A 144,179-nucleotide genomic window follows, 5' to 3' on the forward strand; every position below is an offset into this window, starting at 1 on the left:
CGACCAGTGGCTTGTCCCCATCCACGTGTGCGTGCTTGAGATGGCCGACAGAGACAAACTCCTGCCCTACCCACATCCAACGTGAACATGGCGACTCTGGCCCGCAGCACCCGAAAAAGCCCTTCATACACCCGCTGCAGTGGCGAGCAGTAAGCATCCCTCCGGATTAAAATATAGGCATGCTGTTATAACACAATGGGCACATGAACCGCGGACAAACCGTGCCTGGAAGTGGAAACGGGAGCCAATGTGCGCACCCGTTTACAAAGGTCAACCAGCAACGCCGGGGCTGAAACCTCCTGACCCCGGGCGGTAAGTAGGAAAACCCCAGGCACCCGTAGGGCTGAGCCATACACGAGCTCAGCCGAGGAAGCAGCCAAATCCTCCTTAGGCATGGTACGGATACACAGGAGGACCCAGGGAAGTTGGTCCACCCAGTCCGGACCCGTAAGCCAGGACTTCAACGCTGACTTAAGGTGCCGATAGAACCTTTCGACCAGCCCGTTAGCCTGCGGGCGATAGGCGATAGGGTGAACACCCGCAGAGTTACGCCAGCATTTTGTGTCCAACTTCGCTCCTTAGACTTCTCCTTTCCAGTTAGAATAAACCCAGCCTATCCAATTTCTCCTTATATTTACAGCCCTCCATAGTTATAGAGTCAATTTGCCCACGCCAACCAACATGCCCCATCTACACAAATCCCATCTGCCTGCACTTGGCCAATAACCCTCTATCCTTATCCTATTCATGTACCTATCCAAATATCATATCACGTTATGATAGTATCTGCAAACTAGGCATCCTAGTGAACTATTCTGCACTCTATGTATTGCTACGAGGTTGGATACCTGCTCTACCTACTGAGATGGTTCAGTCTGCAGCCAGGTTATTCATCCCTAGGACATTTAGTGGTTGTCTTCCTCGGCTATTTATAACAATCTCACCAGTTTAAGCTCCAGCCATTGGGAGAGGACCACAAGGGAGAATTCAGACAGACTCAACGCTATGATATGAAATACTATATATGTTCAATTATAAAACTGAAGTGAGATATGGATTTATAGTGCCTTTTATTTTTGATCGGTGGACAATTGTGAAGATCGATGATGGGGAGAAAATCGGCAATATTGGGTGAATTTAAATTATTGTTACTTTCATTTAATTCAATTATGTTCCAAAGAACTAGCCTGGATAGAACAACTGGTCTTTTACCTCTCCCTCCCCCTCCCTCCCTCTCCCTCCCCGTCCTTTCTTGCTACTTTCCTCCCTCTAGCTTCACAATTTGCAACTCTTCAATCCCATCTCATACCTTCTGCTTTTATCTCTGGCCTTTGTTTCAACCATCTGCCTTTCAAAAGAAACCCTCGCCTGTGTCCACCTATTACCTGCCATGCTTTCTCCTTCCTCTACCTTCCAGCTTTCATCTCCCCCTTTCAATCAACCTGAAGAAGGGTCTCAACCCGAAACGTCACCATTCCATGTTCTCCAGAGATGCTGCCTGACCTGCTGAGTTAATCTTTTAGAAAGAACTGCAGATGCTGAAAAAACTGAAGGAACACAATAATGTGGGAGAAACTCAGCGAGTAAGGCAGCATTTATGGAGCGAAGGAATAGGTGACGTTTCATGTCGAGACTCTTCGTCAGACTTAATTAATCTAGCACTTTGTGTCCTTTTTGTCTTTTTCCTTCTAGTTTCAGCTTCATTTCCACTTCCTCTTTTTATTTCGCTTCCTCGTCTACCTCTCCTGCCATTGTCCTCATCTACTTGTGATGCAGATGGCAAGAAATGTAGCCTCCAGGTGGCAATGTTGCATAGCACCCAATAAGCCGCCACATACCAGCTTCACAGAATACTCAGGATACAAATTCTGCAGCCAGAATCGCAAGGTTCAGGAAATGTAAATTTAATCGCAGACACTTCACACATTGTTCGTCACATTGCTTTATGGAGGAAACCTCATCCTTCAACACCCAGGACTAGGTTCTCCTGCCAAGAGCTCTCACCTTATTCCTCCACTTCCTGCAGCTTGTCCTTCACTGCATGGCTTTACTCAATCTCCATGTCATGCACCACATTGTTAGAATACCTATCAATACACACACTTCCACTTTAAGTCAGCTAAATTACCTCAGCATTGGCCACATCGTTGATTTAAGTTAACCTGAAACAGAAACAGAAAACACCAAGAGCTTGTAAAAATAGCCTGAAATCAACCAGCATCAACATGTAAGTAGTTAGTACTTTCTTTAAATAGAACTAGAGTCTTTCATTGCACTCAAAAGATGGTGCAGCCAATTTGAATTTCACACCATATTCCTCTTCGGATTACAACAAACAGTTTTGTTTTAAACATACTGAAAAATCTCTATTCTGAAAAAAAGCAGATTGAAAGATATGCTGGAAAACCTTATTATATTTCTTAGAGGTAAAGATCCATAAATTAAAACTGGAAGATGTGAATGGTGTGTTAGCATGAGACTAATTCATATACAGTTTCCATGGTTACATGGTCATGTTGGAAAGCAAATGCATCATTGCTGGTTTCTTTAACAGATTCCTTTAACCTGATGTATCTTACCTAGTGGACAATAGAACCAAATGTCAGCGTGAGGAAATAGATAAACATTTTATTACCTTAATCTTTCTCACCTCTATAATATCTGAATGTTCCAAAAAAATCTAAATTACCCAAGGATGTTTGATTGGAATGATTAGTCACAAAATGTTTTTTTTGTAATTAACAGCAGGGCAGAAACATTTGAATAACTCATCATGCCAAAAATACTGAGATTATATTTTTAAATTCATATCTGCTGTTTTAAAATTACATAATTAAGTTTCTTCTAAGATTCGCATTTTGTAATCATTTCGTTCTGCAATGGAAATCTACCAGTCTTGAAAAAAATTAGTCTATCTAAATTCCCTCACTATTCCTCCGCTCCAGATTTGTTCCATGACTATTTTATCTAAGATTATTATCCAGTTAAATTTTCTTATGAACCCTACACTTACTGTAACTCTGGTATTTTGAGAAGACATGATCTCTAATTGTTTCTGTTTTCAATCATCTCCTCATTTCATTCATATCTAGATTTGACCCCTTATCTTTACAGCCATTATTACAAATACCCATAAAGACATTCACTTGATCTCCATCATAAAACTCCCATATCCGTTTCCTCCACTGCTAACCCGCCATAAACAATGTTTTATCTTCAGTACACTCACACTTTCCATGTTATTACAGTAATCTCAAGGCAGTCTCTGGCAGAATCTGGATAATCTTCATCTGAAAAAACTGTGGTTGATAATGTTAAAACATGAGTTGCACAATCGTACAGGCTCCAATATTACCATCAATCACATCTGGCCGACACAGGTCACAACGATCCTCTTTATGGTATCCACTGACCACAAGGTTAGAAGAATATACATATCAATGCAGTAATGTGGTGGAATGGAAACAGTTTAAAAAGAGTGGTACTTCAAGTCTCCCGTCAAAGCTCTCCCATTGCTGACACCAGGCAAAAGGCATTTCTATATTCACCCCTCATCCAAATACTATAATATGCAAGAACCTAATGAAGTGGCAAAATAGGATTATCATGTTTTAAACACTAAAAACAGCAAGCAAAAAGATAGAACTGAGATGTCTCACAAACAACAGATAATCTATATCATGAAAAGTGTCATCTTGACCACTTCCTGTCTGAGCTGTATATTGATTTTAGAAACGCTACCATACATCGTTATGATATTTGGCCATATTACTCAGTCCTCCTCTGCTGAGCAGGCCCCGAAGATTTTTCCCATCGATGAAAAATAAAAAAGTTATGAGTATTTAAAAAACCTTGAGATCCTCTCGCCTGTCAATCACCACAATGAAGGTATCGCCCCTTCTGGGGGGAGGGGGGGGGAGGACTATAAAACCCCAGATGCCTGGACATGACTCCCTGCAAGATCCCGAGGGAGAGGCCACGATCTCATTCTAAGCTGCGAATCAACTGAACTGTGAGTCTTCAATGTACTTGCAATTAATGATTTGTTAGCCCTTAATGACAAGGCCATGAGGCTGCCCTGCCTGTGCTTGAAACTGCAATGCTTTATTAGGTCCGACTGTGTTTGCTTCAAGTGCCGCTCATTTCGTGACTTCCTCTTAGTGGACAGGTCTCGCTGATGGTGTAATTTCCGGTGAGTGCATAGATCTCGCTGATTGCATAATTTCTGGTGAGTGCAGAGGTCGCGCTGATTGCAGAAGCCCAAAAGTGGAGTAACCGCGCTCAGCCGTGTGAGTATTCAAGAATGTTTACTGCCATATATATGGTGTGTGAGTCAGTGAGTGTGTGAGTGTGAGTGTGAGTGTGTGTGTGTGTGTGTGCGCGCATGTATGTGTTTGTGAGTGTATGTGTGTGTGTGTGAATGTGTTTGTGAGTGTATGTGTGTGTGTGTGAGTGTATGTGTGTTTGTGAGTGTATGTGTGTGCATGTATGTGTTTGTGAGTGTATGTGTGTGTATATGTGTGAGTGTGGTTGTGAGTATGTGTGCCTGTATGTGTGAGTGTGTGTGTGTGCATGTATGTGTCTGTGAGTGTATGTGTGTGTGAATGTGTGCTTGTTTGTGTGTGTATGTGTGTTTGTGAGTGTATGTGTGTGCATGTATGTGTTTGTGAGTGTATGTGTGTGTATATGTGTGAGTGTGTTTGTGAGTGTATGTGTGCGTGTATGTGTGAGTGTGTGTGTACATGTATGTGTTTGTGAGTGTATGTGTGTGTGAATGTGTGTGTGTTTGTGTGTGTGTGTGTGTGAGTGTGTGAGTGTGTGAGTGTGTGAGTGTGTGAGTGTGTGAGTGTGTGAGTGTGTGTGTGTGAGTGTGTGAGTGTGAGTGTGTGTGAATGAGCATGTGTGAGTGAGCATGTGTGAGTGAGCATGTGTGAGTAACTGGACTGCCAGCCCACCAGCCATAAGTAAGTGAACTGCCAGCCCACCAGCCATGACTCACTGAACTGCCAGCCCAAGAATCCATTCAGTCCACCCTCTTCCCCTTCACTCTCACAGTCTGTCACCTGTTTTGGGCAGGATTTCTGGCAGTTTCACAGCTGCCAGCCTGCCAGGCCTGAGTGACTGAGCTGCCTGGCCTCAGTGACTGAGCAGCCAGCCCAATAATCCATTCAGCCCACAATGTCCATACTAGCCCTCTGGAAACCAGTCCCTTCGGCCCACAACACCCATGCTAGCACTCCAGAAAGCCCCCCCCCCCCCCCTCACCACTGGCCAGCAATATTGGAATTGGTGGAATATTGTGTTGGGGGACCAGCCCTCCCGTATGAAGCTGGAACCCAACGGGTCCCACTTAGTCTAGTATATTATTAAGACACAAAGTGCTGGAGTAACTCAATGGGAGTTCAGCAGCTGGTGAGTAGTAATAAGTGATGTTTTGGATTGGGACCCTTCTATAGACATTGTGGTGGGGGGGAGAAAGGCGGAAGAGTAGTGCGGGCAGGACAAAATCTGACAGTGTAGATAGGAACATGGACAGGACAGGTTTGGAGGGATATGGGCCAAATGCAGCCAATTGGGACTAATGTAGATGGGACATGTTGGTTAGTGTGAGCAGGTTGGGCTGAAAGCCCTGTTTCTACGCTGTATGACTGACTCGCTAATAAAAGGTGGCTACAGGTTAGAGGGGATTTTGATTGGCAGATGTTTGGACAAAGGCCAGAGATGAAAAGATAAAAAGTGTGAGGTAAAGAAAGAAGAGGAAATTGTGAAGCCAGATGAAATCCCCCTCACCTGTATCATTTGTCAGGCTTTATCCTGTCCACATCTCTTCCAGCTTTCTCCCACCACAATTAGTCTGAATAAGGGTCCCAACCTGAAACACAACAATTCATCTTCTCCAGAGTTGTTACCTGACCCACTGAGTTACTCCAGCAGTTTGTGTCTTTTTTTGGTAAACCAGCATCTGCAGTTCCTAGTGTCTGCAGATCACATCTAAGCTCTATTATCCTTCCTCACAATGTTGTGAATTGTGCTGAATATCTAAATCGCTAATGGGAGACAGCAAGTCCACAAGCATCTCCATCCTCAGCAATGGGAAGGTCTAAAGAGTGAGAGCTAAAGACAAGGGGTGAGGCAACACCATAGGTTGGCTTGTGTTAAAGTACAAAAAGACCACACAACAAACTGAACTAAGTGATTACACAGCTAATGAAGCAGATCAATGTTCTGCACTCCTGATACATTTAGTAATGTGTGGTAATGGACAATAACACAGCTAACAGGAGGATGAGGTTTAAAGAACATCTACCCTCAATGATGGCACAGACCAGAATGTAAATGTTATAGTAAAGGCCAAAGCATTTGCAACTACGGTCTGCCATTAGTTAAAAAAAGTTCTAAGACAATGAGGAACAGGCAATAGCATAATAGCAAGTGCTGGATGAATTCAATGGGTAAGGCAGCATCTGTGGAGGGAATGGATGGGCAACATTTTGGGTCAGGACTTTCCTTCAAAGTTAGGAATAGACATTAAAGACACAGTGTAGCCCAGCCCCCACAAAAAAATATTTAGTTACTTGGTAATAATTTCCTCTGCTCATTTGGTGGGATCTTTCAGCTCACCATCTCTGGTGCAAACTTCAATTTCACTTTCCTTTCAACATTTCTTGGATATTTATTTTCCACTCATCCCCTTACCCATATTCTCTTATATCAGTCTGAAGAAGGGTTTCGGCCCGAAACGTCGCCTATTTCCTTCGCTCCATAGATGCTGCTGCACCCGCTGAGTTTCCCCAGCATTTTTGTGTACCTTCTCTTATATCAATTTCCCTTTGTCCTTTTACCCCTGGTAATCAGTGGCAACAAAACACAAAACAAGATAATCATGCACTTCCTTTGTGACAGTGATCACAATACATTATCCACTGCAGTTGACAAAATCCATCTTCATTTGCAATCTCCACTATGGTCCATTCCTAGGTCAAAACATTAACATGGGTGTTCCAATGGTTTCCTACCACTGGATGAGAGAAAGAAATATATTGAACATCACATTCTTGACACTATTCATGATCAGCATTTAAAGATCAGTGCTGATAATGCATAAGGAAAAAACAACAGGGAAAGATATTTTCAATACAAAATATTCATCCAATGTCCATTAAGGAAATTGGCAACTGGCCAACAGTTTCCCAGATAAGCATAATACAATTCATAGAAACATAGAAACATAGAAAATAGGTGCAGGAGGAGGCCATTCGACCCTTCGAGCCAGCACCGCCATACATTGTGATCATGGCTGATTGTCCCATATCAATGACCCGTGCCTGCCTTCTCCCCATATCCCTTGACTCCACTAGCCCCTAGAGCTCTATCTAACTCTCTCTTAAATTCATCCTCCACTGCCCTCTGTGGCAGGGAATTCCATAAATTCACAACTCTCGGGGTGAAAAAGTTTTTTCTCACCTCATTCTTAAATGACCTCCCCTTTATTCTAAGACTGTGGCCCCTGGTTCTGGACTCACCCAACATTGGGAACATTTTTCCTGCATCTAGCTTGTCCTTTTATAATTTTATATGTTTCCATAAGATATCCCCTCATCCTTCCGAACTCTAGTGAATACAAGCCTAGTCATTCACATCTAAGGCTACCAAAGTAGCTATACCTTTAGCTGAGATTAATTGTTGATAAATCCCATAACTTTATGAATACACCATCTTAAGTAAAGCTTGAATTTTGTTGAACACAAAATAAAAATGTTGCTCTTTGAATGTAAAGTATCTCATCAGAAAGAGCATGCATATATACATGTGTGGGAAATTGAAATTGTTAACCAACATTAATTAATTTGCAAGACAAAAGGATAAATTAATTATTTTCATTAAAGGAAAAAAAGTCAGTTCTTGGAATATTCTCTGTTTGCTATTGATTTTCAAATGAATGAATGCTTTATCTCAAGAATATAAAAGTAACACCAAAAGAATGTAATGCTTTGGGTGAAGTGCAAATCATATCAATTGGCCCAGGTACTTTACAATTGGCATGAAATACTAAAGCTTGAGAAATATTCTGTAGCCTCCTTGTGTTCTGGTATTTTATTTCATTCTTCACATGTTTAAATTGTAACATTTTATTTTTAATTGTCTACTGTATATCATGTTATTACTTGTGAGCAAAGCACCAAGGCAAATTCCTTGTATGTATACATATTTGGCTAATAAAAAAATATTCAATTCAATTCAATTCAATATCATATCAATTGGTGCAGGTACTTTACCACTGCATCAAACACTAAAGCTTGAGAAATATGGTTTCACAAGCTGAATCTTTCTCTTAGAAATTTAGTTCCATTCCCAGCACCTGAACATGCTATTTCACAGAATTATTTGTCTTCTTGTGAGATTGCAAGATGTAAATTCTCACTACAGTAACTATTGGAGATGCAGATATTGCTACTCAAACAGCTTTCTGAAAAGGCTTTTGGAGAAAATAACAATGGACAGTGTCATAATATCATATTGAATATCCATAATCATAATATCCCAGTTGTTGATTCTTGTGTTTTACCAGCAGGAATTGTTGAGTAGTAATCTGAAATGGTGTGTAAAATGTCACCTTTAATCGATTTATCTCCTTAATCCACTTCTCTCTTCCCAAATCATATAATGTTAGAAATGTTAGGCACGTAATAAAGGTTATGCTGATAACCTCCACCAGGAAATTCTTCTTAAAAGTCTTTAAGTCCTTCCAAAGCACAGCATACAGCTCAAGAGCTTGAAAGAAAATAAGTGGGCTGAAACTTAATCATTTGAAATAGTGGCAGAACCAGCCAAAATATTGCAATAACTCTTTTCAATTCTGTCAAATACCTTCTCGCTAAAATTTGAATCTGGTGACAGCATAGACTTGGACGAACCTATTTATATTGAGAGTCCCTATGTTCTATATCCATTGTAGGTCAGCTCAACCTTATCCACAAACCAGTTGGATGAATGCCTGGTCTCTGATGTGATGGAGTGGAGATGCAAAGATCATTGGACAACACATGGGGATGGTGCGATTCTAAATTACTTCTACCTCTGCTCATCGGTGGCATGTGGACCTTTCAGGGGGACGAGCAAATCTGAGCAGTTTTTGTTGTTGGGCATATAGAAAATGACTTCTGTGAGTGAAGATATTGTTAATTTAAAATTATCACTTTCTAATTTATGCATATTTATTATGAGGAAAGCTAGAAATGATTAATGAGGCTGCCTGGTATCATACATTATAACATTACTAATTCAAACTCAAAACATCTAGAAAACATTTCTCGAATTCAGTAAAAAATAAATACATGCATAAATATATTGAATAAATAACACCTGAATAATTTAAAGACAATATTTGCTATTAATTTGCAAATATGCTGTCTTGAACAGTAAAATACTAAAGGTAAGTAATTATTTGGTACAGTAAACTAAATACACTCATCTTATCCACCTCAAACTTACAAATATCTAGAGGCTGAAAATGGCTAGGAAATGAACTAAGTTGAACCTGACAGATGTTTTATTACTAGTGATGGCGGTGAGCCCTTGGGACCCATAGGTCTCCTTCCTGGAAAATAATAAAAGAATGATACCAAAAAACTACTATAATTAATTGACGGAAACCAGGACCTTAAGAATATAATATATAAGCCAATGTAGGCGTTGATGGGTCATATGCAAGTTACATTAAATGATAGGTTGACAGCAGGCTAAATTAAATGTTTTGTATGTGTTCAGCATTTTCAATTCCCCGAGGGAACCAAAAAATGTAGGACACAGACATAAATGTGTAAATGTGCAAAACACAATTCATTTAAGTGAAGCAATGCATCATCTAGAGATTTATGGGAGTTGTTTCAGTCTTGGACCTTGGCACCCTGGTGCTCAGCTTCAAAATATGTTGCTAATTAAATGCTGATGACTTTTGCAAAAGTGTGCACTTATGAGAAATGGTCACAAGTGATTCTTCTGTCCTCTTACATACGGATTAGTAATCATGTATGGCTGGAGTAACAAATGGTATTATTTTCTAGGAAGGAGACCCATGGGTCTCATCAACACAACTAGCATGGGTAAAATTTACCACATGCGTAAGCTGGAATTTTCCTTCGAGCTGATGTTGTTTCACTTCTATAACCTCACTATAGTGGCAGGAGGTATGTTCCGATAATCACAATGTCATTAACATTGAAGAGATTTTAAATCCTCAGTTCCAGTACCAAATTCTCATGGATCTGGGAAGAAAGGAAGGCATCAATCCCCAGATAGGGATGAGGACTGGAAATAGAAACATAGAAATTAGGTGCAGGAGTAGGCCATTCGGCCCTTCGAGCCTGCACCGCCATTCAATATGATCATGGCTGATCATCAACTCAGTATCCCGTACCTGCCTTCTCTCCATACCCTCTGATCCCCTTGGCCACAAGGGCCACATCTAACTCCCTCTTAAATATAGCCAATGAACTGGCCTCAACTACCCTCTGTGGCAGAGAGTTCCAGAGATTCTGGGTTTCATCCCCAAAGATTGCAACTTTCTAATTTGGAGAGAAGTATGAAGTGAATGTATAGGGTTGACAATCATCTTATTAAAACATAAAGACGAGGCTCTGGTTGGGAACCCCCAATATAAAGCTGGAAACCTGCCGATTTTGAAGCTCCTAGTGAAGGGATACGGGTTGTGATGTGTAGGGTGGTGATGTGGCAATGATAAAATTCGTTTCTCACTTTCAACATTTATCTCAATAACAACTGATGACTGGGCATGGATACTTTAAACATCGAGGAATCGTTTAAATGTATATCAAATAGTGGTTAGGAAACATGGAAATTTGTTAAAAAATTACATTTTATTTGTTTGCAATCAAAAGAAACATTGACAGATCATATTACGATGCATCGCTGTAAATGTCCAGATGAATCCCCTCTACATCCTCTCCTGTACAATCATTTTCATTCAATAGGTGTGGCTACCAGAACAGAACGCAGTATGCCAATTGTGACCTGATTCATGTTTTATGTAGATGTACCATAATCTCCCTGCTTAATAATCTATCTCCCAACTAATGATAGCAAGGAGCCTAAAGTCTTCTTAACCAGCTTATCTTCCTGATCTGGACACAAGGTGCTGGAGAGACTCAAATGATCATGCAGCATTTCTGGAGAACATGGATTGGTGATGTTTTGGGTCTAAATACTTCTTCTGCCTTTTTTCTTTGGAATTCAATGAGACTTGATAAAAGTATATATAAAATTATGAGATGCGCAGATAGTGTTGACAACCAGAACCTTTTTCCCCAGAATGGAAATATCAAATACTAGAGAGCATAGCTGTAAAGTGCTTGAAGAAGATGTGCTGGGCAAGTTTTTTTATGCAGAGTGCCTGGAACACACTGCCGAGGATAATGGTAGAGGCAGATATGATGATGGCATTTAAGAAACTTTTGTATAGGCACATGGATATGCAGGGAATAGAGGGGCATGATTATTGGAGACAGATAAGAGTTGGTCTGTGCATCATGTTCAGCACAGACATTGTAAGTCAAAGGGCCTATTCCCATGCTGTACTGTACTATGTGTAGGAAGGAACTGCAAATGCTGGTTTAAATCAAGGATAGACACAACATGCTGCAGTAACTCAGTGGGACTGGCAGCATCTATGGAAATGCGTGACGTTTCGGGTTGAGACCCTTCTTCAGACTGGTCAGTCCAGTTCAGTTACTCCAGCATTTTGTGTCTGTGTCTGTACTGTCTGTGCAGTACAAGAAGGTAGAAGGATGACCAGTGTCTCCTCTCAGTTCCCAAATTCATAAAACTCTCGTAAGGGACTGTCATCTTTTAAAACTGCCCTATTAAAACTGCTGTTATAATCACACAAACACTATCCTCACAAATGCAATCTAACTTCCTTCACTACGCTTAACTTTATTTGCATTTTAAAAGTTTGCTACCTGTCAAAGAGGTCCTTAGATTAATGTCAATTGTCTAAGTTAATGGAACAATAAATTGCCTCATTCTGTGCCTGTTATCACCTGATTAGTATATATTTTTGTTAAAATCAACACTGTGACTGTAGTGGTGAAAATGGTATTTTAATTTTAATTTCTTTCCAGCTACTTTCTGTTGGTACACTTTCCTAATTTGATGGTATGTGGCTAGAATTCATTAGTTTAAAACAGTTGATCTCAATTATAATCACCACTGGCCCTCTTGTAAATTTAAAGTTTCACAGAAGGAATAATATGTTAACAATAAAACAGCAGTATGCTTATTAGCAGGATGTGTTGCTCATTAATATTGCACCCTTAAACCTGCATTTTATCAAGAAAATTTGTTTTTACAAGATTTTAAAAAATGTGGTTTAGCAACTACAATAACGTTTACCCGGAGTGCTTACGGGTGTGAAGCAAGTAAGCGCTATTCCATATGGCAAAAATCATACTTTGCGTTTATACAGAATATTTAACAAAATAGCATTCTGCCCTCCATAGAAGAGCCATTACAAAATAGGTCAGCAATTTCTGACGTGAGAAAGGCCTTCATATAATTGCTGTCTTTAAATGGAGGTTCTTTGACTTGGTAAAATTGCAAATTGTCCATAGTGTGTGTAGGATAGTGATAGTGATCTTGTGCGGGGATTGCTGGTCAGCACGGACTCGGTGGGCAGAAGGGCATGTTTCCGCACCATATCTCTAAACCAAACTAAACTAAAAGGGCAAAGTTGATCTGTGACTGAGGTGTAATGAAAATTAGAGATTGAAGATCTTTAAGCAGAATATTCAGTCTATGAAGATGGGAGGCCTTCCAGGTGAGTATTGAATTTATTCAGTTTAAATAAAGCTCCACAGCAACTGTACTAAGGCAGTGAGGTAAATGCTAATAATTGAGTTTGTGTAATGGATAAGAACAAAGAACGAAGCCTAACCTTGGGCCAAATAAAACATCTATCTTGTAAGTAATATATTTTAGTTTGAGGCACTAATCAAATGTCAAAGTGATTGCCACAGAAATTAGTTTGGGTAGTGACTGTTCGTCAGCATCTCCCAAACATTGGAACGGTAGGTAGGAGGCACAAGCATAGGAGGCACCTGGATTTATGCCGGCTAGGGTATAAAATTTACACGTGATAGCCCCTCTGAAATTGCAAATTGGAAAAACAATTCCTGTTTGATACCTTATGTCCAAGTATGATTGGCCTCAAAGCCACCACTTGTGGAGATTTTTATCATTATGATCATCCTTTCTTAGCCAAGCATTTTTTGCAACATATGAGGAATTTGATTTTCCATACAGACAAACCAATAAAAAGCAACAAAACATAAAAAATATTTTTTAACTTAAACATCCACGATATTATTATTAATGTTTATTGTTTTATGTGTCATTACTAACTGTCACTGTATGTCATGTGAATACTTGGCCAATAAACGTATTCATTCATTCATTCATTCACAGTGACTCCTCCACATTCCTCACTGATGGAAGGTGAAAAAAAGTTCAATCTCTTCCCTTCTTTGTCCTCCTGCGTTCGGAGGCCTTGAGCCTTCCGTTGGCGGGACAATCTTGGCTCCCGTAGTCAGTGGTCGAGCCCTCGGCATCGGGGGATCAAGCTCCCGCATCGGGGGATCTCAGCTCCCCTGCGCCAGGCGATTGGAATCTGGGTCAGGGCTAGTCGAACCTCCTGCGAGTTTGGAGCTTCCCGACATCAGTCTCTAGCCAAGACTGCGAGCTCCTCGACGTTAAAATCCGCAGGCCGTGGTTAGAGTGTCGATTCCAGGCAAGGGATCGCAGGCTCCGATGGTAAATCCACGGCCCCGTGGTGGAGCTCAAAGTCGGTCTGAAGCAAAGCCGCCAGCTCTATGATGTTAAGCCGCGGAGCAACCGGAGATACGATCCAGAAAACAATCGCATCTCTGGCAAGGTAAGAGATTGAAAAAAAGTTTCCCCCCACACCCTCCCCCAACCCCCACATACATCCAGTCTATCGCAAGGTTCAGCTTAGAGATATAGCATAGAAACATGCCCTTCGGCCCACAAAGTCCATGCCGGCCATCGATCACCTGTACACTAGTTCTACACTATCCCATCCTGCACAGTGGGGGTAATTCACAGAAGCCAATTAACCTACAAACCTGCACGTCTTTGGGATCTGGAAGGAAACCAGAGCTGCTTGTTAAAGTCTACATGGTCACTGGGAGAACGTACAAACACCACACTGCCAACACCCATAGTCAGGGTCGAACCCGTCTCTCTGGCAGTGTGAGGCAGCATTGATAGTGTGCTGCGCTGATGTGCCAACATAAAACTTGTTTTATAACAAAGACGTTATATAACAGTAGTTTCTTAATATATAAGGTTCTGAGTATATAATCTCTGTACTACTCCACATAAACCTGTTTTTGATGGTTGTATTTTGTGAGAGGCAAGAAATATTAATCCTTACTGCTTTCTGAAACCTGCTGTTATTGTTCCCTCCCCATTTTGCTTGTATCCTTGACAACCTGATAGCAGCGTTTGAAAGTCCACAGACTTCATTTCTGCAAATCAATAAAAGCAGCTATCATTACTGTTTTCACTTTACAAACTAATCTCCTTTGAGCTCTAAGTAAAACAGGGATGAAATAAAGACCATGGGAAATGGTAACAGCGGTGATTTTTTAATCTAGCCAAGGTCTCTTGAACAGGGATCCCACGCACGACATAGAAAGATGAAAATATGTGCCAAACCATGCAGTATAGCCAAGCACTTTGATCAGATAGATGGGACTAATAGGAAAAAATAACCCTGTAAGAGGAAAAGGTGATTGTAATTGAACCAAACTGTGGCTCCTTTTTAGTGCGTTGCCAGAACTCATTGCAGTCATTATTTGCCCTTTACTACTGTGACTCATCTACTTAAATAAAGCTAATGCTTGGAAAGTTATCCTTGTGCATCATCAATGCTTTGAGTCTTATTGGTGAATTACAGGGCAGAGATGATGCTACTTCCGAGGAAATTCAGCTTGCCATCGATATTGAAATTGTAATTCCTTGCCCTTTTGCCAGAGGTAACATCAACAGGTTGCCATTTCAAATAAAATGTTAAATCTGTAGGATATTTTAAAAAATAACAAAATTAAAATATCAATTGATGTCAGATAAATTAAAACAACAAAACATATTTTAAACATGTGAAATTGCATTTGTAGGAATGAGGATCATAACTAGTTCACTTCCTTGATCTCTGCTGCTTAGCCAAGATTAAAGAAGCAATATATTTCTCTGAAGAACCACAGAGGGAGAGAATTTTTATTAAGACGTACAGATGAAGTAGTTAATTTGCTAACTGGAATGAAACACCCTCCGTTAGGATGTGAAACTGTTGATCTGTCAAAATATTTTGTGGTGCCAGATGGAAGTAAATGAACATTCTTGCTTGGATATTTCATTAAACTGCAATAGTAATGAGGGAGAGTTGCATTGTTGGGAGGAGGCATCCCTCAGTAGGAGTGTAATGCCCCTGTCCCACCTAGGAAACCTGAATGGAAACCTCTGGAGACTTTGCGCCCCACCCAAGGTTTCCGTGCGGTTCCAGAGGTTTTTGTCAGTCTCCCTACCTGCTTACACTACCTCCGGCAACCACCTGCAACCTCTGGAAACCACACGGAAACCTTGGGTGGGGCGCAAAGTCTCCATAGGTTTCTGTTCAGGTTTCCTAAGTGGGACAGGGGCATTAAACTAGGGTGTCATATGCCATGTCACAGCCAAATTATTTTTAAAAACTGTATTATTCCGAAAAGCAAAAGGAATTATCCTCATCCTCTGCCCAACATTAATTGGGTTTTTCATTGATGATCCAGAAGGAGGCAACAGCTTCAATGGGCCTTTATGGCCAGCTGCAGCTGGGACTTTGGAAATGTCTCCAAAATCTTGGTGACTCTTGCAAGTGGACTTAGTGGGCTGTTTCTATGCATTCGGGGATTGTACTTACAGTACGTATGGCTATATGTAAGGATGTTACAAAGTTTTGAGATGTTAAAAATCAAGCCTGTAATTTATCCCAGCAGTTAAAGTATAAAAAGAACTTTAGTTTGATACCTAATTCGCTTTCATATCTTCGGTATTAAAAATGTTATGGTAATTTTCATACTCGGAAATTAACATCTTGTTCCCTATTGCTTTTCCATTGACTTAACACAAATGCTGTAATCGAGGACAGTCAATTAACATACAGTAATAGCCCATAACCTTCTTAAAAATTAAGAGAACTGAAAGAAATGTTCAGTTATTATAGATTGAAGCATTCTGAAACAAATATGATACATCTTACTTGGATGACATGAAATTAAATTATATAATTAGTTAATTACCTAATTAAGTAGCTAATTACAAAATTTACCGTTGTAATGGAAACAGTAATAAATACCCAGACTGCCTTGAAAATTCAAAAATGTGACATTCTCAAGATCAGAACTTTAATATTATTGCATTATATGCTGTATGTCCGTAACAGGCAGATAAAGAAATCACAATTTCTAGCAAAAGATCAAGTCTTCATGGAGAAGATCAGCTGCTAGCTGGTACATTGGCATATCATAATCAGTGGCATCTTCATAATCCTCAGACAGCAACCAATAAGCACCTTGTTTATAGTCAACTTTTCAATTTTGGCATTGTAAACTAGTTTTTGCTCTTCAAACCACACATGACATGCTTTTCTACTCACTACTTTCCAATTCTGACTGACTTTTTACAAACAAGGTATACAAGTACAAGATGTGTCAATTTTTAAGATCCTTATTAGACTCAGGCATGACAGAGATATTCATTTTAAAGTGAGCTGTAGCTATGTCAGGTTTGGCATTTGGATTGACAATTTTGCATTTCTTCTACGGAGGCATCTGAAAAATGTAAAGAAAAAAACACTGAACAGCATTAAGTAGATACAAGTTTTTATTTGCAGTTTTAGAAAAAAAAGTAGAAATAATGTTGTTAAAAAATGCCTAACACAAGTTAAACGTTAAAAATAATAGTAAATACCCTACAAAAAAAATCATAATCATCCGTGTCATTAAATCAATTAAATTTATCTAAATTGTGAAAAATATACATCTTCTAGATGCACTGGGATGCATCCTCCATGATGTGATCTGGGGTCATCGGGTGTTTCGGGTCTCACAACATCAGACACCCTCGCCCAGGCGACCCAGCCGGGGTTGATCAGGCCCCGAGTTGCGTCCCAGCAGCAACCGCCCACGGATCAGCCATCTTAATTACTAGATCTAAACATCTATCCCATTGTTAAGAAAAGGCTAAAAATATTTATTTAAATGACCAAAATATCCAAAGAACAAACTGATCCCATTCAAACAAGAATTCACAATATAACATGATTTTTAAATCTCACTTTGGCATGAATTTCAATGCCAAATCGAAAGAATTGAATGTTTAATTCCCATAAAATTTACTCTGTTGCTTTATAACACTGCAGCAGGCAAGAGCCGTTTTACACAGACGTTCAAAATCCACAAACATCCACACTCAAGATAATCAAAATCATTATTTTTTGTACAATTATGTCGTAAGAACAACAAAATTATCTATATTTTGTGCAATTGGCTATCCATGATCAATATTTTCATATTAAATACCTGACTAAAAACTTCCACAGTGCAGTTTTTAGGCAGATATTTAGTATGAAAATATTGATCATGGATAGATAATAGCACAAAATATAAATAATTTTGATGTTCTTATGATATTATTGTGCAAAAAATAATGAATTTGTTTAACTTACAGAAACATAGAAACATAGAAAATAGGTGCAGGAATAGGCCATTCGGCCCTTCGAGCCTGCACCGCCATTCAATACGATCATGGCTGATAATCCAACTCGGTATCCTGTACCTGCCTTCTCTCCATACCCCCTGATCCCTTTAGCCACAAGGGCCACATCTAACTCCCTCTTAAATATAGCCAATGAACTGGCCTCAACTACCTTCTGTGGCAGAGAATTCCAGCGATTCACCACTCTCCGTGTGAAAAATGTTTTCCTCATCTCGGTCCTAAAAGATTTCCCCCTTATCCTTAAACTGTGACCCCTTGTTCTGGACTTCCCCAACATCGGGAACAATCTTCCTGCATCTAGCCTGTCCAACCCCTTGAGAATTTTGTAGGTTTCTATAAGATCCCCCCTCAATCTTCTAAATTCTAGTGAGTACAAGCTGAGTCTATCCAGTCTTTCTTCATATGAAAGTCCTGACATTCCAGGAATCAGTCTGGTGAACCTTCTCTGTACTCCCTCTATGGCAAGAATGTCTTTCCTCAGATTAGGAGACCAAAACTGTACGCAATACTCCAGGTGTGGTCTCACCAAGACCCTGTACAACCGCAGTAGAACCTCCCTGCTCTTATACTCAAATCCATTTGCTATGAATGCTAACATACCATTCGCCTTCTTCACTGCCTGCTGCATCTGCATGCCTACTTTTAATGACTGGTGTACCATGACACCCAGGTCTCATTGCATCTCCCCTTTTCCTAATCAACCACCATTCAAAAAATAGTCTAGTTTCCTGTTTTAGCCACCAAAGTGGATAACCTCACATTTATCCACATTATACTGCATCTGCCATGCATTTGCCCACTCACACAGCCTATCCAAGTCACCTTGCAGCCTCCTAGCATCCTCCACACAGCTAACGCTACCCCCCAGATTCGTGACATCCGCAAACTTGGAGATGTTGCATTCAATTCCCTCGTCCAAATCATTAATATATATCGTAAATAGCTGGGGTCCCTGCACTGAGCCTTGCGGTACCCCACTAGTCACTGCCTGCCATTGTGAAAAGGACCCCATTACTCCTACTCTTTGCTTCCTGTCTGCCAGCCAGTTCTCTATCCACATCAATACAATCTTGAGAGTGGATGTTTGTGGATTATGATACCGAGATTGGATTGTGGCCGCCGCCATGATTTTGCTCACGCTCACAGCCGGCAGGCAAGACACGGACGATATCGGGGCCTAAATAACATATATCGCATCATCAGATTAAAATTAAATTACACCAAAAACTAGATAAGATGTTAAATAAACAGTACATACCTTTGGTTTTGTCCTGAACTTGCGATCCATGGTTTTGAAGGCGTTGAAGTTGGGCCCGACTTTCATCCAGCGATTCAATAGTTGAGCAACGTTTAAAAAAAAACGCGAGCGGCATAGAATGAAATTTCCTCATAAGCTTGTCGTACGAGGAAATCCCTCCCCGACTACCAATAAAAACCTGGATTTTACTAACCTCCCACAGCCTCTCGAGTCGCATGCTAAAGCAGTGGACAGATCTAGAGTGCCACTGATGGCAGGAATTTGCAACAATGTTACAATATGTGCAAACAAAAGTTTTAGGGTGGCATGATGGTGCAGCTGTAGAGTTGCTGCCTTACAGCACCAGAGAACCAGGTTTGATACTGACTGACTACAAGTATTTGCCTGTATGGAGTTTCTTTTCTCCCTATGATCTGTGTGGGTTTTCTCTGGGTGCTCCAGTTTCCTCCCACACTCCAAAGATGTACAAGTTTGTTGGTTACTTGCCTTCTGTAAATTGTAAATTGTGCATATTGTGTAGGACAGTTCTCGTGTATGGGGTGATCATTGGTAAATATGGTCCCAGTTGGCCAAAGGGCCTGTTTCCCTGCTATCTCTAAACTCAACTAAACTAAATTTCACTGCACCTTGTTACACATGATAATAAAAGACCATTTAAAAAAAGAATAATTTAAAAAAGTTAATGAAAATAACATTTAACCAATATGAGTGGCAGCTGGAAGCATTGTGTCTCAAGGCTTTCTGCCCACCAGGGACTTCTGTTTGCAGTGATTGGTCTGGAGAACTCAAGGAACCTGGCACCATTCCAGATCCTGGTCCAAGGTGAAGTCCCAAAAGCTCATTATAAAAAAAAATTATTCATTATACTCCAAGAGCACACAAAGATAACCAACTTATTGTGACAGTTGCTTAGGCCATATCAGCAGTTTTAGCAGAAGAAAAAGTAAAAGAAAACAAAGTTGCACTTGTCACTCAGCACATGGCATTTCAATCCATTAGACTGATGGATATCACAACGGTTCTAACTTAATTCCCTAAACACAATAATCCCATTGGTAATTATGCAGCATCCTTTACAATACTTACTTGAGACTTTAAAAAAAAGCACAATTTACACTACAATAACTAGGCAGCAACAAAGAAGAGGAAAGCGATCAAAAAGCAGTATAATAACAAAAACTAAGAACAACATTTCCCTTAAAAGACATGCCACCAATGCTGTATCATTCCCAGAATAGAACAGCCAGACACTGATAAACAATTGCCATGGTCGGACATCAATGGTTTATGCTCCTCTGCAGCAAATTGTATTACCAAATGTCCTGCGGTCTCATGTGCCCATACACACAGCGGCCCCAACAGTGACACAGCGGTCTCATGTGCTCAAGAACACTGTTCTTGTTTGATGGATTCCCGAGTGTTTTTTTAAATCGTGCAATCACATTCAAGGTGTTACTGTGCAGAATCATGCCAGGGTCATATCACGTGTATCCACATGATACAGTCGTTGTTATGCATTGGTATTTTTCCAAATATGTCTCGAAAGATTGGGATTGCCCTAGAAAGGGGTTCCCACAATATTCATATAATTCTTCTTCCACTTTGGTCACCAAACAACCATCTCATTGGTGCCAGCTCAAGAGTTAGTGTAAAGATGAGCCTCCTTGTCTTTTTCTTCCAGAACCAGTGCAGACGATGGATTGGAGCAGTGAAGCAGCAGTTGCTACGTTTGTGGGAGTACCTGCAGGAACTCATTCCCCATTATGGTGAGATTTGTTGTGTCACTAATTGCCCTCCCTCACCCACACCACAAACTTGTAGCTCCATCAATTCTCCCTTCTGTGCATCATACATCATTAACTTTATTAATCTATCAATCTATCAATCTATCAACCTATCAACCTATCAACCTATCAACCTATCAACCTATCAACCTATCAACCTATCAACCTATCAACCTATCAACCTATCAACCTATCAACCTATCAATCACTAAAACTCTGATCTTTTGCTCTTCCGGTTTGCTCGGTTTTTCTATTTGCGCATAAACAGTACACGATAGTGCTACCATTCTCCAGTTCTGCGAGTGCAACACGTTTCATTCCGATCGGTGGTAGATTGTGAAAGTTAGCGAGGTTTAAAAATCTTAAAAAACGCGCATCTCCTCTCCTGCCAGTCAGTTCCGTATGGATTGATCTCTTCTCCTGTCACTCAGCAGGACGGTCCGCCCCTTCCTGCACCATCGTGTCTTTACTGGAGCTGTAGGTGGCCGGCAGAGGACTCCAATTGGACACAATTTTCGGAGGGACCGGAAGCGGCGTTGAAGATGTCGCCGATGTCACCTAATGGAAAGCAGAGAATGTGACCACGGCAGAAGAGGATGTCCATCGACCAGCGCACGCTGTGAGTCCCCTTCGCACCGCCAGCTCCAGCCTCTTCCCCTCTGGTCCCTCTCGCTGGCTCCTGCACCCTCCTCCGTGATACCCCCCTCTCTCTCCCCCGTGATACCCCCCTCTCTTTCCCCCATGGCTCTTCCCAGTCTTTACTCCGAGCTGGGGTGATCCTCTGTAAACATGGTCCCCCCCCCCCCCCCCCCACCCCCCCCCCACAGGGCCCCCTCTATCTCCCCAACTAAACCCCCCCCCCCCCCCCCCCCCCCCCCGGACAAAACACCCCCCCCCCCCCCCCCCCACGCTTCCCCACACCCCCCCCCCCCACGCGTCCCCACACGTGTCCCCCCCCCCGCCCCACACATCCCGGCCCCCCACACAGCCAGGTAAGCAAAGTCACCAATGGCTTACCAGGGTTATTTTTCCATTCTGGCTTTTAACTCCTATAATTCTGTTGTACTAATCTGTGCTTTACTGTTGCTTCAGTCAGAAAATCCAGCTGAGACAATTTTTTGTTTTCTCTCCGTTCAGTTTTGACTGGTTCAGAAGAGGGATCAAGCTTCTTCTTACACTCCCCCCCCCCCCCCCGCCTCCATCCATTCACCCCGTCTGACGCATTTGAGTGCCAAATATCCTCATCCTAATAGTTGAGGTCCCAGCTATCTCGTTATAACAGAGCACACACTTTTACTAAATCTAGCCGCCATTCCTTATATAATTTTGTTCACTGATGAACAGTAGCTACTTTGCAAGCAGTATTGATTTGCATCAATTCCACCTTACCTGCCCATTCCTGCCCAGTCTTTGCTGTCTCAGTCAAAGTCATGCAGAGATTTCCAAGGAAGGTTAACATTTTTAATCTTTCAGTTTCACAATTTTCATTCTTGACATACTGCTGCCTTATGACAGTTGCAAGCATCCATTCCAGTTGTGGAAGATTCTTCTTTTTTTGGGAGACCATCTCCCTCTAAACACTTGATTACTAATTATGGCAGCTTTTGCAGCTTATCCTGCAAGTTCCCATTATTTAGTTGATCCCAATTTGCGTAATACATTAGCCAAGCTAACATACCCTTCAGAATAGCCCATCCACCCTAGTACCGGCAAATTCTCCGATTTTGGATCTTCAATCTTTTTCCTCCACATTTTTACCAAATGCCTCCAACTGCGCCAAAATGCAACAAAATGCCAGCTGGTTTCGAGGATTCATATCAGTGATTGGAGAAAGAACAATCAAGGTTACAAGCAACCTTTGTTATAATAAAATATAGGAGAATGAAATAATGAAGCAATTAATATATAATATAGGGACAAACATTAATAAAGTAACAAATTTCATGCCTCTCTGCTCTTTCCAATCTCCACTTATACAAGCGGTGGTTGATAGCAGTGAGCTTCACAACTTTCTGCTCATCAGGGGCTCCTGGTTTTGATGTGCACAAAATACTGGAGTAACTCAATGGATCAGGCATCATCTCTGGAGAAAAGGAATAGGTGAATTTTTGGTCGAGACCCTTCTTCAGACTGAGAGTCAGGGGAAAGGGAAACAAGAGATACAGAGGGTGATATAGAGATATATAGAACCAATGAATGAGAGATATGCAAAAAGAAACAATGATCAAGGAAAAGTGGAGCCCACAATGGTCCAGCGTTGGTCATGGGATTGGCAGTAACTAATTATACAGGCAGTAAAACTCAATAGGACAAAGATGAAATTAGTACGATGACTAGGGTGGGGGATGGACAGGGAGTGAGGGAATGAAAGGGTTACTTGGTTAGGCAAATCAATATTCATACCACTGGGCTGAAGCTACCCAAGCTTCCAAGGACATGCTGTTCCTCCAATTTATGTTTGGCCTTATTCTGACAGTGGAGGAGGCTCAGGCCAGAAAAGTCAGTATGGGAATGGGAAGGGGAGTTAAATTGTTTAGAAACCGGGAGATCAGGTAGGACTGAGGACTGAGGGAAAGTGTTCAGTAAAACAATCACCCAATCTGCACTTGGTCTCTCCAATATATAGGAATCCACATCTGGAACAGCGGATACAGTAGACCTCGCCGATATATAGGAATCGACAACAAATGCCACCTGGAGCAGCTTGTGATGGCTGGTATGGAGAACACAAACATTTAAATAACGATAAAATGATCCCTAAATCAATTAGAATCAAATGAATAAAACTTCAAAGCTTTTAAGGCTCAAAGGTCAATTTATTGTCACGTGCACCCATTTTGATATAGTGAAACACAAATTACATTTCATAATATGCAAGGAATTCAAGGCATATATCAAGGCAGAAAGCTGATCAAAAATTATTGTTTAACGTGACTAGGTCCTTTGAATGCAAGTTGCATAGGCCGTTGGTTTTCTTCATGGAGACTTCCAAATATTAGCAGTGATGACAAATGGTATACAATGCACAATTTGATAACCTTTGCATAAGCAGCACCTACAAAAGTTATGCCTCACTATGAAGACAATTAAGACTTATTTCTGTAAGAAGGACCAGCCTTATCTATTTTATTATTTCTGAATATGATGCTAAGATTTTCTTGCAGACAGGTGGCCTTTAAGCTTTATATATATAAACTGTACCCAGCCACCATCTTGCTGCATATATGTCAAGTTCTCCACCACTTGATCAATTGTATTTACAACTGTGGAGGAAAGAACTGCACGTGCTAGTTTACACCGAAGATAGACACAAATTGCTGTAGTCTTCTTCTTGCGTATGGCGTTCTGGAGCACTAGTATGGGTGTTGTGGGCTGAAGAGACTGGTTTCCAGAGGGCCAGCATGGACAATGTGGGCTAAATGGATTATTGGGGTGGCAGCTTAGTCATTCAAGCCTGATGTGCTGGCAGCTCATTCGCGGCTGGTGGGCTAGCAGTTGACTCATGGCTATTCCTTGTAATTCCATTTCAAGCAGGGTGCAAGGCCACAAAAGTCAAGTGCAGTTTTATACCACTTCAAGCAGGGTGCAAGGCCACCAAATGCAGGTGCAGTTTCCTACCACTTCAAGCAGGGTGCAAGGCCACCGAATTCAAGGGCAGTTTTATAACACTTCAAGCAGGATGCAAGGCCACCAAATTCAAGTGCAGTTTCCTACCACATCAAGCAGGGTGCAAGGCCACCAAACTCATGTGCAGTTTCCTATCACATCAAACAGGGTGCAAGGCCATCAAATTTAAATGCAGTTTCATACCATTTCAAGCAGGGTAAAACCACCATAAACCACCATAAAACCTCACAACCCACCACATAAACACCACACAAACACCACACTCACAGTTCAGTAGACATTCCGTATATTCAGTTGATTCACAGTTGTGACCTCTCCCTTCCCCATCTTGCAGAGACTAAGCCACACCCACACTTCTGGGTTTTATAATCCCTCCCCCTCCAACCGGGAGGGGCGTGGCCTTCATGGCATGATTGACAGGAGAGAGATTCTCAACATTTTTCAAACACTAATAACACTTTTATTTTTCATTAATGGGAAGAATCCTCTGCACCTGATGAGCAGAGGGGGACTGAGTAAGTTGGTCAAAAGTCACAGCCGTAAGATGTGGCGCTTTATCTAAAATCAATATACAGTGCAAACAGGAAGTTATCAAGTTTAGACTTTTAATCATTTGCCATTTTAAACCAACCACCACCAACCATTTTATTTCAAAGTCACGTGAGTGACTACGTGAAGAGCCCGCCAGCCGCATGCGTGTCAATATGTCGACGCATGGCGCGTGAGTTGGAGCAGTTCAAAACTGCTCCGGCAGGTAAGTTAATTTTGTTTCAGTGGGCCGCTGTGGGCTCCGAACAGGAGCGGGTACAGTGGGCCTGGAGTAGCTGACGGGCGCAGCCTGTGCGGTTTCCGCCGTTGGAGCTCTGAACGGGAGCGAGCGGCCGGATTTGAGGCCACCGTGGAAGCTCCATTAAGAGTTAGGGCTGCTGGCGCGGATCGCTGTTAAGAAAGCAGCAGGTGGTAGTTTAACTATAGCCGCGGCTAGGTTAACAATCGCTGCTAAAGATAACAGCAGCTGGTGCTTTTGAAAATTGGCCGCGGCCAGGGCAGCGAACGCTAGGTAAGCTCAGCTGCCGTAGCCCCTACCAATTTTTAAACATAGATGCTGCCAGCTGAGGCAGCATACACTGTAGACCAGCATATAGTGTGTGCTCTATTTATAGGGCAGTTATAAATAGAGCTGGCAGTTTTTAATAGCGGTTGCTGTTCGGTCACGTTTGTGACTATCGCAGCAGATTGAATACAAGGGACATTTATTATCATACACCATATAGTGTAGTTCATTTTGACTTGCCATTACGGCACAGAATGGGGCTGCACTGGAGCGGGCGGCTGTTTGGTGTAATGCTCCGAAAGGAAGTCAGCCAAAGGCTTAAGGAGGCAACACCTGGTTCAGGGTTGCATTCTATTTCCTCCCCTAAGAACTCCATTGAGGCTCCAGAAAGGAGCTCCTGGCTTTGGAAGCCATTTTTCAGCTGTGTCTATTAGACACCTGTGGAGCAATACCTGGTTCAGGGTTGCGTCATGATAATTTCCGCTCAGTAGATGGGACTGTTGGAGATTCCCTCATAAGAGACCCCAACCATGGGGATATCGATAAAGCAGTCAAATCTTTGATCTAATGGGGCTATGCTTCTGTTTTATCATATGAACAAATTATGTTCCGTGTACCGGATGCATTACAGACGGCTCCAGCAATTTGCCTGTGACAACACCTGGCAGCATGGCACCATGTCTTCAAACAAGAGGACATGACTTCAGAATTAAGGGACAGAAGTTTAGGGGTAATATGAGGGGGAACTTCTTTACTCAGAGAGTGGTAGCGGTGTGGAATGAGCTTCCAGTGGAAGTGGTGGAGGCAGGTTCATTGGTATCTTTTAAAAATAAATTGGATAGGCATATGGATGAGAAGGGAATGGAGGGTTATGGTATGAGTGCAGGCAGGTGGGACTAAGGGGAAAAAAAAAAAATTGTTCGGCACGGACTTGTAGGGCCGAGATGGCCTGTTTCCGTGCTTTAATTGTTATATGGTTATATGGTTATATGGTTGCAGTATTACTACGACTCTGTCTAGGAGAGGATCGGAAAAAGGTGGCTCCAATTATAATGCCGGCTCATCCAAGTCATATGAGGGTCAGAGGCCTGAGGAAGCAGCACCTGGTGCAGGGTTGCGCTCTATTTCCTCCCTGAAATACTCAGTTGAGGTCCCAGAAGGGAGCAAGGACTCGAAGTCACTAGCAGGTGCAACATGTCTGATAGTAAGTATAATAAATAATGATGATTTATACCGACAGAGCACCGATCTGCACAGCTGTTCCCGATTCGGCTCGTAGAGGGAGCAGCTTGGCAACTCCGAGTCGAGGCAAAGTCAAAGCCAAGTCTGTGAGACAAGTCCTGTCGGACGAATCGGGTCAAGGGGATTCTGTCCCCACATCTATGGCAGATATGATTGCCCGTTTGTCTCAATTGGAACATCTGATGAATCAGATGGTGGCACAAAATATGCTCCATGTTACGGAGGCATGCACAGGCAGTTCAAGTCATACGCCTGTGGCAACACCTGCTTCAGGGTTGCAATATTCCTCCCACTCGGATGAAAGGAGTGTTGGAGATGGTGCCAAATAATATGCTCCGTGTTACGGAGGCATGCACAGGCAGTTCAAGTCATATGCCTGTAGCAACGCCTGGTTCAGGGTTGCAATATTCCTCCCACTCGGAAGAGTATTGGAAATGGTGGCACAAAATATGCTCCGTGTTACGGAGGCATGCACAGGCAGTTCGAGTCATACGCCTGTGGCAACACCTGGTTCAGGGTTGCACTATTTCTCCCACTCTAGGGGAGTGTCAGAGATCAGTATGGAGCTGACTCCGAACATGAGTTTGTGCCTGAATCCCATGCTTTAATGCATGATGTACGAGAGTAGCATAAGGAAGAGCTGCCTGCTCTTGCCTCTAAATTTGCTGTTCTCTTGGGGACGGGCAAGCACTACAAGAGGAGTTGGCCAGCGGCATCAGCTACCTAACATCACACCAGCTGAAAAAATGGCAAGCATGGCAGACAGGGTCTGCAAATGAAACTTTGCTGAAGCTCCAACAAGCAAATCGACCCAGGTTCAGAGACGCTGGCAGGTAAGGTCTCTTTATTAATCTCCATAAAACTCCAAAATGGAGCAGCCTGTCGGCCCAGGTTTGGGTTTACTGGCAGAATGGGCTGTCTAGTATCTTTTCCCTGTCTCTGGGAAAGGTCAGGTTGATGCAGAGACATTGGAAGGATGCCTTGCATAGCAACCTCTGTAAGTTCCACATAGGAAGAGCTTGGTTACCATGGTTCACGGCAGATCATCTTGGAACTGGCTGGCCATATGGGTCATATTGACCAGGGAAGCACTGCCTCATCATTTGTGATTGAGGTTATCAAGCTGCGCAGTAGAATTAAGTAGTTGAAGGCTCCATCAACACATGTTTAAATTTCTGCCCAGTTAGTGGTGTTGCCAATTCATTGGAAACATCATGTCCATCCTCTCTGGGATAGGTAGCTACCAGCAGGAAGCTGATCTGGCATGTAATATTTTTATCTGACCTGCAGGTTCATGTTGTGAATCAACAATGTATTTATAATAATCCGTATGCTCTCAATACCAGTATTCCTGATTGAGTTGCGAGTCGAAGAGATTATGTTGTGCACTCTGGCGACTCAGCCAAGTGGTTTCAGTCAGAGTACTGCGAAGCATTTCCTGATTCAGGCTTGCATTATGCTAAATTCCACTCTGAGGACGAACGCTGAGAATTTGTGGTGACTCTTATAGTCAAGAGTTGACAGGGAACTCATATTCCCACATCAAGGGGAGACTGTGTTTTCAGCTCTAGTCATAAGGTTCTGATTATATGTTTTCAGCGAAATGTATGAATAACTAGATAATGCATCTTCCGCGGCAAGAGAAGCCAAAAATTTCCATCCGTATGGTCAATAGAGGAAGGGTGGTTCCAAGTGGAATCAGTGACATCTCATCGGAAGATGAGCCAAGTACTAGAGGGGTATATTTCTGATACTTCTCAAGATTACAGAAACAGGGAGCATGCCGGATCAGGTTAGCAGTTGGCTAATCTGATCATGTGTTTAGTTACCCAGTTTAAGATGGATTATTGGCTTTCAGCAATTTAACTGATTCAGAGAATCGATCTTGAACATGCATACTTTGCCATATCTATACAGATGAGGTACAGATTATCTGGTGTTTTGATACCAAAGCCAGTGGTGGAAGCCAATGCTGCCCTACTCAGATCAAAGGGCATCAAGTTTTAGATAATATGCACAATTTGCAGCTGATAACACTTAGGGATTATCAGTAGACCACATTTTGCGATATTAAGAATTAGGCAACATGAAATTTAATAGTTCCAATTTTACCTAATCATTCAGGCCATGGTAAGGCGGTTGCAGCAACTCCTATATACTCGGTGACGAGTGATGGCTGGGGCAACCTCAGGCAGCTAGCTCTGCACGATTGTATGGGAAGGTTGTGAACAAAATATGTGAGTTATTTTTAAATGGAAGTAACAGAGGTTTTGTGTGGCTTTCAGTTTGAGCCTAGAGAAGCGTTTATGTGATTACATAATTGACACTGCTTGTGCTGCTTTGTCATTCTCTATAGTACCATAAGTGGGACAATAAATGATTGGTTATTCACCCGCTGTTCACAAATGTTATGCAGGGTGTCTTTTATACGACCACTCTAATAGCGTACACTCATTGTAGTGTGCGATGTATATCAGTAAATTATTATGCAAATATTCTTCTACATTATTCCTAATGGGAGCAGTATTTTTAAGATGATTAGGCTTTCAGCAACTAATCTCAGAACAAAAAACACAGACTTTACTCAATCTCTGGCTCGGTCTCTGAGTCATAACTGACATTAGGGTAGCTTGTTATTGGAATGATCTCATAAGCAAAATGGGCATGATTGCATACAGTTGACAGCATACCCACCAGAGCAGAGATTGGGGGTCTCATTGGGTATACAAATGCACTGAGCTTGCTAGTACCTATGAGATGAAAGATAGTTTATTTATTGTTATTCAATAGTCTCAAGATATTGCTGATGGCTCATTAGCAGCCAATAGAATGGATAGTTCCCTTTCATCATACAGCTAGAGGCTTACATAGTGTGTGTTAATAAATTATAAAATTTGGTTGAATATGTCTGGATATTTGCAGATAGAATTTTGCACAGTGTTGCATGAGTTATTGTCTAACTCAAAGTCAATTGGGACTATGGTCCGGTTAAGAACAATGGCCATGTATGCAAGTTAGCATTGTGGTATTAATAACCCATGTTTTTCTACCATTAATGGTTTATCTGTTTAAGTGTTTCACACACAGATTGGGTTACTGCATGAAACCACAGAGCTTTGAAGTCTTCACGTAGTCACTCACGTGACTTTGAAATAAAATAGAAAGATTAAACAAGAACTTACCATTTGAAGTTTGATCTTTATTTTATGAGAAGTTGAAGTGAGGGAATACGTGCGCTCCACTCCCAAACCTACTTCTCATAAAGATCATTCGGTAGTTCTAAGGTCGTTAATCTTTCTATAGCTTAAGTTCAGCAACTAGTCTGTGGTTTCATACAGCTGCTCTGAAGATTGATGCACATGCGGCTGGTGGGCTCTTCACATAATCCCTCACCAACTTATCATTAAATAAAGATCAAATGGTAAGTTCCCGTTTAATCTTTCTATTTGCTGTGCTTTATTTCAAAACAACCACCACCAACCATTTGCTGTGCTTTACTTAAAACCAACCACCACCAACCATTTGCTGTGCTTTATTTCAAACCAACCACCACCAACCATTTGCTGTGCTTTATTTCATTCAACCACCACCAACCATTTGCTGTGCTTTATTTCAAACCAACTCCCACCAACCATTTGGTGTGCTTTATTTCAAACTAACCACCACCAACCATTTGCTGTGCACTCAAGGTCAGTAAAACCACATTCACAATTTAGTAGACATGTGTTCAGTGTTATTCACAGCTCAAACTGAGACGTGCCCTCTCGCTCCCCATCTTGCAGAGACTGACTGAGGCACTCAACACTTCCGGTTTTATAGTCCCTCCGGAAGGGGCGTGTTCTTCAGGAGGGAAAATCTAAACATTTTTTAAACACTAATAACTCTTTTATTTTTAATCGATGGGAAAACTCCTCTTGTCCTGAGCAGCAGAGGGGGACTCTAAGTAAGATGGCCAAAGATCACAGCCGTAATTACTTCCTATTGCTTATAGAAATTTACTAAATTCTTAAGGGGTTGGACAGACTAGATGCAGGAAGATTGTTCCTGATGTTGGGGAAGTACAGAACAAGGGGTCACAGGTTAAGGATAAAGGGGAAATCTTTAAGGACAGAGATGAGAAAAACATTTTTCACACAGAGAGTGATGAATCTCTGGAATTCTCTGCCACAGAATGTAGTTGAGGCCAGTTCATTGGCTATATTTAAGAGGGAGTTAGATGTGGCCCTTGTGGCTAAAGGGATCAGGGGGTATGGAGAGAAAGCAGGTACAGGATGCTGAGTTGGATGATCAGCCATGATCATATTGAATGGTGGTGCAGGCTCGAAAGGCCGAATGACCTACTCCTGCACCTATTTTCTATGTTTCTATGTAAGTGACAGCGTTTTTCTAAAATCAATATACAGAACAACATTTGCACCCTCCCCTATTTCAACAGATTTTTATTTGACAGGAGCTTTAATTAAAATAATAGTACAGTTAACAAAACTGCTTTGGGAACCCAAAATACATCAGCAATTACAGAAGATAAATGTTGTTTGTGACACATTTGACTCATTATACAGGTCGATCAAAGAATATTCGATAACCCTCAAAGCCTTTTGTGTTTGATCAATGTTTCTCATTTATAATTATTACTATGTGGTCCAAAGTTTGTTACCAGTAACTGGAAGTAATGTCAAATAATTTCCTCCTGTGTCAACAGTATATATTAATTCAAGCTGTTGATATACCCCCAACAGCCTTATTCCGCCAAGTATGATATTTTTATTGCTTTGACCTTCCTGAAAGGGACCACTAAGTTAGTATCAATTCATGGCAAATTATGTACACTTTTACATTGTGGGTAGGTGCTTAATAGAATTCAGTATTAAAGAAATAAAGCTGTTATAATGTTACATTTTTCATATTTAAAATAACATTCATCCTTTCAGCCTCGATTGGGTTCAAAAATGAACTCTAAAAGGGGAAAGCAAAATATAATGGCTGTTTCATTACTTTGATCACGATAACGTATTGATTAGAATCTAATTACTCAGAATTAAATCACTCTACAATATCCCTAAAATGTTTCCCAAGATTTGCGTTTAGAATAAAAGGACAATGTATGTGTCAATTGCTCCTTTATTGAAGAATAACTTTAATTTCAAATGCATTTGTTGTAAAAATAATAAAAATTACCCTATCTTTGCAATTAACTTTAAAACAAAATCCTAATATTTAATTAAAAAATTCTTACACGATTCAATCAAAATCAGCAGTCTGATGAATGACACAAAGCCCTGGAATAACTGGCAGAATCTATGGAGAACATAGATTGGTGTTCTTTTGGGTTGGGACCCTTTTTCAGACTGATAGTGGGTGAGGAGGGGAAGAAAGCTGGGAGAGAGGAGGGACAACATAAAGCTTGGCAAGTAACAGGTGGAAGGTAGACACAAAAGCAAAGGAGAGAAGGAATGGGTGACATTTTGGGTCGAAGCCCTTCTTCAGAGATTGTGCCTGTAGCAGGTGGAAGGTAGACACAAAATGCTGGAGTAACTCAGCGGGACAGGCAGCATCTCTGGAGAGAAGGAATGGGTGACATTTTGGGTCGAGACCCTTCTTCAGCCAACAACTAGCAGGTGGATACAGGTGAGGGAGGAGGGAGGGTTTTGATAGGCAGATGGTTGGACAAAGGCCATAGGTGAAAAGATAGGTGTGAGATAAAACCATGGAAAAGTTGCGAATTGTAAAGCTAGAGGAAGGAATGTAGGTGGAAGGAGAGATGCAGGGGAGACATGGACATCCATTCCATATACACCATCCCCACCAGGAAGGTCTCAATGACCTCCAGTTCTTCCTTGAAGATTATTATTGAGGGTTTGGACAAGCTGGAGGCAGGAAACATGTTCCCGATGTTGAGGGAGTCCAGAACCAGGGGTCATAGTTTAAGAATAAGGAGCAAGCTATTTAGAACGAAGATGATCCTCACCACTTTCCACCTTCGAAAACACTTTTCACCTCTTCTAACCTCATTTACGGCATCTGCTGTTCCTGATGTGGCCTCGTTGCATGTGGCCTCGAGGCCTCGTAAAACTTTACATCGGCGAGATCATTTTGTCGAACACTTGCGCTTGGTCTGCCAAGGCCTACTGGATCTCTTGGTTGCTAACTATCTTAAGTCCCCTTCCCATTCCCATACTGATCTTTTGGTCTTGGGCCTCCTCTATTGCGAGAGTGAGGCCATTTGCAAACTCAATGCTTCAATGGTTCAATGGTTTCATTATTGCAGCAACCATTCAGAATCATTCACTGCATGTAGAATAACCAATCTTGTTCTTGCGTATGGCGTGCACAGCCTAAAGTTGTAAGACAACTTGTTCTGTTTGATTTTCTGTTTCTGCATGCCAGGTTGATGGCATTTGTCGAAACAGGGTGGATCACGTGAAGGTTGCAATCTCCCACCCCAAGAATAACCAGTGAAATGCTTGTTCAGTATGTTATCCATCAAATCATACTGTACACGAGTATTATGGATCCTCTTCTGCAACAGCACACAGAGAGTCACTACGCTCTGATGCCATCTTGCATTGTTCAAGTCTAATCTTGATCTTGGTCCAAGGAGATATGCAATTTCCTATTTTCTCACTTGAAGGCCCAATATCCTGCGGGCACTAGATCTATGGTCCAGCACGTGCCATCAATTGCTTACACCATCATCCCTTGTGGCTGCCACATGCTGCTCTTGATCAGCTCACTCACTCGGCTCCTGTAGGGCCTGTAAGTTATTGGGGCAAATCCTCCAAAATTATGGAAGAACTTGGATAAGGACATGGACATTTTTAAACCAGATTTGCTGGCTGCAATGGAAAAAAACCCCAATCCACAAAGGAAGAACCAGTTTCGAACCTGTCTGTGGGCCTGGGCTTTACACCACTCTGCGAATGGTGTGAGCAGGAAAGGCTGAGACGGAGATAACAAGATTATCTTGGAAACACAAAGGAAGGTACCGAGCCTCAGCAGACGGTGGTAAACAGGCCAGCAGCAAGCACAATCACCATCGTGGATGACCCATCCATCGGGACAATGGGAGCCCATCTAGGTGATGGGATAACGATCAGGCTGAGGGATCATGACATCAGCAAACCCCTTATCATCAGAAGCCTATTGTTCATGCCAGATCGAAACTGGGAATCATCAAAAGACCCTTTTGTCCAGAGGACCACCTGAGGGGTTTCAAGGGAGAAACTCAGGTATAAAAAGCAGGAGTCAAGCCAGAACTCGCTCTCTCTTTCTGCTCTGCTGGACGGCTCGTGACCCTGCATCAATTTAGCTGTAAGTACCCAAGTGACCTGGTGAAGTTCCCGAAATAGGATAGAGGTTGAGAGAAGAAGGGGAAAGGGGGGTGTACTTGCAAGTAACATTCTGTAAATTAAGTTTTACGATGTGCCTGATAGTTTTCTTTCCATAGTCTTAGTTTAAAGCATAAGTTTAGCCACGTATTATGTAGTGTTGGTGAGATTCGATTTCTCATTGTTTAATAAAACCTGTAAATTTTAGACTTGCTTTGAGTCCATCTTGGTTTCTGTTTTCTCTCATCAGCACACTCTGGTCAAGTCAACCTTTTATCATATCCCACCATAATTCCGAGGTCTAGAACCCAGGGGAATCCCTTTTGTTGTATTCTCTCTTTTGGGAACCGCTCGACATGAGTGGTGGCCGTTTGGCAGTTAGGGCCGAAGTGGAGTAAAGGGAAACCAAACCCCTACAGGCCTCCTGTGGCCGCCTCTGTCAACACCAAGACCCGCAAGAACCGCAAACGCATCATCCATCACCTCCAGCAACTGCACCTCCTCTTCCGCACATCGAGGTTAACATGTCCTGCTGCCCGAGCCAACCACGGAACTTTCGAGCACTTTCTGTATTTTGGTTACAGTTTGATTTTTCTTGCTCTTGCAATAAGTCTCAACTGCTTCCCTCTGGAGGCACTTTGCAACCGTCTACAGGGAGTAGTATGACTTTTGAACTGGAGGAACGGCACTTCATATTCTGCTTGGGAGGCTCTCATCCTAAGTATGTTTACTGAACATTAAATTCTCAAATTGCAGGTAACTTTAAAACACCCTCCCTTCCTCCTATTTCTTCCCACATCCCCACCTCCTTCCCCCTGCTCCCCAACCTCTCATTTCTGTGGCCCACTTGGACTCAGATGTATTTCTCCCCTCCTCCTTTCTTTCCACCTACATTCCTTCCTCCAGCTTCACAATTTGCATTCCCTCAATCTTTGTCTTTTCATCTCTGGCCTTTGTCCAACCATCTGCCTATCACCCTCCCCCTCCCCCTCACATGTATCCACCTATCAATTTCCAGGCTTTGTGTTGCCCCTCCTCTCTTCCAGCTTTCTTTCACCCTCTCCCTTAACAATCGGTATAAGAAGACTCCTGATCTGAAACATCACCAATTTATGTTCTCTAATGATGCTGCCTGACCAACCACTACAGTTACTCCAGTACTTTTTTTTTGTAAACCAGCATCAGCAGTTCCTTGTTTCTAGAGCTTACTAATAAAATTAATTCCAGTCTAATTAAATTAATTTTCCAGAGGTACAGTATTGTCATCAGCTATCGCTTTTACACTGCCGGTCAAGCTTTGAGCTCTGCGTTCAAAGCATGAATACCTCTTTCCTTTCTTCAATATTAAATTGGATACAATCAAAATTTGAAATGCTGAGGATATTGTGCAGTTTAATCACCATTCCTCGACTTGCATTCAAATATATTACATTCACTTCATTCAATATGCTGGTGGCTTTGTTAATTGCTGTTTTGCATCGATTGGGCACATTGAGTTTCAAATGTAATCATATTAAGAGAGGTCATTTGAATTCTTTTTATGCAAACTTGTAATATGTTTTTTTTTTTGCCCTCTAAGTGCATCCCTTCTCATTCATTAGCATTAAATTGTATCTGAACATGTTTGACCTTTGCATATGTTTTTCCAAATCATTCCATAATTAAAGGAGCTACCTCCTTTAAAGGATTATTTGTAACCTTGGCTAATTAGCACAAGTTTCTGAATCCATGGCATTGATCTAAATTAGAAGCAGCAATGGTTTAACTGAGCCCTGAAGGCACTCCATTCAGATCACACCCACCCATCTCAACATAACTCCGTTTACAAGTGCTCATTATTTTCTATTCTTTGGCCCCTTGAAACAAGTCTTGATTTTTTTCCTTCCACTTTAGATGTTATGGCTTGGCATTATTGTATTGTCATCCGAAACTTGTTTTCTCACTGCCATCATGGAAAAAATTTCCTTTAAATACATCTTTCTCAACTCTTCTCTGAATTCCTATTTATTTGACTCAATTGTCTCTGTTTAGAAAATATGTTGGCAATTTTTGAATACAGAAAGTAAATGTAGTTTATGTTGCTGAAGCAAAGTACTTCCACTTTTATACCAGTTCATCCTCAATGTAGAAAGTAAGACGATAATTATGGACAAAGAACCATCTCCAAATATATAATCTTGATCTACTTGTTTCAATGTGTACATATTTGTACCTAACATATTTACTTCATATAACCTATCCAACAAGGAATGAATTTAACAAATTTAGTGTAAAAATGCTTAATAAAAAATAGTTAGAGGAAGTGTTTTACCATTATCAAAATAACCAGTTCTCTTTAAGTCATTATGTTAAGATCATAAGATCATAAATGATGGGAGCAGAATTGGGCCATTCGGCCTTTCCAGTCTACTCATTCAATCATGACTGATCTATCTCTCCCACCCAACCCCATTCTCCTGTCTTCTCCTCATAACCTCTGACAATGATTTAGGACCTGTAAAGTGGGCACGTTTCTTATTGAGTACATAACATAGAAACATAGAAACATAGAAAACAGGTGCAGGAGTAGGCCATTCGGCCCTTCGAGCCTGCACCGCCATTCAATATGATCATGACTGATCATCCAACTCAGTATCCTGTTCCTGCCTTCTCTCCATACCCCCTGATCCCTTTAGCCACAAGGGCCACATCTAACTCCCTCTTAAATATAGCCAATGAACTGGCCTCAACTACCTTCTGCGGCAGAGAATTCCACAGATTCACCACTCTCTGTGTGAAAAAAGTTTTCCTCATCTCGGTCCTAAAAGATTTTCCCCTTATCCTTAAACTGTGACCCCTTGTTCTGGACTTCCCCAACATCAGGAACAATCTTCCTGCATCTAGCCTGTCCAACCCCTTAAGAATTTTGTAAGTTTCTATAAGATCCCCCCTCAATCTTCTAAATTCTAGCGAGTACAAACCGAGTCTATCCAGTCTTTCTTCATATGAAAGTCCTGACATCCCAGGAATCAGTCTGGTGAACCTTCTCTGTACTCCCTCTATGGCAAGAACTGGACGTGTTCCTGTTGAAATTTGTCTTAAGGCTCCTATTGCCTGTAATAATGTTTAATCAGTAATACCTTCTGGCAAACTTATTCCACTCTTGAAATCCAATATGTTTTTTTTCCCCCTCAAGCAATTTAATTACTACATGTTACTTGATGACACTGTTTGGCTGAAATTATCTGAAAGAGCCAGTTGAACCAGGGAGATAATTCTTGATTTGTTCAGACAACAAAAGCCCCATTGCATCTATGCTCAATTGCTGTTTGTAGTTGGCTGTCTGGTGTCATGCAGGCGAGTGTTGTCTTGTAAAAGTCAGACCTCACTTCAAGTCCTGAGGAAGGGTGTTGACCTGAAACATCAAATATCGCTTTTGTTCCAGATTACAGCATCTGCATTCTCTTGCAACCTCATTCCGACTCTCTCTTCAAACAGCCCAGGAATACAGAATAACTTTACATTGAACTGTTACCTAGAAATATGGCCCAGGATCATTTGAACTAGTAATTAGCTAATAATGGAGTGATAGATCCTGATCACCACATTGCTGCCAACAAACACAGTTTGGACTTTGAGAAATGCTTTAACATAATAATAACTCCAGATTTCTTGCAATTTTCTGCTAGTTTTTATGAAAAGAGGAATATTTGACAGAAGAATAATGGATCAGTTACTCTACTTTTTGCAAGTATATGCTTTTGATGGAATGACATTATGTTCCACTGTGTAGGAAGTGAAGAAGATGTAAAGGTCCATCCAAGAGAGGATCTCAATGTACACATAGAAGGTTTTTTTGTCTCACGTCTGGGTGTCTTTCCTGCTTTGCAAGTAAAGACCAGAGTCACACTAGCAAAAACAAATAGTAAATTAATTGCCAGGATTTCAATCACTTTCTATTAGGCAGAAATAGTTCAAATTTCCCCTCCAGCATTAAATTATGTTTTGATTAATGTTATCAACTAATTGTCACAATTAAACTGAAATTAAGGGAAAATAACTGCTATGTTGCTTTAGATAAACACAAAAAGCTGGAGTAACTCAGTCGGTCAAGCAGCATCTCTGGAGAAAAGGAATAGGTGACGTTTCGGGTTGAGACCCTTCTTCAGACTGAGAGTCAGGGGAAAGGGAAACCACAGATATAGACGATGATACTTTCACAGCTTAGGCGCGTTTTGTGAGATTGATGTTGATCATTCAAGGGACGTTATTCCGTCTAAAATAAAAGGAACATTATGATAAATATTTGGACTTTAACCTTTTTTCCCTTCAGTTTGAGATATATGCAGCCATTAACAACCTTCTGGATATATTATTTTGTATTCTTACCCATTTCACGTCTTTCCATTTACTCATAACACAGATTATTCTTTTGGAGCAAATAGTATACTACCATTCTATAATTCTCTATGGAAAATGGTTGGAATGCAATATCATGAAAATGCAATTTTACCCATATGGTGGCCTTGAGGGATAACTTTAATTTTGTTATTCGATGGAAATGGCTGATAGCAAATTGGCAGCCTATTTTATGCCCGAACAATCTTCCCACTCAACAGAAAAGAAAATTGGTTCTAAAACAAGCTTGCCGATAACACAATGCTGGTGGCATTATTAACTGTAGGGTGGAGGAAACATTAAATTGACAAAATGGACAAAACTGTGGCTGAGAGTTTAACATAAGTAGGACATCCACTTGGAATATAAAATCAATAAAATATCCTTGCAAATTTAAGACACGTACCCAAACGGCATTCGAGTGAATATTTCTGAATTAAACATACATGTAAATCAAGGAATTACTGTTATGAAGAGAAGTTACACAAAGTGTGTTGTATCCCCTGGAAGTTAAATTATTAATGGACTGATATTTCAAGTTACTTAAAAGAGCTGCAAGAAAAAATGGTTTAAAAATGATATACAATGATTTTCAAGTCCAGAATTGAGGGTTTAGGCCTAACAACAAATCTTAAATGTAAAAACAGTGTTACATGTAAAAGCAAAGTTACATGCTGAGATTTTTCAAAACTTCTTCATTAAAATCTATGAATGTTAACTCAATAGGTTATGTTTAAATCTGAGAATAATATATTTTTTAAGCAATTATGTTATAGAATAAAGGGAAAATCCTTTTATATGAAGATAATCTACAATTTACTCATGATCTGAGAAACTGGCAGAACAGGCGTTAAATAACACTATTCTGTCGCTGTTCACATTGGTACGATGCACAATCACAACCTCTTTTGACTTGAAACTAAGAGTTAAAACTACCCACTTATATCAGTCCCTCTGATTATGGGCAATTTATTCTCTTATTCTACTTTGCAGACAAATGCCATCTCTTCATTTAAATAAATTAATGGACAACAGCTCTCAAGAGAGAAAATATCAGGAACACGTAGTAAAATTCAATTTTATATATTCAATCACAATAAACAAGTGGTGCTCAAAATATCTTATTTATCACTTCACATTTTTCTTATCTATCTCGGCTTATAAACAAATTAATATTTTGAACTATTTTATTGAAGCAGCAATGGGGTTACTGGAACCTCTCATGAAATGGTTTCTCATCAACACATTCATTTGTTTTCATATGGTCAGTAAGACAAACTTTGAAGTATGATGATTTTATAACATTGGAATGATCACTTTACATTCATGACTGCTTAACTGCATCAGGCACTTAAGCAATCAATTTATTTCCACTTGATAGCTCTGAAAAGTATGTAGCTAGGAAAAGACTTATCTTTGAATATGCTGAAAGTATTCCTTCTAATGTAACGTGTGCTTTGCAATCCCAGTGAAAAGATGTATTTACAAACAATGCACAGATGAACACTCTGAAACATCTACCCTACTGCAATGATTGAGAAATTACTAATTGAGAGATTGTCCAATTTATGTGACCTGTTCAATTTCATATGTAAAGGTTTATGACTGAATATGCAAGCTTTGAGCTTTGCATAACTATAAAAATTTATTGATTGCTTGTGATTGATTAATAGAAAGATTAAACGAGAACTTACCGTTTGAAGTTTGATCTTTATTTTATGAGAAGTTGCGATGAGGGATTACGTGAAGAAGCCCGCCAGACCGCATGCGCGTCAATCTTCAAAGTAGCTATATGAACCCATAGAATAGTTGCTGATCTAAGCTATAGAAAGATTGAAAGCTAGAACTACCAAATGATCTTTATGAGAATAGGGTTGGAAGTGGAGGGCATGTAATCCCTCATCGCGACTTCTCATAAAATAAAGATCAAACTTCAAACGGTAAGTTCGCGTTTAATCTTTCTATTTTATTTCGAAGTCATGTGAGTGAATACGTGAAGATTTCAAAGCTCTGTGGTTTCATACAGTGACATAATCTATGTGTGAAATATTAAAACAGATAAACCATTAATGGTAGGAAAACATGAGTTATTAATATCATGATGCTAACTTGCATACATGGCCATTGCTCTAAACTGGCCTATAGTCCCAATAGACTGCTGAGTTAGACAATAATTTATGCAACAATGTGCATAATTCTATCTGCAAATATCCAGACATATTCCACCAAATTTTGTAATTTAGTATGCTGCACTATGTAAACCTCATGCTGCATGATGAAAGGGAAACCATTGTATTGGCTGCTAGTGACCCATCAGCAATATCTTGAGACTATTGAAAGAAAATAACTATCTTCCATTTCATAGCCACTAGCAACTGAGTGCACTTGTATACTTAATGACATCCCTGATCTCTGCTGTGGTGGGATGCTGTCAACCTATAACAATCTACCCTAATGTCAGTATGACGTGAAGACTAAGCCAGAGATTGAGTATGGTTGTGTTCTAATGCTGAGATCAGATGCTGAAAGCATAATCATCTTAAGATACTGGCCCCATTAGGAAACCTTTTGAGGAATATTTGCATAACAAGTTACTGATATACATCGCACATCACAATGAGTGTAGGCTATTAGAGTGGTCAAATAAAAGACATCCTGCATAACGTTAGCAAATAGTGGGTGAAGAACTAATCTTTTATGTCCCACTTATGGTATTGCAGAAATGATAAAGCAGCACAGGCAATGTCAATTGTGCTGTCCCATAAAGTTTCTCTAGGTTCAAACTGGAAGCCACACAACCTCTGTTACTTCCGTATAGAATGGATTCACATATGTTAATCACAAGCTTCTCATACAATCGTGCAGAGCTAGCTGGCCGAGAAGACAGGCTGTCCCAGCCGTCACACGTGAATGAGTAAATAAGAGTTGCTTCAGCCGCCTACCGTGGTGTGACTGAATAGGCAAATTGGTACTGTTAAATTCCATGTTGCCTTAATGTAATATCGCCAAAGATATCTACCGACAACTCATAAGATTTATCATTTGCAATTTTACATAATACCTAAAACTCTATGACATAATGCCCTTAATCTGAGAAGGGCAGCATAGGCTTTCACCACTAGCTTTGTTATTAAACAGCAGAATCTGTGCCTATGTGTATAGATATGACAGATTATGCAACTACAAGATCGATTCCCTGAGTCAGTTAAATTGCAGACACCCAATCATCCATCTTAGACTGGGTAAGTAAACCCACAATTTGATTAGCCTAATGCTAACCGATTCGGCCTGCACCATATTTCTGTAATTTACGAAACATACACCTCTAGTCCTTGGCCAGGCCACTCATCCTCGGATGAGTTGTCCCTGATTGCCCTCGGAACTGCTGTACCTCTATTGATCCTAGGGACACAATTTATTTTGGCTTTCATACCCGTGGAAGATGCATTATCTAGCTATTCATACATATCGCTGAAAATATATAATCAGCAGCTAATGACTAGAGCTGAAACCACAGTCTCCCTTAGATGTGAGAATCCCTGTCAACTCTTGATTAAGAGTCACCATGAATACGTAGCGTTTTCCTTCAGTCAAGATTAGTCTAATGCCAGGCTGCATCGGGAATACCTCGCAGTCCTTTGACTGAGACCACATGTCTAAGCCTCCAGAGTGCATAACACAATATCTTTGACCCACCACTCAATCAGGAATAGTGGTATTGAGAACCTATGGGTCATATGAATACACTGTTGATTCACAACATGAACCTGCAGGTCAGATAAAGGTATAATATATTTGCCAGACAAGCTTTCTGCTGGTAACTACCAGTCCCAGATAGGATGGCAATGATGATTCCAATGAACCAGTAATTCTGCTAACCGAGGAGAAATAAACCATATGTTGAGAAAAACTTCAACTACTTTATTCTATTGACCAGTCAGATAACCTCTCATAGATGATGAAGCAGTGCTTCTCTGGTCACGATGACTTGGATGGCCAGTCAGTTTCATGATGGTCTACCCTGATCCAGGGTAACCAAACTGTTCCTACTTGGAACTTACAGAGGTTACTGTGTAAGGCACTTTATCAATGTCTCTACATCAACCTGATCTTATCCTGGAGACAGTGAAAAAATGACATTTTGGAGTACACGGAGGTTAATAACGAGACCTTACTTACCAGCGTCTCGAACCCCAGGTCGCTTACCTTAGTTGGAGCTTCAGTGAAGTTTCATTTGCAGACTCTGTCCATCATGCTTGTCACTGTTAGATAGCTGATGCCGCTGGCCAACTTCTCTTGCTTGTCCGTCACCGAAGGAGCAGCAATTTTAGAGGCAAGAGCCCACAGCTTTTCCTCATGCGATTGACGTACATCATGCATTAAAGCATGGGAACCCAGCACATAGTCATGTTCGTGCTCATGTTTGGAGTTAGTCCGAACTGATCTCTGACACTTTTTTGGAGTGGGAGAAAATTGCACCCTGATATCCGTATCCGTATGCCTTGGGCTGTCTGTCCATGCTTCCATAATACGGAATGGCACCATCTCCATGATTCCATTCATCTGAGTGGGAGGACTTATGCAACCCTGAACCAGGAGCTGCTTCAGACATATGTGCATATACTTTGACACCATCTCTACCACTCTTTTCATAAGAGTGGGCGGAATTTTGCAATCCTGAACCAGGAGCTGCTGCTTGACATGCCTTTGTAAGATGGAGCATTCCTTGTGTTATGATTTGATTCTTCAGATGTTCTAAGTGGGCAAACGCCCCCATCATATCTGGCATAGTTGTCCCAAGACATGGCTATGACTTTGCCCCGACTTGGGGTTGTCATTCTGCTTCCTTTAGCAGCCGAACTGGGACCAACTGCAGATCAGTGCTCTGTTGTTATCATGATTATCACACAGACTGCACCTGCTAATGACTCCAAGTCCTTGCTCTCTTCCGGAGCCAATGAAAATATTACAGGGAAGGACTGGAGAGCCTCTGGCCCCCATATGTCAGACAGAGTGGGAGAAATACTGCAACCCTGCCAGGTGTTGTTATAGGCAATGACGTTTATATGATTAAAAGAAACCTATCCCTATAAAATCAGAGAATCGTTTACTTATAGATATGCATATAGTTGGAGTCTTTTGTAAAATAATCTACCACAATCCCCTCTAATGAGTGGAAATTACCATGACGCCGCCTAGTGTAGCACCCACAGGTGACTGATAGGCACAGCTCAAACAAGGCTTCTCAAGCCAGGAGCTCTGGACTGCAATGGCAAGTCCTATTCCACTACACCATAGGTGTAATTGAAAATGTCCTTTATAACTATTTCTTTTAAAACATAAACCTTATTGGCATGATAAACATATATATTTGTGATTAAGAAGGAACTGCAGATGCTGGAAAATCGAAGGCACACAAAAAATCTGGAGAAACTCAGCGGGTGCAGCAGCATCTATGGAGCGAAGGAAATAGGCAACGTTTCGGGCTGAAACCCTTCTTCAGACTGATAGGGGGTGGCGGGGAAAAGGAAGGAAAAAGGAGGTGGAGGAGCCCGAGGGCTGAGGGATGGGAGGAGACAGCCCAAGGGCTGAGGAAAGGCAGGAGACAGCAAGGGCTAACAAAATTGGGAGAATTCAATGTTCATGCCCGCAGGATGCAGACTCCCCAAGCGGAATATGAGGTGCTGTTCCTCCAATTTCCGGTGTTGCTCACTCTGGCCACGGAGGAGACCCAGGACAGAGAGGTCGGATGGGGAGTGGGAGGGGGAGTTGAAGTGCTGAGCCACCGGGAGGTCAGGTAGGTTCTTGCGGACCGAGCGGAGGTGTTCGGCGAAACGATCGCCCAGCCTCCGCTTAGTCTCACCAATGTAGATCAGCTGACATCTAGAGCAGCGGATGCAATAGATGAGGTTGGAGGAGGTACAGGTGAATCTCTGTCGCACCTGGAACGACTGCTTGGGTCCTTGAATGGAGTTGAGGGGGGAGGTAAAGGGACAGGTGTTGCATCTCTTGCGGTTGCAACGGAAAGTGCCCGAGGAGGGGGTGGTGCGGGAGGGAAGAGAAGAATTGACAAGGGAGTTACGGAGGGAGCGGTCTTTGCGGAAGGCAGACATGGGGGGAGATGGGAAGATGTGGCGAGTGGTGGGGTCACGTTGGAGGTGGCGAAACAATATTTGTGATATTGCCAAAATTAAAACATGACTTTAGAATGCTATCAGTTATGATAGTCACTAACGTGATCCAGTGGCAACAGTTATTAATGCCAACTCTAATATAGCTGCCAAAAATAAAGTATAAACTATATGCTGCTAGTAGCTGATGAAATAGTTTGGTGCTACAGCAGCTGAACTTACCTAAGCAGCAGCGCTCAGCCACAGCTACTTTAAACTCACCTGCTGCTGGAATCTCCTGCAGTGAAAATAAACCTGGCTGCCGGCAGCCGTAATTCATGAATTTTAGCTCCTTACAGAGCCCCACGCTGCCTCCGACTCAAGCTGCCAGCTCCCGTATGGAACTCTGATACCGGCAGCTGAATTCACTTAACGTAGCCGGCAGTCTCCCATTTGGGTATTCTGCTGCCGTGCCAATTATAACGGCCACAGCCGCAAACCCAGCTCCTTATGGAGTTTTATGCTGGTCACCCATTTGGATAGTCTGCTACCGTGTAGAGCTAAAACGGCCACCGCCGTGATCCCGGATCGTTATGGAGACTTATGATGGTCACCCATTTGAGCCTCGGTTTGCAATAATAGCCGCCTGCTCCCGTTGGGGAGCTCAAACTGCGGCGCAAAATTGGCTTTACTATGGCTAGAGCGGCCCGAAGAAAATTGACTTACCTTGCAGAGCAGTGTGAAAACTGCTCTGGCACGCACCATGCACTAGAAGCATTGGCGCGCATGCGGTCTGGCAGGTTTCTTCATATAGTCACTCACGTAACTTCAAAATAAAATAATCCATTTAAGCAGGCTTCAGTTGTTTCAAATTTCCAATGAAACAAGGCCACACAGAGCTCAGCATACCAAACAGTGATAAAAATGGGCAGAATTCATTAAACATTCCCACAGCATTAATCCAATTAATTTGCAATCACGTAAATTAGTCCACCTACCAGTTAGTAATATTTTGCATTAGGGTTAGAAATACTGCAATTAATTTGTTATCAAATGTTCTGTGTTTCCAAGATAGTTAGTATAAATTTTCAATTGTAGCATTCAAATAAAGACTGTAAGATGGCTCGGATGACCGTTCCATCAATATGCATTGTATTCTGCACATATTGAAGAACTAACTTACAAGCATTCTATTTTTGGACGTGAGTTTCAGTGGAATTTTTTTGCTTTGACTCAGTGCGTGGATCAAGTGGTGAGTGTTCAAATCAATGTTAATTGGACAAGTTCATGGTGACTCAAATTAGGATCGCTGCACACTGGGCTTCTTGCTTAAGAACAACTAGCCTGTAAGATTTGGACATGACTATAAATGGTTATGGCCTATATTAGCTATACAGACAGTGGCATGTAAACTCCAACCACCCATCTATCCATCTTGACCTGAGATCCTAAGTTTACCCGAAAGTGAGCTGTAAACCTCATTTGGATAATTGTCACTACCTTTTACACCTCTGCTGGCATCTTGTCCATTTTCAAGTGATGTATTTCTAGTAATTTATCTTAGTGGGAGTTCTTAGTGGGAACAACGATGAATTGATCAGCAAATCACCGTTTTGTTTAGTTTAGAGATATAGCATGGAATTGGCCCACCAAATCCATGCCAACCAGTCACACTAGTTTTATATTGTCCCACTTCCTCATCCACTAGGGGCAATTTACAGAGACTAATTAATCTACCCATCTATAGGATCCAGGGCATCCAAAGAAAACCCTCAAGGTCACAGGGAGAACATGCAAACGCCACACAGACAGCACCCAAGGCTAGCATTGAACCCGAGTCTCGGAAACTGCGAGCTGTGCCACTGTGCATGAGAATAATAAGATTGGGATCAAAAGTAACTTAAGTGTAACACATTTCTAGCCCATGTATACAAAAGAAAACCTTTGCTTGAGTGAGATTCTCATCTTCAATTGGACACAACATCATTTTTGGCGATTAACACAAATCTTAAGAAATATTTTTGACTGCAGTCAAGAACTTGATTGAAAAATTGCGATTGACTTGTGCCCAGGTATGAGAGAAGCATTCCAGGCTGCTTAAGGGGGGGAAAAAATTGTTGCCACCTCATTCCATTGGTCACACATCAATTTTACAACATTGAATTGTGCGATTTACAGTAGCTGTTACCCATTTCTGAAGTTAAAATGCATAACTATCTATCATATTTCACCTTAATCTATATAACTAAAAGTCTCATCTTGACCACTTCCTGTCTGCACTGTATATTGATTTTAGAAAAACGCTACCATATATCGCTATGGTTTTTGGCCATCTTACTCATAGCCCTCCTCCGTTGAAGCAGCCCTGAGGATTTTTCCGATCGATGAAAAATAAAAAAGTTATCAATGTTTTAAAATCTTGAGATCAGCTGATTGGTCCTCTCGCCTGTCAATCACCATGATGAAGGTAAAGCCCCTTCCGGAGGGGCCAGGAGTACAAAGCCTAAATGGTATGAAATTGCATTTGAATTTAGTGGCCTGCACTCTGCTTGAAATGGTATGAAATTGTATTTGGATTTGATGGCCTGCATTCCGCTTGAAATAGTATGAAATTGCTTTTGGATTTGCTGGCCTGCACTCTGCTTGAAATGGAATTTCAAGGAATAGCCGTGAGTGAACTGCCAGCCACCAGCCCTGAGTGACTGAGCTGCCAGCCTACCAGGCCTGAGTGACTGAGCTGCCAGCCCACCAGGCCTGAGTGACTGAGCTGCCAGCCCAAAAATCCATTCGTCCCACAGTCCATACTAGCCCTCTGGAAACCAGTCCCTTCGGCCCACAACACCCATACTAGTGCCAGAACCCCCCCCCCCCCCGGTCACCAGTACTGGTATTGGTGGTGAGGTGGAATATTGTACTGGGGGACCCAACAGGTCCCACTCAGTCTAGTATCTAGAATTCTACCAGAATATTAGGATTGATTTTGCTTTAATAATTCTTGTGAATTACATTGGATTGACATGGCACAACATGGATTTACTGTGAAGTTGATGTACAGAACCTCACAAAAGATGTTAACCATCTATTAAAGTGAAGTATTGCCTGTTTGAAAATATATTTTTTACAGTTGGCAGATTTTTAGCACGTAACAATCATTCAGCATTCAAGTTGCTTATTTTCAGAACATTTAATATGCCTCTGATTGATCCACATTACTATTTGTTGTGTCTTATTACATAATATGCAACAATACAAACCTAAAATTGTCATTGAGCTGGTGATAAAACATTCATCAAGCACCTGCAACACAAATGAAAAATATGCCAATGCACTGACAATACTGAAATGCAGCTTTAACTGTAAAATGTAAAATAAATTTGGAAATGATATCCATACAACATAATTCAAGTTGTCATGATATCTCAAAGTGTATTGTGGACAAAATAGTATTTGTCGTAAAAGCCATGGTATCATTTCGTAAATATACTGAGGTGAATGAATGCTCTTTGAAAATGTTGGTATGTTGATTGAATTTACAGAAGAATTGAAATCAGTAATTGATTTGGAGTTTTCACTGCTCTGAACATATAGCAGACAGGACAGAGTGGAATTTAAGAGGGAAGATAGAATGTTTTATGATGGATCCCATTGCAATCCTTAGTTTGTCATCTTGACCAACTCGAGAACATGACCAAGAAGAACACTAATAGCACAAGCAGCCATGACTAAGCTTCTCACAGCTTATTACCCACCTCATCCCATTGGTTAGGGGCTGAATGTTCATTTTATAAAATTGTATCATGCTATTTAGAATAACTGTTGATTTTATCTCATCCAATAAATTACAGTATTCTGCAGATTTGTCCAGATCATCTCAAGATAGTCAAAATGATGCACCGTGTGTCACAGCAAGAATTACAAACATTCTTGTTATTCTTTTCAAGTATAACAGTTATTTTCAATTGATCAAGGTGATTGATTATATTGAATACCAATAGCTTCCATGTTTTGGCAACTTGGAAGATGGCAAGATTTAAGTGTTGATAGGGACGTAAATGTACAGGACTTGGATTCTCTGCATTTACCATCGTTCTCAAATAGTCCAAAGCATTTATCACTAGATTTATTTGAGATCAACCACATGCAACTTTATTACTATCATTGAAATTATATCAACAGCCATTTTGAGACCAAATTTATGATTGCTTTTATAGCTGTTGTAAAAGTAAAACTGATTTATGAAGCTGGATGCCAGTGTAAATCCTAAGCCAGATGAGAACATGGCTGATTTAATAGAAGAACGAAGATCTGAGATCATCCACTTTATCTGAAAAAAGAAAGTCAGTATTTTTTGCATATGCTGTGACATTGGTTTTCACAGAATCTGAGTGTCCTTGTGCATGATTAGAGCAAGTAAATAGGAGTGCAAACATTACTTTGTCCTTTATTGCAGCAAGACTTTACAGCAAAGATAAAGGTATCTAATTGCAATTCTACGGGGCGCTGGTGAGACTGCATGTAGATTATTGCACATAGCTCTAATCTCCTACCTAATGAAAGATATACTTGCAATTGAGGAAATGCAATAAAAGTACATCATGGGGTGATCCCTGGGATGGGGAAATTATCTGAAGAGGAGAGATTAAGCTTATTGCACCAACACTCATTAGAGTTTATAAAAGAGTCGATTTCATGAAACATAGATTTCCTACAAGGCTTTACAAGTTTGATGCAGGGACAATCATTCCCCAAATAAATTTTAAACCATATTTGGACATGTACATTGATAGCGAAGGTTCAGAGGAATATGGGTCAAGAATGGCCTATTTCCATGCCATATTATACTATGACTATGTCGTGAATAATTATTCAAGATAACCATCAAGGATGAACTTGAGAAGAAAGCTTAGAATCATCTCACAAGGAAACAAATCAGAAGTATGCTATAGACATATCAAACATTATACAAGCATATAACGTGAACACAAATTTTCCCTTCACTCATTTTATTCTTCAGTCATATATGCTTTGAGAGAGAATGAGAATGTTTGCAGAGAATGAGCGCCAGTAAACCAGTAACCCAATAGCTTTCAGGTTGATCCAATGGATAACTAACCATGTCGAATGAAAAATTAATCCATCGATTAATATGTTTTGGTGATTACTGCTGGGCAATAGTGAGAGCACAATTTTTTCTACCTGAATGATTGCAGTAGTGACTTCTGAAGTTTCAGAAATATTGTAGTTTACATGTGATGTACATGTACCTAAAATTCTAGAAAGTTAACCTCATTTAATATAAGGTTGCAGAATGAAAGTAAATGTAAAAAATAAAATTGTTCATAAAAGTTTCCAAAGAAACAAAGGAGAACTTTGTATATTTTCACTCCCAGATCTCCCAAACTAGAACATACAGTTAAAGCAGCTAACTCCCAGCCAACAATGACCTATTCTACATTTTCCTTGATCTCCATTCCCTCTGGCCTATGTTCACACCTTATACTTCCTTATCTATATATCTCCCTCTCCCCTGACATCAGTCTGAAGAAGGGTCTCGACCTGAAATGTCACCTATTCCTTCTCCCAACACATGCTGCCTGTCCCACTGAGTTACTCCAGCATTTTGTGTCCATGTCCAGGTACGGCGATCTGATCTAGACACAAAATGTTGGAGTAACTCAACAAGTCAGACAGCATCTTTGGAGAAAAGGAATAGCGAAGACCCTTCATCAGACTGTCAGTGAGGGGGAGACTAATCTGATCTGTCTAGCCCTCCACACTCCAGAGTCCAGTAGTATGGTTAGATGGTGACAGGACCTCAGACAACAGGAACAAACCAATGATCTTTGACAGCCAACAAAACTGAGGGAGAATCTTTGTCTACTGCATAAGTTGGCGATGTTCTCCTGCTTGTTCTTCAAAACCCTTGAACGACTACAATCTAAAAAAATGGCTAAGTCTTCAATATGTTCATATATAAAGTTAACTATACACACATAAAACCATAGAGGATTAAATGAAGAACATTAAACTGAAGCATATTTTTTGCAGAAAAGTAACATATCTTCTCTTTTGCTTCCCAAAGATTTACCCAGCCATCTCCTCTGAAACCAATTGGGTCTGGGACCCTATGCCATGTCTGCCTCAATGTGGGATCATCACAGGAAATCTCTGGCTTAAGCCCAGTAAGACTGGACTACATGTTGAGTGCAGAATTGAAGCCAATGGTCAGATTTAAGCCTCTGAATTCATCAATAAATTTCAAACAAATTTCATCAATGTTTCAGCATCCATTCTCAGAGTCTGGCTCTTGCTACAGTTTTAGATGCTGAATGCCAACAGCACCAGCTGAAATCAACATGATCTGGGTCCTTAATTTGTGTCATAGCATGAGCCATTTGTATTCTGAAGCTGACACTTTCTTGTCTAAAAAATGCTTTTATACTTTTATTTGATTCATCAAACAAAAACAAATCATCTCTGAAAAGAAAGATACCCATGGAGTACCCATCAATAAAATAAAGCATCAGATGGTGGAAATTTAAAATAAAAACAGAAAATGTTGCAAATGTACAGCGGGTCATGCCGCATATGTAGGAAGAGCCAACAACTTTTAGGTCAACAACAACTTGTTGGAATCAGTGAAAATTGTCAATTCTAATTATTAGGAGCAAAAGAATTGTTACATTATATTGATTTTTTGATTATTGCTTTGGCAATACATCTGAGAAATTTGAGTCATGTTTACATTGCAGAAATAGCTTATTGACACCCGTAGCAATATGAATGTGCACTGATTATCATCAGGTCATAGGTCATAGGAGATAGTAGTTGAATTAGGCCATTTGGCCCATCAAGTCGACCCTGCCATTCAATCATGGTTGATCTAACCTCTGACACCTGTACTAATCAAGAATCTATCCATCTCTCCCTTAAAAATATCCACTGACTTGACCTCCACAGCCTTCTGTGGCAGAATTCCATAGATTCACCACCCTCTGACTAAATAAATTTCTCCTCATCTCCATCCTAAAAGAACGTCCCCCTAATTCTGAGGATAGTCTATAGAAAACAGACAATAGGTGCAGTAGTAGGCCATTCGGCCCTTCAAGCCAGTACCGCAATTCAATGTGATCATGGCTGATCATCCACAATCAGTACCCCGTTCCTGCCTTCTCCCCATATCCCCTGACTCCACTATCTTTAAGAGCCCTATCTAACTCTCTCTTGAAAGTATCCAGAGAATCAGCCTCCTCTGCCCTCTGACGCAGAGAATTCCACAGACTCACAACTCTCTGTGTGAAAAAGTATTTCCTCGTCTCCGTTTTAAATGGCTTACTCCTTATTCATAAACTGTGGCCCTTGGTTCTGGACTCCCCCAACATCGGGAACATGTTTCCTGCTTCTGGCGAGTCCAAACCCTTAATAATCCTATATGTTTCAATAATATAACCTCTCATCCTTTTAAATTACAGAGTATACAAGCCCAGCCGCTGAATTCCCTCAGCATATGACAATCCCACCATCCCGGGAATTAACCTTGTGAACCCAAGCTGCACTCTCGCAATAGTATGATGTCTCGTCCTAGATTATCCCACTCGTGGAAACATCCTCTCCGCATCCAATTATGCATTATGCTGCAGAGTCGATTCATGACCATGTAAAATAATGTCTTGAGCTGTAACTCCATGTTGATGGTGAATGTAAACATTAGTTAACACTTGCAGCTGAATTTCTCAGAACTGACTGGCATTGACTTCTAATCTAAAATGCAAGCATTTGCTTGGTGACAAGACATTGCCCTATCTACGAAATTACTGTAAAAAAAAAAGAGACTCCAGACATAGCCAACAGTTAAAACACTTCATGAGCTTTTCATGACTTCTTCATTTTCCTGAGATTCAGATCATTCAAAAAACTATCAAAAATCAATCAAGTAGATCACTTAAAAATGAATGTTAAAATATAGTTCTACAAATGAAAACACTTGAAATGATAAAAAAAAAATGTATAATTCATTTACCCATGCCTCTCATGGAATCTACCGACAACCTGCAGCCCATTAGGATGTCCACCTACGACCACACTACGACAACCAACGACCACACCTACGACAACCTACGGAAACCAAAGTCAACCTACGTCCACCCGCGACAAGCTACGACAAGCAACGACCCTGTCGGCGACAACTGAAGACAATTCAGTCGCTGGTACCTGTTGCCTGGTTGATGTAGGTAGTCACCAATGGTATTCACCAAAGTCAGCACCCGGCATCAACCAAAGTCACCTGGCGACAACCTGCGTCATCCTGGCGACAATCTATGACAGCACCTATGACAAGAGAAGACAAGCTACATCAAGGCCACAGTCACCAAAAAGTTTTTGTACATTTCAAAATTCAGCAGACAGCTGAAAACCGTTACGACTTGAGACTATTCACGACCATATGAAAACAGCCTAGTCACCTTTAGTCACCAAAAAAATCGCCTGTGGGACAGGGGCTTCAAGGTTCTGATTAAGGAAATTTCCCAAACCAAGAAAAACATGGGCAAGTACAACACTCAATATTGACCTGAAAAATCCACTGTGTTTGATCTTAGCACTAGAGTTCATAGGACAAAATAATCTGTTTTCATAACTGTGCCTCTTGCCTTTCACAATCGTCTTGAGATAAATCTATTTATATTTTTGTGGATTTAATCCAATGAATATCAGAGTGATGCAATGAGATTTTTCTCTGGTTCGGTCTCTGATCCAGATTGCATTAGCTCAGGTCAGCAAGCACAAATGGAAGAATGATTTTAATGAGAAGGACCACGTGGCTTTGGGAGTGAGATGGACAAAACTAGCAGCCTTTTGAGAAGCTGTCTCAAAGGAGCAGATTCTTCACCGTAGTGTGTGAGCAATCCACTTAGGAAAAGCAGTTACCACAAGAAACATTTATTGTTTTGTTAGAACAATATTAATATGGATTTCCATTTTTAATTTGGATATATAACATTCTGCAATTCGTAGCAGTCATTAATGAAAACCAGTTAAGCACATGTTGAAGCACTCAGTTAACAATGATAAAAGGTCACGGACACAAATATTCTCTTACCTCTTTGAGGGAGAAAATATTTTTCTAGTGATCCCTTTGTAGAGTCATAGAACATGGAATCAGTCCCTTTAACGCACCAGGTCTGCACCAACATCAACTATAATGATCCTACACTTGTTTCATTCCAATTTCGTGCCAATTTCCTAACAGCTCCCCATCCCTCCCCAACCCGATTTTGTCTCTCACCTGCACAGATGAGGTTCAGGTATGGGAGGAAACTGGAACAACCAGAGTACACACATGCAGATACATGGAGAACATGTAACCTCCTCACAGACAGCATGAGGGGTCAGGACTGAACCCAGTACACTGGAGCTTTGAGGCAGCGGCTGTACCAGCTGGATTACTTTGCTGATGTTCATCCTGGATTCCACCAATACAACACTCCAAAACCACTTTTGCCTTCTCCCATTTATAACAAAATGTAAAAAAGTTCTGCAAACAACCAAGCCCTATTTTAGCACTCCCCATTTGGATCCTACCCAATCACATATTTGTTTACATCATCAAACAATGGATAAAGGTCGAACACCTCCGCTCGGTCCGCAATAACCAAGCTGACCTCCCGGTGGCTCAGCACTTCAACTCCCCCTCCCACTCCATCTCCGACCTCTCTGTCCTGGGTCTCCTCCATGGCCACAGCAAGCAGCACCGGAAATTGGAGGAACAGCACCTCATATTCCGTTTGGGGTGTCTGCATCCTGGGGGCATGAACATCGAATTCTCCCAATTTTGTTAGTCCTTGCTGTCTCCTCCCCTTCCTCAGTCCCCTTGCTGTTTCCTCCCGTCCCCCAGCCTTCGGGCTCCTCCTTTTTCCTTTCTTGTCCCCGCCCCCGATCAGTCTGAAGAAGGTTTTCGGCCCGAAACGTTGCCTATTTCCTTCGCTCCATAGATGCTGCTGCACCCACTGAGTTTCTCCAGCTTTTTTGTGTACCTTCGATTCTCCAGCATCTGCAGTTCCTTCTTAAACAATGGATAAAGGTCACTTGCTAATCAGTAATCAGCAGTGGAAGAATTTAGGAACAGGGAATTAGCGAATAATACTAATACACACAAAAAAACCTTGCAATAAATCAGTGTAACTGCAATCAGTGCACGTCTTGGTACAAATCTTCATTCATTTGAAAGGAACATAATGTAGAAACAGGAATAGATAATTTAGCCTCTTACTTGTTCAGTATAATATTCAACATGGACTTTGTGGGCCAAAGGGCCTGTTCCTATGGTGTATGTTTGTGTATATCTATTCTGGTGTTTAGTATGATTATGCTTAATGTGTCATCACATTACATTATTACCCCTTTCCCTCAACACCCTTTGTTGAATAGAAATCTATAAATCTCAAATTGAAAATTGATCCAACAGAAACTACCACTTGCAGAAGAAGGCTCCACACTTCCCACAGCTCTAACATTAAAAAGGTTTCCTTATTTTATTCCACAAAGCCGTCGGTCTAAGTGTTAATGCATTGTCCTAGTTTTAGTACACCTTGACCAGCAGAAATAATTTAGCTTTTAATGTACCATATCAACCAAATTAAGTCCCTTTGAAAATCTGAAATCTTGAATTTGACGTACAGGGAAATGCAACTATAGATTTTGGAAACTTTCCTTGTAACCTAATCCCATGGCAATGTATCCACTCATGCTTGAGGAGATGTCCTCTAAGGTTCTCAGCAAACATGGCCAATGTATTTAGAATGCCTCTTAGCCTGCTGCCCTTTCTGCAGATGTACACTAATGGAAATAAATACTGGCAGGATAGGATTGCTTTGCAAGTCAGGCAGAGAGGATTGGTTATGCCTACAAATTAAGTTGGCTTGGAGAGTGGTGTTGTAGTAAGCTTGAGGGGGTTGAGATGGTAATGCCACCAGAATGGTGGGTAAGGCAACATTGCTTACACGTACTCTGCCCTACCTGCGACATTGAAGAACATCTTCTGCTGAATCCAGGGTGGGAAAACTGCACAGACATTGAGTTCCCAGTAGTCACCCAAAGATTGGCATGCTCAGCTAAAATTTTTGATGGATATTGTAACAATTAGTATAAAAAACAAGAAATCACTTAGATGCTAAAATGATTTCCACATTGTAAATCTGGAAGAATTTCCGGTTAATGGTGGTGAAGAGATTGAAGACGGGAGACTATGTCCTTGGGGATAGATACAGAATGCTGGGGATTCAGCCTATCATTTTTCTGGCCATCTCAAAGGGTCACTATCAGATTTATTGCAGTACCCCGAGGAGTATTTGCTCATTTTCAGTATAGAAGTGGATGAAATTACTCACTTTCTAACACAATCCAGCTGTGACATTCTTATTCCATCTGTGCCGATATTAGTGAAGTCTGTGAGTCAGTTTTCAATAACCTTATAGCACAAGAATTCAAGGGAACCGTTGATGTCAACAGCTACTGGAAAGGTAGTCCCTGAGATGGAGGTGGAGTATAGGTTGGGTCGCAGAACATGTCAGAATCACTCCTTTAGAAAAGCAATACTTTGCTTTGTGGAAGAATACAGATAAGGATTCTGCTGTCAATGTAATCTAATTTGGGGATCAGGTGAAAGGTGAGAAAAGTGGACCATTGGTGATGCTAGTAAATCTATTACACCTTCCTAAAAGTAGCCAAACAACCAAAGGTAAACCATCCGTAATAGAGCTCAACACAAGAGTCATGATCATGGAATGAAGAAACATGGAATGGTAAATCATTGACTGGAGGATTTATTTTGTCTGCAGGATTAAGCTGAGAGATATAGACATAAAAACATAGAAAATAGGCGCAAAAGTAGGCTATTCGGCCCATCGAGCCAGCACCACCATTCAATATGATCATGACTGATCATCCAAAATCAGTACCCAGTTCCTGTTTTCTCCCCATATCCCTTGATTCCATTAGCTCTAAGAGCCATGTCTAACTTTCTCTTGAATACATCCAGTGAATTAGTCTCCACTGCCTTCTGTGGCAGAGAATTCCACAGATTCACAATTCTCTGGGTGAAAAAGATTTTCCTCATCTCAATCCTAAATGCCCCCCCTCCCCCCTTTATTATTAAACTGTGACCCTTGGTTCTGGACTCCCCCAATATCGGGAATATTGTTCCTGCAACTAGCCTGTCCAATCCCTTAAGAACTATATATATTTCTATAAGATCCCCTCTCATCTAAATTCCAGTGAATATTAGCCCAGTCGATCCATTCTTCAGAAATTCAAGCTGGGCTTTCTAAATTAGTTTCCATCCTCTTAGATTAGCTTGTTACTTTGGAACACAATAGGTGATAATGAGACAGACAAAACTGTAAACAGGATGCCCATTCAACATCATTCCATCGGAGCATCCGAAAATGAGCAGCACATCCCTTTAGTTCAAACATGAACAAACTTAAAGACATCCATTCACATTCAATTTCTAGATGCGTGAGATTTTACATACTATAACAGGAAGATGCCTGAGGAAAATCTAACCTTTATTTAGTTTAGATTTACCTTAGAGGTACAGCATGGAAACAGGCCCTTTGGCAACAACGATGGTTGATCACTTTTCACATTAATTATATATTATCCTATTTTTGATCTGCTGCCTAGGTCCTTGGGGCAATTTACAGAGGCCGATTAACCTACACACCCGCATGCCTTTGGGATGCGGGAGGAAGCCAGAGCACCCGGAGGAAGCCCAAACAGTCACAGGGAGAATGTGCAAACTCCACCCAGACAGTACCTGAGGTCAGGATCAAACCTATGTTTCGGGTGCTGTTAGTCGACAGCTCTACCAGCTAAATATAAAACAGCCGTGTCTGATAAACATAATTGTTATTTGATGCAATATTAAACTAGAGGAAAGTTCTCACTTGAATGGAGTAATTTTCAAATCAGTGTGGTACTCCCAGGAACTGTTAGTTGATGAGTAAAGAACAGTGATGTAGATTTGGCACACCATCCAAGTTTGACTTCCCACTGGGAACCTGGTGTTTGCCTTTCTGATTTATGCTGAACTTGCCGCTGTTGACAATTTTTATGGTTGGTCACTACAAATGTTTTTAGTCTATACTAAGAATAGAGAAAATCAGAGGGTTTCTGCTTCTGATTGGTATCCAGGAAAATATGTTCGAAACCAACTGTCTCTGGGAGTGATGGATGTGAGGTGCCTAATAATAAATACGTACATTTATAAATATTGATATATTAAGCTGTGAATGTCAGAAACCATGTAATCGGTCTTTTCTTGTCAAAGCTCGGACATAAATAATAATCAATTTTAAGTTGGGAGAAAAGTGCTTAGTTATTTATTCGTAAGATGCAGATATTGCTGGTTATGCTAGTAATTTTAATCTATTGCTGGGTACCTTACACGAAAGGTGATGTGTGTTGAAGATACTCTCACAGTGCCTTTGGATATGGGGTGTAGTGATTTTGATCCAGCAATAGAACATAAAACATAGGAAATAGAACAGAAGAACACAGGAACTTTCGGCCCACAATGTCTGTGCCAAACATGATACCAAGTTAAACTGGAAGGAAATGGATCACAAATCTGCCTGTGTGCGATCCATATTCCCTTCATTCTCTGTATATCCATGTGCTTATCTAAAAGTTTCTTAAACGCTACTATCGTATCTGCTTCCATCACCATCCCTGGCAGCATGTTCCATGCATCCTTCACTCTCCATATAAAAAAACCTCCCCCATACATCTCCTTTAAACTTTGCCCTCTGACCCTAATTCTATGGCCTCTAGTCTTTGACTTTTCCACCAAGAAAAAAAAAGGTTCTGACTGCCTATTTTATCTAAGGCCTCTCATAATTTTACAGTATATACTTCTACAGGGTCACTCCTAAACCCCTGGCAAAGGGACGATAACTAACTTCCTATCATATACAATACCAACAAGGAAATATTGGCAATTCTTTGATGGCAGGGGATATATTTATAAATATAATATATAAGGAATGATTTACCCAACAAATTGGTGGCAATACATTGACCAGAAGACCTCTGGGCTTTACGTAACTGCTTATAAACAACCTCCAAAGAAGCAACTTGGTTACATGTGCCTGTTTCGCTTATCCTTCTGGGTTTAGATGGTCCACGTTTGGGAAGTTTTAGCAAAAGAGCATTGGTGAAGTGGCCTTTAAAGGTCAAAAACATTTTGATGACAAGGAGAATTAAAAAAAACCCAATGGTAATACATTGCTCTTGTTTTGTAAGTCTCAAAATTATCATCTTTTTTACTTGATAAGAAATACACCTATTGATGCTCCTGAACACATCATCAGTGATATAACCTGGAGTCATTGGGTGTTTTGGGTCGTTCAACATCAGACACCCTCACCCAAGCGACCCAGCCGTGGTTGATCAGCATTCGCTCCTCCCCTTGGACCTCCTCTCCTGATCCAGAGTCATCTTGAGGCCTTCTCTGCTGCCTATGTGGTGTTCTTGATGGCTCTTCTCCTCTCCATTCCATTGATGCCCAGCACATTCAAGGCTTTGTAGAGCGATTGCCCTGCAAAACCTCTGCAGCCAACCTCGATGGGCATACACCTTGCCTTCCAGCCCTGCTTACGGCAGCCTATGACCAGCTCTTTGTTCTTGGTCATGTTCCTCTCGTGGGCCTCCTCCAGACGGTCCTCCCACGGCACTGTCAGTTCTAACAAGACAATATTTTTGGTCGCCTCTGAGACCAGGAGGATGTCTGGCCTCAGGGTGGTTGTGGCAATGTGCTGTGGAAACTTCAGCTGTTTCACCAGGTCTACGGAAAGCTGCCAGTCCTGCGCAGTCGCCAGGATTCCTGACTGATTCCTGGCTGCTTTGGTTCTTGGCAGCTGCACTCCGGCCTTCACGAAGCTGATCATCTGGGTGGTGGGCCGTGCTCATCTGCAGCTGCTGATTCCCATGCTGATGGCTTCTGCAAAGGATTTAAGAACCTGGTCGTGATGCCAGGTGTACCGGCCCTGCTCAAGAGCCTTTGGGCAGCAGCTCAATATGTGTTCCAACGTCCGCTTGCCTGAGCATTGTAAATTGCTGTTAGGCTTATTTTCATGAAATTTAAAATGACAGCATTGTGATAAAGAAATAATGGTTCATTAAGCTAAAATATGCAAATCCACACAATAATTATACAACAGAATGAGTAATCAGATTAATTAATTCCAGTAGTTGTAAGATATTCATAGTATAGTTACCTCTGAAACATGGTCAATGGAACATACATTAATAAGAGCAATAAATGCCAGCTACCTATCATCTTAATGGAATAATTGTGTTTCTTTTCCAGCTTCAGTGAGAGGTGTGCCTGGTTGTCAAGACAACTTTAATGCCAACCCTAATTGCCCAAGAACAGATGGTCTGCCTTCTCAAACCCTGCTGTCCATGATACGCCATAAAGAAATTAGAAAGGGACTACCAGAAATTTGCTCAGTGACAATGAAGTGTAAATGGAATGGAACTTTCAAGTAGAGATATTGTTCACATCTATACTCTGTGCTTGTCCTCCTAGGAAGATGACATGACAGATTTGAGAGGACATACATGTTTGGGAGTATTCAGGAGTTATATTGAAAGCCGGCAGTAGTGCAATCGAGAAACATAGAAATTAGGTGCAGGGGTAGGCCATTCAGCCCTTCGAGCCTGCACCGCCATTCAATATGATCATGGCTGATCATCCAACTCAGGCGTCAAAATCTATTCAAATGTAACTACAAGCAGCAATTAATTCTGAAATTAAATAGACAGCCTTGTAGTAACAGTACTGTCTACAGAGCCCAGCCTACTGCCCACAACAAGATGCTGCACAAGAGATTGCAAGCTGACATGACCATGAGACATTTAGGTATGCATCAACTAAATGTTTGACATTGGGGGTATGTTAATTGGCCTACCTCAAACCAAGCATAACACCATGCATTCCCTCTGCAAATGACTACAAACCTATTAACCGTGGCTCAGACAGAAAACTGTTTTGCCCACTGCATATAATTTCTACCACAGAATATTGAATAGAGCTGACTATGCAGCAGCTTGTGAATCCCACTCCAAAACCTACTTTGTTCTGAGGGATTCTCATGCAGATACATTGAACAATCAAGTTTGTCAGGAAGTTTGGAAACAAATAACTGCACTTGCTGGTTGATAGACGATGGTAGAAAAAAGTGTGGGAGTAACACAGCGGGTCTTCCCTGGAGAACATGGATAGCCGACATTTCAGGTTGGGATCCTTCTTCAGACTGATTGTCAGGGGGCAAAGAAAGCAGGAAGAGAGGAGAGAAAGGACAAAGCCTGGCAGGAACTAGGTTGATACAAGTAAGGAGGGATTTTTGACTGCTAGAAGATTGGACAAAGGCCAGTGATGAAAACACAGAAGGTGTGAGATAAAAGGATTGAAGTTGCAAATTGTGAAGATAGAAGAAAATCCCTGGGGGGGGGGGAGGGATGAGTGAACCAAAGAGTTCTGGAGGCAGCTGGCTCTGTGGAAGCCGGAAAGGGGGGGATGGGAAGATGTGACTAGAGGTGGGGTGAAAAGTGAGGACCAGAGGAACCAAGGGAGCATGAGTAGAACTACAGGACACAGGGGAGACATGGGCAAGGGATCCATCTATGACAGCAGGGTGGAAGACCATGTTCAAGAGTCAAGAATCAATTGTGTTTTATTGTCAATTGCACCAAAACGGAACAATGAAATTCTTACTTGCAGCAAATATGAATAATCTAGGCTTTGGGGTGATGGTCAAGGGGTAGGTATAAGGAGCTATAAGGGTGTCAAAGAGCTGGCTCACCAACTGAGTTCCTCTAACATGTGTAGGAAGTAACTGCAGATGCTTTTTTAAACTGAAGATAGACACGTAATGCTGGAGTAACTTAGTGGAACAGGCAGCATCTCTGGAGAGAAGGAAGGGGTGACGTTTCGGGACAAGATCCTTCTTCAGACTTCTGAAGATGGGTCTCAAAACCAAAATGTTACCTCTTCCTTCTCTCCAGAGATGCTGCCTGTCCCGCTTAGTTGCTCCTGCATTTTGTGTCTATCTTGAGTTCCTCTGACAGTTTGTTTTTGCCCCATTTTGCATCTCACCCAATTTCAATAGAAACCACTGTTGAGTAGGGTGCAGAATGAAAATGTAAATTAAACCCAGACCTCAGTCCTATTCCTGCCATCGGGATTACTTTAACATTGATGCTTGCTTATGAAACAGTCTTGATTAAAATGAAATACCATTTTCTATTTCCAACGTTACCATCTTACATTTTCCAGCATTATTCAACATTAAATCCGTGCATTTTTAATCCATTCATCAAACTAGTTCAACCAAAAAAAGACATAGGATTTTGTTAAACTTCTTAATTAGTGAAATATAAGACTGACATCCTTGAACAATGAAAATTCAATTGAAATCTATACTGCCATAGAAATGTGTTTATTTCCACTGTACAAAGAGGGAACCAGTGGCAGTGTGCTTTGATATGTCAAGCATTTCCTTGCACATATGCCAAAAAGAGCAGTACATTGTCTGAAATTGTTTTCTCCAGAGAGCTGCAAGCTTTCTCGTCATAAGGATACACCGTTAATTCAACATTCTTGAACAGTTTGTTATATGAGCATATCTTGTGGTGTTTTGATTAATACGATTGAGGTTAAAATGAAAAAAAAGAAACTTTTGTTGACTTATTATCTATAATTTTGTCTGATTCATTGATATTGGACACAGTCCCCAGGAGGAATGAAGCAGACATCTGCTTCAGACTAGAGTATTTAGAAGCACCCTGGCCCCCTTCCTGAAAGGGAAGAGGTCAGCCTTGAGTGGAGAGGGCTGCCTAGAAAATCAGCTAAGCATAACAAACCCTCATTTATCTTATGTTTATTTCAGAATGCAGCAGGGAGTGTGATAGTCATCTTTCATTTCACTCTGTGAGGCAGAAAACAGACAAAAAAGCACAACAAACAGTGAGAACCACTAAGCTTAAAAAGTTGACTCGCTCATAGGTTGCAAATTTGAATGGTATACATTAATTCCTTTCTGTTAAAAAATATGAACACTAATTTGAAAATATGCCATTTCATGCTTAGTATCTGAAAGAGGGAAATAGACCGTTGTACACCAACCACTTAATGTAGATTCCACGTTTTCTGTTTTCTTTCAATCACATCTGATGGTTCATTATGAACTAACTGCACATTTACTCAAGTCTAACAACTACTAATTGAACACTGAAATCCTGAAATGTTAAAATATTTTTGCATTTATTATTTTGTCCAGCTTGTTTACTCCAGAAATAATCATCAGTAATTTAAGTAACATGCAGCATAAGAACAAAAAAAACTTGTTGAAGAATTCTGGCTGTGACATTTGGAAAGCATCAACTAATAATTCTTCCTGAAAATTCACCGAAAAATGTTTAAGTTAAGCTTAAATATAAATAGAGCTTAATCAATTGTTACAAAGTACGAGTTTCCTAGGTAATAAATCCAGACAAAGTTTAAAAGAAGTTGACCACAAAAGTAACCAGACTGAATTACTGAGACCCCTGTATGACATAAACATTCAGAGGTAAGTTAGTTTTTACTGGACATTGTCCAAATAATTTTCGTAAATTGTAGAGGCTGACATAAGGATCTTGCTCTTTCTGTGTTCTCTGCAAACAGATACACAATCAGATCTGGAAAACAGCTGCCGTTGTCTGATGGCTCAGATATTAATGGTTAACTGAATGGTTTGTGAGCAACCTTGATGTTCTGAGGTTATTACCTCTGCCTAGTTTATGGCTCTATGCCAAATGCCAAATATTGGACATGGAAATAAGTATCACACTGTGAAATTTAAGATTCAGCAGTGTGTAGGAAGATCAGAATGGCACGAAGTGGGTCGAGCAAAAAAGCAAAGCTTGAGTCAATATCTGTTGATATGGTGACATTAGTAGTTTTATATAATGAGAGCATTCTATTACGTCTGTACTAAAAATAGCCTGACAATTAACAAAATATCTGTTTTATCGGTGATGTTTGTGGGGTTGGTGCTCATACGAACAATATATTGAAATAATCATAATGGAATTGATTTAAGTATTTTCTTTACAATCTGGTTTGCTGATTTTTTTTGGAAAGGTTATTAGGTTTTGCAATGCTCTCTGTTATTTAACAGAATGACATTCTTTATGTTAATGGTGAAACATATCAGTACTTCTCATATTTGATTTCTCAGAAACATGACTACAAAACAGAATGTAAGGATTTCATCAATACTGTTTGATACTTGAGACGTTGCCATGAAAAACATGGGAATGTACAAAGCAAGAAGTAAGCTGTTTCAGAAAACACAGAGTGTATCATGTATCAAAGTGCATACGTTATCTTATTCCACTTTTGGCATAATAGCCAACAAATAAAACTTTACCTTGCCTGCAGAATCACATTTGATATGAAATTGCTACTTTACATTCTACTGTCAGACCTCGTATGCACGCTGGCCTTCAATGATTTTGCATCAACAAATCCATTGAAGGAGATAGTCCTTTTCCAATTAATATTATCCTTGAATCAGTTTTTAAAATGCCACATTCTTTCTTTTTGTGTTGTGTTTTACTTTTCTAATCACCCACATGTTGCTAATGGTTTTTACCACAGATATGTGGTCTGTGTGCAAGTCTTTGTGTGTGGGTTTAGGTGGAGTAGAATAATCTTCCTGAATGTAAATGAAATTTCCTTCTGCATCTACATGTATGTACAAGAAAAACATGAACTTTTTCAAAATGTCAGTCTGCAGTATTTCCTTCAGATTTAACAAAATTGGACTTTCCATGCAACAGATTTTGCCATGAAAAATAAACTACATTGAATACTCAGCATGGATTTAAATTTTTTTTGCAATCAATAACAAACAGGATATCCAGTTTCAATCAATCTGTGGCCATGAAGCTCTTTTCTCAGCAGCTCCTTTCTCTTTCGTTTTAGATAAACATGGAACTTGAGCTTAGATTCCCAGGGCATGTGATGCAGTTTGGGTACTTTAATCACAATGAGACTCAGACTGTATAAACTCTGCAGACAGTTAGGTCCCTGTTCCTTGCCATTAGATGAGGGGCAACAATAACAATGGGGTAATTCTCTTGATCGTGTAGCAAGCAGCAGTGGCCACTTTCATTAGTTGCACTTCCCTGCTTGGTCAGTGTACCAGACGTACAGACATGCCCAAGAGACCTCTCGGAGATACTGTCATTCTCTGTTAATGTTTTAGTGACATGCAACAAATGAATATATTATACATTCTCAGCAGGCCTTAAACTAATTTCTAGAGTTTACGTATGTAGCTGCCTAAGTAGATATAAGATGTAATTAGTTACAAAAATGGTGGAGGATTCAGTTTCCACCTTAATGGTGAAACAGATCCTTGTGTGTTGAGTGTAGGGTGTGCGCTGCACCATGAAGCTTCTCATTAAGCCGCAGCTCCTTTTTGGCTTTAGCTATGTCATCTTCATATCAGTTAATATCATATTGATTTATTGCTGGGCAATAGCTAAATAAATCACGAAAACATTAAATTGCATAACAGACTTTGACAAGTACTCACACTGTCTCCAGCTCGAGTGAGTGAGTGGGAGGGATGGAATGGGGGAGGGGTTGTCAAATGGCTTGAAGATGGCCAAAAAGAACCAAATAAACCTGTCTGCAAAATGTATTCATGTGGCAGCTTCATTAGATATCAAAAACATCCAAAAACAACATATGAATCTGAAGGCTTCATGAAGACATAATTAATACTCTCTTGACCAAATAGCAGGATTTAGGAGCCAATGTTCATATAGAAATTGATTTTTCACAGTCAGAATAAATTATTTACAAGGAAAGGCAAAGCCGTAAGTGACTTCCACCCATCTGAACTTGACCTAAGCAATTTTGCTGTCAGCTAATGTCCGGATACACTTCAGAGCAAAATCATTATTTAATGCTATGCATATGGGCTTTGGGCATCACTAATTTAATAGTAAGTAATATATTTTGACAGTTTCAAAGCAGTGGGATAAAAGAAAAAGAAATTATTCAAACTATGCTGAAAGGAAGTTGAGCACATATTAAATGTGGAAAAAGAAAATGCAGGGAAGTTCATGCCTGTCTGAGGTTAGAGAGCATTTCTTCGTATCTGCTTAATTACAGCCTCTGCCCTTGAACTTTGTTATATCTAATCCTGAAATCATTTTTGACCAAGGTAGATATGCTTTCTCCACTGGTGCAAAGGTATTTTATTGTCACATGTACCTAGTTACAGTGAAATTCTTTTTTTTTTTGCATACAATTCAGTATAGTCTTACTATACATAAGCACAATTATACTTAAAGACAAGAATTGTACACTGTAGCAGTACACAAGAGTCACTCTGATTCCAGTGCGATCTTGTATTCTTCAAGTTTCAAAATTTGCAAAAATGTAGAGTGCTTACTTGGACTTAAAGGCACCTGTTGAGGGGTTAGAGTTGCAGGAGTCAGCCTGGCCTGGCAATGATGTCAGCATCCTCCACCGTCGCTCCATGTAGCTGCTACAGGCCGCTCCTGATCCATGCGCTTGGCCTCTGAGGAGCCTCCAATGGCACCTGATCCAAGTGATCTCCTGGCTGCTGCAGGGCCTCCACCAGTCAACTCCACCGATGCATCAACCCACAAAATCACCGTCCGCTCCTTCTCACAGCTACCACTCAGTCTCTGTCTGCCGGGGTTCTTCCCACAACCGACCTCTGAACCCCATAGCGTCTCCGAGGGAGCGGGAGTAGAGCCCACTGCCCACTCACCAGCACCAATCCTTTTAGAATCCAGTTAGCAAAAAGACTATTCATGATTATAATTAAGCCATCCACATTGTACAGATACAAGATAAAGAGTATATTATTTGGTGAAGAATTTGGTGATAAAGTCCGATTAAAAACAGTTCAAAGTTCTCCAATGAAGTAGATGGGAAGTTAGAACCAGACTCTCACTGGTAAGAGGACAGTTCAGTTGCTTGATAAAAACTGGGAAGAAACTATCCCTGAATCTGCAGGTGTGCGTTTTCAAACCTCCGTACTTGTTGCCATATGGGAGAGTGTAGAAGTCAGAGTGACGAGAATGACTGGTCCTTGCTTATGCAGGTGGCTTTGCGTGAAGTATAAATGGAGTCCATGGAAGGGAGGTTGGTTTGGGTGATGGTCCGGGCTATGCCCACAAATCTCTGCAATTTTTGTGGTCTTGGATGGAGCTGTTCCCAAACCATGCTGCGACACATCCTGATAAAATGCTTTCTATGGCGCATCAGTAGAAGTTGGTGAGGGCTGTTGGGACATGCCAAACATCCTTAGCCTTCTAAGGAAGTAGAGGCGTTGGCGTGCTTTCTTGGCCATTGCTTTGATGTGACAGGTCCAAAACAATTTGCAGGTGATATTTATTCCTAAGGAAGCTTTTGACCATCACTACTTCTGAGCCATCAATGTGTGTGTTTTGCTTCGCTTCCTGAAGTCAATCACAATTTTTTTGCCATCATTGAGGGAGAGGCTTTTTTGGCACCAGGTTATGAGGTCCGCCATCTCCTTGAGGGAGTACAGGGAAGGTTCACCAGACTGATTCCTGGGATGGCAGGACTTTCATATGAAGAAAGACTGGACAGACTCAGCTTGTACTCGCTAGAATTTAGAAGATTGAGGGGGGATCTTATAGAAACGTACAAAATTCTTAAGGGGTTGGACAGGCTAGATGCAGGAAGATTGTTCACGATGTTGGGGAAGTCCAGAACACGGGGTCACAGTTTAAGGATAAGGGGGAAGACTTTTAGGACCAAGATGAGAAAAACATTTTTCACACAGAGAGTGGTGAATCTGTGGAATTCTCTGCCGCAGAAGGTAGTTGAGGCCAGTTCATTGGCTATATTTAAGAGAAAGTTAGATGTGGCCCTTGTGGCTAAAGGTATCAGGGGGTATGGAGAGAAGGCAGGTACAGGATACTGAGTTGGATGACCAGCTATGATCATATTGAGTGGTGGTGCAGACTCGAAGGGCCGAATGGCCTACTCCTGCACATATTTTCTTTGTTTCTATGTTTCCTGCACTTCTACTCATCATTATTTGATATCTGGCTGGCTGGATATAATTTTTAACGTCAACAAACTTGTATATTGAGTGGGATTGGTATTTGGCTGCACAGTCATGAGTATATAAGGAGTAGAGTATGGAGCTGAGAACGCATTCTTGCAGGGTACCAACGTTGAGATTGATTCAACACACAGGATGATTTGTCACCTATCTTCATAGATTGTGGTCTGCTTGTCAGGAAGTGGAGAACCATCAACTGTTTTCACCCAACACTACCTAGTGTGAATCCATTTATGGAGACATACACAGTATTTGCTTTCTTCATGTCCTATTAGAATTTTGTAAAATAGGGATTTAGAATTTTCAGTCAATGGAAACACCTTCAAATGTAGAGTAATTCTATGATATTGATATTCTATGACATTCTACAGAGGGATACAATATATATACATGCATTCCCTACCATTCACTGCATAGGTCCTGCCCTGGTTAGACTTCCCAAACTGCAACACCTCACATTTCTCTATCAAATTCCATTAGCCATTCCTCAGTTGATCAAGATCCTGCTGAACATTTTCACAACCATCCCCACTATCTGCAAAACCACCCACTTTTGTATCATCGTGTGCTGGTTCTATGCATTACTCTACACTGGGCTCTGGGAGGAAAACAAATGCGCACTGTGCAACAAATAATTCTGTCATAAAATTTGTTTGAAGCTCAACCATTCATAAATATTAATCCAGTTAACTTCTGAGCATACCTCAAGGGGGTGCTGTGTGTCTAGATGGTGAAAAATAGCCTTCTGCTATGGGACTTAAAGATCAAATCAAATTGCATTTCCCAACATCTTTTCAGATACTTCTCCTATAAATCGACACAGAGGGATACAATATATATATATATACATATATATATATGTGTAAAAAAACTGTTTTAAATTATGGGACATAGCTATAAAATCCTCATAGTTAAATAATAGCTTTAATCCTTATTTGGATTTGACTGAAGAAATATTGGTTTATTCAAAATACTTTTTTATATTAGATGAACTAAAATGGATCTTATTTTAGGCAACTACTCACATACAGTGGTCACTGTTCACAGTCATGTAATACCATGTACCATTTGATTAAACCCTGAAGTTAAAACCTGTCAATTTTTTTTTTAAATAACGCATTATTTTTAGGATTTATATTACAAATGCAAAAATAAAAATTCATTTATGTTTGAAATCAGGAAATTATTCATGTTTCTTTTGCAATAATTATCAGACTGTAGCTTTTCCTTTGTTAGTACTTGTTCATTTACAGCTTGATTACAATATTCGACCTGAACTTTCCAAAGTTTCATCCTCTTCCATGGTCTACTTTCATCCATATTGTTTGCATTTGACCTTAAAACAAGCCTTTAAACTCCTAAATAGCCTCTCCATACCTGGAGTCCACCACACCACTGATCACAGTTCTTCTATTCATGGAGGCTGCCTGGTCATTTATGGGAGATGGACATTGAAAACAAAGCCTGCACCACAGTTGCATTAATACGAGTACTTTAACACAGCAATTTACATATTTAATTGATTTTGAATCAATTTAGATCACCATATTTTGTAGATTTCACAAACACCTTTGGGCTGAATTTTCCTGTCTATGCTTTTGTGAAAGGTACTGTACTTCCAAAATCCTAATAAGTGAGATATTCCAGGTGATGCGGTGATGATATGGGACCGCGCCCGTGTTAAAGTAGGCCGTGGGCCGGCGGTCGGAGCTCTTCTCCTCCGGGGTCCCCAACAAGGGATCCAAGGCTCTGGACGCCGCACCAGCCGGAAGCTCCTCAGTCCACGGCTTCTGGATGATGTAGGCCGCGGGCCAGCGGTCGGAGCTCCATTCCAGGGAAAATTTCAGTCTTTTTTCTTTTATAATCATAATAATATATTCTAATATGAAATTTTAGTAATTTGAGTTTTACCATGTGCATTCTCTCTCAGAATTCTTGATTTACTATTTTTCTAGCATGCTCAAGTATACTCCCCCACTACAAGTACAGCCATGATGCAGTTGAATGATTGAACAGTCTCAAAACATGGAGCAGCTGACTCTGGCTCGTATATACCTGTGTAGAGATCTGTGGTTCTCAAGATTCTGATATATTATTTAAAATATTCATTTTACACCTTTCTGACTTTCCAGCTGATTGTATTTCCTATATTTATCTAGAATTAAGCCTTTGGTTGAGAACTAATATTTGTTCAGAGTCTCTGAGTCATACAGCACAAAAATATACCTTTTGACCCATCACGTTTGCTCTGACCATCACGTGTCCACCTGAACTAATTCCATTATTCCAGCACTTGGTCCCTAGCCTTCTATCCTGTGGAAATACAAATACATATTTAGAGACTTTCTAAATATTGTTAGAATACTTGTCTCCGCCATCTACTCAAGCAGGACATTCAGATTCAAACCATCCTCCGAATGAAAAATAATTCTTTCTCATATTTCCTCTAAGCTTCTTATTCTTTTCTGTAAATTGATGCCTTCCAGCATTTACAGTAGACATCTTTTTCTACAGGGCAATTCCCACCTTTTACTGTGAATATATTTTCGTAATCTGTTGGGTCCCCTCAATCTCCTCCATTCCTAGTTGCACAACCTAGCTAATCTAGTCTCTCCATGGAGCTGAAGCATTCCATCGCAAGCAACATCCTGTTGAATCACCTTTCCAATGTGACCACATTCTTCCTATAGTGCGCCAAGCAGAATGTCAATTAGATGTCAGCAACAGCTGTATAGGAAGTAACTGCAGGTGCTGGCTTAAACTGAAGGTAGACACAAAATGTTGGAGCAACTCAGTGGGACAGGCAGCATCTCAAACATCACCCATTCCTTATATCCAGAGATGCTGCCTGCCCCGCTGAGTTACTCCAGCATTTTGTGTATATCCCATATGTCTTCAACATCTTAACATGGTGCATTGTCACCTTTAGGGATATTTTGGAATTTTACACTACAACCACTCTGATTCTGAATATTCCCTGGGGCCTAGCCCATTCACCATGTACTTTTGCCATTTTTGGTCCTCTCAAAATGCCCTCATATTTATCGGGATTAAATTCAATTTGGCATTGGCATACAAAAAATAATATTTTTTTTATGAATATGGTGACACAGGGATTACAGATTTGAGTAATTCCTAGAATAATATTTTGGAATTGATATAATTGGACACCAACAACTATCTTCGTCACTGTTGAGTATGATTTCACCCAAGTGTTTTCCTATGATTCCAGCACTCAGCAGGATGTCTACATGAATATTCCTCCTTGCAATTTTACTAAAGCCGAGCATTTTGCCCTTGTACGATTCTCCACCATTGTTGGAGATGGAATTGCTCATTAGCCATTTAATTGTTTGAGTTTGAGTTTAGTTTATTGTCATGTGTACCGAGGTTCAGTGAGAAGCTTTTGTTGCGTGTGAACCAGTCAACGGAAAGACAATACATGAGTACAACCCAACCATCCACAGTGTACAAATACATAAAAAAGGGAATAACGTTTTGTGCAGGATAAAGTCCAGTAAAGTCCGATCATCCATTTCCAAAATGTTCACCACCATTCATTGGTTTGGTGACGGGATTGCAGAACTGTGATCTGATGAATCAATTGTGAGATATCTGGGCTCTATTGCACACTGCTTCTTCTGTCTATTGTGCCTTCAGTTCTGTGCCGTGTTTCATCTTTAAATGCATCCGATGCTGCTCCTGATTGATGGTAATGGGAATATAATCAGAAATATGTCTGGCTGCAAGGTTGAGTCAAGTCAAGTCAAGACAAGTCAAGTCAAGTTTATTTGTCACATACACATACGAGATGCGCAGTGAAATGAAAAGTGGCAATGCTCACGGACTTTATGCAAAAAGACAAACAAACAAACAACCAAACAACTACAAACAGAATGTAACAGGTTATGGACTGTGATGGGTTGCAGTTATGGTGCTGCTGGTGAACAAACTCTTGTGGATATCCAGCTTTCAGCTGTTGCATTTGCTCTGAATTTATTCTATTTTCCAGGATGGTAAAATCAAATATGAAGACGTAACTTTAAGGTGAGAGGTGCAAAGTTCAAAGTGCTAATCCGGGCTAAAATGGAGAGGCTAGGACTTCAACATTGAGTAAAGTTTCAGGGTTGTTGGGAGTTTTGGTCAATTTGGAATTGTTCTCTGCCGAGCTGGGACAAGCTGCAGAGTGGTGCCAGTGTGTCTGAAGCTTAAATACAATTTGCAAGCAAAGAATGGGAATATCTGCAAACCCTGTCAATTTGGTGCAAAATGTATAGAAAGGATTGAATGGCTGCAAACCAGACATACACCTTGTAAATAGTTGTAAATAATGCTGCAGAGTTTGACTTTTCCAAGTGTTGATTGGATGAGGTGTTGAGCCTTGTCTGGGGTTTCTGTAAATCAGGGTAAATGGTTCTTAGTTGGCTTCCTCTCGAAGTCCGTTTTGAATACAATGTATTGAGCTGTTGTATCATTGGGTTAGGGGAATGCCTGTTATGTATGGGGTTAATCCATGTCTGTAATTGGGTTATTAAGAGACCACCCCCATGTAGTTCGGCCCCTCTAGGTCCCGGGACATATAAAAGTCCGCTACCACGAGGCTCAGCATCAATCTTCTGGGAGAACGCTTTAGACTGCATGAAATTCTGGAGTGTCTCTGTCTGAGCGAGGCCTAGAGGATCATGGGATATGGGGAGAAGGCAGGTATGGGATACTGATTGGGGATGGTCAGCCATGATCACATTGAATGGTGGTGCTGGCTCGAAGGGCCGAATGGCCTACTGCACCTATTGCCTATTGTCTATTGACATTTAAGAGACTTTTGGTTAAGCATATGGTGATACAGAGAGTGTAGTAATATGGATTTTGAGCAGGCAGATAAAAGTTGGTATTATGTTCAGCACAAATATTGTAGACCAAAAGGCATGTTTTTCTGCCCCATTGTTTTATATGCTATGTTCTCACATCATGCTATTGCAACACAGAGAAGGGATCTTCAGAGTGAAATCAGCATTCTGACTCCACAAGGACCTTACCATTACAACAATGCCTCCTTAATTGGCAGATTGGTGATGATGGTATCAAGAGGTTTTTCTTTTTACATATTTGTTCCTAGATCAATGGCCACAAACCCAATCTGGGACTTCAGACTTTCAGTTTTTGGCCATTGGATTCAGTGGTGGTCATCCCTCTTCAGACTCCAATCAGTACTCTTTCTGCCCTTAGAACATATTGAAACATATATGGAATAGGTACGTGTTTAAGAAAGAACTGCAGATACTGGAAAAATCAAAGATAGACATAAATGCTGGAGAAACTCAGTGGGTGAAGCAGCATTTATCCGCATCTTCCTTTCTTCTTCCTGCCCCCCACCCCCATCCCCACATCAGTCTGAAAAAGGGTCTCGTACCATAATGTCACCTATACCTTCGTTCCATAGATGCTGCCTCATCCGCTGAGTTTCTCCAGCATTTTTGACCACCTTGGAATAGGTACTTTATGAGTTGTGGAAGGGCATCAAGTTGCAATCAGGAGGAGGTTTCCTTGGGTCTGCTTGACCTGATGTTACAACAGTTTTTGAAGTGTTCAATGTTGAGGGGCCATTCCCTTTGATGCCCTACACAGTGCTACCCTTCATTAAGTCCATTAAATGGGTGGGGTGGGAAGTACCCATCGATGGTGATAGAGAAATCTTTGTTATTATATAGAAGATGCAATATAATAGTAAGATTAAATGAGAACTTACCAGTTTGAAGTTTGATCTGTATTTTATGAGGAGTTACGATGAGGGATTACGTGAAGAACCCGTTCAGCACGCATGCATGGCATACTTCAAATCAGCAGTGTTGAATCACAGATAGACACAGTTATTGAAGTAAACATAGTAAAGATAAGGAGACATCAGTTTATGAACTTGACCCATATTATTGAGGATGGGAGCGGAGGGCACGTAATCCATCATCGTAACTCCTCATAAAATACAGATCAAACTTCAAACTGGTAAGTTCTCGGTTAAACTTACTATTTTACTTCGGAGTCACATGAGTGATTCCGTGAAGATTTCAAAGCTCTGTGATTTCAAACCGTGTAACAGTTATTACTACATCACTGCCGAAGTCTTTGAGGGAGGAAGTGTGTTATCGTAATCAACCAATGATCTGTTTGTAGAAAAACACAATGGTATTTTTTTAACAATAACAACAAAGAAATTAAAATTGCTCCCCTGGGCTTAAATTAAATATTTGCAATCTGGAAATCTTTCCTGCAAATAAATCAGGTTTTGCCAACGGCTTATTATAAAATTACTGAACAGTCTTTCCGCCCACCATCCTGCTGTAGCTAGGATGTGGTTTATAGGCACGTCCATTCTTTTAGCCATTGACGTGGATGCTGCCCTGGTGGAATGAACTTTGTACATGTTAGTTTTTATCCCAGCAGCTTTTAGCACCATCCCGAAATGGCTCGTCACCCGACCATAAGGTTTTTTATGACTGACCCACAAGGCTTTTCATCTCCCTCGAATATTTTGGTTGTGTCTATGTAGGATAATAGGGTCATGGCACATAACCGTGTTTCTGGCGGGTAAGCCCGGAATTCCACGACTGGATTAGGTGTTCCTGGTCTGCTCTGTTTGATCATTCCCTGGACAACGACAGAGATCTGGTCTGGAGCTGTGAGCATGGTGTCCAGTCGCAATAGGTGTAGTAACTGGACCCTCTGTGCAGCTACAAGTGCCATCAACATGAGTGTTTTGAGCATAGATGGTTCCAGGTTGAGGGATCTGGCTGGTGGCCATCCCCTGAGGTATGTCAGGACCACACTGACATCCCATATATGGATGTACCTTGGTCTAGGGGTTTAGAGTTGTAAATACCCTTCATTAGTTTGACCACCAGCTGGTGGGACCCCATGGCCTGTTGTCCTGGAGCTGGTTTTGAAATAGACAGGCAGGGCAATTCTAGCTGTGTTGATGACTCTGTAGCTGAAGTCATTCATCGTGGTGAAGGTTCACCAGGAATTTCAGTACGTTGGTAACTGTAGCAGTTGAATAGGTGGTCCCTGTATCCAAGCAGTACCTCTCCCATTTTTTGATGCTGGACAAGTGCTGTTTTTCAGTGGATGTTCGGAGGGATGCTGACATGGTGTCGATGGTTTGTTATTATAATCCCAGTCCTAGAAGTGGTTTGTGCAGAATCTGCAACCCAGGAGTTTGATTTTTTCATGACACGGGTGGCTTGTGCCCGACACTGGGGGTTAATAACTCTGGGTCACTGGGGAATACCACGGAGTTTCAACAACCATGTCATGGGGTATTGGGAACCATGGCTGTGTAGGCCTGTCGGGTACTATCAAGATACCTGAAGCAGAGTCCATTTGTATTGTGCGTAGTCCCCGACAGATGAGGCAGAAGGGAGGAAATGCATAGAAGAAGAATTTCCCCAATCCAGCGCAAACGCATCTACCGCTGCTGCCTCAGGGTCTGTTTCCCAAGTGACTTACATAGGTACCTGGTGATTTAGCCTCGATGCAAATAAATCGATATCTGGCGTGCCATATAGCTTGATACCTTTTGTGAAACATTTTTGGGGGGTTTTAACATCCATTCGATGTTGTCATTAAATTTACGTGACCTGGTGTCTGCCACTGTATTTAGCTTACCTGGCAGGTAAGTTACTGATAGCCAAATATGTCTTTGGACACACCATTGCCAAATTGTGTTGACCAACTTGTCGCATGATACCGATTTTATGCCACCCATATGGTTAATGTAGGCCACCACCGTAGTATTATCTATTTGTAACCGTACATGCAAGTGATGCATATTTATGCATATGCTTTTAAACCATAAAAGTCACCCAACATATCTAGATAATTAATGCCCTGTGTAAGTGGTAATGATGATTCTGGGTTAGTCCATCTACTACTTGTGCTGGATATAGAGTTAGTTGCTCCCCAGTCTTGAGCACTGGCACCTGTTTGGATAACTGACGTAGGGTTAGTGATGATAATAGGCTGAAACTATGTCAAACGTTTTTTGCCCACCACTGTAGTTCTGATATTACTTCAGTGGGTAACTTCATGAAATGATCATAATGACCTGTATGTCGTTTTTGGTACAAAGGTCCGAATTATGTAGCCGGAATTGCTGCTACCATTTTCCCAATTACTCTGTTACTTGTCGAGTAGTTGGTAGTTTGGTGACCATTAAATTGTTGCATGATTGTGCCAATTCAACTATGTTGTCTCTTGGCAATGTTACAGTCACGTAGACTGAATTAATTATGAAGCCCAAGTAGTCCATGATAGAGGATGGCTTCAACTTAGATTTATCTGGATGTAAGACAACCCCAGGGTTTTGAATAACTGTTTGGTAGCTAAACAGCTAACAAAGTCAAATTCATGGTCTTGCCTACCATTTAGGATATCATCAAGATATGCAATGACAATATGTTTTTGTCTTCTGAATATTGCCAGAGCTGGTTTTAGTGTCTGGGTGACACTCTTGGGCTGATGTGAGCCCATTGGGTAACGCTTTAAACTGCTATAGCTGCCCCATCCAGGTAAATTTCAGGTATCTGCGATGATCCTAGTGAATGGTACTAAATAGTAAACATCTTTAAGATGAATGCTTGCCATGAAGTATCCTTTGGAATTTAGTTGTTTGGCAGTAACAGCCGGTTCCATTTTGAAATGTATATACTTAACAAACATATTTAGTGAAGTTAAGTCAATGATGATGCGACATCCACCATCTTTTTTGGGTTTAGTGAATATATTTGATACGAATTGCAAGGGTTCAGGTTTTCCCATGATACCCTTTGTAATTATTCTTACCAGTTCAGCTTGTCCCTCTTGTTTCTTTAACGGAGAGGGGAAAAATGCCCTCTGGGGTGAATGTTGACCTGGTGGCAATTTTTCTAGTATGAATTGTATTCACTAATGCCATTGAGTATATACTGATCACTCGTGATAGACTCCCATGTGGTAGTATTACTCTATATACTGGTAGGAACCAGACCCACCTACCTCCATGGTTATGGGTATTCTTCTGTTTCCTGCCGGTCCAACTAGTGTTGCACGCCGTCTGACGTGGCGGTGACGTTGGGGGGTGGCACATTTTCCATGGGGTCCGCTCTGGGCCCTGGTCTAAAGAAGACTTTCGGTGATAGATGCGGACCCCAAACTTTCATCAGTCCGATATGGTAGATGTTGACATGGATGCGATGGGGTGCTGCTGCGTAGGAATTACTGTTTTTGGTTACTCGTCCCGGCCCTGCCCTCATGAGCCGAAAGTTTTGTAAAACCTCTTGCATGTCCTTCATATGCTTTGTGAGGTTTTTTCCCCAAAGAGCAGTGGGTCTGGCTCAGTGGCTGGGGTATGCACAACCCCGCAATGTAGGATTTTATGGCAAGTCTTATGACTTGTTTACGAAGGTTGTGGTCATCTCCGTATTTGTCCATGGAACGAGGAGAAAAAACGATGTGATGGCTGTCGTCAGGCTTTTAACGGCCTCCTGCACGTGGGGTTTCCACGTAGCTGTCCACCACACCTAGCAGCTCTTCCTGTTCCTGCACCCCTTGCATACTCCCGAGATCTTCAGCCATTGCCCCTGTTCTTGACCAGCCCAGTCCTGGTCACCAAAGCTATCCTCTGGAAAGGAGGAAGCAATGGACAGTGCACAAGGCACTGTGGAGGGAGAGCCTGACCCCCCTCTGCGAGAGTGCCCCTCCTGGGGTGCACCTCGCTGGAGCTCCTGCTCCAAGAGCCGCTCCATGCGGCTCAGGCGGCTGTCTCTCCCCCGCCTGGGTGGAGAGACGTCCCCGTCCGATAAGTCGGAGCCACCGGCCGGAAAGCCTCTTCCTTGGCTTGTACATCCAGCCCGCTGCTCAGGCGCTAGCGGGGCTGGGCTCGGTCACGGTGTTGGGGTAGCGGACCGCCCGGTAAGCGGTCCTACCACCTTGTTGCTGCCCCCGCGAGATGAAACGCTCCTCCGTGGAGTCAAGCGGGGGCAGGTCTGTTCAGGCGGCTGTCTTTCCCCCCGGGCGGGTGGAAAGACGTCCCGTCCGATAAGTCGGTGCCACCGGCCGGACGCCTCCGTGGCGTTACTTCCAGTGGCGTTACGCCTCCGTGGCGTTACTTAGGCGCTAGCGGGGCTGGGCTCAGCGCGGTGTCGGGATAGCGGAGCGCTGGGTAAGTGGTCCTACTGCCTTGTTCCTGCCCCCGCAATGGAAAACGCTCCTCCGTGGAGTCGAGCCGCAATGGAGGAACGCTCCTCCGTGGAGTCGAGCGGGGGATAGGTCTGTTCCATTGCTGCCCCACCTGAAGGAAGGCTCCTCCGTGGAGTCGAGCGGGGGACAGGTTTGTTGCAGAGCCTTTCTTCTCTGCCGGACAGCAGAAGGCTCCCTGTGAAGGAAAACCGACGTCAGCTTACCTGACGGTCTGTTCTTTCACCTCCATAGCGGGAGAGCCCGACTCCCGCTGTGCCGCTGTTGCTCTGCTGGACACGTGACTCCGAAGTAAAATCTATAAGATATATAGTCTATAGGATAATTTATGTAATATACAGTTTATGAACAAGATATTTATTTGGAAGATATTTCAGGGCTGAACAAGTGGGGTGTCCTCTTACCAGTCATGGATAATCATGGAGCGAATCAACTCCTACCTCGACAAAAACCTGGACCCACTGCAGTTTGCTTACCGCCACAACAGATCAACAGTGGATGCGATCTTGCTGGCCCTCCACTCTGCTCTGGACCACTTAGACAACAAAAACTAATATGTCAGGCTGTTATTCATCGATTACAGCTTGGCATTTAACACAATCATCCCCTCCAAGTTGGTTACCAAACTCGCAGAACTGGGTCTCTGCGCATCTCTCTGCAATTGGATCCTCGACTTCCTCATTCACAGACCACATTCTGTTCGTATTGGTGGAAATGTGTCAACCTCGATAACAATCAGCATGGGAGCTCCTCAAGGCTACGTGCTCAGCCCCCTGCTGTACTCACTCTATACACGTGACTGCGTAGCCGGTCACAGTGCGAACTCCATCATCATGTTCGCTGATGACACCACTGTTGTGGGACGTATCACTGATGGGGATGAGTCAGAATATAGAAGAGAGATCGAGCAACTGTCCATATGGTGCCAGCACAATAACCTGGCCCTCAACACCAGCAAAACCAAGGAACTAATTGTGGGCTTTGGAAGGAGTAGGATGGGGACCCACAGCTCCATTTATATCAATGGTTGAAAGGGTCAAGAGCTTCAAATTCCTGGGCGTGCACATCTCTGAAGATCTTTCCTGGTCCGAGAACACTAATGCAATTATGAAGAAAGCTCATCTGCTCCTCTACTTCCTGGGAAGATTACGGAGAGTCGGTTTATCAAGGAGGACTCTCTCTAACTTCTACACGTGCACAGTAGAGAGCATACTGACCGGTTACAATGTGTCTTGGTTCGGCAACCTGAGCATCCTGGAGAGGAAAAGACTACAAAAAGTAGAAAACACTGCCCAGTCCATCATCGGCTCTGACCTTCCTTCCATCGAGGGGATTTATCGCAGCCGCTGCCTCAAAAAGGCTGGCAGTATCATCAGAGACCCACATCATCCTGGCCACACACTCATCTCCCTGCTACCTTCAGGTAGATGGTACAGGAGCCTGAAGACTGCAACAACCAGGTTCAGGAATAGCTGCTTCCCCACAGCCATCAGGCAATTAAACCTGGCTCGGCCAAACAATTATTAATAACCAATTATATGTTATTTGCACTTTATCAATTTATTTATTCATGTGTGTATATATTTATATAATGGTATATGGACACACTGATCTGTTTTGTAGTAAATGCCACTATGTTCTGTGTGCTGAAGCAAAGCAAGAATTTCATTGTCCTATCTGGAACACATGACAATAAACTCACTTGAACTTGAACAAACAGTTTAATTGTTGTGGCTATTGTTGCCTATTTGATAACATTTTGGAAATGTTGATACTAATTCAAAGTCAAACACTTTGGGTCATGGGTCTGAAGATAGGACAATGAAATTCTTGCTTTGCTTCAGTGTCATGGGTCTGAAGCCATATTTTTAATGTATCAGGTAAACATGACATATCTTGCCCATGACTGCGTCTTGTCCAGAGTAGGTGAATCGAGGACCATAGGTTTAACGTGAAGGGGAAAAGAGTTAATAGGAATCTGAGGGTTAACTTTTTCACACAAAGAGTGATGGATTTATGAACAAGCTACCAGATGAGGTAGTTGAGGCGAATGTTTAAGAAGCAGTTAGACAAGTACATTGCTAGGACAGGTTTGGTGTGATATGGACCAAATGCTGGCAGGTGGGACTAGTGTAGCTGGGAAATGATGGCCGGTGTGGGCAAGCTTCCACACTGTATGGCTCTATGACTATGACATGTGAGGTGTTGCAGCGATTGTTACTGGGTCCCTTGTTGTTTGGCACATATGTTAACGATTTGGATGAGAATGTTTGGAAAGTTTGCAGATGTGAAGAAGGTTGTCTTAAGTTACACTAGATTAACTGAGAAAGTGGGCAGATAGCATTTAACTCAGATGTGTGAAATAATATTTTTTGGATGATCACCAGGATAGGACTCACATATGTCCCCACGGGAGTATTGTAGAACAGAGAGACCTAAGGGTACAAATGGATAGGTCCTTTAATGTGGCAACATATTAGACAAGATGGTGAAAATGGCATTTGGTATACTGTGCTACATCAAACGGTATACACTTTATAAAATAATTGGGATGTCATGTTACAGCTGCACAGTACATTGGTGAAACCACACCTAGATTATTGTGAGCATTTATGGTTGCCATATGATAGAAATGATGCTAAAGTGTGTACAGAAAAGATTCACAAAGATGTTACTGCGACCAGATGGCTTGGGTTATAAGGAGAGACTGGGTAGGCTGAGACTATTTTTCTTGAAGCGAAGGAGGCTGAGGGTGACCTTCTAGTGGTTTCGAAAATTATGAGGGGCATAAATAGGATGGATGCCACAATCATTTTCCTTGGGTTATGGAATCTAAAAACAGTGGGGTATTGGATGAAAGTGAGAAGGGAAGTATGTAATGGGTAAGGAAAGTTTTTTTTTTAAGAGAGTGCGTGGGTATATGGAATGAGCTGCCAGAGGAAGTAGTAGAGACAGATCAAATTACAACTTTTAAAAGACATTTGAACAAGTTTATGGATTGGAAAGGTTCAGAGGAATATGGACCAAATGCAAACAAATGGGAGTAGCTCAGGACTGCAGCATGATCAGCATGGATGAGTTGGGCTGATGAGGCTGTTTCTTTACTATATAACTCTATGACTCTAAAGGTATTTTGTGAACCAATGAATTTTAATTATTTTTTTAAATTTTCATGGTCATGTGCTAGCTTTTCATTTGAGATTAATTAATTAACTGTATTTAAATTTATCAACACCTGTGATGGGATTTGAACTCTTATCTCTGTACGATTAGTTCAAGCCTCTGGATTATTAATTCAGTAGCATAACCATTATGTACCATGCCCTTGACTCCCACACCTACCTAGCATCACTAAAAAAAGCTATGCAATAAGGCATCATAAAATGCTGTTCCTTTCATCTTAATCTATTTTTCTCTTGATTTCATTGCACGTTAGTTATTGAATGCAAACCGGAATACTGTTTATACTTCTGGTCACTGGTGAGATTGACAGATACAGTGCCCATCATTTATTTATTTGCCTCTGTACTACACAATTTGAGATTTGCAATAGAAAAAATCACATGTGATTAAAGTGCACATTGTCAGATTTTAATAAAGGCCATTTTTATACATTTTGGTTTCACCATGTAGAAATTACATCAGTGTTTATACATAGTCCCCCCATTTCAGGGCAACATAATGTTTCGGACACAGCAATGTCATGTAAATGAAAGTAGTCATGCTTAGTATTTTGTTGCATATCCTTTGCATGCAATGACTGCTTGATGTCTGCAATTCATGGACATCACCAGTTGCTGGGTGTCTTATCTGGTGATGCTCTGCCAGGCCTGTATTGCACCCATCTTTAGCTTATGTTTGTTTTGGGGGCTAGTCCCCTTCAGTTTTCTCTTCAGCATATAAAAGGCATGCTCAATTGGTTCAGATCAGGTGATTGACTTGGCCACTCAGGAATTGACCATCTTTTAGCTTTGAAAAACTCCTTTGTTGCTTTAGCAGTACGTTTGGGATCATTGTCTTGCTGTAGAATGAACTGCTGGCCAATGAGGTTTGAGGCATTTGTTTGAACTTGAGCAGATAGGATGTGTCTATACACTTCAGAATTCATTATGCTACTACCATCAGCAGTTGTATCATCAATAAAGATAAGTGAATCAGTACCTTCAGCAGCTATACATGCCCAGGCTATAACACCCCCAGCACCATGTTTCACAGATGAGGTGGTATGCTTTGGATCTTGGGTAGGTCCTTCTCTCCTCCATACTTTGCTCTTGCCATCCCTCTGATATAAGTTAATCTTCATCTCATCTGTCCACAAGACCTTTTTCCAGAAATGTGGTTGCTCTATTAAGTACTTCTTGGTAAACTGTAACCCGGCCATCCTATTTTTGCGGCTAACCAGTGGTTTGCATCTTGCAGTGTAGCCTCTGTATTTCTGTTCATGAAGTCTTCTGCGGACAGTGGTCATTGACAAATTCACACCTGAAGAGTGTTTCTGATCTGTCAGACACGTGTTTGGGAATTTTAATTTATAATCGAGAATTCTTCTGTCATCAGCTGTGGAGGTCTTCCTTGGCCTGCCAGTCCCTTTGTGATTAGTAAGCTTACCAGTGCACTCTTTCTTCTTAATGATGTTCCAAACAGTTGATTTTGGTAAGCCTACGATTTGGCTGATGTCTCTAACAATTTTATTCTTGTTTCTCAGTCTCATAGTGGCTTATTTGACTTTCATTGGCACAACTTTGATAAACATCAATAAAAGTTTCCAAAGGTGATGGAAAGGCTGGAGGAAAGACTAGGTGCTCTCTTATACCTGCATTAAGGAGGCAATTAAACACACCTGAGCAATTACAAACGCCTGTGAAGCCATGTGTCTCAAACATTATGGTGCCCTGAAATGGGGGAACTATGTATAAACACAGCTGTAATTTCTACATGGTGAAACCAAAATGTACAAAAATACCCTTTAATAAAATCTGACAATGTGCACTTTAACCACATGATTTTTTTCTATTACAAATCTCAAATTGTGCAGAGGCAAATAAATAAATGATGGTTCTTTGTCCCAAACATTATGGAGGGCACTGTACTTAAATAGTACGGGTGTCAGGTTTTATGGGGAGAATGCAAGTGAATGGGGTTGAGAGGGAGAGCGGGATTAGCCGTGATTGAATGGCTCGAAGGACCAAATCGCCTCCTTCTGTACCTATTTTCTATGTTTCTATGTTTAATGGTGGAGTAGACGATAGGCCGAATAGCCTAATTCTTCACCGAGAACTTATGAATACTATAGGACAGATGGGAAAGAACTAGAGATATATAGAGGAGATTATAGAGATGGTTCTGACTGGAGCATTATGAAAAGTTGTGAGAGAAGTTGTCTAATCTAGCTCTACATTGCTTGAAATAAAGGAGCAATTTATAAGAAGTGTACAGAATTATGAGAGGCCTAGACAAAGTGAACAGGGCTTCTTTTCCTAAATTGTCAATAAATTGTCAATAACAATAACACAAATTTAGGATACGAAAGAATTATTGGGAATTTGAAGAATACATTTGAAGAAGACTGCTTTAGAGGGATAACCCAGAAGACTGCCAGATTTTGGAGCAAAAACCTAAACAGTGGAGGAAATCAACGGATCTGTAAAGAAAAGGGATAGTCAACATTTCAAATCAAGACCTTGCATCAGGACTGGGTATATAGAGGGAAGATAACCAGTATAAAGAGGTGATGGGAAGGCGGGCATCAGGGTTTGGCAAATGAAGCAGGATCCAGGTAAGGAAGGAATAGTTACCTGGACAGATGGAATCAGATGGCAGAAAGAAGGATGGAGACAGAAAAGAAGGCTGGGACCGAATAAGCAACAGCAACAACGGACTACAGATTCTGGAATCCAATAAGGATGAAATAAGAAAGAACAGATGAGGAAGGAATAAAGGGCAGACAGGAATAGTTGGAGGAGAGAATGTAATCACAGTGGATTAAGTGTGTTGGTGATAGGCAGATGGAACCAGGTGGGGGAAGAGAAGGAAACAGCGTAACAGGGATGAGGAGGTGTTTTGAAAGTAGGGGTTCAGAGGAACTGTGTGGATCATAAGGTGAGAAAGGGACAGTTTCTGATCAAAATGCTGTGAAATTTGCGATTATCCCTGTTGCCAGCTGTTCTTCACAGTGCTGGTATAGGTTGAAATTTCAGTATATATGTTCCCTTTCTTCCAGTCATTATAACATTATAACCTAATTTCAAAAGGCATCTCCCTGGGGACCAATTCTCCAAAGTTTTCACAGGAGCCCTGGTTCCAATTATTCATAGTCATCGTAGTGGACAAACATGCTGGGAATAAGCAATTTGAATTCTTCGCAGGTGAACCAAATAACCCAATGCCATGCAATTTGTAATTCATTTGGTTCTTATTTCTCCCTTATATTGTGGGAGATTCAGGGGTCATCACTAAAGAGACTAAATACCAAGACATATACGTGATCAATTAACCTTTGTCTAACAATGAAAACTCAAAGGGTAGCTTAAACATGTGCGGTGCTACTGCTATTTCAGTGACATTTCTTTTATTCCATGGGGTTCTTTATTCAGCTTTATGACAATATTATTATTATTTTGTATGCTGTGTAGAATGTGCCAATCATGTATGAATTACTATGAATTGTTTGAGGCAAGATGGGATCATGAATAGGTATTTTGTATCAGACGTCACTCAGGTAGATCACGACTGATCCATTTCCCTTCTTGTGCTTCTCTAATAAAAATATTAGTCTAAAAAATGTCAAAGGACCATATCTTTTGGAGAAAAGAATCTCCAGGATTTTGTGTGAAAAAATATGCCTCTTGAACTCCTGAATATCCTAGCTCTAACCTTTAAAAAACCTCATAAGCTTCCAATGGTCTGAACCACACTGAATGTTGACCTTTATCATCATCCTCATTCCCATTTAGTTTCACTTCCAGTTTTCCTTTAATGTGACAAAGGACAAACTGGCTTTGCTAATTTTTGAGTGGACTTCTCTCTTTTGTTTATATGTGTCATCAGTCATCACTGTAATTACCAGATAAGTGAACCCACTTGTTTTTATTCTGCCGTGTTTTTGGAGGAGGGCAGTGGTGTTATTTGGTTTCATTTTTTAGAATTTTGTTTTGCTACTTTCAGTTCAATCGCTTCAGACACCACACAACAAAAGTTTCTCACTGTACCTCGGTACACATGACAATAAACTAAACTGAACTGACACCTCAGTGAATATATCTTCCCCTGCACATCATTCTGACAGCTTCAGAGGAGATGCAGATATCATCAGCATTGTCCAGAGAATGGATGAGGATACATTGGATTTTTTTCATATTGTTTGCCAATGTTTTTTTCAAAAGCTAGTCCATGGCAACAATGGATAGAAACGGTGATGAGGTGTTGAAACTACTATAACAAATCATTCTCCACATGGCGAGGGACCTGGAGTTGGAAAGGAACAAAAACATTTGGCTGTACAAGTTCGCAAATCACTCAATACTAGTGCAGTATATAGATATAAAAATAATTTGATGGTATATTGTCAAGTAGCCTGGAATGTAGAGTGAGTTATGGGTCTGTCCCACTTAGGCGATTTTTCAGGCGACTGTTAAGTCGCCGGCAGTCGCCTGAAAAACTAGCGACTGGAACGGCGACTGTCAGAGTGGAACGCGCACACACACGCACACACACACACACACACACACACACACACACACACACACACACACACACACACACACACACACACACACACACACACACACACACACACACACACACACACACACACACACACACACACACACACACACACACACACACACACACACACACACATCGCTTCCTTCACCAGCCTGGTTTGCAGGCGGGGGACAGGGCAAGCGGGGCGAGCGCTGTCTGAGTGAAATTTACACGGTGCACAGCCAATGTGATACAGATACACACCGCGATGAACAGGGTTGGCGTTGTAATTAAGACGGTGAAAGCAAAGTGTAAGGGAAGGGTCATGTAAGTCCTTTAAAAGAGGGAGGGGAGGGGGTGAGAAGGGGGGAAAAGGGGGGAGGAGTGGAGACAACTTTTACGACGCCAGAGATACACGGCTGTGAAACTCGGTGGACATTGACATTACCGGTTGGTTATCCTTGGTTCTGAAAACTACTGCTTACATTTTTTACCCAATGAGCCAATGAAATTCACCAGTTCAATTCAATTCAATTCAACTTTAATGTCATCGCACAAATACAAGTATCAGTACAACGAAATGCAGTTTTGCGTCAGTCCGTAGTAGTTGTACATAAAGAAAAAACAAAAAAAAAATAGAAAGAGGGAAGATACAGAATAATCAGGAAATACAGAATGATTAAACAAAGGGGACGAAGGGACCAGAGAAATCTATCGTCGGGACTCCGAGTTCAGCAGTGTGATTGTGTTGTTATAGAAGATTTTCCTCATCCTACTAGTACGTGACCTGAGGCTCCTGTACCGCCTCCCTGATGGGAGGAGGGCAAACAGTCCATGGTTGGGGGTGTGAGGGGTCCTTGATGATCTTCCCAGCCCGTCTCAGACACCGTTTTCAGTGGAGGGCATCCATGGCAGGGAGCGGGGCACTGATGTTGTGCTGCGTGGTTTTCACCACCCGTTGTAGTGCCTTCCTGTCCGCAGCAGTGCAGCTGCTGTACCATACCGTGAAGCAGGTGGTCAGGATACTCTCTATGGTACAGCGGTAAAAGTTGGTCAGGATCCGGGAAGACAGGTGGGCTTTCTTGAGCCTCCTCAGGAAGTAAAGGCACTGCTGTGCCTTTTTGATCAGCTTGGAGGTGTTGAGGGACCAGGACAAGTCCTCCGAGATATGTACTCCGAGGAATTTATAGCTGGAGACGCGCTCCACCTCAGTCCCGTTTATATGGATGGCGGTATGACTGCCTCCTCTGGTCTGCCTGAAGTCAACAATAATCTCCTTCGTCTTTTTGGAGTTGAGGACGAGGTTATTGTTGGCACACCAGGTGGTCAGGTGCTGGATCTCATCCCTGTAGGCTGACTCATCGTTGTCGCTGATCAGTCCTACTACCGTGGTATTGTCAGCCTACAGGGATTAGATCCAGCACCTGACCACCTGGTGTGCCAACAATAACCTCGGGAGGAAGTAAAACAACTGGTGGACTGGTGCGGCAAAAATAATCTAGAATTAAATGTCGACAAAACGAAGGAGATGGTTGTCGAATTCAGGAGGGCGCAGCCAAAGCATACACCCCTCAACATCAGTGGCACTGCAGTGAAGAGAGTGGAGAGCATAAAGTTCCTCGGTGTGCAAATTACAGACAGCCTCACCTGGTCCAGGAACACCACTGGGATTGTCAAACGGGCCCCATCAGCGACTGCACTTCCTGAGGAAACTAAAACAGGCCTCACTCCCCACCAACATCCTCAGGACTTTCTACAGGGGTACGGTGGAGTCTGTACTCACGTACTGCATAAATACGTGGTATTCCACCTGCAACTGCTCGGACAGGAAGGCTCTGCAGAGGGTAGTGAGGGGAGCAGAGAGGATCATTGGCGTCTCCCTACACTCGGTACAAGAACTGTTCCAGAGCCGCTGTCTGAAAAAAGCTCAGAGAATTGCTAAGGACAAACTGCACGCCCTCCACATACACCTGGATCTCCTGCCATCAGGCAAGAGATATCGAAGCATCAAAGCCCGGACCACTAGACTGCTAAACAGCTTCCTACCACAGGCTGTGAGGCTGCTAAACAGTCACTCTGTACTCACAGTCACTTGATTCTGCGGCTGGCACGGACACTTTAATAACTGGCACTGGCCATTCAAATCAGCTGCCCCGGACATTTTTATGATTGGTTTATTGTATTTTAACATTGTGTTTTACCTGCTTTTAACTATTTATACTGTTCCATCAGGGACTGGATTGTTTTTTTAGTGTTATTATGTGTGAAATGTTTTAAATTTCATGTGCGATGCTCCGCTATTCACTGGGAAACGTCTTTTCATTTTGCACTGTACAACTGTTGCTTGCAAGATGACAGTAAAGGTTGATTGATTGATTGATTGGTGACCCACTACCACTGCACCTACGTCACGAGAATTCTCGCTACTCTCCATGGCAGCTTCATTCTGGTCACCATTAATTTTTCAACATGTTGAAAAATTCACGGTGACCATAATGAGGCCACGACTAGTTCCCAGAATGCGAGAACTCCTCACGACCATGAAGGCAACTACCCGGCAACCACCCGCGAACATGCGGCGACCATGTGTCAACCGCATAGTCTCCTGCAGTCGCCTAAAAAGTCGCCTAAGTGGGACAGGAACCATTATGGTTCCATTTTGCATGCCTTTATACCAGAATTTGAATACTTAAATTATGATGTTTAGTTGCAAACATATTCTAATTTTGATAGGTTTTATGGATATAAAAATGTAAAGAGACTTTGTTAATATGGTTACATACAAGTAATTTACTGCCAGGAGAAATTCAGTGGACGAATACCATTATCATCACCATCCTCAATTTCCTAGAAATAACTCAATGAGTTCATCCACCTGGGAAAATATATGGAGACGGGAGAGAATTCAATTCGTGAATAAATAAAGTCAATCTGCCTTTTCCCATGTTGATGGAAATCTGTCTTTTAAACCTATTATGAAAGAGGACAGCCAATATGGGTCAGCCACAAGTTCAATGTATATTTTGTCCAACATTTTTTTCTACCTTCAATGTGTCGTTGTAAGTCACCGAATGCTAGACATTTGGCAAACTTGAAACTTTCCAAAAACAGGTTCCCGGGAAAGCTCCTTGGAATTTTCTGGCTGGGAAGCTCAGGCTAAGGCCTATCTTGGAGAACTTACAAAATGAAATATCAGAGATGGCTTGAGCATGTGTGTCAAAATTCCATCAGATTTCACCGCTCAAATAGCCCTGTGCCAAGCACCAGACTGGAAGCATGAAAATAACATTCCCAATGAAATATGTCAAAAAAACTGTAAAGGGAAGAAGAATTAGGGCCTGATATATGATGCTATCACCAGACAAACTAAAAACAGTAGTTCACTGACCTGGAAAGATCATTGCCATTTAAAGCAGAAAGCATAAATGTATGAAATATTATTCACAAGGTGTTCCCCAATGAGGTATACATACTGTACTGGTCTGATAATATTTGCTTTTGTTTAAAAGTGATCATTATTATCATGATTCATGAGGTTCATGATTTATGCCACCAAACATCTTTGAGGTAAAGAGACATTTCTCAGTTGCACTCAGGCTTAGGAGACTAGGAGCTGCCCTAGGTGTCCAATAAAAATAATTTTGATTAAAAACAGATTTTGTTTTGGAAATGTCTCTTGTTTTAAGAGGCAGCCACTAAGTTTATAAGAAAATGCTATTGGTCATATTTTCTCCATATAATATGCTTGAAGGATGTGGACACTCATTTCATTTTGTTCTTCCTGCTGCATATCCTAGTGTGCAATATGAATAGGTCTATCTCCAGGCAATGGTTCAATGCATATACGAAGAAACACCCAAAGGCATTAAATGTGTGCATTAACAGATATATGTACATACGTATACATAAAGGCAAAAATCGTGGCTAAATGTGAATCCAATCATCAGAAGTCACGAAGTCTGAAGAAGGGTCTTGACCTGAAACATCACCCATTCCTTCTCTCCAGAGATGCTGCCTGTCTAATGTCGATGGTGATGAAGTTCTTTGAGAGGTTGATCATGGCGCAAATCAACTCCTACCTCGATAGAAACCTGGACCCTCTGCAGTTTGCCTACCGCCACAACAGATCGATGGTGGATGCGATCTCGCTGGTTCTCCACTCTGCTCTGGACAACTTGGACAAATTGGCGTCTTCATGTTATCAGGCAACTGACCCATCCAACCAACAACTGGAGAGCAGATCGAGGTATATAAAATCATGAGAGGAACAGACTGAGTAGATGCACAGAGTCGCTTGCCCAGAGTAAGTGTATCAAGGCCAAGAGGACAGAGGTTCAAGGTGAAGGGGAAAAGATTTAATCGAAATCTGAGCGGTAACTTTTTCGCACAAAGGGTGGTGGGTGTATGGAACAAGCTGCCAGCGGAGGTAATTGAGGCAGTGACTATCCCAACATTTAAGAAACAGTTAGACCAGTACATGGATAGGATAGGTTTGGAGTTATACAAGCCAAAAGCGGGCAGGTGGGCCCGTGGCAGCTGGTACATGTTGGCCGGTGTGGGCAAATTGGACGGAAGGGGCTGTTATCATGCTGCATCAATGATTCTATGACTTTATGATCTGAGCTATTACCTGATTGGAGCCCTCAGACTATCTTTGATTGGACTTTACTGGGCTTTATCTTGCACTAAGCGGCATTCACGTTATTCCCTTAATCATGTAGCTATACACTGTGGATGGTTCGATTGTAATCATGTATTGTCTTTCCGCTGACTGGCTAGCACGCAACAAAAGCTTTTCACTGTACCTCGGTACACGTGACAATAAACTAAACTAAACTAAATGAACCTGATGTTAGATGGAAAAAGATATATTCAAATTGAGGTGGCCTGAGCATCCAAGTTCACGTGCTAAAATATAATTGCTCAATTGCCTCACTATACAAACAGAGGTATATATGTACAGGGCAGAGTGAATGGTCAGGCAGAATGCTAGAAAGGCTTGGAAGAAGACAATAAAGAAAAGTAGAAATTTAACATGGTAAAAATAGAAAACTGGAATTAAGCCTCTAGACTGGCCCCTTGCACATTCAGTCAATGGGCAATGGGATCTGTACCTTTCTCAAAGGAGCAGAGTGCTTCTGCAACTTTTTGATCTTCACACCTTCCACTGGACCTCATACAAGTTTCCATTCCTTCTTATTTAAGTGTCACTATCCTTAGGATTTTGGGTAGGGTCATGGCAGGGTCACAACAGAAAGTGGAATTGCTAACTTCAGACAGGTTAGTATGTTACTATTAGAGCAGTTCAAAGCTATTACATTTTCCTCCAAAGAGATTTCATTACAAACTTGTCAAGGAGTACAAAAAAAGATCAAAAATTGAACAGCAAATTATAAAATGTTCTGACTCATTAAAAGTGTTGGCTGGATTTAATAACAGTCAAGATATTCAGCATCTTTTTTTAACAAATAGGTAAAAGATCTGCCCACATTTCCTCACCACACCAGTGGAAAAGCAAATAAGAAACTCTTATTGATGGACCAATGTTTTTGCTGGCAGAAATGGAGACATTCCATAAATTAAATAAGCATCAAATTCTGCTGCCAATGAATACAAGACATAAATAACCTACTTGGGCCCAATAATGACATTTGTACATTCCATCTGCAAATCTTGATAGACAAATTATTAAAAGCTGGGCCAAATTCCAAATGTGATATAAAGCTGCTGACAAGTTAAAAGGAGGACATGAGGACTGGAGCAGTGATGATGTGAAACAAGGAATTGATGTATGCCAGTCACTGACAATTGAGCAAACCACCACAATAGGTACATGTGTTTCATGCATAATCAACAGTTAACAAAGGAAATAAATAAAGGCCAAGAAATTGTGGAAGCACATTGTATATGTTGATTGTTACATATCTGAAATCACCACCCCACAACCCCCCCCCCCCCCCCCCCCCCCCCCCCCCCCCCCCCCCCCCAACCCCCCCCCCACCCCCCACCCCCCACCCCCCCCCCCCCACCCCCCCCCCCCCCCCCCCCACCCCCCCCACCCCCCCCCCCCCCCCCCCCCCCCCCCCCCCCCCCCCCCCCCCCACCCCCCCCCCCACACCCCCCCCCCCCCCCCCCCCCCCCCCCCCCCACGACAATCAGATTATTAAACTCAACTGTTCTTTTCCTGAGGTGGAATGTGATTTTGACTATTTTCAGGTTACCACTTGAGTAATTTGACTGGGGAATTCATATTTGGATGCCATGTGCAATTTTTACTTGAGTTGAGTACAACTTGATGTTATTCTACAGCCGTGAATGGTTCCAACCCAAAACATTGCCTATCCATTCTCTCCAAAGATGCTGCCTGACTCATTGAGTTACTCCAGCACTTGGTGCTCAAGATTCCAGCATCTGCATTTCCTTGTCTTTGCAAGAACCCTTTTGCAGCATTGTGAGGGTTTTAAATCTGACTAAATCAATAGAGTCTTCATAACATATGACTGGGTTGAGGTCTCTCTGTGGTATATTCCATACACATCTTCTATCCTTTGTGTTGTTATTCTCCATTTTGCCCAATAAACCTACCATCCCTCCTCTCAACAATTCCCAAACTTTTAACTTGCTTAGCCCCATATATTTAGCTTCAAACTGGTGTGAAAGTAATATTGATGTTTCAGATTAATACCTGATGTAAAGTATTTGACTTGAAACATTAATTCTCCTCTTCCCACCACAGATGCTGCTGATGTGATGCATATTATAAGCATCTACTTTAATTTTTCCAGTTTTTGGCACCATTTTATTTTATGTCATCAATGTAAAATTGTGCCTTTTTTAAAATCTCACTTCCACATCTTTTTCTGCTGTGTTTCACTAAAAAAGTGTTCAAAAATCGCTTGCAACAAGGCCTTTCAATTTGGCAATTATTTTCTCTGAAATATTGGATAATGGGCTATATACAAATTAATTGATTACAATATTTAGCTAATGCCTTTTCCATTTAAAACATCCAGCTGATCCCTATAAATGGTTATTATCAGAGATCCTGCCATTTGACTCCTGCCATTTATATCACTTTAGTTCACATTTATTCATACCACTTAAGCCTTCCTTTGATAGTTCAAATAATTCCTAAATTCCTGGTGTTAAATATCAGCTCTACATATAAAATCAGTGATCAGGAGCCTTTCAAATAAATAGCTTGAAAGTAATTCAATATTTCTTCCTAACTCTCTGGAAACAATTGTAAGTTATTGTTGATATGGTTCTTTCACTTTCAAACTGGGGCAGACTATCCCCTGAGCACTATTTAAAGTTCTAAGTCTTTTTTTTACCTCCACAACTATATTTACTTACTGTTGCTGAGCATATTTGTGGCATTTTAGGACCCTTCTGCTCCCCCAAATGTACATCACATGCAAGAAATGTCTGTATCAGCTTGCATTTGGGAGAAAATGTTGCTGAGCTCCAGTGAAGTCTTGATGCATTTTTATCATGTCTAATGGGCCTGTCCTCCTTAGGTGACTTTTTAGGCGACTGCAGGAGACTATGCGGTCACCGCATGGTCGACACGTGTTCGCGGGTGGTTGCCGGGGAGTCAGCTACATGATCATGAGGAGTTCCTGCATTCTGGGAACTAGTCGCGGCCTCATAATGGTCGTCATGAAGTTTTCAACGTGTTGAAAAATTTGCGGAGACTAAGCAGCAGAAGTAGTTTTTAGGATACCGACCGGTAATGTTAAATGTCCACCTAGCTTCACAGCCGTGTATCTCGGGCTTCTTAAAAGTTGTCTCCACTCCTTCTCCCCCCTTCTCCCCCCTCTCCCCCCCTCTCCCCCCTCTCCCCCCCCTCTCCCCCTCCCCTCTTTTAAAGGACTTACCGTACACTGTGCTTTAACCGTCTTTTTACAGCACCAACCTTCCTGTTCATCGCGGTGTGTGTCTGTTTCACTTTGGCTTTGCACCGTGTGAATTTTTTAGACAGCGCTCCCCCTGCTTGCCCTGTCCCTCGCCTGCATAACATGCGGGTGAAGGAAGCGATGTGTTTGTGTGTTCCACTCTGACAGTTACCGTTCCAGTGGCCGGTTTCTCAGGCGATTGCTGGCAACTTGACAGTCGCCGGCAGTCCGCTGAAACACCGCCTAAGAGGGACAGGCCCATAAAAGGTGAATCGGAATGCACCACCTTTCATTCAACCACCACTTATGAATCAACAGTTTAACATCTTTGCACTCTCTGTGTTTATTGTGAGTTTTATTTTGACATGTACACATCTACTTGAGGAATTTGATAACAATTGGCTCATGAAGCAACCATTACTCCTAAAGTCCCCTCAGGTAATTAAAGATCAAAACAGGTCTTTGAACCCGAGGACCTTTGTCAATGAGTACACATATGCTTTTGACCATGCTTTCAGAATACCTAAGACTTCCTCTGTCATACACAGGCAGTATTACACATCACGGTATGAACTGTAAGATATAACAAATTGTTTCCTCTTAAAAGCTTAGTTAAATCAAATGTAACAATCCATGATTTATATGCAAAATATAAGTTTTATCCCATTAAAATGTGAAATTAGAGTCCCCCACAAGCTAAAATATTTTGGCCCCTTGCACTGGATCAGCATCTCACTAATCAAGATCAATGTCACTAATCAAATCTATAATCTTTCAACCACTGGAAGAAAATACATAATTCCTAAACAGCCCAACACAATAATTAGGTGATTACTTATATAATCATCAGCAATTTAAGCTACCAGTAAGGTACCAAGTGAACAGTTACATAGTTCATAGTGTTGAGCAAAATTAAATGAGTAAAGTAAAAGCAAGTAAGCGAACATTATCCTACATCTACGGAGACCACACTTCCCTTTCTCCAAGTCTACATGCTCCCTTGTCTTTCTTTCATTTATTTTCTTTGCTCTCCAGAATAGAGGAGCATTGAAAGCCCTATCGTTTCTGCCACTTTGGCTCCAGTATTCATTTTATCCTGAACAAAGGACTCATGAAATGCTAGAAAATGGTTGTCTAGTGTTACATGGAGTGGGATAAGCACAGTTGACATTAGCATTTTGAAACTTATTGGGATCTTATTTGCATGTTGTTTCATATGTTGATGAGCTCCTGCATAATCCAAGAACTGTGCAGATCCCCAGCAAATGACCCTTGAAAAATATAAGGTGAAAGAATGGAGCAGGCAGCTGACAAAATGAGTCGCGTTATCTTTTCCCAGCTCTCACACCAAAGGTCAATGAGTGAGCATTATCCTGCCTGGCAGAAGACCTTTCCTTATATTTTGCCACATTGGCAAGACTTAGGAATTTATTGTAAATGTAATGAACTTCAGATTATAGAAAGAGAACTTATTACATTGTTAATTACTAAATTACATCTATGTGGAACATAGAACATAGAACAGTACAACACAGGAAACACAGAAGCATAGAAACATAGGCAAATAGATGCAGTAGTAGGCCATTCAGCCCTTTGAGCCAGCACCACCATTCAGTATGATCATGGCTGATCATCTAAGATCAGTACCCTGTTCCTGTTTTTTCACCATATCCCTTCATTCCTTTAGCCCTAAGAGCTAAATCTAAACTTGAAAATGTCCAGTGTATTGGCCTCCACTGCCTTCTGTGGCAGAGAATTCCACCGATTCACAACTCTCTGGGTGAAAACGTTTTTCCTCACCTCAGTCCTAAATGGCCTACCCCATATTTTTTAACTGTGACCCCTGGTTCTGGACAACCCCAACGTCAAATGTTCCCAATGTTGGGCGAGTCCAGAGCCAGGGGCCACAGTCTTAGAATAAAGGGGAGATCTTTTAAGACTGAGGTGAGAATTTTTTTTTTCACCCAGAGAGTTGTGAATTTATGGAATTCCCTGCCACAGAGGGCAGTGTAGGCCAAGTCACTGGATGGATTTAAGAGAGAGTTAGATAGAGCTCTAGGGGCTAGTGGAGTCAAGGGATAGGGGGAGAAGGCAGGCACGGGTTATTGATTGGGGACGATCAGCCATGATTGCAACGAATGGCGGTGCTGGCTCGAAGGGCCGAATACCTACCTCCTGCACCTATTTCTATGTTTCTATGTTTCTATGTTAATCCCTTCATCTAGATAAATAATGGATATTGTAAAGCTATACAGCAAGGACGCAAGAGCAAACTTTCTAAAATTACTATAAGATTAAAGTTCTCCATAGTGAGGTCTTTGGTTTAACCAAATAATCTTCTAATCTCATTGTTGCTCAGTTTTGGTATTCTGCCAGGACCACTTGTTGATCGGATGAATTGATAAGGAGTTCAGGATTTAAGAGAGAGTTAGATAGAACTCTAGGGGCTAGTGGAGTCAAGGGATATTGGGAGAACGCAGGCACGGGTGATTGATAGGGGACGATCAGCCATGATCACAATGAATGGCGGTGCTGGCTCGAAGGGCCAAATGGCCTCCTCCTGCGCCTATTTTCTATGTTTCTATGTTTCTATGTCTATGAACATATAGCAGAAAAAGTTATGAATGACATTAATAGAACCAACTTCCAATCACCTTCCTGCTGAAAAAATCTGTGCCTATTTTTAAACAATTGTTTCATGTCAAAGATAATGCCATGAAGTTTAATAGATTGGCCTCCATAAAAAATGTATTCTTTGGAATCCATGCTTTGCTGGTACTATATGTCTCCTTTCACAGACAAACCGTTGATGGATGGATTTGCAATGTGGGAGATAACTGCAGAGACTATCTTGAAGTCCTACTGACAGACAAATAATTATTACTGTCACAATTTATTGCTGCAATCACTGATGTGTAAAGTAAATAATGTAGCCATGTACTGCAGATCATTAAGTCCTGTAGTTCTTGTCAGTATTTTACAGTTACCTAGCACCAAGCAGATTGCATTTTGATACGATTGTAAATCACATTTGAGCTTTTTTCAGTTCCATATAACATTTTCTAATACTCAGCAGTAAACACGAAATGTCAGCTAAATTTAACCTTTTGAACAAATACCAAGATGCCCTAAGAAATGCTTTATGTCACCCGTTCTACAGCCCAACATCATGAGATACTTAACACAGCATATTAATCAAAAGCAACACAAGCCAGAAAAATGGCATAAGAGTTCACAATGTCTGATTTTCAGCATTCCCAATTCTCCAGTTATTAATTATGTCTGTAAGGCATATCATGATCATATGGATTAGAGTAGATATAATTGGATTAGAAATTCAAGGCAAGGCAGGCGGCATTTATTTGACACTGATCGACATATAAGTATGATGTCACGTATCATAGGGTATATATGAAGATCTTTGTCAATACTTATGTTTTCACATATACTCAGAGGTGAAGTCAGCCATAGTTATGATTCTATTGCATCTTTAAATGCTGTGTTTCAAGGTAAGATTAACAACTATTAATTCAGGGCAATGAATATGGCAAAAGTTCAGAGAAAGTTATATATTCATTTAAATGTAAGACAGATGGTACTATATTTCTCAGGGTTTCCTTCATGTTACCGTACTGTCACACACAACCACACTGAATTCATCTTCAAAAGTTTATGTAAAGAAGGTTTCATTGCTATTACCAGGGAGCAGAAAGCCATCTCTGAAGGTCATGCTCAGCTGCTCTTCCAGAAGCAGTGGCATTAGTGGCAGCATACATGGAGTCCTAGAGTGACTAAATTTGCTTCTTCCTTTTCACGTTCCTTGATTGTAAGAAACTTCAGTGAATGAAGTAGATGCGTGGCCAAAAAGTGATACCTGCAATTAAAAAAAAACTTTCATTATTTCTGCAGTGAACTCAGTATATTTAAATGTCAAAGTGTAAAACAGACAGATTTTGCTACTTAAAGTCATGGAAACCATGTCATGGAGTCATAGATTCATCGAGTGATATAGTGAGGAAATGGGCCCTTCGGCTCATTTTGCCCACACCAGCCAAAATGTTCCAACTACACTAGACCCAGCTGCCTGCATTTGGTTTTTATCTCTCCAAACAAGTCCTATCCATATACCTGTTTAACTGTTTCTTAAATGTTGGGATAGTCCCAGCCTCAACTACCTCCTCTAGAAAAAGTTACCCCTCAGATTCCTATTAAATCTTCTCCCCTTCATCTTAAACCTATGTCCCCTGGTCCTCGATTCACCCACTCTGGGCAAGAGATTCTGTGCATCTAGAATGTCATGTAGAAGTAAAGAAATTAGGTCTGGAGGAACTTAACAGGTGGAAATGGACAGACAATGTGTCGATCTGGACCTTCATTCAGATTGAACGGCAGCATCGTCTGTCCATTTCCTTCCATAGATGCTGCCTGCCCCGCTGAATTCCTTTAGCACTTAGATTTTCCTCTAGAATAAGCAAAGTATCTTGTGCTTCCTCAAGTCATACAGCTTGGAAACAGGCCCTTTAGCCCAACTCATTCATGTCCACCACCCCTCGAGTGAAAAAAGTTACCCCTAAACTTCATATTAAATCTTTTCCATGCCATCTTAAACCTAATGTATGTTCTCCGGATCTTGATTAATCTATCCTGGATAAAAGATTCTGTGCATTCACCCTATCAATCCCCCTCATGATTTTATACACCTCTAAGATCGCCCCTCAGACTCTTGTGCTCCAAGAAATAAAGTCTTGGCTTGCCCATAGCTCAGGCACTCAGGTCCCGGCAACATCCACTCAGGTCCCAGCAACTGAATCTGAATCTGAATATGAACGTCTTAATTGCACATTTTCCAGGTTAATGACATCCTTCCTGAAGCAGAGTGACCACAATTGAGCATAATGCGGCCTCACTAATGTCTTGCACAACTGTATAAAATCTATACTTCTATACTCATTACCCTGATGGCCAATGTACCAAATGCTTTCTTTACCACCCTATGTACTATGTTGCCATTCCTAGACACCTCTGCTATATGACGCTCCTGAGGGCCCTACCATTCACTGTTAGGGTACCACCCTTGTTTGACTTTCAAAATGCAACACCTCACACTTATCTGCATTAAATTCCTTTAGCCATTCTTCAGCCCAATTTCCCAGCTGATTAAGATCCTGCTGTAATTTTTGATCAGCTCATGTGGACAAAATTTAGAAAGAAAAACTGTCACAAAATTGGATTCACATAGGATGTATCTGGCATGACCTGATATGTGGTGGGTAATATTTGCACCACTAGATTGCTAGACAATGACCATCTACAAAAAGTGGGGGGTTATCCAATTGCTCTGGACATTTAATAGAATTTGTGTGTGGGGGTAGAGTGAAGTCACAATTGTCTTGAAACGCAATTCTATATTCTGCTCCAAATATTAGACTTTAAATTTTGTAATCATAATAGTTGGCTAAAGAGAAAAAAAACATTCCCATTAAAGATTACAGTTGGCAATAGAATAAGCTTGATATTTTTAATGTACAGTAACGGTATTCTCTGTCCACACTGGTTCAGTATGTTCCAAATGACAGGAAAATTATTTCAATTGAAAAAAGTAATACTGTGGGAAAGAAAAGTGTGAGAAAATGAGTAAGCCCTCTTGCTTTAATCTCTCCAGTCCAATAAATTGTATTTGTGAAGTCGTTGGTATGAATCCAAAGGGGCAAAGCACAATGTATTTTGTTTTAAATCATGCCATTTAAAATCAGTAAGCAGCAGGGTAGTTGTAGATTTAGTTTTAAGAAATTAAGTCAGTCACATTGAACAGTGGGGTGAAAGGGGGTGGGGATGGGAGTGAGAAATTTGATGCTGTAATTGCATCATTTGCACAGTTATGGCAAAGGAAAAGGACATAACGAGGATGTTGCCAGGACTAGAGGATGTGAGCTATAAGGGCCTGTCCCACTTGCCGATTTTTTTGCTGACTGCCGGCATCATATCAATGTCGCCAAAAGATATTGAACATTTCAAAATCTAGCGGCGACAAAAAAAATGTTGCGACACTTAAAAAAATACCGCGCGTCATACGTCATCATGCCGTGTCACTGCCGCGTCATGCGTCATTCATCATCATGCCACGCCACACCGCATTACGCCGTGTATTTTTCGGTGATCTGATACGTCAGTCAATGATGCCGGCAGTCGCTGAAAAAATCGCCAAGTGGGACCGGCACTATAGGGAGAGGTTTAGTAGGCTGGGTCTCTATTCCTTGGAGCGCAGGAGGATGAGGGTGATCTTATAGAGTCTCTTGCCCAGAGTCGGGGAATCAAGGACCACAGGACATAGGTTCAAGGTGAAGGGGAATAGATTTAGTAGGAATCTGAGGGGTACATTTTTCACACAGAGGGTGGTGGGTGTATGGAACAAGTTGCCAGAGGAGATAGTTGAGGCTGGGGCTACCCCATCATTTAAGAAGCAGTTGGACAGTGTAGATGGTTTATGCATACAACCTATAATGTAGCTACCTCAACACCACTAACCACGCCCAACCATATCAGTATAACTGTGATATCCTCCCCTTGTTCCTCCCTCTTGGTTCCAGTACGCCTGAAGACTAGATGCAGTCAGTGCTGGGACGTGTGTGACATATGCTTTAATAAAAGACTAAGTAAAGGTCACAGTGTGTCAGACTGGACTCCTTTACAGACAGGTAAATGGATAGGACAGGTTTGGAGGGATATGGACCAAGTGCAGGCAAGTGGGACTCGTGTAGCTGGGACACGTTGGCCGGTGTGGGCAAGTTGGGTCAAAGGGCCTGTTTCCACACTGTATCACTCTATGACTCTATGAATCTGACATATTGAGTTGGTGCATGTGTTCCAGCAAAGACAAAGTTTAGTAAGGTGAGACACGATCTACAAAAATGGACTGGAAACAGCTCATTAAATAAATGGGATGCTGTCAAAGAAGGACAATGCGAGTTTAACACTTTTCCCACAGAGGCAAAGAGAGACTGGCAAAATTAGGAAGCCTGTGGCATATAAGGTGAGAGGGGAATAGTTTAAAGGAGATTTGCGGGTCATGTTTTTTTTTACACAGAGGGCCGTTAGGCTGGGAATATGCTACCGAAGCAGATACAATAGTGACATTGATGAAATGTTTGCATAGGTACAGTGCCTTCCATAATGCTTGGGACAAAGACCCATCATTTATTTATTTGCCTCTGTACTTCACAATTTGAGATTGGTAATTGAAAAAAATCACATGTGGTTAAAGTGCACATTGTCAGATTTTATGTTAGGCCATTTTTATATATTTTGGTTTCGCCATGTGGAAATTACAGCTGTGTTTATACATAGTCCCCCATTTCTGGGCACCATAATGTTTGGGACACATGGCCTCACGTGCATTTGTAATTGGTCATGTGTGTTTAATTGTCTCTTTAATGCAGGTATGCAGGTATAAGAGAGGTCTCAGCACCTAGTCTTTCCTCCAGTCTTTCCATCACCTTTGGAAACTTTTATTACTGTTTATCAACATGAGGACCAGGGTTGTGCCAATGAAAGTCAAAGAAGCCATTATGAGATTGAGAAACAAGAATAGAACTATTGGGGACTTCAGCCAAACCTTAGGCTTTACCAAAATCAACTGTTTGGAACATCATTAAGAAGAAAGAACATTGGTGAGCTTACTAATCACAAAGGGACTGGCAGGCCAAGGAAGACCTCCACAGCTGATGACAGAAAAGTTATCTCCTTAGTACTAAGAAAATTCCCCAAACACCTGTCCGACAGATCAGAAACACTCTTCAGGAGTCAGGTGTGGATTTGTCAATGACCACTGTCTGCAGAAGACTTAATGAACAGTAATATATAGGCCGCACTGCATGATGCAAACCACTGGTTAGCCTCAAAAATAGGATGGCCAGGTTACAGTTTACCATTAAGTACTTAAAAGAGCAACCGCAGTTCTGGAAAAGGTCTTGTGGACAGATGAGACGAAAATAGTAAGATTAAACGGGAACTTACCAGTTTGAAGTTTGATCTGTATTTTATGAGGAGTTACGATGAGGGATTATGTGAAGAGCCCGCTCAGCACGCATGCGCGGCATACTTCAAAGCAGTGGTGTGGAATCACAGATAGACACAGTTATTGAAATAAACATAGTAAAGAAAAGGAAACATCAGTTATCAGTTTGACCCATATTATTGAGGGTGGGAGCAGAGAGCACGTAATCCCTCATCGTAACTCCTCATAAAATACAGATCAAACTTCAAACTGGTAAGTTCTCGTTTAATCTTACTATTTTACTTCGGAGTCACGTGAGTGACTATGTAAAGATTTTAAAGCTCTGTGATTTCAAACCATGTAATAGTTATTACTTCACTCACTGCCGAAGTCCTTGAGGGAGGAAGTGTGTTATCGTAATCAACCAATGAATCTGTTTGTAGAAAAAACACTAATGTATTTGTTAGCAATAACAACAAGAATTAAACTGCTCCCCTGGGCTTAAATTAAATATTTGTCTGTAAAATCTTTTCTGCAAATAAAACAGGTTTTGCCAACGGCTTGTTATAAAATGTTCTGAACGTTGTTTCCCTCGACCATCCTGCGGTAGCCAGAATGTGGTCTATCGGCACGTCCATTCTTTCGGCCGGTGATGTGGATGCTGCCCTGGTGGAGTGAGATTTGTACATGTTAGTGTCAATCCCGGCAGCTTTTTTAGTACCTGCTTGAGCCGTCTTGAAATGGTTTGGCTCGTCACTTGACTGACCCATAAGGCTTTTTCACTCCCTCGAATATTTTTGGTTGTGTCTATACAGGACAGTAGGTGGGTCATGGCACATAACCGTGGTTCTGGCGGGTAAGCCCGGAATTCCACAACTGGATTAGGTGTTCCTGGTCTGCTCTGTTTGATCAGTCCCTGGATAATGAAAGAGATCTGGTCTGGAGCTGTGATCATGTTGTCCAGTCACAATAGGTGTAGTGACTGGACCCTCTGTACAGATATAAGTGCTATCAACATGAGTGTTTTGAGCGTAGATTGTTCCAGGTTGAGGGATCTGGCTGGTGGCCATCCCCTGCGGAATGTCAGGACCACACTGACATCCCATATATGGGTGTACCTTGGTCTAGGGGGGTTAGAGTTGTAAATACCCTTCATTAGTTTGACCACCAGCAGGTGGGACCCCATGGCCTGTTGTCCTGGAGCTTGTTTTAAATAGACAGGCAGGGCACTTCTAGCTGTGTTGATGGCTCTGTAGCTGAGTCCTTCATCGTGGTGAAGGTTCGCCAGGAATTCCAGTACGTTGGTAACTGTAGCGGTTGTGTAGGTGGTCCCTGTATCCAAGCAGTACTTCTCCCACTTTTTGATGCTGGACAAGTACTGTTTTCTTATGGATGTTTGGAGGGATGTCGTGGAGTAATGGGAACCGTGGCTGTGTAGGCCAGTCGGGTACTATCAAAATACCTGAAGCAGAGTCCATTTGTATGTTGCGTAGTACACGGCTGATGAGGCAGAAGGGAGGAAATGCATAGAAGAAGAAATTTCCCCAATCCAGCGTGAACAAATCTACCGCTGCTGCCTCAGGGTCTGGTTCTCAAGCGACATACATAGGTACCTGGTGATTTAGCCTTGATGCAAATAAGTCGATATCTGACATGCCATATTGCTTAATAATCTTTGCAAACACTTTGGGGTTTAACATCCATTCGGTGTTGTCATTAAATTTCCGTGACCTGGTGTCTGCCACTGTATTTAGCTTACCTGGCAGGTAAGTTGCTGATAGCCAAATATGTCTTTGGACACACCATTGCCAAATTGTGTTGACCAATTTGTTGCGTGATATCAATTTCATGCCGCCCATATGGTTAATGTAGGCCACCACCGTAGTATTGTCTATTTGTAACCGTACATGCAAGTGATGCATGTTGGATGCATATGCTTTTAAACCATAAAAGGCACCCAACATCCAAAGCAGACCACCTCATCTGTGAAACACGATTGTGGGGGTGTTATGGCCTGGGCATGTATAGCTGCTGAAGGTACTGGCTCACTTATTTTCATTGATGATACAACCCCTGATGATAGTAGAATAATGAATTCTGAAGTGTATAGACACATCCTATCTGCTCAAGTTCAAATAAATGCCTCAAAACTCATTGGCTGGCAGTTCATTCTACATCAAGACAATGATCCCAAACATACTGCTATAGCAACAAAGGAGTTTTTCAAAGCTAAAAGATGATCAATTCCTGAGTGGCCAAGTCAATCACCCGATCTGAACCCAATCGAGTATGAATCGCAGACTTCAAACAGTCATTGCATGCAAAGGATATGCAACAAAATACTAAACATGACTACTTTCATTGACATGACCCTTGCTGTGTCCCAAACATTATGGTGCCATGCAATGGGGGGACTATGTATAAACACTGCTGTAATTTCTACATGTTGAAACCAAAATGTATACAAATGGCCAAATTAAAATCTGACAATGTGCACTTTAAGCACATGTGATTTTTTTTTCTATTACAGATCGCAAATTGTGGAGTACAGAGGCAAATAAATAAATTATGGGTCTTTGTCCCAAACATTATGGAGGGTACTGTATATAGATATGAAGAGAATGGAGTGATATGGTACAGACATGATTTGGGTTGGGCATCATCTTCGGCACAGACATTGGGGCCTATTCTTGTGCTGCACTGTTTTATGTTCTATAATGAGAATTCAATGCTGTATAAAGGGTGGTGAATCTGCAGAATTCCTTGCCACAGAAGGCTATGGAGGCCAAGTTAATGGAGATAGATATATTCTTGATTAGTATGGGTGTCAGGGGTTAAGGGAAGAACGCAGGAGAATGGGGTTAGGAGAGAGAAATAGATCAGCCATGATTGAATGGTGGAGTAGACTTGATGGGCCAAATGGCTTAATTCTGCCCCTTTCACTTATGACCTTAATACCGTGTGACCTAAATACATTTGCAAACGTGGAAGGATGAAAGCGGAATATAAGTAAAAAAATGGCAAGTAAAAACTATGAAAATACAACAAGGTTTTACAAATATATACTGTACAGAGCAAAAAACCTAATGAACAATTAGGGTCCATTGAAGACGAAAACAAAACTTTAGGAGCAGAAAATATAGGTATGGCTCTGAATTAAAATGTTACGACTATTTTGACAAAAGAAGGTAATGCCAGCAGGAAAGTAAAGGAGTAGTGTGGAGAGCACAACAGGAGATACATAATAAGAGAGGATATATATCACGGGGCTCACTTTTTAAAAATAATTAAAGCAACCAGCCAGTTAAATTATTCCCTGCAGTTATGAGATGCTAGAGAGGAAATAGCAGAGGGTTAGATTATTATTTTTCAGGTATCTCTAGATAGAGACTTGTTGTTGAAGAATGTGGATTTCACCGAAGCTTTTGACAAAGACCCAAATTATATACTGGTCCATACGGTTACCCTGGATAGACCCATGTGAATGTGACAAATTCGATCTAAAGCTGATGGTGTGGGTTTAAAATGAATGGATATATTTTGTGACTGACACTTTACAATAAGTGTGCCTAGCTTAGACCTTGCTTTTTCTGATATATATCAATGAATCAGACAAAGTTGTCATTGGCAAGGAGACTAAAGATGAAACTACAAATTACAGTGCGTTTGAAAGTGAGCAAGAAAATGCAGAGGTCAGGAAAACATCAATGGATTGGGCATGTCAGAAATATGAAAATAGAATTTAATCTGAGGAAAAACAATATGATACGTTCAGAGTGAAATAACATGGCATGAACTTATTTCCACATACCTCGACACCATCCTATCCCCCCTGGTCAAATCCCTCCCTACCTATGTCCAAGACACCTCACAAGCTCTTTGTCTCCTCCATGACTTCCATTTTCCAGGTCCCCATTCCCTCATCTTCACCATGGAGGTCCAGTCACTCTACATCTCCATTCCCCATCAGGAGGGTCTTAAAGCCCTCCGTTTCTTCCTCGACTGCAGAACCAACCAATCCCCATCTACAAATAATTTCCTCCGCCTAGTGGAGCTGGTCCTTACCCTCAACAACTTTTCTTTTGACTCCTCCCATTTCCTCCAAATCCAAGTCATAGCTATGGGCACGCGCATGGGCCCCAGCTATGCCTGCCTCTTTTAGTGTATGTCAAACAATCCTTGTTTGAGGCGTACTGTGGCCCTATTCCCAAACTCTACCTCCATTACATTGACGACTGCATTGGTGCTACCTCCTGCACCCATGCAGAACTCACTGACTTCATCCATTTCACCACTAACTTCCATCCGACACTGAAATTCATTCACCTGGACCATTTCCGACATCTCCCTACTGATTCTAGAGCTCACTATCTCCATCGCAGGTAACAGACTACTGACCGACATCTACTACAAACCCACTGACTCCCATGGCTATCTGGACTACACTTTTTCCCACCCTACTTCCAGTAAGGACTCTATCCCCTACTCCAAATTCCTCCATCTATGCCGCATCTGCACCCAGGATGAGGTGTTCCAAACCAGGACATCTGAGATGTCCTCATTCTTTAGGGAATGGGGGTTCCCCTCTTCGACTATAGATGGGGCTCTCACCAGGGTCTCCTCTATATCCCATAGCTCTGCTCTCACTCCCCATCCCTATGCTCGTAACAAGAACAGAGTCCCCCTTGTCCTCACCTTCCACCTCACCAGCCGTCACAAACAACAGATAATCCTCCAAAATGTTCAACGGGATCCACGACTAGCCACGTCTTCCCATCTCCTCCCCTTTCGGTTTTCCACAGAAACCGCTCCCTCCGTAACTCCCTGGTCAATTTGTCCCTTCCCACCCCCTCCCCTGATACTTTCCTTTGCAACCACAGGAAATGCCACACTTGTCGCTTTACCTCCCCCCTTGACTCCTTTCAAGGACCTAAGCAGTCTTTCCAGGTGAGGCAGAGGTTCATCTGCACCTCCTCCAACCTCATCTATTGCATCCGCTGCTCTAGGTGTCAACTACTCTACATCGGTGAGACCAAGCGTAGGCTTGGCGATCGCTTTGCCCAACACCTCAGCTCGGTTTGCATTAACCAACCTGAACTCTCGGTGGCCCAGCACTTCAACTCCCCCTCCAATTCCTAAACTGACCTTTCTGTCCTGAGCCTCCTCCATGGCCAGAGTGAGTCCCACCCCAAATTGGAGAAGCAGCACCTCATATTTTGCTTGGGCAGTTTACACCCCAGCGGTATGAAAATTGACTTCTCCAATTTCAGGTAACCGTTGCCTTCTCCCTCCTTCCCCTCCCCTTCCCAGCTCTCCCACAGCCTACTGTCTCCGCCTCTTCCTTTCTTCCTCTCCCCCCCCCACCCCACATCAGTCTCGACCCAAAATGTCACCTATTCCTTCGCTCCATAAATGCTGCTTCACCCGCTGAGTTTCTCCAGCATTGTTGTCTACCATGTAATCTCTATATTAGTGAAGCAAAGGCTTTTCAAATTCTAGACTATTTAAAGAAAGAAATCAAGACAGTGTGTTCTTGGACATCTGCAACGCTGTCTGCACAGGATATGTGGCAATGGCTCCTTCATTTTTTGGCAAATTGAAAATCTGTACAATAACTGAATACACTTTAACTGCTTATGATATTAAAATGTACAGCTGCAGAAAGCAATAAGTTCTGCAGCAATATCCTACACTAAAATTGTATTGACTGTGACAATGTTACCACAATAAGAAAAATCTGCCTCTTAGCCTTTCGAAAAAAGCTGCACATCCTGTTTAACTCATGAATTCAAGTGCCTTTGGGATTTGTCTTTGACAGACTATCCCATGGCAAAGTATTCCGTCTGCTGTCATGAGCCAAGACACAGTTCACCACAGGAAATTCCACCATGAATTATCTCCAGCATTCTGAGACCCAGGCCAATATAATGGGGTAATATATCTCAAGATCCCATGTGGTACGACTCAGTAGCAAAAAATGGAGTACAGTTATGAGGCAGTCTTCAGAAAATAAATATTGGTTAATCTGATATGAGGGCAAAAGCACAGGAGTAAAAAAGCACAGGCTCTAATTTTATTTTATCAGAGGCTGAATTTATGTGGAAAATCCCTCATTTTGAGCTTTTCAGCAAGCTATTAAGGTTACTGATCGGAATGAAAATTGTTCCAGCATTTATAGGCATAGCCAAGGTTTCAATTTCTTCAGTGTGGCATGGAAACATTGTAATTTAGACATTCAATTATTTTTACTATTATTATTTTACTAAATGTACCAAAAGAACAAATTCAATGGCTGAAGGACTGACATAAAAATACTATATCCAGGATATCGCTGATACAATATTTGCATTGGAAACCCATTTACATGCCATTTAAAGAAGAATTTTTGTTTTAATTTTCAGTGAGAAATCTGCTGATTTTAATTTAACCTATAAAATATTTGTTTTAATTTTCACTCTTGCTTCACAGGTCTAATCATTCACTCCATTGGTTGGCGGGTCAGATTTGGCTGGGTTTCTCCGGCAGTACCACAAACTGTGGCTTTTCTTTGAGTAAGTCCCGGGATATTTTAGGAATACCAAACAAATGGGGAATTCCCAAATTTGCTAGGCAAGCTCGCCCAGCTCTTTCCTGGCTTCACCAGAGAGTCCAACAGAGAGGCAGGAGTTTGGTGAGATTCCCAGACAAATCTATAAGGGGCAATACTGAAGTTAGAAGGATATTTTGTTTTAATTAAGCGCGTTTAGTTTATTGTTTTTTTAAGTGCTTTGAAGTGCCATAGAAGCATAGGGTCATAGAGTACAGAAATATGTACTTAGTCTCATGTCTGACATCAAGTGAGAATCTACACATCTCATTTACCAGCATCTTCCGTCTATACATTGCAATGCCTTGATGATTTAAATGTTCATTTACTTTAGTTTTATTATTTTATTTATTAAGTCAACGTTTTTATTTTTTGAACTGTATTTGTATTTTTATAAACTTTTCAATAGATTTTCAATACTCTGGAATGTCTTTATGGCTCTCTGGCAGGTCCTCAGAGACCCATCAGCCAGTGTTAGTGTGCAAGATCAAGTATTCCCAACCTCTGCTCCTGTACATTGCAGTGTGACGCTGGAGGTTCAGGCACATGCACACCTGAATTCTCACTCTGTCCCTGGACTCACCATTGAGCCATGGTATCATTTAGCTTGCATTGCTGAAGGACCCAATACACATTGTAACCAATGTTCAGCTTTATGCCAGCAGCAGCATTATGGTGCACCAACAACCTCTCATATGAGTGGAATTGTTGGTATTCACTTAACTGGCAGGCTCAGGTAAGTGGACACACACAGAACTGCCAATGCTGGAATCTTGAGCAAAACACAACATCCTGGAGTAAGTTAGCGGATCTGGAGGGAATGGACAGATGTCTGAAGAAGGCCCTCAACCAAAACATCGCTTGTCCTTTCCCTCCACAGATGCAGCCTGATCCTGGGTTACTCCAGCACTTTGTGCTTTTCTCAAGCTAGATATGTCTTTTATTCAGAATATAGAACAGAGCACCATACAGCACAGGAACAGGTCCTTCAGCCCACAATATCAATGCCGAACATGCTGCCAAGTTAAACTAATCTCCTCTGCATGCATGTGACCCATATCCGTTCATTTCCTGTAAATCCATGTTCCTGTCTAAAAGCCTTTTAAATGCCTCTATGTATTTGCTTCCATCATCACGCCTGGCAGTGCATTACAGACATCCACGACTCTCTGTTTAAAATAAATGCCCTGCACATCTTCTTTAAACTTTGCCTCTCACACCTTAAAACCACACACACTAATTCTTGATAATTTCACCCCGGGTAAAAAGCCTATGACTGTCTACCTAACCTATGCCTTTTATAATTTTCTATCAGGCCCTCCTTCAACCTCTGAGATTCCAGAGAAAACACACCAAATTTGTCAAACACTCCTCATAGATAATACCCTCTAATCCAGGTAGTAGTCTGGTAAACCTCTGACCTCTTTACAAAGCCTCCATATCCTTTCTACAACGAGGTGACAAAAAAGGAACACAATACTCCAAATGAGGGTGAACCAAAGTCCTATACAGCTCCAACATGACATCCAGACTCTAAATCTCAATGCCCTGACCGATGAAGCCAAGCGTACCATACACCTTCTTTGCCACTATGTCAACTTGTGTCGCCAGTTTCATTTATCTTTTTATTTAGTTGTATAGTTATATTTTTAAATAATGAACATTCATTTAATATGATTTTATATAAATCAACCGTTCTTAAAAAAATACTTTAAATTATAGTTTCCTTTTGTTTCCAAATGGTTCTGATCGTCAGCAGTGAGCAGATATTTGACAGCATAGGCAGACAGAGCTCATCACATTTGTTTTTGTTTCTATCATCTGTGTCTCAAGGGGCTGCTTGTTGCTCACTCCACCTCACAGAACTTCAGTGATGATGACGATGATAAGGCTTTAGGTCTTACATGTCCACAAACATTAAGCTTGTTATTCAGAAGCATAGAAAAGTTTTGATAGCTTTTATAAGGCTGGTCACATGGCTTTGCCATCTGTAAAATATTTAAATATTTACTGAGGAGCTTTGTAGCTGTTCTGCAGCTCCTTCTCTCCTGAAAACAATAGCATAGTCAGAGGGTGGTGAATCTGTAGAATTTGTTGTCACAGAAGGCTGTGGAGGAAAAGTCAATGGATATATTTAAGGCAGAGATAGATATATTCTTGATTAGTACGAGTGTCAGAGGTTAAGGGGAGAAGGCAGGAGAATGGGGTTAGGAGATATAGACGATTTAGATGCTCTTATGACATGATTGTCCAAAAGTGGGTGTCCAACATGATTGCGAGTGGGTTTTTCTGGAACGCGATCGATTGGAACGTTGCATTTGCGGTGAATTTGAAGCCCATATCGGCAGGAAAAACACTGCAGGTTCGTATGGGTCCCAAATCATATTTTCGCAACGTAAAATATGATTAAAGCCATCCCAAGAAGCAAGTTTATATGTAAAATGAATGACTTAACCGTTGTTTTGTCCCTTTCATGTGATCCGTCACGTTGTAGGCATTGGTTAGAAGTCGCTTTTTATTTTAATCAACTTATTAAATTGTCTCGCAATTAAAAAAAAAATCGGCAACGGAAGTCGGATCAATTTTTCTTCAGCAACTAGCAGCCCGAGGAAGTCCTACTGCGACAGGCAGGAGAAAACGGCATATATTAATCCCGCCCCCCCCCCCCCCCCCCTCAAAGGCGCCAAAGTCGCGCACACAGCCAGTGGAAGAACTGCAGCGCCGCTGAAGGTAAGTTTTATAACATCGCTATCTGGAAAGAACCTGCAAACTTCACTCAGACAGCACCCGAGGTTAGGATTGAACACGGGTCTTTGGCATTGTGAGGGAGCAGCCCTACCAGCTGCACCACTGTGCCACCCTATCAAACATCATACCACATCATCCATCAACTCTCATATATAGACCTCCTGTACCCCATAACCGGAGTGGTTAAATTTGATGATGAGATCAGGGTGTGGCCCCCACTCAGAAAGATGTAGACCGGGAAAACAGAGAACACAGAATACTGATGTTTGCATTCAGTGACTGAGCTTCTGAATCCATTGCTCCCAAATTGTCTCAAGAACCTTGCTGTTAGCATCAAAATTAGGTGAAAACATATTTGTGAACTCAATGACTTCTCAACCCACCTTATATTCACAATTACAGAACGTGTTGGGTCTGTTGGTAACTTAAGATGCTCCCATCCATTTCACTGCTATTTTTTTTAAATGCAAGTACTAGTTTTCCCTCTGTATATATTTTGTTATTGGCATAGAGTTCGACAGGATGAACTTTTGTCCCATCACATCCATGCTGGTCACCAAGAACCCATTCATACATCCCACTCTATTCTTCCCACCTTGTCATCAACTCCTCCCTTGGCCTGCCCCAGATTCTACCTCTCACCTATACGGGTTAATTTATAATGGCCGATCAATCTACTGATCTATGTGTCCTTGGGATGTGCGAGGAATGCAGAGCACCTTGAAGAAACCTGGAAGAAAGTACAAAGTCTCGACAGACAGCACCCCAAGTCAGAGTTGAACCCGGGTCACCAACACTGTGAGGCAGCAGCTGCACCAGCTTTGCTGACTGATGATGTGGGCATAATCTATTTTGGAGGTCAGACTTCATAGATGTAGGACACATGGGCTGCAGGCTGAAAGAAAGTGTTTACTAATTTTGACAGCAAAATATTCTCAAGGAAATGGAAGAGCAACATATGGGGAATCATATTTCTTCTCCTAAGCAGAAAGAACCTGGTACAGCCATGCCCAGGGTGGTACTGCAGATACAGAATATCAGTTCACATTCTTCAGACAGTTCAACAGCATTCAAAAATGAACTTTAGGACTAACGTTGATCAGGTTATTGACTGAAGACATTCAGCGTATCCGTGGCACAAGCTGAATTTTATTATGCTTATTAAGCTACAATATGTAGCTTTGGTCATCAATGCACACATTAGAAGGAGTATGCGAGCAGTGAATATAATAGACCAAGATGGTAGGGGGGCAAGTGAACCTATGTTTCACCCTGAAGTGATTTTTCGGTCCCTGGATAGTGGTGAGGGAGGTGGTGAAGGAACAATTACTCCTCCGGTGGTTGCAATGGAAAGTTCGAGGTGATGGGACACACACACACAAACAAAACAAGGGCGTCAGGAAGACTTTTTCCCCTTCCCTCTCAGCATGATGCAGAATCTCAAGATGTAATTCTGACTTACGTCAAAACCTGGAAAATCTTGTATATGTTCATGATTATAATAATAATCTTACTTTATTAGCCAAGTATGTTTTGCAACATATGAGGGATTTGATTTGCCATACAGTCATACCAATAAAAAGCAACAAAACACAAAATACATTTTAACATGAACATCCACCACAGAATCCTCCACATTCATCACTGTGATGGATAGTGAAAAAAAGGTTCAATCTCTTCCCCTGTTTGTATTCCCGCAGTCAGGGGCCTCGAACCTTCCATTGTTGGGACAACGGAAGGCTCGATTTTGGCTCCCGCAGCCTGCCGTCGTGCCCTCCCCATCGGGGTGATCAAGCTCCCACCTCAGGGGATCTCAGCTCTGTAATCTTTGTACTTAATTTGGGATCTTATTTATGTATCATAATAATTTACTGAACTGTTTGCAAAAAATAATTTCACTGTACCTTGGTACATGTGTAAATAAAGAACCACTGAACCGTACAGAACCATTGAAGAAGCATTGACTCCACAGATGTTGCTCAACCCGATGAGTTCTTTCAGCATTCTGTTTTGCGTTTTTGGGAGGAGTGACATCTTACTCCCAGAGTGCGGGATTGGGAAGACAGAGCCAGCCACATTGTGTCCAGTGCATTGTCACTCCATTTCCTTCTGTTTACTGGCATTTACAACTTTTCCACATATTACACAGGAAATGTGTTCGTCAATTCACTTAAAGCAAAGGCCAAATAACAGTATTATCCAGCTAATCTGTTTTATTGACAGTGTTTGGCTTGGGCAGCAGGAACATTTATCTTTGTTATTTGAATAGGGCTCAAGAATATTTTATAGAGTCATAGGACAGGTGGAAACTTAGTTACCACTTCATCCCAAAAGGCGTCATCTCCGCTACTGAAACATTTCTTCACCACTGCACTGAAATGTTGGTCCTGAGCGTATAGTGTATATATATATATATCATTTCATTAAGGTAAAACTTGACACCATACACTTCCAAATCAGAGCATTAGTTCTGCTTCTGAGGCCTGACTGCCAGATTTTAACATAAAACAGGACAGCAGAGTAACAGGCCCTTTGGCTCACAGTGTCTGTGTTGAACCTCATGTCTACTTAAACTAACCCTTCGGCTTGACCTATATATTTCCATTCCCTGCACATTCATGTGTTTATCTAAAAGGTTCTTAAATACTATTATTGTATCAGCATCCACCATCACTCCTAACAGTGCATTTTAGGCAGCCACTCTGTGTAAAAACAACTGCCATTCTCATCTCCTTTAAAATGTTCTCCTCTAAACTCCCACAGTATGTTCCAGGCACCTACCATTCAGATGTGTAAAAACACCTGCCTCGCACTTTTCCTCAAATATTTCCCTCACACAGGTCTCAAAGCTATTACTTCTAGTTTTAGACATTTCCACTTGGGCTCTGACTGTCCATGCTTACTATACCTTACATAATTTTATATACTTCTATCGGGTCTCCACTCCAGAGAAAGCAGACCAGGTTTGTCCAACCTCTTCTTAGAGCTAATACCATAGCATGTGCTACTTCCTGCTTTAACAACGGACTGTCTTATTCATGAACAACTGCCAAAAAATAGCTTAATCAACTATTTAAACCTCTATTTTATGCAGGAGTAGGCCATTCAACCCTTCGAGCCAGTACCACCATTCAATGTGATCATGACTGGTCATCCACAATCAGTACCCCATTCCTGCCATCTCCCCATATCCCCTGACTGTTATCTTTAAGAGCTCTATCTAACTCTCTCTTGCAAGCATCCAGAGATCTAGTGCCCACCGCCTTCTGAGGCAGAGAATTCCACAGACTCACAACTCTCTGTGTGATAAGGTGTTTCCTCATCTTCCGGAAGTGGCGGCGCAGCCCTGGCAGCAGCGGCTCGCCTGCAGTCCGTTTGTTTTTACTTTTTTGTGTTTTTTTTTTCGTTTTGTCTAGTTAAGTTTTTGGTTTTTAGGTTGTGTTTATGTGGGGGGAGGGGGGGGGGGGGTGGGCGGTTGAAACGGGGCTTGCTGTCTCTCCCTTCGGGGGAATGCGACTTTTTTGTCTTATCCCCCTTCTCTGCCTCCGTCTGCGCTGAAGCCTAATGGCGGAGCTGGCGACCTCGAGACTCCGGAGACAGAGCCAGGCAGGAGTTGCCCTGGGCTCGCTCCCGTGAGGGCGGTCCAGCTCGGGGCTGGAACGGCACTCCCGTGAGGGGCTGTGACTCTCCTGTGAGGGTGGCCTGGCGCGGGGCTGAGACGCTCCCATGAGCGGCTGTGGCGCTCCCGTCGGGGCGGCCCAGCCCGAGGGTGGAATGGCGCTCCCATCGGAGCGGCCGACTCGAGGGAGGTACCATGCTCCCGTCAGAGCGGCCCAGCTCGAGGGAGGAACGGCACTCATGTGAGGGCGATCCGGCTAGGGGCTGGAACGGTGCTCCGGTGACTGGGACGGCGTTCTGGCGGCGGTGAGTCCGGGGTTCAGCCGCGGGCCAGCAGCTGCATCCGCTGGACTGGAGGGCGGCAGCTTCGACCACCCCGGGATGCGGTGTTTGAGCCGGCCCATTTGCGGGGTTCGGTAGCCGCGGGACTGGTTGTACCATCGCCCGGTGGGGTATTGCCTCAGCGCAGAGGGAGAAGAGGAGGGAAGAGACTGCAGCCCTAAGATTTTTGCTTCCACCACAGTGAGGAGGTGTTTGGAGGATTCACTGTGGTGGATGTTAATTTGTGTTTGTTGTTGTTTATTATTGTATTATTGTATGTATGACTGCAGGCACGAAATTTTGTTCAGACCGTAAGGTCTCAATGACAATAAAGGTAATTCTATTCTATTCTAAATGGCTTACAATGCAGAAGGACCTTTTTGCTCCTATACTTAAATTCTCTTGTAATGAAGGCCAACATGCCACTGGCTTTCTCTACTGCTTGCAGTACCTGCATGCTTACTTTCAGTGACTGATGAACAAGGACCCCCCAGACCCTTTTGTACTCTCCTTTTCCCAATTTGGCACCATTTAGATAATAATGTGCCTTCCTGTTTTTGCCACCAAAGTGGATAACCTCACATTTATCCACATTAAAGAGCATCTGCCATGCATCTGCCCACTCACCCAACCTGTCTAAGTCACCCTGCATCCTCATAGTATCCTCTTCACAGTTCACACTGCCACCAGCTTTGTGCCATCTGCAAATTTGCTAATGTTACTTTTAATCCCTGGGATGGCGGGACAGTCATATGAGGAAAGATTGAAATGACTAGGCTTGTAATCACTGGAGTTTACAAGGATGATGGGGATCTTATAGAAACATATAAAATTATAAAAGGACTAGACAAGCTAGATGCAAGAAAAATGTTCCCAATGTTGGATGAGTCCAGAATCAGAGGCCACAGTCTTAGAATAAAGGGAAGGCCATTAAAAACTGAGGTGAGAAAATACGTTTTCACCCAGAGAGTTGTGAATTTGTGGAATTCCCTGCCACAGAGGGCAGTGGAGGCTCAAATCACTGGATGGATTTAAGAGAGAGTAAGATAGAGCTCTAGGGGCTAGTGGAGTCAAGGGATAGGGGGAGAAGGCAGGCACGGGTTATTGATTGGGGACGATCAGCCATGATTGCAACGAATGGCGGTGCTGGCTTGAAGGGCCGAATACCTTCCTCCTGCACCTATTTCTATGTTTCTATGTTTCTATGTTAATCCCTTCATCTAGATCAATAATGGATATTGGAAAGCTATACAGCAAGGACACAAGAGCAAACTTTCTAAAATTATTATAAGATTAAGGTTCTCCATAGTGAGGTCTTCGGTTTAACCAAATAATCTTCTAATCTCATTGTTGCTCAGTTTTGGTATTCTGCCAGGACCACTTGTTGATCGGATGATTTGATAAGGAGTTCAGGTGAATCTGTAATCTTTGAATGTCTTTGAATTCCCCAAGGACCAGGAAGAGCGGAAATCTCTCCATCTACTGACTACCGGAGATCCCCCCCATGGGCCCTTGGCTGTAACATTAGTCGTGAGGTCATAAGAGAAAGGAGCAGTTAGGCCAATTCAGCCCATTAAGTCTACTTCACCATTCAATCATGGCTGATCGATCTCTCCCTCCTAACCCCATTCTCCTGCCTTTTCCCCATAATCCCTGACACCCGTACTCATCAAGAATATCTATCTCTGCCTTAAAAATATCCATTGGCTTCCACAGCCGTCTGTGGCAAAGAATTCCACAGATTCACCACCATCTGACTAAAGAAATTCCTTCTCATTTTCTTCCTAAAGGAACAGTCTGACAGTGAGGCCGTCAGTATTGTTGGCAGTATTGTTGGCTTACTCAAGTGCATTTGTGTTATTCATCTGGGCAGGTCATCCACATTCCCTGCCCTATTGATTTTGACTTCCACACAGATTCCTCCTTCCAACAGTCTCCATGACAGTTGAGTGTGTTTTCCACACAGTAGCATCGTGCTTAAGTAATGGAGGAGCAGTCAGAGTCCTGTATCATTTATCCATATACATGTGTTCAAATGCAATTAAAATAACTGGAGAATTTAAATTAAATCCGGATTTTTTTTTAAAATGGACCTAGTTTCAGTAACAGAAAACATGAAACATCTGCAATGTTGTAAAACCACCATCTGGTACAGAAATATCCTTCAGCGGAGGAAACCTAGCATTTTTACTGTGTCTGGAAGTTATCTGATTCCAGACCCATTAATGTCACAGGTTCTCAAATTCATCCCCAGTTCAGGCACAATTAGTGAGGGACAATAATTGTCTAAAAATGTGCCCATCCCGTGAATGTCACAGAGATACACATAGAGCTAGATATCATGGAAACAGGCCCTTCAAGCCAACTTGTTCATGCTGACCAAGTTGCCTAACTGAACCAGTTCCGCTTTCCTGCACCTGGTCCACATCCCTCCAAACCTCTCCTATCTCTGTACTTGTCCACATATGGTTTAAATGTCATAATATTTCCCGACTCTACAACCTCTTCACAACTCTTGTTCTATATAAGTACGACCTTCTGTGTGAATTTTTTTTTCCCATTTAGATCAATTTTAAATCTGTCCCCTCTCACTTCAAACATATGCCCTCTAGCTTTAGACTCTCCCATTCTGGGATAAAGACTACATCTATTTACCTTTCCGTAAGAAAGAACTGATTAAAAAGAAATTAGTTGAGGGTGGTTTGAGTACGTCAGAAAAAGAGGCAAAGAAACAAAAATAGAAGCACAAATCCTCTGCCTTACATGACTTCAGGGTGTTCCGATATACGCCACATCCAACATAGCATTTATGAAGGGTCCCAACTTCAAACATTGCCTATCCATGTTCTCCGGAAATGCAGCCTGACCCACTGAGTTACTCCAGCATTTTGTGTTTTTGTAGCACTTATTATGTGCATTTTTATAAAGTAGAATCCTAAAAAACAAACTCTTAATGAAATAATAAGTGGATAATCTGTTTTGTGAAATAGGTTTGAGACAGCTATTGCTCAAGATTTCAGGCAGAACTTCCATCCAGCCAAGAATTACTATACATCCACCGGAGAGGATAAGTTTAGCTTTTTGGGTTAAGCTCTAAGAATCAGTGTCCCAGCCTATCCAGTGCTGGTAACATGCATCTTTTTTGCACCTTTTCCAAGTTAATGCTATCCTTCCTATAGCAATGCATCTAGAAGTGCATACAATGCTCTAAGTGTGGGTTCGTCAATAAATTGTACCTTTACAACATAAGTTATAGGAGCAAAAATAGGCCAATCAGCCCATAGGAGCAGAAATAGGCCAATCAATGATGGGTGATCTATATTTCCCCCTCAGCTCAATTCTCCTACTCTCTCCCCATAACCCCTGATACATGTATTAGGAAAAAGAATCAGTCAATATTCTCCTTAAAAATATCAATTGACTTAGCCTCAAGAGCCTTCTGTGGCAATGAATTCCACAGATTCACCACGCTCTGACTATGGAAATTCCTCATCTCCTTTCTAAAGGTATGTTCTTTTATACTGAGGCTATGGCCTCTGGTCCTTGAATCCCGCACTAATGGAAGCATCCACTCTATCCAAACCTTTCACTATTGGGTAAGCTTCAATGAGGTCCCCCCTCATCCAATGCCCTGATTGAGGAAGACAAGCATGCAAACATCTTCTTTGCTAACCAGTGCACTTTTGTCACCTCTTTTAGTTGTAACACATTTGAAAATGTTACTACTGAGTTCCAACTGATTCACTGATGGAATAATTTTTGCAACAGAACTCGTCAGATATGCATTAAAATGTTCCCACATGAGAAAATAAAAACAACTGTCAGAAGGTACAGATAAATTACCCATAAACAAGAGTTACGTTCTTGGGAAAGACGATAAGATTAATTGCCTTCAGTAAAGGTAGGCACACTATCACATTGTTAGAAAATGCCGGTTTATTCTCTCATGTATTTTATTCAAAGGAAATGATCAACCTTACATGGTCCAGTATTTTGGTTACTTCACACCAACCTCAATATAGTTGATCTATGATTGCACTTTAAAGTTGCTTGGCAAGTTACTAATAGGGGATTACAGCAGGCTGGAAGGAGGTCCATTAGTACCCTTCCAGGACAAACATAAATAGGTATTGTAATCACATTTAAGAGAGCTGGCCAGGTAGATGAATGGGAAAGGTTTGGCGTGTTATGGGCCAAAGGTGGGCAGGTGGGTGGGCATTGCCAAAGGTGGGCAGGTGGGTGGGCATTGCCAAAGGTGGGCAAAGGTGGGCAGGTGGGACTAGTGTTGTTGGGCAACATGATTGGCATTGGCATGTTGGGCCAAAGGGGGCTGCTGCCCCTCTCACTCTCCCTCTCCACCTCTCATTACAATTAACCTTGATCAAAGCACACTCATAACAAAAATTAATAAAAACAACAGCAGAATAATAAGAAAATATTATGACAATGGATGCAGATTCACTGCATTAAAAGTGATGTGTTTGAATGAAATCCTGAACCTGAGCTGCTGAAACGTTGTGATTATTACACTAATCTATATTTTATCAACGAATGATAGATTTGTATTTCAAAGCTGTTAAAAGGCCTGTCCCACTTAGGTGACTTTATCAGCGACAGCCGGAAAATAGGCCATGGCCACATGGTGGCGGGGTGACGTGGCGTGACGCCTGTATTGTCGCGAGTTGCTGCCTCAAGTGTCGTGGCCTTTTTCATGTCGCCGCTCGGTTTTGAAATGTTCAAAACTTCTCGGCGACAGTTAGCTTGATGTTGCGTGACTTCTCCTGGCGTAGGTGCTGTTGTAGGTTGTCATAGGCTATCATCAGGTGACGCCACCTGACGTTGGCTGTCGCTGAGTGCTGACTTTGGTGAATTGTAGTTTCAGCAGCCTATGTCATGCTACGTCAACCGGCCACTGGATCGACGTCACAAGAAGTCACGTTGCGTCATTTGAAAAAAAGTACACCGCTCGACCTGTCTTCACTTGGCGCCGTCAGGGTCGTAGCCTGTCGTAGCTTGTTGCAGGCTAATGTAGGCTGTTATATACTGTCGTCTATATCGTTGTAGGCTGTCATAGTCTGTCGTGGGTGTTGTCGCGGGTTGACGCCGCGTGTCGCGTGTCACAAAGAATTGGCACGCCGTTTGATGTAGTTTGTCGTAGCTTGACGTCGACTAGGTGGCAGCCTGTCGTAGACATTGTCGTAGGGGGCCTTTTTCTCTGTGTCACGCCACAACAGTGACTGTCGCCAAAAAAGTTGCTTCAGTGGGACAGGCCCTTCACTTTAGAAGCAAACTAATCTCTTTTGAAAGTAGACAAAAAGCTGGAGAAACTCAGCGGGTGACGCAGTATCTATGGAGCGAAGTATCTCTTTTGAAAGATCTCTAGTTTGCAAGTATTCAACTCAAGATATATTTTGTATTATTTCATGTTGTATGATTTAAGTTTGATTAATTATGTAAATAGTTTGAATAAATTGATGCTTTTTCAATAGCAACATTGAAGGATATGGGATAAACACTGGCAGGTGGGACTCGCATAGATGGGACATCTTAATCGGTGTGGGCAAGTTTGGCCGAAGGGCCCGTTTCCATGCTGTATGACTATGACTTTCTGACTAGATTTGAATATTACTAATCCTGTAAAATAATGTTTAGTTTAGTTTAGCTTAGAGCTACAGTGCGGAAACAGGCCTTTTGACCCACCAAGTCCGCACACTAACACTATCCTGCACTAGGGTGAATTTACACTTATACCAAGCCTATTAACCTACAAACCTGTACGTCTTTGGAGTGTGGGAGGAAACCGATGACCTCAAAGAAAACCCACACGGTCACGGGGAGAATGTACAAACTCCGTACAGACAGCACCCGTAGTTGGGATCGAACCCGGGTCTCCGGCGCTGCAAGCGCTGTAAGGCAGCAACTCTACCGCTGCGCCACCATGCCATCCTGAAGACCAGGAGCGATAATGAGGCTGGACTGGTGAATTTACTGTGCAATGCAGTCAAGTGCTGATCATAGTCAAGTTAGTCTATATAGAACTGGCTCTCTCTGTTTACAAAACGCCAGAAATTGAATGTGCAAGAGTCCTGAAAAGGATTTTTAAGGAAGTGACAAACATAATACAATATATTCCATGAGGAAATTAAATGGTTCATACTAAACTTGATATCTTCATTGATAGCATATGCCAGAAATGAAATATTAATTTCTCTCTCTCTCTATGCTACAAGCTGAATGCTGTACTTCATCGACCAATAGTCAATCAGCTAATGACCCGATGAGGCACAACATCCAATTCCAGACTGTAGTGCCTTCATGGCTGAGAGGTTTTGCTTTAAGGTAAAAACCTGCTAATGTGAACATTGATCTCAGTTAAAATTTTGTTCTGCCCTCTCCCAAATGGCCTGAACAACCATGTTTAAGTTATCTTCCTCTTTCCTGCCTCCTATCCGTGTCAGTTGCCTGATATACAATTTTTCAGATTAGAAAGGCATTTCTAAATTACATTCCAGTTGGATAAACACAATTTCAGAACTTCTCACAGGGTATGCTACACTTTAGTATAATTCCAAATTTGGAGGCAGTTTTAATGTAATATTATTTCACAATGTGCTGCATTCTAAGCTGTAAAATAAGATCTTCAAAAATATCCCAGCATCCTCACTTTATTCACAAGTCAAATTTCAAGGTAGCAGTTTACTGCATAACAGAAGTGTTTTTTCCGATGTTCATTCTGCAGTTCCCAACTCAATAACTTTTGAATATTTGGATCATATTTTATGACATTGTTATTATGATATTATGGTTCTGACTCGATCACATTTACCTGAAAGAAAAACAGATTATATATTCATTTAACCATGTTTTTTTTTCATAGCCTGATGGGATAGTATATTTTCGGTCCACAAACTATGTCCAATGCAGCTGCCTTACAGGCTCGCAGTCCTGATAATGTAGGTACCGTTAGTCACTCTTACTTTAACTGTATCATCACAGCAACATATCTATCAATCTTTCTTGCCACCGTGCTGCACTTCAGCTCCAAACAGCTTCCAACTGGAACTGAACTAATCTACTGGACAAATGGGACACTTCAACAATTGAGCTACTCAAGGTAGCCATGTATGTATATTTGTATGTTCAAACACCAAGCTTCAAATCAATGTCAACTCTTTGACTGAGGGATATGAGATAACAGGCCAGCGATTTAACAAAGCAAAGTTCCTTTATTTGCAGAACTCTGTGCCTTCTTCACCCATCTTTAACAATGGTACAGCACTATTCTCTGACAGCAAAGGTTTATTGACCAGTTGGATGAAAAATTATGTCTCAGGAACCATCCCTCAGATGACCGCACTTGTTAAAGCTTGGGCAGGCTAGGACTAAGTCCTTGGAGCTCAAGAGGATGAGGGATGATCTTATAGAGGTGGGTAAAATCATGAGTGGAATAGATACGATGAATGCTTAGAGTTTTCTATGCAGAGGAGGGAAGTCAAGCTCCAGAGGACATAGGTTTTGGATGAGAGGCAAAATGTAATAGGAACCTGAGGTGCAAATGTTTTACACACAGAGGGTGGTGGTAGGTATATAGTATGAACTGCCAAAGGAGGTAGTTGAACAAATACTATAAAAACATTTAAAAGAGACTAGATTGTGGGACTCGTTGGGTCCCTGTCACAATAGAGGCTTGGTCCCCCAATGCAATATTCCACCACTCACCCATAACCGCCAACTGCACAGGCGCAGCTCATTTCCCCTCATCCTTAGCACTCTCTCCCCTCCTCTTCACCCTCCCTCTTCTTTCCCCTCTCCTCCTCCCCTCCCCAAATCCCTCCCTCACCTCTCTCTCCCTCCCTCTCCTTTCCCTACCCTCAGTCACTCCCTCCCTCCCTCTGTCCCTCCATAACTCCTCTCTCCCCCTAACCTCCTCCTATCCCTCTATCCCGCCACCTCCCCCCCACTCCTCACCTACCCCTATCCCCCCCCACTATCCCCTCCCCCACAGCCCTCGTCTCTCTCTATTCCCCTCTCTACCACCTCCCCCTCCTCTACTCCCCCCTCCTCTACTCCCCCACTCTTTGCCCTCTATTCCCCCTCCTCCCCCACTCTCCCTCCTCCCTCTTTTTTTCCCCCTCCTCCTACCATCCCTAATCCCTCCCTCACCTCTCCTTTCCCCTACCCTCAGTCACTCCCTCCCTCCTTCCATAATTCCTCTCCCCTCCCTACTCCCCTCATCTCCCTCTATCCCCTCTCCTCCTCCACTCTCCCTCCCATAGATCTCGAGGTTGCCGGTCCTTGCGTGCCTCGGAGGAGCGTCAGCCATCGGCACGGATCCTTGGCTCAGCCCGGCCCGGATACACCAGCAGCTACGGCCACGCCGGTGTGTGTTGGGGTGGAGAGCTCCGAAAAAGTGAGAGGGGAAGAGCCATGGGGGAGAAGGGGGTATCATGGGGAGGGGGGCAGGAGCCAGCGAGGGGGACCAGAGGGCAGAGGCTGGAAATGCGGGTGTTGAGATGGCGGTGCATTTGGATCTCACAGCGGGTGCTGGGTGCTGGACGCTCTGCTCCGCTGGGATCAGATTCTCCGCTTTCTCTTTGGCGACATCTCCGGGGCAGAAATAGTGTCCAGTTGGAGACTTACGCCAGCCATCATCAGCTCCAGTAAAGAGGCGATGACGCAGAAAGGGGTGGACCGTCCCGTGGAGTGACAGGAGAAGAGACCAATCTGTGCGGCGCTGACTGACAGGAGAGGAAATCGATCTGTACATGCACGGTTTTTACGATTTTTAAATCTCACTAACTTTTACAATATTCCTCCAATCAGAACAAAACACAGGAGAACGGTGAGTGAGCTGGCAAAAAATCGTAGCGCTATCGTGTACAGTTTTTGCGCAAATAGAGAAAACGCACAAACCGGAAGAGCACAAGACCAGAGTTTTAGTTTTGTATAGAGAACTGGATTTGGACAGGTACGTGGATAGGAAAGGTTTAGAAGGATGTGGTCCAAATGCAGGTGGGACTTGTATAGATAGGGCATTTTGCTAGTATGGGCATGTTGGGTCGAAGGACCTGTGTTTGTTCTGTATGACTATGAATATAACCAAGGATCTACTTCATATTACAAGTGGAATTGTCCCACGATACCAAGTTATTCTAGAGAAGACTCTGTGCAAGTGGAACACAGGTCTGTTTGGGGAAGGTGGGGCATGTTTTTGGGTCATCTGGCATATTGGGTTAAGCAAGCCCTTGAATTACATGTTACTAATCCAAAAAGCTTTCTCATTGGCACCTTGAAAACATGTTACTTTGACAGAGTTCAAGAGTCAAAAGTCAAGACTGCTGATGTCCATCAGTCCCACCGGAGATTGATGCTGAAGTAGGACTGTAGCTAGGGTTGTACATTGTGCTTTAGGAACCTGATGGTTGATGTAAAGAAGCTAAGTTGAAAGATTACTCATATTGAATATTGAATATAACTTTAATTGTCATTCAGGTATACACATAGACAGTGCACATTGAACGAAATTTTGTTGCATTGACTCTACAAAGTAGCAGCAGAATATAACATTTATATCAGGCGATCAGTAAAAATACTTAGTGTGCCCATAAAAAGTGCTTCATGTGCATAGTTCTGAAAAATAGATATATAGGAAAGTTTTTAAAAGTGGCAATGTATAAGAAAGTTCTAGCATCGGTTTGATTGTGAGTTCAATAGTCTTATGGCCTGGGGGATGAAGCTGTTGCAGAACCTGGTTGTCGCGCTCTTCATGCTGCGGTACTTCCTCCCAGAGTTCAGCAGTGTAAACAGTCCATATTGTGGGTGTGTGGGGGCTCTGGTAATGCCCTTAGCTCTTGTCAGACAGCGTTTGTAACCAATGTCCATGATAGAAGGAAGAGAAGTCCCAATTATTTTTTCCGCTGTCCTCACCACTCTCTGAAGGCACTTCCAGTCCGCAGCTGTACAGCCGCCGCACCACATAGAGATGCAGCTGGTCATGACTGATTCAATGGTGCTTCTGTAGAATGTGGTGAGGATGGGAGGGTGGAGGTGTGATCTTCTCATCCTGCGGAGGAAGTACAACCGCTGCTGTGCCCGTTTTACCAGAGATGTGATGTTTGTAGTCCAAGTTAAGGTATCCATTATATGCACTCCCAGGAACTTGATGCTTTTCACCTGCTCCACTGCTAAGTTGTTGATGCACAGCGGAGTGTGACTGGGCTGATTTTTCTTTCTGAAGTCGACGACAATCTCCTTAAATGTGACATTGGCTTTTCAAACTGTTGGCTTTGTTGTGAATCAGAAAGTTTACACATGAAATTGGGTTTTGAAATAATTAAAATCTTTTAGATAGGATCTTCCTCTTTTGAAGTGTGGATGTCAGTGCAAAAGCACTCATTTGTATCTATCCAAAATTGTCTGATGTACTCCAGTCAGGGTAAGGACAGCAGAATTCCTGCCCTGAACCAGATTGAAATTTGACAACCATCCGTACTTTAATCCTCACTATCATTGATAGATTTTATAATTTCAAGATATATCAAATCAAAAATCAAATGACTGCAGATGCTGGAAATAATCAGCAGATCAGGCAGCAATGTTGGAAAGAGGAACAAAGTTAATGTTTCAGGTCAAAGACCCATCATCAGACAATCACAGGAATTTAATTTCCCAAGCTGTTATGTTGAGATTCAAACTTCTAGGTGAATAGTCCACGCATCAGTCCTGTAACAATGTTATTGGGACAGTACAGTTGTGATATCATTGAACAGTAAGCCCCCCTGATTTGCTCCTGGCAACTGATCCTAGAATAGGAATAAGCCTGCAAATTACCTTTGGAACTGCTAAACCACTCATACGCTTATGGTTAGTTTGGAGACCATGAGAGAAATCCTAATGTACCTCGCCTTGTAACCAAATTGTTCAGGAAACCAGAATCCATTGTGATATTCCCCAGGAGCTGTGCTATCAAGAAAAAGTGACAGCAGAGAATAGAAATTCAAGTGTTAAAGATTCAGTTTACCGTGATTAAAAAAAAAGTAACTGAGAAAAATAAATCGTACTCAGTGTTACATCTTTGACAAGGCAAATTATTGGTTGTTGAAGCAATAAACAAGTTGAAGTACAATTTTCTCTAATGCAATGTTTTTTTCCCCCGAAGCTTCCAATGACTGTATTATTTATAAATTACAATGCAACGAACATAACTTGAAATGTGAAATTCAAGTCATAAAAGGCAAATCAATAAAAGCCTTTCTTTTTGTTTAATGATGGCTTTCAATGTAATATATGGGAGAATGTCCTATGATTGCATTATTAGTATGTTTCCAAAGACTAAGGGTCTAGGTAGCATATTGTGAATCTGGAAGGTATTTTACATTGTGACATACAAGGCAGAAAACTGCATAACATGTGTTGTTTAATGACATGGACAGAAATCTTCATGTTTGCTGATTACTTCAGTTGTTAACTTGATTAGTTGAAGCTGAAACCAACAATCCACCTATCCCTAACTGCTAAAGGATCTATAAACTCTGATCTTGGATGGGTATGTATTTGTGTGTGTGTGTGTGTGATGTTCGTGTGCATTTCACATCTCCGCAAAAACCCGACACTAATGGTGAAATCTTTACATATTCCAATTGAGATTTATGCCGTGAAGTCAAAAATCGCCTCATCTAAATTTTTTTTACATTATTTCTCGAGTTATTTATGAAAATGTTCACAAATGTGCAGAAACTTGGGAAAATAAATAATTTCTCCCTATGCTTACAGCTGTGATGTCACAATGGAATTGTAGCCCTGCTCGCAACATTGTTGCTATCCGAGTACACTGAGTTCTGCTCGCCCGAGCAAGTGCAAATGCATTTTTTTTTAAAGTCACAGTAGGCTCTATTCTGCTAGCTAGCAAGTGCAAATGCACTTTTTTAAAGTTTAAAACTGAGGGAGGTGCATAAGGCGGAGTGAGCAGCCCCTGTGCAGTTGTTGGCTATGGGTGAGTGGTGGAATATTGAATTGGGGAACGGGTTGCATTCGGGGACCAGGCCTCCTGTGGGGGCTATGAGTGAGTGGTGGAATATTGCATTGGGGGACCAGGCCTCCCATGTTACAGGGACCCAACAGGTCCCAATTGGTCTAGTAAAACATAAAACTGAAGAATTATATTGACAATGAATGGTAAGGTGGAATTTAAAAATTGGTTGGCAAAACGCATATAAATGGACAAGCAATCCATTTGTATGTGGCATTGGATGACAAAGGACAAAGGACAAAGGACATTTATTGTCACATACGCCAATTGGTGCAGTGAAATTTGAGTTACCATGCAGCACACATATAAGATAAACACAACACTTTAGAATTGAACATAAAACATAATAAACATCCCCCTATAGCAGAATCAGTGTTTCCCACTGTGAGGGAAGGCACCAAAGTTCAGTCCTCTACCTCTGTTTACCCATGGTCATGGCCAATTGAGGCCTCCGCAGTCACCGCAACGACAGCCCGATGTTTCAAGCCCTCGAACGGAAGAACACTCTCAGCGGCCCAGAGCCTCCGAATCGGCTGCATCCTACAGGAGACCGCCGCGGCTCCCGAAGTCCACAGGCCGAGCTGGGCAGAGATTCAACATTGGCGACCTTGGCAAGAGATCCCAGGCTCCGCAATGTCAAAGTCAGCGTTGCCCCCGACTAGAAGCTCTGCTGCACGTGGCTGGGAGCTCCACAGACCACAGCTCCATGGTGTTGAAGTCGTCAGTTGCAGCACTCTGGAGCTCCAACACGGCGATTCCCGGTAAGGCATCACTCGCTCCGCGATGGAATCCAATGCTGCGCCGCTGCTGAAGCTGAAGCTCTGGCCGTGTCAATCCAGATGGTAGGCCACGAGGAGGGGGCGAAGATGTGGCTCGGAGGATAGATGCATCCTTGACCAAGATGTGACTAAGAAAAACGGTTTCCCCCTCCCCCCACTCTCTCCACATAAAAAAGACAAAAGACATCCCAAAAGCAAACTTTAAAACAGACTAAAAATAACAAAAAGGACGAGAGGACAGACAGCTGCAGGCGAGGCAGCCACCACTGGATCATGATACGATGTTTTAAAAATTAGGTTTATAACTGAGTTAAAAAACAGAGTCTAAAACTGATTTTAAAGACAATGTACATATGCAAAACAAACAGCAGAGGTTGGGAATCTGAGCAAAAAATAGAACTGCTGGAAATACCCCCTACTTAAACAAAGGAACTACACTGGCTACTACAGTGTTCCAGGACCTTGTTTGTGGTGAGAGAAGATACAAACATCTCCATCAAGGTAACTGCAATCTACTCTCTTGCCTCTCCTAAAAACCTGGGATAGATCGCATCAAGCATTGGGGATTTAGTCACCATAATGGTCTTCAAAACCCCCAACACCACCACTCTCTTGATGTCAAGCTGCCTTTGCATTTCTGTATTCTCCAAACTGATCTGACTGTCCTCCATATCCTTCTCCTTGGCAAATACAGATACAAAGTACACATTTAGTATTTTGCCTACTTCCTCTGACCCCAAGCACAAATTCCCTCCTTCATGTTTCCTATTTTCTCGCTGGTTATCCTTTTGTTTTTAATGTATGTGTAAAAAGCCTTGAGATTTTCTTTAACACGACTCGCCAAATATATTTTATGGCCTTTTTACCCCCCCCTTCTACATTACCCACCTGGGCTTGTATACTCTGGAATTTAGAAGGATGAAAGGGGTTCTTATTGGAACATATAAGATTATTAAGGGTTTGGACACGCTAGAGGCCGGAAACATGTTCCCGATGTTCGGGGAGTCCAGAACCAGGGGCCACAGTTTAAGAATAAGGGGTAAGCCATTTAGAATGGAGATGAGGAAACACTTTTTCACACAGAGAGTTGCGAGTCTGTGGAATTCTCTGCCTCAGAGGGCGGTGGCGGCCGGTTCTCTGGAAACTTTCAAGAGAGAGCTTGATAGGTCTCTTGAAGAAAGCGGAATCAGGGGATATGGGGAGAAGGCAGGAACGGGGTACTGATTGTGGATGATCAGCCATAATCACATGTGGTGGTGTAGGCTTGAAGGGCCGTATGGCCTACTCCTGCACCTATTGTCTATTGCTTCCTATTTGTGTAATATTCCTCAAATGCCCTGGTTGATTACATCTTCTTTATCTGTTTGATTACACCTATGCTTCCTTTTCCTTTTTGATCTCTTCACACAAATTGGACAATCTTTGGTGAAGTGATGATGTCAAGCAGCAGGACTGAAAACAAAAATGAAAACACAGGGCCATTTTAAATAAAGGGTACCACTTTCAGCCTTTTGCATCAGGCTTCTGCTATGCTCAGGTTGATGGCATTATAATCTCGCCTTGGTTAGTAAACAATTGCAGAGTCCTACTTTAAATAGAACTGCACAGATGATCGTAGATCACAGATGTTAATATAGAATTATGGAAATCTTAAATGCAGTAGAAAAATACACGTAGCCTCAGCCTTTGCTGTCACAAATGTACAGCAATGTTGCGGACCTGATTCCAGAAAGCCAAATCCTTACAATGAGGTTTTTTAATTAACTTATTTTGATGTCCTCTTAAGTTCTAATAATGTGGTAGTGATCTCTGGAGATCTTAGGTGGACAACACCCGCTATTGTGTATACTTCATCCCCCTGACCCTCTGATGCAGCTGCTGGCTCCGCTTTGTTTGGCCTCATCGTCTCCTCCAATTCCTCATCAATGAGGGAAATCCCAGACACCGCCCTTCTCCTGTGAACTCCTGTAATGTGATTAATAGAAGGAGGAACAGAGCATTCACATGTGTTGAATGAAGTCATCAGAGAATTTCAGGGATAATTGTTGATGGAGCGTTGATGATGTCTTGTCAAAATCTCTTACAAAATCTCCTCTTCAACACACAATAATCACCCTTAAACAGTAAGTGAGTGTTGAAAGATGAGTATGGCTTTAAGTAATGCTCAAAATCACAAACAATGACATGTTCATTTTTAATCAACTGGTATCTGTTTGGAAAAGATATGAAATCAAGCATTACCTATCAAATTGCAATGCAGCTTCTTTAATGATGTGACAATTTATTTGTCAATCAGCCTCTTAACAATGTTTCTCAGTGCCTGTTCCCAGTGCACGTTTCTATTCTTCTACCAAAATAAGCTTGGGGTGAGCTACAGTAACAATTTAAAACCAAAATGTGGTAAACCAGGGCCGCTTTAGCATCTAAAACATTTGTTTTTATCGTAGTCCATGGAAATAGTGCTGGGGCAATGCAGTACGGTCATAAGGTCACAAGGAATAGGAGTAGAATTAGGCCATTCGCCCTATCAAGTCTACTCTGCCATTCAATCAAGGCTGATCTATCTCTCCCCACTAACCCCACTCTCCTGCCTTCTTCCCAGAACCTCTGACACCTGTGCTGATCAAGAATCTATCTGTCTAGTAACTGTTTAATTGATGAAAGTATTCAGTTAGATCAGATTTCAGTTTAGTGTACAGTGCATACACTAAGGTTTAATGAAACTCCATGTTTGCACAAAGCTCATAGAATACACAGTATACCTGATAATGAAAGTTAAACACGACAATGAATGAAAAAAATACAGAATGGTGCAAAGATTTTAGTGGGATCTGAAGTATAGCAACATAAAATTGATAAAATGTAATAATGGAATAACCAAATTAGATAGATTAATCTCTCTACATCATTGTCTATATCTCTTGTTTCCCTTTCCCGTGACTTTCAGTCTGAAGAAGGATCTCGGCCCGAAATGTCACCTATTCCTTCTCTCCAGAGATGCTGCCTGTCCCACTGATTTACTCCAGCTTTTTGTGTCTATCTTCGAGATAGGTGTTAAGTGTGAGTAAGCATGGCATCACCTCTGGGAAGTAGGTGATTGGTTCTGATAGCAGCGGTGAAGAAGCAATATTTAGGTCTGAATGTTGAGACTTTCAAGCTCCTGCATCTTCTCCGAGATGATCGAAGAGAGAAAGGGAATGGCCATGATGATGGGTATCCTTGATGGTACTTCTAGCCTTCCTGATACAAGCCTCTGTTTGGAAGATGGTGATATTTTAATGATGATAATGCATGGAATGCATTGAACAGATGGTTACATTCTCTTTTGATGGAGATAGCTGTTGCCTGGTATATTTAGTGTAAATGTTTATTGTCTCACTAATCATCTCAAGACTGAATGTTGTCTACATTCTGCTATAAAAGAGTCTTAACTGTTTTCTGGCCTGGCTTAAGCATGGGGCGTCAATTCCACGTGACTGTACAGACAAAAAGGAGCACAAAGCATCTTCCCACCACTCACGCTTTCTCCTCTTTCTCATCACTACAGAAATCTTCCAAAGTTTAATTTAGTTTTAATTTAGTTTTAGTGTCAAGTGTACCATGGTACAATTTAAAGATTTTAAAGGAAATATTGTACATAACTGACTAGACTACACTGGTATTTGCAGCAAAGGGGTACAAAACAATATTCCTTCAGAATATAGAAACATAGAAAAATAGGTGCAGGAGTAGGCCATTCGGCCCTTCGAGCCGGCACTGCCATTCAATATGATCATGGCTGATCATTCACAATTAGTACCTCATTCCTGCTTTGTCCCCATATCCCTTGATTCCTTTAACCCTAAGAGCTAAATCTAACTCTTTCCTGCAACACCCAGTGAATTGGTTTCCACTGCCTTCTGTGGCAGAGAATTTCACAGATTCACAACTCTCTGGGTGAAGAGGTTTTTCCTCATCTCAGTCATAAATGGCCTACCCCTTATTCTTAAACAGTGACAGACACAAAAAGCTGGAGTAACTCAGCAGGACAGGCAGAATATCTGGAGAGGAGGAATGGGTGACGTTTCGGGTCGAGACCCTTCTTCAAACTTAAATTGTGACCCCTGGTTCTGGACTCCCCCAACATCAGACCATTTTCCCTGCATCTAGCCTGTCCAATCCTTTAAGAATATGACCATATTGACAATTACAACCCCCTTAGCTGAGTCTGCTTCTCAAAACAAAGCAATCCAACTATTGTTACCAATTTTCTTCTCAGTTAATCGTCAACATCCTGGAATAGATCGGGTAGATACACAGAGTCTCTTGTCCAAAATCAGAGGACATCAGTTTAAGATGAGGGGGGGGAGAGAAAGATTCAATATGAACTGAGAGGTAACCTTTTTACACAAAGGGTGGTGGGTGTATAGAACAAGCTGCCAAAGGAGGTATTCAAGAAGGAACTGCAGATGCTGGAAAGTCGAAGGTACACAAAAATGCTGGAGAAACACAGCGGGTGCAGCAGCATCCATGGAGCGAAGGAAATAGGCAACAATTCTGGTCTGTAGAAGGGTTTCGGCCCGAAACGTTGCCTATTTCCTTCGCTCCATAGATGCTGCTGCACCCGCTGCGTTTCTCCAGCATTTTTGTGTACCTGTCAAAGGAGGTAGTTGAGGCAGGTACTGTCGCAATGTTTAAGAAACATTTAGACATATATATGGATAGGACAGGTTTAGAGGGTTATGGGCCAAACACAGGAAGGTGGACTAGTACAGATGGGACATGTTGGGCGGTGAGGGCAAGTTGGGCCGATGGGCCTGTTTCCACACTGTATGACTCTATAACATTGAAAATCCCCTAAATAATGCAGATGTTTATGAGATGGCAGGCATATGGTAGATGTGCATGATTAACACGTTGCGTTAGTTGGATCAGCATTGGCCAATTAGTCTCAGCTGGCATCAAGTCAACATTTCTATGATGATTAATGTAATCGAACTGGCTAATCTGCAGACTTTGTGCCATTCTGAGGGGCACACATGCTACTGCATTGCCCAATTTATTGGATAACTTCAGTCATGTCAATTTGTGCAGCAAATTGGAAGCAAATCAACTTCCATAGCACAGAAAATATATCATTACCAAGCTCAATTTCATGGACTCTGAGCTTCTGTATCTATGGTCCTTGACGGTGGAAGACATACCAAATGCCATCTGAGAGAATTTGGATATTATTCTTAAATGTCAGGGCTCATACTGTCAATTACAATTCAATCTGAAGTGGCATTATGAATAATAATTCCTAGATTTTCTTAACCACGGTAAGGTAATTTATCTTTTTTTTTCCTTCTATATCTTTTCAAGCCTCAGTACCTCTGTGATTTCTGATAGGTTCTCAAACAGGCAGTTGCCATGGTGCAGTATGGATTGCAGGATCAAAGAATATCATGTGATTCCCTCAGCACCAAGTCTACACAGCATTACAAATCTACCCTGGAACATTTAAACACATCACTGCATTTCCATCTTGCATGTACCAGTTTAAAATACAACATTTAATTTGTTTAAACATGCGCATTAAAATAATGATTGTAAGAAATAAAATTGCACACTATCTATAAAATATATAGTGTTTTACAGATGTGAATTTTAATCAGTGACATTGCGTTGAAAGCAGATGTTTATTTTATTATATATTTATTTTGACAAAATAAATTATGAAACAATTTTCCTTTTCATTAAAATAACTACACTGATTTTATCTACGATAGTTCTTATGAATATTTTTTATGTCTATGGAAATTTTACAAAGGATTCATAGTCCATATATAAAAACTCTTTTTGTTTTATTGCCTATGTGGTATTTCATTTTCTACTTCCACCTTTTATAGCTTTAATAGTGACCAGTGATCATGATGCTTATGAATTTGTAAATTTTCCTGCAGAGCATGTTTTGATAGCAAAATAGTCCTCTTCCCTCAGGTCACTATTTAGTTTGCTTTAAGGCAACTTTAACATGCAGATTTTGGGAGTGGATTATTTGTTTAGATTAGTTGTTCTGTGGATGCCATTTTCAATTAAGATTCATTACGATAATCAGGATACTCAGCAGTTATGCTGCAACTATAAGAGCAGGCATAATGTTTACTTTAAAATCAACATCCATTGCAGATGTTAGATGTTTAGATGCAAATAAATCAAAAATTACTTCATATTAAAGCAGTTTTGATAAATTGGCGTCCATTTGATCACACTAGAATCAGATGCATCTTTGTATTTAGAAACACACTTGGTCAAACCCTTTTACCAGCCTTAGACATCAGCAATGGATTTAATTGGAAACACTTTCACCTTGGCTAAGCTTTTGCGTCATCTATTTCGTGATTTTTGGCTTTGGATCCTATAAATTCAATTTCCCAGTGGAACAGTGAAGGAATATGTTTGTGTTAGCTACTGATCTGTTGAGACATTACACGCGAGTCAAATACTGCACAAGTGTTCCTTTAAATACTTAAAGAGGTACAGTATATTATAGCCTCCATTATTCCACCATGATGGAGTTACATGTTTGATCGGACATAATAATTTGGAGTTTAGTGCAGTGTAATATGTGAAAATACGTGTGCCAGTACTTTCCCACTTACTCTCACCACATCAATTCTTCAATCCTCTTGCGGGGTATTAGTTTCTACTTCTGCTCCCCTTCCAGTTGTGCGTCACTCACTGAACGAATGTGGAAGAATATACTTAGAATCCGAGCCTGGAATCTCTAAAACTCAGCAGAACAGAGAGATCATATAATTAGATACATGGACATTGCTACAATAATATTCTAATGCACTTTCTATATTGTACAGGTATCCGATGAGGAAAATTAATATCACTTCCTATGTTGGCTTTAGTTAGCAGCCCATTGATTTCAGTGGTTTATCCTGCCTCTTCCTTCCCCTGTACACTATGCCATCGCACTTTATGAGAACATGCCCTGATTACTCATGGGTATTTCAGTGATTTTGCTTTGATTGGGAATGTCAAAGCAAAAGGAAGTTTGTGAAGGTGAATGAACCACTTTGCATCTTTTTTTTGTATCCATGATCTCCATTGTGTCATCCTAGAATAGACACTGCCAAACGTTGAATGAGTAGCTTGAAAGATTACGTCATTGTGCTTTGACTGCGAATGTTAAATGATGCTAAATCATCTACTGACAATAAGTTTTTATTCACAACTGTCTTGTAAAAAATAAAACTCTTACAACCTGGGTAATGTTTCCCTTCTGAATTGAAGCTGGACTTGGCCCAAATCTTGTAATCTTTTTGCACTGTTAGAGTCATTTGATTTTGATCCATCTCAAACTGGCAGCCTGCTTGAAATTCAGCAGGAAACTGCTGATGCTTTAAAAACAAAAAGGAGTCCTGTTTACAGAAATACCTTTGTACAATTTCTTACAATTTCTTTACAATTTCATTAGTCAGTTTGAGCAAAGAAGCCATTTGCTACAATATAAAATGTGAAAGTTCTCACATTGTGTGTAGGTGCATTGGTGCATGGCAGTGCATGTGGCAGTGTGTGTGTGAATGACAGTGTGTGCATGCGTGTGAGCAGTGTGAGCACCTTAATTGTGCGGACAAACCCAATACTTATTCTATGCCATCAATGTTCCATCACGGTATTAGCTTAAAATAATTTGCTCAATTTATTACCAGAGCTCCTTTGGCAACAATATCACCACCGAATCCCTCACATACTTACTTTTAAAATCCTAGAACTTTTTGCTTGAAAATTATGGATAAAACTTGGCTACATAGACTGTAAACAAGATTTCAACTCCAGGACATTTTCCTTGTAGCCTCATCACATCACTTCCTGCTTCCAACTATTCCACTTCACACTCCTACCAATGGTAGCATAACATCACCACCTCATATCACATCAGCTTCCAAGGTTAATTGGTAGGAAACTATCCCTGAATGCTTACCACAGCAAATCAGGAGGTCCTCTGTAAGACTAGGAGGAATTGGGGAATCAAGAGGGTTGGAGAGACCTCTGGAGTGGGGAAAGGGGTCAGTGGTCTTAATTTAAATTTCCCTGCAATGGTCCAAAATGAATGTTGCGATTCTGTGCATGATGGACACATGAATTGGAATAACAACACAAGGGTAATTCATAGGTGGCATCTCCCTGTCAAATTTCCAGGGCAACCCAAGACAAGTCTGAAATGGTCATTATCACATTTCACTCCAAATAAAGTTCACTTTCATTATCATCCATCTATATAATATTAAAACTCTGTGGCTGGCTGGCTGTGTGCAAAGATCTTAGAGCAGAGCAAGATGGGCTACTCCTGCGAAATACAATGGGCTGACGTGTAGTACGCTATGGAGGGGATCCTTTTAGTAACCGGAGCCTACCTGACCCGACCCGACTCGCAGTGTAATCAATGTTGCGGGGCAACAGTTTGTGTGTGTGATATAGAGTTAGATTCATAATTCTGCCAGTTCATACTTGTCAAGAATAAAATTTGACTCTGGTAATTGTCTTTTTTAATATTTTTTAAATCATTTCTTTTTAAATGGCTCACAAGCAGTGTTTGAGTTGATTTTGTAGTAACCGGAACCTACCCGACTAGCAGGGTATTTGACATTGCGGGGGAAGTTTTTGTGCGTGATATAGGGTTAGATTCATAATTCTGTTAGTTCATAATTCTGTTAATTCTTGTTAAAGAATAAAATGTTTATAAACACACATACATGAATGTGATATAAATGTATATAATCATATAACACACACAATTATATTTCTTCTGATCCAATGATGAACTTTATTTCAGACTAGACAAGGGACATTAAATAAGAAACATTGTAAACCTCCCCGCAACTTCACACACATTAGGCCTTATCCTCACCCCTGCACTCCCTCGTCTGCATTCCCGGCACTCCCTCGCCTGCCCCCACACTACAATGTCTCTTCCCCCCTCCTATGCCCCTCTCCCTGCTGCCCCGGGCCGCTCACTCCCTCTACCCGGGCCGCTCACTCCCTCTCCCCGGGCCGCGCACTCCCCCCTCTCCCCGGGCCGCGCACTCCCTCTCCCGCTGCCCCGGGCTGCGCACTCCCTCTCCCTGCTGCCCCAGGCCGCACACTCCCTCTCCCCGGGCCGCGCACTGCCTCTCCCACTGCCCCGGGCCGCGCACTCCCTCTCCCCGCTGCGGAAACAAAGATCCAATCTTTGGTCGGAAGCAAGATGGCGGAGCAAAATGGCGGAACAAGATGGCGGGGACTGGTCACTAAAATGGGTCCTATAATCACCCATGAATCCGCCCATGAGCGTACTACACGTTTGCTTGAGAGTAACCCATCTTGCTCTGCTCTAAGATCTTTGGCTGTGTGTGTGTGTGTGTGTTTCTGCCTGACTTGTGGGTGCCAGCCTTTGATTCGTTGTTACGCCAGCACCAGACCCAGAAACGCCGAGAGTTTTTCCATTTCGGTAGAGATTTCACTTTTCATTCCAAGTATCCACTCCTCATTAAATTTCGTTGTGTTTATGTACACATTTTTAATAAAATCCTTCTCCCCCCCCCCCACTCACTCATTTTATCGCCTCCTGCTGGCCAGCGACCATAACGGCTGCTGGTGCCCGCCTCTCGCCTCAAAAAACTGCTGAGTGCAGGAATCTTATGTTCAGGAACAGCTTGAGTTGGAGGACCACTTCTCCCGTGGGGGCTACGGGTAGGGAATGGCTGCGTTGGGGGAGCAGACCCCAACGGGTCTGCACTTGGTCTAGTATACTTTTAAAACTCTGTGTGTGTGGGTGTACGGCATTTTGCGTTTGCAACGTATCTCCTCGAAAACCAGATGCAAAAACGCGGAGATTTTTACAATTTCGGTAGGGATTTATCTTATGAGTTCAGAAATCCACACAATTATTTCCCCAAATTTTGAATAAAATTGATCACAAAACTCACTTTGTAAAAAATATAATCGCCGCTTGAGCTGCTTACGTCACAATGCCCACATTCCGACCAATCGACGCCCACCTGCCTCCAGGTCCCGCCCCCCACACTGCTGTGGACTAAAGCCCCGTGCTCAGCCCAAGTACGCTCACGCCATGCCTCCCGCAGCTGGACTCCCACGCCCGCCTGCCCGCCCACTACATCCCCCCTCCCTCCCCCCGTTCTCAAAATGCTCTGCAGATCGGCAGGTTACGGCCGGTCACAGCCGAAACCACTCCGTCTCCCCCACCCGATGGCAGCTGCTCTTGTCGTGCGGGGCACACATTGAGAAGATGGCCCTGGCGGCCATTACTCCCTCTGGGAAACCTGCAATTCATCTGTTGATCACAGGGACACGGGCAATCGTCACGCAAGAGCTACCGAGGCTCTCCCCCATACCCCCCTCATCACTCTCCACACTCCACACACTCCCTCTCCCCCTGCCTCTCCCCCTCCCCACTCTTCCCCCTCTCTTCTCTCTCTCCCCCTATCCATCTCCCCCCCTCTCTGCCCCCCTCCCCTCCCCTTTTTCGAACCACCGGTCAAATACATCAACAAGTACCCACTTCCCTGGCACTCTTCTAATCCAATGCAACTTTTTTCCAGCAACACTTTCTCTAGAATGTTGAACAGACCCACAGACAATAGGGATTCTTCATTATAACTAGTCTCCTCCTACCACTGAGTAACTTTCTGGATGGTTAGTATTGACCTGTCCGAGGGGAACTTGTTATTTAAACTTTCAGTCTACCTCATCATTCTAAACCACCACCTTATTACGTTCCCAGGGCATTTCTTTAATTATTAAATCCACACCATAATTTCTGATATCTACTAGGGTCTGTCCTTTTCTTGATAGTCACTAAACAGTCCCGTCCCATCTCCAATTGTTCTCCTATGGGTGAGACAAGAAAAGATGCCGTCAACAATCACATTTCCAATTATTTTTTAAACTATATTCCATAAGCCATTTTCAAAAACTTTTTTTTTTAAGTCCTTCCAATACATTACTATACAGTTAAAATTAGTCTCAAAGTAGGTGTCCCCGAACCACAGAGGAGTGTTCATTCCCAGGTTTCCATATTTAGTTTGTTTAAGTTAGAGCTTGCCTAAATGGTCTCTAGAGGCTCTCTATATTTCTTCAAGTTCCTGAGATGTCGTTCTTCCTTTTCAATGGTGTCAAATATTATGTTGGTAAGGTATGAGTAAGGTATATAAATCTTCTCTTCCCTTTTGATGTTAAATTTGCAGGAGTAGGAATACCACTGAGGAGCAGCCTTCTTTGTCTGTTGGCCATTCCCAGATTGTAAACATTAAAGGGACAGGTCAGTATCGCTCATCTCTCTCTCTGTTTGTCTCTGTCTCTGGGGATCTACTTGGATGGAAATGATGGTTACACATCCTACCTGAGCTGTGTCTTCTGCCCGTTCTTGAGGGTCCACATGCTCTTTTCCTCACTCCCCAGATAATGGTGTGTTACAGGCAATTGTCCTGAAGGCACAACAACTCAACAAAGTGTTATTACAATTGCTCCTATTTGTCACTCCAACACCTCCTGCACAACAGATTCCTTCCCTAGTGCCAATCTGAGTTCCTTTGAGTTATTTTTATTTTTATTTTGACACCAGCTACTTTGTCTCTTTTCATAGTTTCATTATTGCTCCTTGATTTCTCCTTCACTCTGCTGTATTCTTTCTGGATGGGCATTCCTTACTCCAAGAACTTAAATGGTTACAGATACTACAAGCTCCCAGATTTACAGTGTTCTTTGCTTTATGTTTTTTTTGTGGCAGTTATAGAATTGCTTACAGATTTTCCTTATATGTGTTTATAAGTGATCCACAACAACACACATGGTGAAATTAACCTTTATTCCATTGGCAAACAGGGACATTCAATCAGCCTACTGCTCCCGTCTGGTTCCGCTGGCTTGTGAGTGAGAGAGAGAGAGAGAGAAAGAGAGAAAGAGAGACAGTTGACTGCCCTTGTGTAGTACTGTAATACCATGTGAAGGGTGGCATGCACATATGTGTGGTGAAGGTTATAAATGGCATGAATTTAATAAGGGTTAATCTACATCCTTCCTCTTAAAAAAAAAGTATAGCACAGAGGCAGGTATGGGATACTGAGTTGGATGATCAGCCATGATCATATTGAATGGCGGTGCAGGCTCGAAGAGCCGAATGGCCTACTCCTGCACCTAATTTCTATGTTTCTATGTTTCTATACATATATTGGTTAGTAGGGCATATTGTAAAACACCAGTATAAGGTGCGGCATTTATTACTTTACTGCATTTGAGATCACATAAAACTAAACGGGTCATGCACAGCAGGTTTGGTTTGCAGACACGATCTGCACGAGTACGGCAATAACCCCCACCACACACCTCATCCTTCGCTGGGGAAGCAAGTCCCTTACCGGTGGAATGCGGAGTAGAAGACACTGGTGGAGATGGGGGCACTGGGGAAGGCAGGGATGGTGCTGGAACCAGCAGAGGAATCGCTGGAGTGGCATTCGCAGAGCGTGATGGAAGACTGGCGGGCTGGTCCGGGTAAGGACATGGAGGTCCTGATTCATTAACCGGGAGGAGGTGTTGGCGGGTTCGCCGATAGATGCCATTATCAATACTGACCAGATGCGAGCATGGCTCTGCGGTTGACCCCAGAATGACTCAGAGGCGGTCGTAAACTTGGAGTGACCGCAAACGGAAAACCTGTCCCTTGTTGAGCGGTTGAAGCCGTGAGCTGGTTTTATTGTAGTATTTTCTTTTTATGTCGCGGCATGCATCATTGCCCAGAAGGAGGGGCACTTCCCCTCTAACAATGAAAAATTCCAGGTTGTAAACGTGAGATATCAAATGGATGTAACTTTGAGTTTGTTTTCAGAACAGTTTCATTGTTGTGAATTCTTTGGAAGTATGATAGAGAAATCACGTTACATCTTGCTCCAGTATCTAGCTGAACAGCAACCTTGGTGTTGTTGATACTGAGCGTTGTCATGGGATCACTGTCTGTAGACGTAGAATCAGGTATACAAGTATGTATATATGTTTTGGCTGACTTCTTGCAGGTGCTGTGGTTGTGGTTCTGCTGTTTCAGTCAGTGTCTAGAGAGATTGTTGTGACTGGGCCCTGTTGGCACGGGCATGGCAGCACCGGATAAAATGGCCTTTATTCTTAGAATAAACACAAGATTTGCCATAAGCGAGGCATTGCTCATGAAATTTTGAGTGTGAACCACCGCAATTACCTAGTCTTCTTTGGCAAAACTGTGTACCAGCTGTCGACCTCTCAAAGTCCCACCCAACAACTACTCAAACAATACAAAGACCTTTTTGACAACCAGCTGGCCAAGCTTCCCACAGAATACAGCATTGTAACTGTCAAGGAAGTCATACCTGTCATTCATTCTCCTCACCAAATCCCGCACGCAATGAAGGACCGCGTCAAAGCTGAACTAGACAGAATGGAAACACCGGGCGTAATAGCCTCTGTCAACAACCCCTCCTACTGGGTCTCCACCATCAGTCAAGAAGAACAAAGGCGAAATAAGGAACTGCATCAACCTTAAGGATTTAAATACTGCCATCACACGGCCACACCACCCAATGTAGATGGTGGAAGAAGTCGCTGCCAACCTGGGTAAAGCCACAGACTTTTCTGTCCTAGATGCAAAGAATTAATTTTGGAAAATGCCACTAGACCATGCATTCTCCATGTTAACCACATTCGCGACGCCCTTCGGATGCTACCGATTTTTACGAATGCCATTTGGCATCAATTTAGCCAATGAGGCATTCCAGTGTACTATGGAACAACTCTTTGCTGGGTACCCATGTTACATAATCGTGGACGACACTAGAACATGACTCAAACCTGAAACATGTCCTGGATCGTGCCAAGGAGGGAAATCTCAAATTCAAACTCTCAAGTGCAGGTTTCGGTTCGACGAAGTGACTTATGTGGGCCATGTGTTCACCAACAACGGACTTAGGCCAGACCCGTCTAAAACATTGCCATCAACGAAATGCCAACACCTAAGGACATGACAGTTCTACAATGATTTTTAGGCATGGTAAACTACCTGGGAAAATTCATCCCAAACTTCACAGAGCTGTCAGCCCCGCTGCGACAACTGACCCACAAGGATACCCACTGGTCCTGGCACCAACACCAGCAGAGGGCATTTGAAAATCTCAAAAAAACTAATGTCTTGCGGTCCAACCCTCGCATACTTTGATGCCAAGTTACTTGTCACCCTCACCTGCAATGCCTCCCAGTATGGACTGGGTACTGCTTGCCTACAAGATGACGGAAAAGGTTCCAGACCAGTTGCCTCCTGTACCATGACCAACACTGAACAGCGCTACACTCAAATCAAAAAGGAGCTACTTGCAGTAACCTTTGCTGCAAGAAATTCAAGGACATTATCTTTGGCAACTCAATCACAGTTGAAACAGATCAACAGCCCCTGGTCAGTATCCTCAGTAAATCGATCCACACAGCACCAGCGCATTTACAACGCATGATGATGGAACTACAGAGATATGACATCAGACTAACCTACAAACGTGATAAGGACATGTACATAGTTGACACCCTCTCACAGGCACCAACAGAAACAAGCACTTCTCCCGCACCGCACACCGGACTTACCCTGGTCTACAGTAGCAGCTGACATTTTTAAGTGGTACGGCAAACAATACCTGGTTTTAGTCAATTCCTACTAAGGATGATTTGAAATCAACCTGCTCAGTAGCCCAACCTCAGCCAAGGTCATTCAGAAACGAACTTGCCACGTCTTTGTCCACGGAGCCCCCCTAAAGCTACTCTCAGACAATGGACCTCAGTTCTCCAGTCAGCTCTTCAGAAATGTAGCAAAAAACTGGACTTTCACCTCATTACCGGTCGCCCCAAGTACCCGCAGCCTAAAGGCCTGGCTGAGCGCGCGGTAAAAAGTGCAAAATAACTAAAGAAATGCTCTATCAGGTCCAGCTCTGATGTTTATCTCGACTTACTCAACCTACGGAACATCGTCCGCGATCCTCTTCTGGGATCTGCAGCCAAACGGCTCATGTCACGGCAACCCCGCTGCACTCTGCCTATTATGAAGCAACTACTAGAACCACAAGTTTGTGCAACGTCAGTTATCGAATCCCACTCTGACACCATGTTTATAAGTGATCCACAACAACATGACTGCACCCCCGCCCACCACAGCAACACCATTGTCAAATTTGCGGATGACACTACGGTGGTGGGACTCATCTCCGGGGGGGACGAGTACGCCTACCGGGATGAGGTGGAGCAGCTGACAGTGTGGTGTGAAGAAAATAACCTGCTCCTCAACACCTTAAAGACAAAGGAATTAATAATAGACTTTAGGAAGAATAAAACGGACATGGTATCATTGACTATCAGAGGGGACTATGTGGAGAGGGTGGCGGATTTCCGCTTCCTGGGAATCCATATTGAGGAGGACCTGACGTGGAGCGTGAACACCACTGCGCTGCTGAAAAAGGTCCAGCAGAGACTGCACTTCCTGAGGGTGCTCAGGAAGAATAACATCACTCAGAGACTGCTGCTGTCCTTTTATCGGTGCTCCATTGAGAACATACTAACATACTGTGTATGCGTGTGGTACACCAGCTGCACAGCGGCTCAGAGGAAAGCGCTCCAGAGGGCCATTGACAACGCCCAGATTGTCGGCTGCCCTCTCCTTACCTTGGAGGACTTACACAGTTCCCGCTGCACCAAAAAATCCTAGAGTATCATAAAGGACATTTCCCACCCCGGACACTCCATGTTTGAACTGTTGCTGTCAGGCAGACGGTACAGATCTACAAGGACAAGGACGAACAGACTAAAAAACAGTTTTTACCCCACTGCTATAAAAGCACTAAATGTAGCCGCCAAGGAACGCAGGGGCGAGACAAACTAAGGGACTGTGGTACACTGTGAAATCGACAGAAGGATGGAGGGTTGGGTGTTTATGCGTGCTATTTTCGTGATATTTATTTTAGTTGTTTATCTTTTAATATTTTACCTTGTATGTATCGTTAGCTTTTAGAAATGTTTGAATGGTGCACTGACTGGCTGACATTTTTAAATTTTGTTGTACATGGTTCATGTTACAATGACAATAAAGAAACTATTCTATTCTATACACACATGGTGAAATCAATCTTTATTCCATAGGCAAACAGGAACATTCAAACAGCCAGCTGCTTGCGTCTGGCTCCACTGGCTGTGATGAGAGAGAGAGAACCAATTGACTGTCCTTGTGTAGTACCGTAATACCATGTGAAGGGTGGCATGATCCATTCCTTGACCCCTCCCTCTCACTCACTCCCTTGTCAGACAGGCTCGACTCCAATGTCCCATTCCCCCACAAGTATAACATTGATTAGGTAATGTTCTTAGATTTCTTTTACCAATTGATTCCAGTAGAATCGGTCCTAAAATGGGAGTATAATTGTAAAAATA

This window comes from Leucoraja erinacea, chromosome 5 (assembly GCF_028641065.1).
Source record: "Leucoraja erinacea ecotype New England chromosome 5, Leri_hhj_1, whole genome shotgun sequence".
NCBI classification, from domain to species: domain Eukaryota; kingdom Metazoa; phylum Chordata; class Chondrichthyes; order Rajiformes; family Rajidae; genus Leucoraja; species Leucoraja erinaceus.